This window comes from Scleropages formosus, chromosome 17 (genome assembly GCF_900964775.1).
Source record: "Scleropages formosus chromosome 17, fSclFor1.1, whole genome shotgun sequence".
In the NCBI taxonomy this organism is placed as follows: Eukaryota; Metazoa; Chordata; class Actinopteri; order Osteoglossiformes; family Osteoglossidae; genus Scleropages; species Scleropages formosus.
This window is the reverse complement of record NC_041822.1, coordinates 19895499-20039677: the sequence shown is the minus strand read 5'-3', so window position 1 is coordinate 20039677 and position 144179 is coordinate 19895499. Positions and strand designations below refer to the sequence as shown.

At 43.8% G+C, this 144179-nt stretch overlaps 2 protein-coding genes across 2 annotated transcripts; one reads left to right on the top strand and one right to left on the bottom strand.

Moving 5' to 3' along the window:
• Positions 1-47330: 47330 nt before the first annotated feature.
• On the top strand, positions 47331-52033 carry LOC108938057 (E3 ubiquitin-protein ligase DTX3L). The gene is made up of 4 exons (XM_018758335.2): positions 47331-47385; positions 48632-49648; positions 50529-50746; positions 51510-52033. The coding sequence occupies exons 1-4, from the start codon at positions 47362-47364 to the stop codon at positions 51577-51579; spliced, it is 1329 nt and encodes a 442-aa protein (XP_018613851.2). The 5' UTR covers positions 47331-47361; the 3' UTR covers positions 51580-52033.
• Positions 52034-55905: 3872 nt separating this feature from the next.
• LOC108937999 (PDZ domain-containing protein 2-like) lies at positions 55906-121547 on the bottom strand. The gene is made up of 24 exons (XM_029259723.1): positions 121072-121547; positions 89607-90057; positions 86488-86633; positions 85554-85686; positions 84335-84505; positions 78180-78279; positions 77076-77227; positions 76519-76635; positions 76073-76187; positions 75206-75279; positions 74705-74927; positions 74056-74173; positions 72036-72168; positions 69433-69520; positions 68942-69045; positions 68012-68105; positions 67084-67874; positions 66272-66416; positions 60043-63100; positions 59713-59821; positions 58674-58775; positions 57801-58068; positions 57112-57246; positions 55906-56395 (listed from the first exon to the last, which is right to left on the bottom strand). Exons 1-24 carry the CDS (start codon positions 121545-121547, stop codon positions 56229-56231), a joined length of 7470 nt encoding a protein of 2489 aa, XP_029115556.1. The 3' UTR covers positions 55906-56228.
• Positions 121548-144179: the final 22632 nt, after the last annotated feature.

Genomic DNA, 144179 nt, shown 5'->3' with positions numbered 1-144179 from the left:
AAAAAAAAGATCATCACAGATGAGTCTCTGTCCAGTGTTATAATTTATTTATTGTATTGTAGTTATATTTCAAGGTAAATTTGAAGGTGATTTTTATAGTTGGGGGATAAAGGTAGTTCACATCAAAACACCCAGAATCCAGAGACAGGGGATGGGAAGAGTGGGAATTGTATCAAACACACAGCGTACTGGTGTAGAAGGCCCTGGCTGGCAGTTTTGAAAGACAAATTGTTGGCGCGTCCATCTACGCGTTAGAGAAATGGTAAATTAATCACAACTAACGGAGGTAACAAAGTACACGCTCACACCATCGGTTTCCTTAAACCGGAAGAGAAGAACACTTATTTACATACGTGCTTCATCAGAACACATCATGTACAAAGGTCATGTGATCAATGTCACCAAGATGAGAGCACACTGAATAGAACTTCCAACACAAATAATAGAAAAAAGGTACTTAAACATTACATTTATTCGCTGATACCGGTGCTTCCAGCAGTATATCCTTCAGTTCTGGAAACAGAAACTTCTGTCTCAGTGTGCTCTGTCACGCTTGACAGGGAGGCCCACTGCTGTATCAGCTGGATCAGCATCCCTAAGGGCTTCACACTGTATATCTTAATGTCTCCTCCACAAAACCATGAGTGGAAAACACCTGACTGCTGCTACTCCCAAACACCAATCACAGCATGCAAATATAGCCTTGGTGACATTACCCTGCATAATGAATGGAGGTTGTCAACACTGCTCCTGTCAGAGGCATACAGTTCATAAACAAACATTGTACTTTGTTTGTATCAGAGATGGCTTCTGCAATTGTTATCACCACTGTAATTTTATATTTATTCTTATAGTGGATTTTGCAATTCATAAAAGATGGCTTTTTGTGAAAAAGACAATTCCGTGTTTAAGACACCTAAATAAGTAAACAGAAATGTTTGTATCATATGGGGAGATATTTTTATTGTTTTATATTCATTAACAGCATGGGCGCAGTGGTGCAGGGGGTTGCACCACAGTCCTGCTCTCCGGTGGGTTTGGGGTTCAAGTCCCGCTTGGGGTGCCTTGCAACAGACTGGCGTCCCGTCCCGGGTGTGTCCCCTCCCCTTATGCCCTGTGTTGCTGGGTAGGCTCCAGTTCCCCGCGACCCTGTATGGGACAAGCGGTTCTGAAAATGTGTGTGTATTCATTAATAAGCAAGTTATTTATGTGAAATGCTGTCTGAGAAGTGCATTCCATAGCCTGCAAAAGACATGTCTCTCGATGGACATGTCAACTGCCGTAAAAACAAGATGTGAAGTAAAGAGTTAAATCGTGATTATACATGTATTCGTAAAATAATGACAATTACATGTTTTGGTTTTCGTTGGTTTTTAAGCACTGACCCCACAGTGAACTCTACTGACCACGGTCATAATACAGTCAGTGGAAAACAGGGGACTTATCGGTGACTCACACTGTTAAAGACCAAGAGGCTGCATTACCCATTTAAATTCAAAAAGGTTCACTCTTGTAAGACACGACAAAATATATGTGTTCAGAACACATCCTGCCACATGCTCTTTATACATACAGATAGGTGCAAACTACACAAAGTATATAGATCTTAATAGCTACCAAGGAAATGTGTGTGTGCTAACTCGTCCTATTTATTACCTGTGTTAGTGATCTATGAAAATTTCGTTTCTCCGACAAAGTGAGTTCGATGTGAAGATCTGTTTTCCAGAAAATAAGGATTCACTGGAACACACAGACTTCCAAAAACAACAGCAAAGTGATGCAGGTGAACAATCCCAGCATGTTAATGAACTGCAAAGCCGCTTAAGGGCATTGCTGTCATGCTCAGTGTCCAGCGTGGGTAATGTTATGGTGAATGTAGATGTAAACTCAGTCCACAAATGAGCACAGCAGAGTCAATACAACTGCACTTTAATACATATGTATGATTTTTAAGGATCTCTAAGTTTTCATCCCTTAATAGCTTACCTTTGGTCCAACATCTGGTACAACAGCTATACCATCCCTCTCTTAAGGATATGACACAGATATAATTTATCAGATGTTCATTCATGGTTTTTGTTGTCTGTATGGAAATTCAGTCTAATTTATGGTTTCTAATATTTCCAAAATCCTCGATGGACCCAAATGTAGGAGCATTCAGTGAACTGGTGCATTTGAGTAGAGATGTTCTTACATCTCAGGTCGTCCCCAAAACCTCCTTAGCTTAAGTAACTCTTAGCACTCCTAACTTGACTTTTGAGGCGACATCATGATCTGCAGCTGTGCGGAATATGTCATTTATCTTTGAATGTACAGATAAATGAATGGCACTCAATCTTGTCTTGCAAAACATTGTATTGACAAACCGGCTGTGTCACAAACTGCATACTTCTGAGCTTCAAAATACGTACTCTCAGCAACAGCTGAAGTACATACTCATTCTGGAACACGGTAGTGGTAATGTGTCATTACAATTATTATTCCCTTAACAATTTCCTCCATCTGCTCTTAGTGATGCACTTCCAGCTCTACTCAATCAGCCCCTATTGCACACTGCGTAAGACCATCGAAGAGGAGAGCACAGGACATCTTTGACCCAAGGCTCCCAAAAAATTGCCACTTATCAATCCAGAACTTTTTTCTCTCGGTCCTATTGTTAGGAATTATATTACATTTATTTATTTTCCAGTCACCTTTCTCCAAAGTAACTTGCAAAAAAAACTACTTACACCGATTTAACCATTTATACAGCCGGGTTATTTTGACCCTAACAGTTGAGGACAATACTTTGGTCTCTCCCCTTCACTGAAATGAACTATGCAGTTACTGAAGGCAATTATGTTTAGTGCAGTTTGTATTTTAAAGCTCAGACAATTATGGTTTGATTCCAAGGTATTTCATGAATTGCTTGTGACTTGGAGTTCTGTAGTTTGTGGACATAAGCTTTGTAGAGAAAAAGGGGAGTTGCACAAGTGAGTCAACGGCCCTCTAGCTGACCGCTGCACGAGTCCATCCCATCCCGTCCAATTAGCCTTAGTGCTCGCCTGGTGCTCTGTGATAAATAGCCATCAGCCGGCTGGACTACACGCTTATGGGGCAGCCATTTATTATGTTTCATTCTTCTGCCTTTTCTCTTATATTATTTCAGCCACAAGAATAAATGAGTACGAGAACGCTGAACTGAAACGAAAATTCATTGAAGTCAGATGATGACAAAAGCATAAATACGTCATACTAGACATAATATCAAACATATGTCAATGGCAATGCTGTGAGCATATGCAGGTCTTATACAGCCATAGTTTAAAGTTAAATTTAATGTAAAAAGGCTACAGTCTCTGGAAAATATTTTCCACAAATTTATTTTGATTGCCTTGCTTGTTGGAGTAAGGAAATCATTTTCATTTCTTCCTCAAAATAAAAATCTGGGTTTTTCTTTTCTGATTCTCTTTGGAAAATAGACTTTATTGGCGAAAACAACAGCTTGTGAAAAAGTCTGATTTAGCGAGAAATTATTTAAAAATTTTAAAAACTAAAAAAGTTACATGGATGGGGTCAATCATTTCACCACTTGTGAAATGTGAGCGCTGAGAGACGGACGGTTTACTGCGCATTTAGTCTCGCTCAGAGTAGCCTTGTTTACGAAAGCTTCGAATGCCCCCTTGAAGAGGTCCTCAAGTGCTGTTCAGTATTTGGCTCAAGTGCTCTTGTTAGTCGTTATTTTAGTTTGCACTCATCGCAGGGTCTGTACCTCCAGGGAAGAGTAGAACTTTGGGGAGGGTGACAATGAGTGTTGATGTTTAGATATTTGCCAGCCTAGAGCTGGTCGTTGACATGACAACGGAACTGGTGTCAGGTGTCTCATGGGGAGTCAGCCTTGAACCCAGGCTGTCTTCAGTGGGGCACCGGGTAAGGCAGATAACTGGGAGGCATTAGCCCGTCCCTCGTCTGAACAACAAGCGGCCCTTATGAGCCACATGACCTCTCGCTGAAAGCTTTGCCTACTCTCCTTGCCGCAGTCCGGCCTCAGGCTACGTCTCCAACTACCTCTGGTCCCCTGCCTTTTGTCAGGTCATCGTTATCTTCTGATGCTTTCCATAGCACACAAGTCTTATGCATGGGTGCATCAGTCGAGGAGTTTATTTATCCCGAGGCCATTTGAACATAAAATATTAAATTTCAGATGTTTCTTTTTTTTTCCAAGTTGTGAACCGTATTAAAGTTCTCAATGTTTCAAATGCATAAATTGGAAGAGCACATCTTTCCAATGGCTGTTTGTCCAACAAAAGACAGTCTGAAAGGGAAACTGATGCACCAAAATTTACATTTTTTTGAAGTTGACTGATATCATCTGATGCTTGGTGGAGCAGAGAAAGGGTGGTCCATAACATAAAATGCAACAGGACACAGCTAAGAATGCACGTGAGTATATTATCTATATATAGCAGAAAACTGTACTCACATTTTTGTAATATTTATAAGTAAGCATAATCTATATGGTCAGACAAGACACAGAAATGTGGCTTGTCCTAATTCACCCTCAAAATTACAATCTTGGCCGGGAAGAGGATCCCATGGTCCACGATTCTTGCCTTTAATGCTGGAATTTTTTTTTCTCTTTAAACATATAGCATCTAAGTAGCCACCTGTTACCCTAGAATTAGTAGTTGACAATATGGTCGATTTCATTGTATCTTTACGACACACAACTCTTCCCACTCTTGCTCTGTCGTGGTGAATACAATTGAGTAGTTGAACTGAATATTTGGACATATGAAGATCGACTGATGCTTATCTGCTTCGAGTGCCTTTTGGGAAATAACCCCCTTGTCCAAAAATAATTGTCTTCAGGTCCTTCCGTTCCATTGGCTCACGCAGCTTAGGCTAAGCCCAGACCTGTAAGAAGTTTCGAGTTACCTAGATCTGGAGAGGGCCAGCACCTCTAGAGTTACCTGCCTGTTCTTCCATGGCGTCCAGCTACGTGTGACTCTCTTCCAGGGTGACATATCTGGCATTGCCCCCATGCCTGCTCACTTGTTAAGTGGGTTGGATCCACCTACCAAAACACCAGGGCATTGTTGTGAAGGAGAACGCCCCCCTCCACTGATAATCCAAGTGTGAAATTGTCTCGGCGATGCTCACTTGTCTCCATTCGAAATTCCCATTTTGCAGCAACAGTCGCCTTCTTTATGCAGCTGTAGCGTTTACAAAGCACCTCTTCGTGGCTGGTTAGACGTGGTCTTTGTTGAAGGCCTCCCACACCGTCACAAGTGTTTCCCTTTGTCGGGAAGAAGGTGAAGGCTGAGGCTCAGGCAGATGTAGTGAAAAGGCAGATTACAAACTCCAGGCTTCTCCAGACTGCCACCGTTTTCAGTATCACACACATCAGTCTTGTCTCTAAGTTACACGCAGATCATCTGCCAATGCATTGTCCGCATTGGTCAATTTCCCCTTTTTTGATTTAGCAGAGACTATGTTTGTACTTAATCTTTATCTTTGAAAACATTTTATAAAAACTTTTGAGCAGCAGTTACATAGTGTTATATAAAGAGTAACCATCCCATCTATAAATGCTGTGTACTACATCACTGTAAGCCCTATGTAAATGTTCTCAGATGCAACCCTGAACTGGTTGAAACACTAATTAGGATCTTCACATCCATTCCTGCTCTACATAGTGTGCTTGTAATTACATGAGCAATACATCAACATTTATAGATGATATGCTGTTTGCTGGGGTTGTAAAACTCCTATGAAGGGCCCATTAGCTAAAGCATTAGAGCACTGAAATGCAAGAAATTCTAAAAGAGGCTTTAAATTAATTTTCAGTGTTGACACCTCTGACAGCTTTTAATGGTTCAGTAAAAAATAATTGTGAGAATTAATGTAACTTTTCTTATTTGCGTTTTTAACAGTGTATATGTGTAACATGCAGTGTTACATATATTTGTAATGTAGCCTGAGGCCAGATTGCGGCGCGGAGATGAAACGTAGTGGTTAGAGCTACTGCCTTTGGATCCAAAGGTTGCATGTTTGATTCCCACCTGCAGCTGTAGTACCCCTGAGCAAGGTACTTACCCTAAATTGCTCCAGTAAGAAATTCCCCAGCTCTGTAAATTGGTGAATAATTGTAGCCTTAACAGTGTAAGGTGCTTTGGAGAAAAGTGTCACATAAATGTGATGTTTGTCCTGGTTATGGAAAAACATTGTTAACATGCAGCACTCTTCCAACACAAACTATTTAACTGCTTCCATGCAATTTGTTTAGCAATTAAAAGGTCTTAAGCCATCGATCCCAGTAAGTTTTTATTAGTATGGTGTATTAATGTGTCTTCAAAGACTGCCGTCTGTGTTAATTATAAGAAAAATAGGGAAGCCAACAAAAGGAATATGAGCGTTTGCCGCAGAGCCTCAAAGACAAGCTGCCCTTGTGTTTCCATGAGAGCGAAAACAGTGCTTGACTGAGAAAGATGTGTCTGTCTCCATCATTTTGACATTCTCTTTGATTTCCAGAGTAAACTCTTCCATTCAGCTGTGTTGTGTGACTCTAAGAGCCCTTGTGGTTCTCAGAAGCAGGCATCTGTCTTAAATGCGGTCTTAAATCTGCACCAGGCATCGCGGACACAAGAATGGGTCGTCCGTCTGGAGAGGCGCCTGGTGCTTTTTGTCTGTATGTACTGTAACACACGGTGATGAATGGCCGACATGACTACGCCCAGCTAACATATAAAGTCATCTCACGGCGCACCTTGTGCTAAATTATTCTCCCTCAATGGGGACTGACAGGTGCGGGTACTTCAGCAGCTCTTGTCTTCCACCCAGTATCAGGCGCTCTTTCATTTATCAAAAGCCACCCAGCTCTCCAGTCAGCGCAAGCAACAGCCCTAGAATTATGGAATTATTAGGAGGGAAGTTTCTTGCACTGTCAAAGAGGAAGCATATCCAGGAAAACTGGAATTATGCTGGAGACACTTTGATTTATTTATTTCTCTCCTGCCTGGGGCCGTGTTTACATTTCCATTTGTCTCCCTGTGGATTAGATCTTGCCTGTTGGTTAGTATAACGGATGAATTATTGTCGCTAATGCATTAGGAGAAATTAAGGATTAATAAGAGTGTAAACACTGAGGTAATGTCCTAAGCGAGGCGGTGCGACTGGATAAATGTTATCTTTACGTGGAACCTTTTAACGTGAGGTGGCCCGATTAGACCCGTCCCTGAGAAACACAAGGAAAAGCTGGCACCCTTAAGTACTGCCAATTTTACTCCATTTAAGTGCCCACAAGATGCTCTGGGTAATGTCATATTAACTGAAATTATTTTTCCTTTAAGGAAGTAGAAATGATTTTGATTAGTACCGGACCATCTTGTTCACTGGGAAGAACATTACATTTATTTACTTAGTAAACGCTTTTCTCCAAAGCGACTTCCAGTGAACTCCATGTAGTGTTACCAGCCCACACACCTTATTCACTGAGATACTTACACTGCTAGATACACTACTTACACTGGGTCACTCCTCCATACACCAGTGGAACACACTCCCTCTGTCACTCACACATTATGGGTGAATCTGAACAACATGTCTTTGAGCTGTGGGAGGAAACCAGAGCACCCGGAGGAAACCCACACAGACACAAGGAGAACATGCAAACTCCACAGAGACTGAGCGGGGATGGAACCCACACCCTCTCGCACCAGCCAGGCACTGTGAGACAGCAGCACTACTCACCGTGCCACCCCATTATTTACATGATTATAATATATAGTATATGTAATAATGTGTATCATCTATACACGTTATTGATCAGGAAACTGGTTTTCCACACAAACAGTGAGTTTTTTTAAGTATTCATTTATAGCATATTAAAATTTTGTTGGTATTGGTATAATTTTTCATTTTAAAATTCAAATGTCATGTTTAATATTCTTCATTATACTTGGTGTTCCATCCACAGTGTGTCCTGTCCAAGATGTACCCCTCCTTCAGCTTGGCACCCAGTGCTTCCGGGATAGACTATGGTTCACCTTGACCCTGCTCAGCACAAGTGGTTATTAAAACTGGATGTGTGGATGGATGGATATTCTTAATTACATGAATTACTGTGCCTTCAAGAATGTCTACATCATTTTTATTCATTTTAATAAAATTCATTGTCCGCATCCCTGGACTTAATCGGACTCTACCAGGGCCTATAATTTAGTCGTAGTAAAGCAGACTGTCAGCTGCGTGAATCATGTAGAAGCAACATTTCTCTAGCCACAGGTCTGCCACATTTCTCATTAAATCACCCTTCAGGTTCACCATGCTACACTGCCTTGTCCCACACGTTTTTTTGCCAGTTGACAAAATCAAGTTAAAATGTTTGAATGTGAAAATTTTTCAGAGGCTGGTGTTGCACGTGGAGATCCGAACTCTTCACTCAAAAATGTTGATATCATGAGGACTGGTTATCCGCCCGACAGCTCTGGGTAAATTATGGCCGTGTTTTAGGTTTCAACACCCTGTAATGGGAGAGCCCCTCAACTTCATCCATCTAGACACTAGTAAAGGAAACCAGTTTTTAGCTACTGTCCTAATTTTAGTAATATAATCACTATTCAATTCAGTACTGTTGAATTTAATTAATTTTTTGTGTAGAGTCCTCTACCTTGCAACAAATGCGAAAGCTGATTGGTAGCTATAGATCACTCCCAGGTGTGTGTGTGTGTGTGTGTGTGTGTGTGTGTGTGTGTGTGTGTTGGAATGATACCCCTCTCTTGGGTATAGCCCTTTCTTTGCGCACCTCTCCTGGTTCAAGTATCTATGATTGACCACACACCCTGGAGACTAAAGCAATAAATGAATCCACTTTGCATAAATACAATGCAGTGCTCTCACCAGCATGGTGGTTCATCTTTAAAATAATTGTTGTTTTGCAGGAATTTGCGATTCAGAACAATGAGTTCAACCAACCTGAAAAGGAAGACGAAGGTGGAGACACGGTACCGAGCGAGGAGCTGGTGATCGCAGCCGCTGCAAAGTTTTCAATATTTGCACAACGATGTCCGTTGAGTCATAGCCGGAATCCATCTGCAGCCGAGTTCAGGGACACTCCTGACCTTCTACTTTCTGCGTGTGCTTGACGTGGGAGAACTTTTCAACAACCGGTTTCAAGTCACACCGATTTTTCACCTCTCTCAGCGTTCAGCACTCAAAACAAGTGCTCTTGACCGCAGCAGTTATTTGTTACCAATCCATATTGTGAGATTTTCACAAAAACCTCTGATACAGTCAGAGTCAATTTGATTTGTGCTTCAGTGAAATTATAAGTTACGTTGTTCTAGTATACGGTGTAATAATCTGAATATTAATGATGATTGTTCACCCAGAGTTTAGGTAGAATACTTAGAGAATAAAAATCGGTAATTGGGAGAGTTAGCTCCGTAATACAGAACTACTCAAAAAATAGACAGTAGCATAATTTCTACTGTTGAAAATAATGCAGAAAACAGTCCAGTTTCATTTCTTATTCAGAAAATTACTGATTCAAACCTAGATATTTCCAGTTTTCTTTATTTTCTTAAATGCCTTAAACGCAAAAGTACCCCTATTGACGCTAGCTAACTTGTCATGCGAACATATGCTACAGTATAATTAAACTTTCAAAAGAACTTTTCATAAGTTCAGAAGAGGAAAGACTAACAAACAGCCTTGGAAAAGTCTTACAGATCAATAACGGCATGAATAAAATTGTACAATCCTGCAGTCCTGGAAATGAGGAGGTCAGTTACTGGAGCAGGATCCCAAAGTGAAAGTGACAAAATCATGATCAGATAGAAGGCTGAGCATGGAATGAAGACAAGTCTTGAGAAATTTATAGATGTGGAGATGAGCAGCACATCTGAATGAGAAGGGGGCTTAAGATGGAGTGGGGATGTAACAGTGTTTAAAATTACAACTGGGTAGCTGTGGTATATTTAAACACATTTCATACATCAAAACTAATAGGAAAGCAACCTTTACATGGGGAAAATGTCTTTATATCTTCTTCATGGTCTATCCCATCCTCAGGAGACTCCTTAATTTCCTTGTATATCTCAAGACTGACCACAAGCTTGTGTGAGGTGGAGACCTGCCTGTACATTAGTTGTATGATCTGATTTCTGCCCCCACTTCCTGCCCTAGACTTGTTCCATTCTAACCTACAGGGATGACACCTTGGCCCTGCTTGGCCCCTCTATGACCACAGTGCTCTTTCAGGCCAGCAAAGCAGCACTACTGCCTTATGGTTTGGAAATATTAGTTGTTGCTTGACATGGTCCTCTCATGAGGAATACTAAGCCCAAGAGTGGTACTACCCAGTAGTCACCAAAGGTCTACCTGATCCCTCACCCTCAACACGCCTAGGGGGAATATCAGTCATACAGTGCTGCTGAGGTCCAACATGGACCTAAGTGTGGAGATCACCTTCAACTCGTCGCCATCCAAAGAACGTTCTTTTTCTTTCGATACCTCTTTGAAACATTTTCTTCAGCTCTTCTTCCTCTGTGCCCAAATTTTTCCACCTGTCATCATTTACATAATTTCTTAAAATGTACTGTATCTGCATCGTACATTGTCTTAATGTCCCCTCCAATTTATACCACTTATGTCAGTAATGTGTAGGTTATTATAATAACCAGGACTTTATTACTTGCAGCAGAAATTTTACTGAAACCTGATGTCAGCTCTACGGCAATGTTATTTCTTCAAAATAGTGCAAGTAGATGTTTAGAATCATATTACTGAAAAAGTTTTTGGACAAAGTCAGTAGAGCAGAAAAAATAAATAGAAATCAGTAAGATTACAAAAAAAAAATGTCTATGAATATAACGTTTTTATTTCTCACAGCTGACATTTAAGATGTATCTTTGGCAAGAAAGGACTGAGCAGATGGGGGCTGTGGTGGCACAGTGGATTGGACCAGGTCCTGCTCTCTGGTGGGTCTGGGGTTCAAGTCTCGCTTGGGGTGCCTTGCAACAGACTGGTGTCCTGTCCTGGGTGTTTCCCCTCCCTCCAGCCTTACACCCTGTGTTGCTGGGTTAGGGTCCAGCTCCCCACAACCCTGTGTGTGTTTAATGAGCAGACTTAGAGCCTGGTCAATTAACTCTACCAAAGTTCATTATGGAAAGGACAGCTAATTCTCATAATTATCCTATGTAACAATTTCCTTGTTATAATTCACATTTTATAATTTTTTACCTTTTCCTTTTTATCACTGGTTTCAGCTGTCAGTACAGGCCGTGTGGATTATTACGTTATGTTGATTTGAATGAATTAACCAGAGATAAGGTAAGGTCATTTAGAGAGGAGAGATTTCCAGCAGCACTTGGCTTCAGAAAAAGACCTGCAGCTGCTCTCAGTAAATCATAGACATGGTACAGAATAAGGCTGGTAAAAATGTATCATTTTCTTGTGAAAAGACATGGTCTTTTGTCTCGTTGAGCTAAAATTTCATACAGGCTATAGTGACAGGTTGGATGATACTTTTGGATGACAGCAGATGACTGCAAGAAGGGATGGTCCAGCTCATGGGGGGTAGTTTCAGAAACAGCAGGTAGTGTAGTAGTTACATGGACTACCTTGCACTCCAAGGACTCAAGTTCAAACCATCTCCTGCTGTATAACCCTTGGTCAAGATACGTACCCTACCCTGCTATACCATGGTACCTATGCTATACCCTACCCTGCAATAGTAAAAAAATGTCTCTGCTGCATGAAAGGGCATGAATGTGTCACTTGGGCTTATCTAACAGTAGCTTAACCCTCTTGGTGACTTTGGAGAAAAGTTTCAGCTGAATGAATAAATATAGAAAGAAGAGACGGTCAAGTTTTCCAAAATTTATTACAATAATAATGCAGGTGGAATGTAGCACTACTCCAGTGCCATCAGGCACTAGGGTTGTGTTTAGGGGGACAATCAAAGGATAATGTGACTTGTTCCTTCTCCTGGTCAACATACAGTACCTCCCAATCTGATATGACTTGATGGAAATGCTCTGCACTTCTAATGCTACTAATCTCTTAGAATAAACTATGGAATGTGATACATGCAGGAACAGCCTGCTTTGTCTTTAAGCAAACTGCACCCTTTGTAATGTTTTACTATGTCAATGCACACACACACACACACACACACACACACACACACACACATTGTCTGAAACCACCAGTCCCATACAGGGTCGCAGGGAGCCGGAGCCTAACCCAGCAACACAGGGCGCAAAGCTGGAGCGGGAGGGGACACACCCAGGACGGGACGCCAGTCTGTCGCAAGGCACCCCAAGCGGGACTCGAACCCCAGACCCACAGGAGAGCAGGACCCAGTTCAACCCACTGCACCACCACACCCCCCTACTATGTCAATGGAGAGATAAAAATAAAATGCATTTTTTTTAAAAATCATAAAAAACTCAAGGAGAAAATATGGGGATAAGCACTTAAAACGGTAAATACCGATTTGTGTTTATTGAAATGCATTTTAGATTTTAATATTTTTTTGTAATGCATTTTTTTTGCAGTGCATATTTTCTGGAAGGCAATCGGGGGTTGATTTTCTGAGCTGTGCGTCACTTTGAAGAAAAGCATCTGCTAAATGAATACATGGTAAAAAGGTACATGCAGTATGTATTTTTGCTATTAAGGAAAACACAATGTATTTTTTACTACTTCCGAAGAATCTGCAGATATAGGAGCGGAAGGTCGGAATCGGGGAGAAAGGCGCCTCGTGGGCAAAATGCAGCTTTATGGGAGTATATAACCGGATGTTATAATACGGTCTTTCCTTATTGAGTGAGCATGTCTTGGGGCCGCAGGCAGACGTGAGGAGTGCGTACAGCAGCAGCCCTCGTAACCACATCCCATGACTTACAGGCTCGAGGTATTTAATATATAATGCAATATTTTTCGCTGTTCCATTTATCATTTGAACTGGGACACGGCTTATAGCTCACGGCGGTGCATCTGTCCCGGGAGCTGCCAGGAAATGGACTAAAGAGTCCAGATCCCAGGGAGGCTGTCCTGCCCACTGCACCTTGCCCAGGCACCGTGTCTTTATCCCGGGCCCCCGCCGCCATTCTTCTGAGCCGTTTCCCCCTGCCTCGCCGCACCCTACGGAGCGTGGGCCCGATCTGCATATGGACGAAAGGCGGCCCCAGGTTGGGAATCTGGATCCCGCGCACCATTTAGTGGCCTCCTTTAATTTTCCGTGACAACCCCTGAGGGCCTCCCACCCGACCCGACGGGTGACTAAACGGCGCATATTGACATCCCACTGGGCTCAGTCCTGTTGTTTTGACAAAGCTCTCTCGGCGTTTATCAATCACATCCACAATGGGAAGCGTGCCGGGTGTGTAATTCCAATGGCCAGGCCGCTACCCCCCCCCCCGTCCCTTTCCACGGCGAGCAGGAGTCCTGTTATTCAATTTGGCCTTGTTAGCACCACCCTCCCTCCCCCAGCCGCAGAAATGTTGTAAATCAGGAGCAGGGGGGCCATCGGCCTTGAAAGCGCTGACATAAGTTACAAGCAAAAGTTTTAATTAGCAGCGCAGTGGTGCGATAACTCAGCAGGTTTGCGCTGGGGGCCCGATCCCTGCAGCTGGTGTCTGAACGCTACCGAAGGGTGGTGGGGTACGACTGCAGCGATCCTGAACATGCAGAAGGAGACCCTTGCACTTTGACTTTAATTTAATGCTGTGTGCCTTAACCACATGTGACGTCATTTAGCCCTACAGTTTCTAGGCTTTAATTAATTTTGAAAAATTTATATGTGAAAACCTATCGTTTAATGCGATGGACAAATTCAAGCTCTATGTTTTCACCACCGTGATCCAGCATCAGCAAGTGGTTATTGATGGATGGATGGATGGATGGATGGATGGATGGATGGATGGATGAATGGAAAACTATCCTTTAAAAGCACTTACCGTGAAAATAATCCTTCTCCTCAACATATTATTCTCATTTTTATTTTCTTTTGAAAAAACAGACTTAGATCTCACATCTCATCTATAAACTTTCAACCTTAGATGTCAAGGCTTACCAGCTAAAGGTTTATATCTTTCCCTTGTATCTCGACTAGGCTTTCAAGGCACTGACATCGCAAATGTATTACGCGTTCACATCCCGTACACACACAGTTACACATACACACTCAAAGTAGATTCACACTGTGTACACTTCACAAAGCGCTTTGCACATTATCTTACATGATCTATGTCTTGCCCAAAGACAATGTTTGGACAGTGAGATTATCCCTGTGTTTAATGTCCCTGTCACTGGAAGCTCTTGACCATGAATTAACAGAAACTTATCTGAAGCTCAGTAGATCAAGAAGGTTGGAGTACCGCAACTGTACATCTGCGACGCTGCACACAGTGTCATTTCCCAACACTCTTTATTGCTCTAACTTTAAAGCACCGACTGATACAATCACAACCTGTTTTATACCAGAGGTCATTTTAAGCACAAATGCTATAATGATTAAATGATACTATTTGGATTCAAAATAGATTTTTCCATATTTTATCTATATAGAGTAGCACCGTGTTTGGATTGTTGTAAGATTAGTGTAAAGTACGATCCATTATTATAAAACTGTTTTTAAAACTTGTTCATTTTGCTCAAAACTTGAAATTTTGTTTTATTTACACATACCACATGGATTTTAAATACACACACACACACACACACACATTTTCAGAACCGCTTGTCCCATACGGGGTCACGGGGAACCGGAGCCTAACCCGGCAACTCAGGGCGTAAGGCTGGAGGGGGAGGGGACACACCCAGGACGGGACGCCAGTCCGTCGCAAGGCACCCCAAGCGGGACTCGAACCCCAGACCCACCGGAGAGCGGGACTCGAACCCCAGACCCACCGGAGAGCAGGACTGCGGTCCAACCCACTGCGCCACCGCACCCCCTCGGATTTTAAATAGTAAGTACATTTATATCTTTATATGTACATATATAAATATATGTATATATCTATATACTGTATACACACGTATGTGTACAGCATGGTGATGCAGTGAGTGGCATTGCTTTCTCACAGTGCCTGGGTGGTACAAGAGAACGTGGGTTCCATCTCCGTTCAGTCTGTGTGAAGTTTGCATGTTCTGTCTGTGTGTGTGGATTTCCTACCACACTCCGAAGACATGCCGTTGCAGCGGTTTGGAAACTCTGACGTCACCCAAAGTGACTGAGGATGGGTACGTGCGTGACCGAAAGAGAGAAAGTGCCTTACCATGCTGCATTGGAGAAAAAGGTCTGCTCAATGAATAAACCTGAACTATATATGCCGATGTATCATACACACACTCGATCGCTGCGGGCCCCAAGTCACCCACAATGCATTGACACACTGCTTCCTCTGTTAGGCACCCCTGGCTCCGAATGGCGCTGCAGCCATCTGTCCTATTGGCTTTTAACCTCGAGAGCTTTGTTTCTGTGGAAGATTTGATTTATCTTGGTCTGTGGTTTGTTGGGCGTTCCTACAATGGTGGGGTGGGGGGGGGGGCACCTTCTCTGCCCCCTCCCCTGCTGGACAATAGATGTGAAGTGAAGCCCCAGATCTCTAACTAGGTTCCATTGCTATTTACAGGACTCTATCACCGTGTTATTGCTGAGCTCACTCTCTAACACACTGGCAATTCATTCCCAGGTTAGAGAGACTGAAAAAAAAGCCAGAGCAGCTGCCATCTGCAAGAAACGCAAATTCACAGGCCATTAACACATGTTAGCAGTATAAAATTAAAATGCATTTGCGTAATTATAACTATGTGAAGTGCAACAGTATATGAATTGACAGACTAATGTCCCTATTTTCCAAAATATTCAAAATGTCCCACTGCCCCACATGCGGATTATGAAGCCAGGTTCTGCTTTCCGCATTCGGACCACACCTGTTCTCCGATGCCCCCATATCATTTTTGCGCCAGCAATATTCATATATTATATTGTTTTGCGATGCGCTTTACTGTCTAAATGGAAGTTCAGTCGACAAAGTAACATAAAGCGCATTTACATAAATTTGCCTAATGTAACAATTTACTTCAAAAAGACAATTTTTGTCCACGACGTGGTGCCATTCCCTTTCATCGCAGGGCCCTGATTTTCATATAAAAGTCTTTTTTAAAGGCACTCTAAACTGAACCCCACACAATACATGGGAAGTGGGGGAAAAGCCTCTGCGGCTGCAGGATATTCTTTCATGGCTCGGTTTTTTAGGGGGAGGTTGGTAAACAATGAAATATTCATCACTGGGAGACAAATGGCAGAGGCAGGAAGAGGGCACTGAATTATACAGGGAAGGTTAGCGTGTAATTAAATTAGGGCGCCGAGAGCAGCGGCCGACCAACTGCTGGTGTCCAGAGTTGGACGCGAGTCCCGCCTTGCGTGCCCTTGTCCCCTTTTAATAATACCGTTTACACCCGTGGGGTTAAGGCACGGAAAACAAAGATCATTTTGTGTATCATGAGAACGTTCAGATGCCTTTATCACTTGGGCTTTATGTTTGGTGCATTCGGAGGTCCCATTATTTTGTGGTGTCGTGGGGTAGGGATTCAAACTCTGAAAATAAACTGGAAAAATTTATTTTCTTAAATATTAAGGGTTTTTTCTTCTATCGGTCACCAAAACGTGAGGACGCAAGGAGGCGAGCAAACGTTGGCACTTATCTAACAGGTGGCTTTGGCGACCTCAATTGGTGCGGCCCTCTCCTCGAACCCTGGCTTCATTGTGAACAAGTGGTTCTAATTGTTCCTCTCCCTCTTCCACTTTCTCCTCCTTTTCCTCATCCTCACCCTCAACTCTAGGGTCAGTGCTGAGAGAGAAATGCACCCTACTGTACGTACCGTGGTGGTAACACATTTGGGATGAATCGCTTTTTTGAGTCCTCCTGCCCCCACATCCTTGCCTCCCTCAAGGACATTAACATAAAGGAGCAGGGGCAACAATGGGGGGTAGAAAGACCCAACTGGTGGGGAGGATTAAGTATATCGTTCAATGGAATTATGTTGTAAATGACAGGGAGGGGCCAGGGGCCGCCGTGTCGCGCTCCCATCTGGTCCTTTAAAGAATACCTTGCAGTAATTACCCCCCAGATGGCTTTGTGGTGCCCGCCGCCCGTCCAGCCAGGTGCTGCCGCATCCTGCTGGGGCTCCGCATTGAGTGCAGCCGGCGGCACGGCTACGCAGCAGGCCCAGGTCACCACCTGATTCCTTCCGGGGTTCTAAACAAACACAGACGGGACTCTGGACCCTGGCGGAGGGGATTAGCTGGGGCACACGGTGGAAACTGTTGCGTTTGTCTGTCACGGATGCTGTTTTGTTTGTATTGTTCCACTGAGGGACGACACTTGTCTTCTTCATAAGGGAAAAGGATTGGGAGAGGAGGGTGTGATGTTTAGTTTTGTTAATGGAGGTGAGTTCAAGCTTTTAAGTCAGAAAAAGGATCTGGACTTGTCCCCCTTTAGCTGATCCTAATTCGACCCTGAAAACAGACTACATATTGAAAAATTTGATTTTGAAACTAATTATTCCATTGTTTCTTACAGGGAAAAATTCCAGTTTGTTCCAAATCCATCTCAGTTCACCACAAAATCAACTTAAATGATACTTCATATCGTTAGGGAAATAAGGTGTAACACACTGAAATAAAATGAATAGCACCAATGCGAGTCAAAAAACTTGATTTAAAAAAGAGAAACACAAACACGTGAGCATGCAGGTGAGGGAGTAGAGTGCTGAGAGTTCAGGTACACATTTCCCACAATGCAATGCATCTCCCTGTCTCTTCCATGCAGCCACATGGCGCACTTTTCAGATGTGGTCTCAGTTCATCATACTGGACCAAAATATCGCCCAACAGGACCCCAGACTGGATAACTGAATATCTTGACCAATTAAAAGACAGATGTTATTAATAATTTCAGAAAGGATAAGTGATGTTAACAAACCATGGGCAAAACAGGTGCACATTCAAGATACACAGGAAAAGATGTTATACCCCCTCCATATTTTTCAATGGCTGTCCACAAGGACCCAGTCCAACCACCAGCAAGTAGCACTGCTGTCTCGGAGTGCCTGGGTGGTGCGAGAGGATGTGAGTTCAATTCCTGCTCAGTCTGCGTGGGTTTCCTTCCACACTCCAAGGACATGCTGTTCAGGTTCACCCATAGTGTGTGAGTGACAGACAGACAGACAGAGAGAGAGTGTGTGTTCCACTGATGCATGGATGAGTGACCCCGTGCAAGTAGTGTATCTAGCAGTGTAAGTCACCACGGTGAATAAGGTGTGTGGGCTGATAACACTACATACAGTTCACTGGAAGTTGCTTTGGAGAAAGGTGTCTGCTAAATAAATGAATATAAACCAGGTAATAGTGATGGATGTATTTAAGTTTTGCAGTGTATAATGAACATTGGAATTATAACATACTGGTTGTGAGGTTTTGTTATACGACCTTGTAAAATTTGGACCATGGAGACAGCTGATGCTGGATTGTCAGAGAATAGGAAAAGGGCTAAGAAAGTACTTTTAAGTGATTCTTTTCTCCAAAGAAGTATAGAATCGCTTTCTGAACCGCTTGTCCCACACGGGGAACCGGAGCCTACCCGGCAACTCAGGGCGTAAGGCCGGAGGGGGAGAGGACACACCCAGGACGGGACGCCAGTCCGTCGCAAGGCACCCCAAGCGGAACTCGAACCCCAGACCCACCGGAGAGCAGGACCCGGTCCAATCCACTGCGCCACTGCGCCCCCAAGTATAGAATCATTACCGGCAAGTATATTTTGCTGGTGCCTTTACACACACATGCACACACAATGTCCACAGCTACATGTCCCGAGCAGGATTGGGGCGAGCCAGAGCCTAGCCCGGTAGCACAGGACGCAGGGGACACACCCAGGACGGGACACCAATCCAGCGCTGGGCACCCCAAGCAGTAGTGGAACCCTAGACCCACCAGAGAACAGAACCCAGCCAAACCCGCTGCATCCCCCCCCCCCGGTGCCTTTATCTACTGTGATTTACAGTGCTAGATGCAATACACTGAGAGCAACATAAGACACACAAACACACTACTTGCAATTTGGAGTCACCAGTTCATCTGAAACACATCTTGAGACTGTGGGTACAAACCAGAGCACCCGGAGGAAACCTATGTAAACAGAGGGAGAACATGCAAACTCCACACAGACTCAGGTGGATTTGAACTGACATTTGAACCCACAGCCCTGTGAGGCACCAGCACTACCCATTGTGTCACTGGTAAAAAAAAAAGTATGTATTTTGTAGAGGAGCTTGAAGGGTCTGTCTAGTGGTAGGGGAAGGTGTGATCAGGATGTGTTAAGAATGGGACTTTTATTGATGGGAAATGCAGTTTTGTCAATAGCATTAAAGGAAAGCTATGTTATATTGACCTGTTGTGACATGGGAAAAGTCATGAACTGTGCTGCATGAAGGCTTCGCTGCCTTCATTTCTAGACCTGAACCTTTATGTCTGAGAGAGGCACCTCTGGCGATGGGTAAGTGGATGTGGCAGAGATTTTCAGCATCTCGTCTGTTTTCAGCTTCCTTGAATCCCATCTTTTTTGCAGCACCCTCAGCAATGCATGTTCGGAAGTCTTTAACCACATAGGATTCATCGCTTGAATGTTGCAGTTAATGAAGGGTTTGTTTTCCATTTGTTACGCTTATTGACGAGTGCCAGGTCCGTAACCTCTTGACCTACTCAAGGTCAACACATTGATGATGGTAATATGCACAACTGAGCTGATTTCAACACTTTGATTCCTCACAATTTTTCCTTTATTGCTTCTAATATGTTGGTTCTCATGAGGAGCTTTTTGTGTGTTTCTTGGTTTTTCCAAAAATTTTTGCCATTTTTTGCAAGTCTGTATTTCAAGCACGCTTTGCTCTTAAAAAAGCTAAATTACATATACTGTCACATCACAGAGCACATTCAAGAGTCCAGAAGTAGCCTGCATTTATGTGTATGTGTTTATTGAAGCAATTCAGGATAAGTACTATGGTCAAGTGAACAATAGCAATTGGCCTCCTGGGATACAAACCTGCAACCTCTTGGCTATAAGTCCAGTTTCTTAACCACTTCACCACCTGCTAGCCTTTAGTTATGCATATTGGTTGCCATGGGAACAGATGCTGAGAGTGATACTTGGAACTGAAAGTGACCACATGACTATCATGAATGCTGGCCTGAATTTAGCCATTGTGTCCATGGGAGAATGGCCAGCGCAAACTACATAAAGATGTCTGCACTGCGGAGATGGACAAGCAGCAGAAATCTTTTTTTTCACTGACTCATATTTGGGTGTTGCAAGTTTTTTATTTGTTTGTTCTTCAATTTCAAAACTGCAGTACCCCAGAATGGATGTACTAAGAAAAATTTTTAAAAATGAACAGCTAACTTCTTAATTAAAATTGAGCTGAATCAATTAACTAAAAATGTGATAAAATTGTATACTTAAATGATACACTACTTATGACTATCATAATAGAGATAATAATGACAATAAATAAAGATAATTGTGCCAAATGTTTCACTTGTAGAGAGCAGTAGGTGGATACTGTATAATTCTAATGGTTCAAATAAAAACATTACATATCCCAGTATTTGTCAGTTTAAATACTGATATGCCATTCCTAAACTGCACTTGTCCTCTAACTGTGAATATTTCTAAAGCAAACTAATACATTTTTGCTGTATTATTTGATTTCCTTGTGCAATTATGTGTGCAAGAAAAAATGTATTTATTTATTTAGTTTATTTATAATACTTATGTTAATATCAAACGGTGATCCTGTACTTGCTTTTAAAGTACTGTGCGTTGCTGGAGAGATTGCTTGTACCATAGATTATTATTACTACAGAAACATTGCACAGCACAGAGAAGCTGTGTGTATTATGAGTTTCTTCACAGCGTAGTATGCGCATCCTCACTGGAGAGAGGGTTTGAAGGCAGGCTGTGTAAACTGCTGATTTGTACAGTCAGGTTTGCATGAATGCACAGGTAATAGAGGAACGACCCCCCCCCCCCCCCCCCCAAGATGATGAATTTGTGCGGAGTAAACCTCTCAGTTCAGGCTTTTACGCAACCGGCTCTAAATCCGCTCTGAACGTGCGAGCATCAGGTCAGCAGTGATGATACCTGGGTTCACTTTCCGCCGCCGCTCCCATCTGGGCAGAAACGACGATGTCCGGGGGGGGCAGGGTGGTACGGGGGGGACGGGACTTCTCCCGCAGCAGGAAGAAGCACTATTGATTCTTGATTAAGCCAGTGAACGGTTCATGCCCCGAACCTTGAAGCTCTGTGATCCAGTCATGCCTGAGGTAATGTATTTATTCGCTCCGACTCCCAGTGTCTCACCGCTGAACTTCATTCCTTATTTTGATCCGTGGCACTTTCACAAGCCATACATCTTCATTGCCTTGAGCACAACAGGAGGACACATAATTAAGTTTTTCTCCTAAGTAGTTAGTCTTTACTGCAAATAGAAAAGAACATAGGTTTCATTAAAGAGAAGCACAAATCTCGAGGTAAAGCTGGACTGGTAATCAATCCCTAAATTAAGGTCTTGACCTTAATTTTTGCTTTCTTAATTGTCTCTATGTTATGTGTAGTAGTCCTGAGAATCATAAAAATAAGGGTAGGAATAAGATCTCTTATAGCCAGTCTGGTTCATGACCCTATTAAAGAGGTCTCGGTCTTATTTTAAATTGAGTAATTGCTTCATTTAATTTTATTTCATTTTTTCAGAAATATTTTATTTTTTCAGAAATACAGTTATTCAGTAGCTTGCTTTGTGGATGTGCTGTATGCAGTGAAACGGTGTAGGCCTACTGTATTAACGCAGCATGAAATGTACACTAATGACAGAACAATAATAGCTAATAATGTCATTATCATCATCGTTCCATTAATTTGGTTTACGAATAAATCGCCGTATTAATCAGTTTTGATATGACCGGTGTGATGTGGGTCTATGAATGAAAATAAATACTTTTTTGCACATAATTCTGTGCCTTGACAACTAATCAATCGATTAATTAATTTTTTCGCATCAGTAAGCTCTTTGATGCACTAATTTGTTTATTCAATGGTGTAGTATCAGCAAGCCTACTGTTCGAGGAGGGTCCAATTTAGAATGGAAAAGACTTTGGAATTAAAATTACAGCATTTTTTTTTTGTAATTTTCTTTCTGCTACTACTGCAAATCTTCTCCCTATAAGTAATTTACATTTTTTCTATAACATCAGTGAAAAATGCATCTTCATTACAGACATTATGTTATTAGTTCACATTTAACATCAGGAAAACAATAAAATAGCGAGTATTTCTGCTTTTGACAGCAAAGTGCTGTCACCAACAGAACACCAATAAAAATGAACCAAAAATGCTCTAAAAAGTCAGATTTTTCGTATTGAAGTGTTACTATAGTGAAGCATAATAAAATACTGTACAGTCCCAATTGTTTTTCGTTGAAGATGCAAGATTGCACAAGAATGTATGAGCTATACAGGTGTATATACATTAACTGCGTTACAGTTTTAAAACATTGCTTCAGAAACCTTTATCCATAGGGGAACAGAAAATGTATTTATTGCAGGTGATGTTTGTCTTTTAAGCTGAAACCCAGTCAAACATCTGAAAATTTGAATATGTGACACTCTGCCCCAGTGTTGCTGTTTTCTTTGTTGAAACTGCAGCCCTCTTTTCCTATAAAAGGGTTTGTACAGGTGGCGAGAGACCGTGGTATCGCGGCGGGTACACGGAAGGCTGACCGCCGCTCACTCAGGGGCCGGAAGGTTCCGGGGCAGCCTGAATCTCCCAGGTGCTGCTGGGCGGCGGGGTCGGTTTGAGCAGCTCAGTGTGTATTGAGCCAGGCTGATTAGCAGGGACTTGACGGCACGGTGTCATCTGGACCGGAGCAGCTGTGTAGGGACCGTAGGTCCCCGAGAGACAGGGGAGGCGCTGACGGGAAGCAGTGACCTGCTCCACACTGAGTTCCTCACTAAGTTCCGTGAAGGTCGGAACGGCAGCAGACAGCTCCCAAAGAGACCCAGCACTGCGACGCTCGCTGAATATTACAGTGATGATCTGCAAGCATCTTCCATCTAACCCTATAAAATACACTCTGCCCTCATGCACAGGGTCCCATACAAGGAGTTGGGGTGTAGCTGGTGCAGTGTAATGGGCCAGGAAAATGATACTTGCATTGTGGTTAAAGCATTTCTAGCATTTCAATTATCGCTACATGTTCTCAGTTTATTTAACATAAACATGAAAAATGTGTTACTATTAAGGTAAAGCAATCTGGTTTGTAATTAGAATTTCTGGCATTTTTTTTCAAATGGTCAGTTTAGCAGTGATGACATTCGTTTGTTTAAATGTCTAGGAAATGGGTTTCAATTAGTATAGCGTAAAAAAATATACCGTACATCTTGTAATATGTTTATGACATATGTAAACCCGGTAATGTCCACTAAGTTCTGCTACCGTTTCATCAATTTACACTATAAGACTGGTTCTGGGGCACTTTGTTTGATCCCTGTATGTTCAAAATAAATTTATTTCAAATTCATTTCAAATTTGTTTTGATTTTCTTAGAGCTAATTTAACACTACTGGTTTTACTGGGTACCTTTAACTGAAGTTTTGTCCTTGTGTCAGTTTTCCTGTGCTTTAACATGTTCTTTGCTAAAGACAGCATAAGAGCTGAAATGAGCAATAATCCATGACCGCTACTTTGAAAAACTCGAGTGTGTTTTACAGTTTTTAAGATATGTTGGGTTAGCTCAGACAAAAACACTTCATCACTAATTATGCACTTGCAGATGTCGAAAAGTAAATTATAATAGCCACTATTTAAGAAGTGAAAAGAAAATTGTAATGGTTGAAAATTTTGTTATCAGCTGCTATTATGAGCATTCGGTACATTTCGAGTGTCAATTATTCCATACACAGGGTTTGTCAACAATTTTTGGTCCAATCTCTTGCTGACTAATTATCTCGTTATTGAACAATGGGAGATCCTCAACCAATTAATACCGCCAATTAACAGAAATGAAACATAAAAATGTTTTCGTTGGACATTGTCTCAGCTGCTTGTGATGATGGCCATAATTATTGGAGTCCTTTTTCGGCGGAAGTGGCCTAGGGCAAGCTAGCTGCGCATCGACACAAATGAAGTGTCTGAAGCAGTCATTAATCCACTCCTTTCCTGCGAGAGCCCGGTTCATCTAGCAACAAAGTGTTATGCCTTTTTTTTTTCCATTTGCTCAACATTTATGTATAATTTATTTCATTTGAGGGCGGAGAATGACACAGTGTCAAAAGGCTGAACAAATGAAGATGTCACTCTACGGGCAAAATCACAGCTGCTCACTTTGTATGAGCTGTCAATATGATTTTTATTTTCAGCGACAAAGCCAGCTGACTCGGAAGAGTCCGCAGGTACGGCAAAGCAACCTCGGCGGGCCTTATTATTGATTCGCTGGGTGTCAGAAAGGTCTTTGGCTGTGCCCTTAGCAAAGCCCCGTTGGTGTATTGACTTGGGGGGTACAGCAGCAGCCATTGTGTTTTGTTCAGCGGGGGGCCTGTCTGCAGAACAGGATTACAAGGAGTGAGGGCATGGAGAAAAGGGTTGTCCACCTCTTTATACAGGCCAATACAATAGAAAGGGGTGGGCCCAGTGGGCGTCGCTCACATGTCACTGGAACTGTGGAACACGTGTCAAACGTACATTTATTAAGGGTTCCCAAAACAGTTAGTTGATTACTTTACAGAAAGAAACTGAATAATTTATGATACTTCCTTTTACATGTCTTTTTCGGATAGTATATACAGAGCAGCTGGTACCATAATAGTTAGACATCCTGCCTTTGCAGCCAAAGATCACAGATTTGAATTCCAGCTGTTGTACCCTTGAGCAATGTAATTAGTCTGAATGGCTCCAGTAAAATTGCCCAGCTGTATAAATGTGTAAATAATTGTAGGTGTCTTAACATCATAAATTGCTTTGGACAAAAGCATCAGCTGCCAAAATAAGTGCAACCATACAGTCTATATGAATGCTGTACCGTGATTTTCACAAATGGATGTTTCTACATTAACTTCTATCGTTTTTTGCAATTAAAGAAACCTGAGAGCTAGAAAGAAATAAAAAATTATTGACAAAGAAATTTATTATATATATCTTTTCGCAATTCTCTCCAGGATCCGCAAAAGGCAACCAAAAGGAAATTAACTGTATATTTGCTGAAATGGTGTTTAAATGTACCAAAAAAAACAATGCAATGACTACTCTACTCAACCAAAGACAACACTGATTTGCATATGCGAATGATTTCTGTGTATTGGGAACTTTCTCTTCTGGAAAACAAAAATGCCTATTCCTGTCAATAAGTAGGTCAGGAGATACTGAAGTGGTTAATGGTGTTTCCTTGCAATCTCATGACTCCGTCTTCAAACCCCACACCTGCTGAAATACCCTCGAGCAAAGTCCTTACTCTGAGTTACTCCATTAAAAATACCCAGCTGGATAAATGGGTAAATAATTGCAGTACTGCTTCTCTAGCATCATAAGTCACATTAAACAAAGGCATCGGATAAACAATGGTTATAATAATAATAATAATAATAATAATAATAATAATAATAATAATAATAATAATAACCTATTGCAGTATGTTATGTCTCTGCATTATTACTGTACTAAGATAAATTAAGAAATATTTGTATTGATTGGCAGTCGGGGTGACATTCTGACACTGTGAAAAGGCTGAATGGAGAATGATGTCATTTCCTTTGCCATTCATAGGCTGTTTTGTGCGCAGCCACATATCTGTTCATATACAGTGGTGGTGGTCCCAGAATATATACACACAGACAAAAATACTTTATGTTTTTTCTTTTTTTTACATAACATTTATAAATGGGCACTTGGGAGTATTTTTCAAAGCAAGATTCTTTAGATTAGCCAGATAATTTAAGTGAACATGCTGAGTAAAGGCAGTCTTCTCCAGCAAGTGCAATTCTAGGCATGTCCTAGAGGGTCGTCCTGATTTGTTTAGGAAAATTAGCCAGTTATGTAAATAACCATGCTTTGTGAAATAACTCGCAGGTTTCACAGAGGTCAAGTGACGGGATTTGCGTCCATTAGGTTGCAGTTGAACTTCCATTTGCATTCTTGAACTAGACAGCTTCCCCAGGCTCCTTCATTAATAAACATACAGCTGAATAAATAATAAAACTAAACTGCGACTATGTGGAAGCGAAGCAAATAATGTCAATATAAAGCTGCGTATTTCTCTGCACCTTGTTTTGTTTTGCTTTGACTTATTGACACCACAACAACAAACAGCATCACTCATAGTTTAGGAGTTATGGCAGAATTTTGGCTGCATATGATACAGGTGGTGATGCATTATGCAGATTTATTTAATTATCACAACCTATACTCTGTGTTTCTTGTAATAATTTTTCATGCCTTTCAAACAGTGATTGTGTTTTGTTAATTGTAAATGATTTCACTGCAAAACAGCAGCTGTTTGATATTTTTGTCTCAACCGCTACTTGCATTGCTTAGTGGCAGAGCAGTTCAGTGCTCCCCGAAAACTGTCACACGTGATGCCTGAGCTCAAATTCTTTCTGTCACTGGAATTATTAAACCGAGGTATGAAACAATGAAACAGATATGATGTTGTAAAAAAATTTTATTCTTACAAGCAGCTTTGATACATGTCCGCAGGCAAATGTGTTTTTTGACTACTTATGAACTAAGCATGCTTGGTGTATTTATGCTTTGTAAGTACTACGCTGGTAAAGTTTAAGTTCACTTCCAGCAGGTAAAAGTGAGAGGCACAGAGGATGTGGATCAGCCCGACACCACCTAACGTGATGTGTGTTGTTGACAAAGCTCAATTGTGTAAAGAGTTTATTTAGGCTGATATATGGATCCTTACAACCGTGGACTGTTTGAGGCCCTACAAGAGCATAAAGAACAGAACCTGAGCATCATTCTTTGGCCAGCAGCCTTTTCCTCAATTAAACAAAAGTCCCATTATAGCACACAACCCCCCCCCCATGCTGATGAGCACACACGCCCCCTCTTCTCCGAAACATCTGCCAACGCTTCCTGACTGATCTGGAAACACGGTAAACGGGACACCCTTTTACCTGATCACATAGGTATTTCTGCTGTCAGTCTTTCAGAATGTTTGTTTTGTGCTATTTACCCAGCAGGTGTTTTACTACAATTAGACTAATATGGTCCCATCCCCGAGTCCAAAGCAAACAGAAAAACCCAACAGCCAAGTCATGCAAGTGATTTTTTTTCTTCGCTCCCCTCACTGGAACCATCTGCTGACAAATGGGAAAAAAAAAATTAAAATCCCGAAAGGAATATATTTACCTTTGGCCACATATTTCTGTTTCATAGGAAGCCCAGCAATACAAAAGCAGCTGCAGTGAATTGCTGAGGTTTCTCTGTAATGCTCCTAAATTAATGTCTATGCCTTGTGTTCTTGTTTGGCACCGTGATGTAACATCCCCCCTTTTTATATGTAGTACAGTGCGTTGTGATTTATTTTTAAATTGGACTCAACAGTGTTCCGTCCACCATGAGACAACTTCATTATTGACCAACAACTGACACACAGCAGTATACTAGGCTACGTTCAACATTTATTTATTTTGCTCATGCTTTTCTCAAAAGTGACAATGTTAAGCTACTTACAACTATTTACTCATTTATACAGCTGGGTAATTTTGGTTAAGTACCTTTGTCAAGGGTGCTACAGCTGGAGGTGGGATTCAAACCTATGACCTTGGGACAGGCAGTTGCTCTGACCACTATACTACCAGCTGCCTCTGCTATCTTTATTTATTTATCACCATATTTATTATATATGTTTTTGTTTCCTTCTTTGGCCTTTGAACGGTACGGACTTTATGACATATAAAAGAAATTCACAAATGGAAAATAAATTTTAATCTGAAACTAGATAATTTAATGTCAAAACTGTCGAGTCAAATTTTCTCCATTTGCCCTTAGAGTATTTCTTTTACTAGAGCATCATACATTTCTGTCATCAGTCATAATGCAGAATAGGTTTTTTTAATAAATGATACCTAAACGATGATGCTTCCTATGTGCAAATAACATCTTCCTCCAATAATCTCTAGATATGTGGAAATTATTGTTACTCTATGGCTCAGCAGAACAAGATGGATTGTCCACAAATGATTTCATTATTTATTTTTTATTTTCAAGAAATACGATTATTGTTTAATCACTGCTTTTTTATGCATGATAAGGTAATTACCTCTGCTGCCATCACGAATTAGGAAGTGGATGTTGGACGCAATTATGTCATTTATTAAAATTATTCAGGACATCATTTATAGCTCAATGGTCAGCCTGCATAAAGACAACATTATAATTGCATGTTTACACTATTTGAATATGCATCCTGAATCAACTGACACTAGTAAACAGAAACGCTGTCTAATTGCAGCATATTTGGGAATGCAAAACGGCACATCAATCCGTATTAGAGAATCAACGTATGTTAGAACTAAAATAGTTTTACAGGAGACATTCTTCATATGGTACTCCAGACAAAATAAATTATACATTAGAACTCTCAGTTTTATTGGTGACCAAAGTTATTAAACATAAATGTGGCTAAAAACAAACAACTTTTTAAGGCGCCTATTTTTATAACCTTTCCAACTGGCTAACAATGAATCTTCTTGCAAATAGAACAGCAAGTGATTTATAATGGTACATTTTCTGTGCCTGCAGGTATGAAATATGCATCAGTGCGGTAATATTCATTCCAATGGAAAAAAAAAAAAAAAAAGTTTGGACTTAATTGATTTATTCGCCATCGTGCGATCCTGGTAGGAAGTTTTCTTTCATGTTGATTGATCGCTGCGTGTGGCCAGGATTTAATGCCCCAACAAACATCTCAGTCCCCGAAGCCAATAGGATAATAAAGCTCCCGGGCGCGGTGCTTCCCTTCACTTCAGAAGTGAGGATTTGCTGCTTAAGTGAGCCGGGGACCTGGTTTATGTGCTCCTGAGGAAGCAAACGTAATGAACTATTCCTTTTAATGGCGAATTATCCCTGTTTCTCTTTTCCCGGAGCGAAGACCTTGCAAATTGATGTATCTGTCTTCTGAGGTTTTTACAGGGCCATAATGGCCTTTTACAATATTAATACGGGAGCGGCACATTTAGCCGAAAGTGGCTCGAGTATTCCGCCGTGGATTCCATTTAGGTCACCAGAGACGGCCCGCCTCCTTCCCGGCTCCAGTGATTTACCCTAAATCTCGCTTTAAGAGATATGCTTTTTATCCCTGCTAGTGGAGCAGAGATTGTTTTATTTCGCTGTCTTCACCATTCCGGGTCCTTCTTTTTTTTTCTGGATGGCTCTTGTGTGCCTGCTCTGCTGGGGGTCGGGTCCAGGGGGGAAGGGAGGGGGTCCGTGACTTCGGGAGCTTCACACCGGCTTCGCCGGCACCGCTATTGCGAACGCTGATTAAAAGAGACTGAATGTCACATCTTGTTATAACATGAGACAGACGGCGCTTTCCTGGGAGATTTATTTTAAAAAAGAGTGTGAGAGAGGGAACGCACACTGATTCTTCCAGCAAAAAAAGAAGGCAAGAGGATGAAAGGCCTAGCCAGTAAATCTTGTCCAGGGGTTTTTTTTTTTTGTGAACTAGGGCGCAATCGGCTTGTAAACTGTTCTGGCGCACAGACAGATGGGCTGATATTGAATCCCTAACAGCACACCCAGCCGGAGACGTCGCGCGGAGGGACGCAAGCTGTCACACTCCTGGTCGCAGCTCTGGCTGCCTCCCTATTTTCTGTCCCTAATGTATGTGTTCATGAAGTCGGATGTGGGATTTGAACCTGTGTCCTTTAAGTGCAAGGCACCAGTAGGTGGTGTAGTGGCTAGAGATGCTTCGCACTCCAAGGATGTGGGCTCAACTCCCACCCGCTGCTGTAATACCCTTGATCAAGGTACCTACCCTGAACTGATGTAGTAAAAATTACCCAGCTGTATAAATGGGTAAAACATTTTAAGGAGATTTAGATGAACAAGACAACGCGATAAATAAATGAAAATGATGAACCCGTGGAAAAATGATCACGAAACTTGTTCTATTATTACCAAAATGAAAATTAAAAAAAAATATTTAAACTTTCTTCCATTGGAAAATTAACATTCAATCTGTTTCCTGATTTAAATGAATTCTGAACAATTCAAAATATAAATCTGGATCCGTTAGCGTGGCGCCATATGACCCTCTCTGCGAAATACCGTAACGGTTTATTCTTATGTTGTTTTATGTATCTGTTATGCATTTGCTTTTTCTTGGTGTCCTCTGTGTCGTCTCTGCGTCGTTGTGACCCTGTCCCGTTCAATAAAATAAAAGAAATAATTCCCGTCCCCGAAAATGAGACAACGTAATGAGTGTCACAAAAGGAGAGGCGGAGCCTGGAGGTACTTGTGTAAATGTTATATTTAAAAGCTCTCCTGTCAGTCGTTTTTATGGACTTGCTTACGTCTGGTACTTCCCGGACATTGTTTGGCTCCCGGGTCAAAGAAATAGAGAAAGGTCCGGAGCCTCACCTTAGAGTCCATTTGACAGTTGTTATGGTTCTCCCAGGAGAAATGGGCTCTGCTGTTGTTAGCATCGCGGGAAAAAATGGGTAAATATTGATCAGCAAACTTAGCGGATGCACCGAAGAACTGACCTTTTCTCACCCTTTTAGCGCAGGAGTCGGAAATTCAACGGCTCCTTTCTCACCGTAGCGATTCATATATTATTCAGTCGGCACGACTGGCTAATTATCATTTCTTATTCTGGGGAATTATGACAAGAAATGTGGTCGACTGGCACATAATGAAGACTTTATCAGTGCGGGACTTAACATTATTAACGAGAGACCCTAAAAGCATCCTTTTAACAGGGTGGCTTTGGTGAGATTCATGGGGCCCGGCCGACAAGCGCTCCTTACACACTTCCTTTCACGGCGGAAGCAAAAGTCAATATTTTCTCTTTCCGGTTCTGGGAAACAGAATTCAGAACCCTGTTTACTCACCAGAAACCTTTTATTTCATTATTAAAAATGTTAAGAATGTTTTTCTGGGAAGCAAGACTCCAGTTATTCATAAGTGGTCACTGATAATGAAAGAATAACATAAAACACAACTTCAAAGGACAAGCTAGGAATAATAATTTTGCTATAGATATTATAGACTATGAAATATGTTGGTACTACCATCCATTGTAAAGGAATTTTAATTGATATTAGGTGACATATTTTTTGTCCAGAAACCAATTATTATCATTTTTCCATAAAAGTAATATTAATTTGACCCCCTCTTTCCTAACACAGCCATTTCACAGAAGAAATTAACTTCCTTTTTTTGAAGAATTAGCGTAATTAGATTTTTTTTTTGTTAAATTAAACCAAATAAGCTGGTTTAAGATGTAAATGTTTTTGGTGTTTTTCTTCCTCTTATTTTTGGCTAGTAAATTTGTCTTGTTTTCATTGTTGGTAAATTAGTGGAATATAGAAATACTGACATTTTCTGGCCTTCCCTCAAAGGTACAGTTGTGTTCCTGTCTCACTTTTACATCCTTGTCATTTTCATAAGAAAAACAAGTGCCTTAGCTTTCTTGTCATTTCCTGTCCAACATCAAAACAGTTTTTGTCGTCCCTAGACCTGTGCCTGCTGTGCTCGTGCGCCGTACGCGCTGCACTTTTCACAGTGGGCTAAATTGATGAGCCTCCCTGGTCGAACGCTGCTCTGAAAGGGTTGCTGCGGGTCTCTCCCTTGAGACCTGCTTTACATGATAACAGCACAAATCTGTAAACAACAGTCAAAAACATTTCACGGGTGAAAATGAATTCTGCTTCATGAAATCTTGAATTCAGTCTGTAGTAAGATAGTTCTCTTAGAGCATTATTTACAAATATATTGAAAATATTAAATCAATGGTTATGGCATGGTGGTGCAGCACATAGTGCTGCTGTGTGGCACTTGTGAGATCGCCATGTGATGGAATGGCGTCCTGTCCGGGGTGTACCCTGCCTCATCGGCAACGCTGCTACGATAGGCTCTTGACCACTGCAACCTTATGGCTTTTTTATTTCTTTTTCCTTTTTTCTTTTTATGGGATAGGATAGACTAGGATATGATTGTACTTGATATGTATAATAGTATGAGAGCATGATAGTGGGGTGGTACAGTAAGTAGTGCTGCTGTCTCACAGCACATAGGTGGTGTGAGAGGATGTAGGTTTGATCCCCACTTAGTCTGTGTAGAGTTTGCATGTTCTACCCCAGTCTGTGTGGGTTTCCTCCGGGTGCTCTGGTTTCCTCCCACAGTCCAAAGACATACTGTGCAGGTTCACCCATAGTGTGTGAGTGACAGAGTGCGACAGAGTGTGTTCCACTGATGTATGGTTGAGTGACCCAGTGTAAGTAGTGTATCTAGCGGTGTGAGTCACCTTGGTGAATAAGGTTTGTAGGCTCATAACACTACATAGAGCTCATTGGAAGTCGCTTTGGAGAAAAGTGTCTTATAAATGTAAAATGTACTTTATTAATCCCTGAAGAAACATTCACAAATTTTCTTCTCATCACCATTAGACTTTTCCCAAAGCAAGTAAATCAAATTATAGAAAAAAAAATGATACACCAGAACAGCAGCATTCCCTTTTTTTAAAACAAATAAGAACTGATGCTCCACAGAGTAATTTTTCTTCTGAAATAATAAAAACCTCTGGCAAGAACACTGGCAATTCTCTTGCCAAGTCTTTTGTTATACAGTCTTCCTCCGCCGTGAATCCTAATGTAAAAACATTGCGGTAAAATGCTTGGCCCTTTGAAGCGCTGCTCTGGTTTGATTAATATTTAGCCCCGTCCTGTTTCCATGCACTTTACCTTATGCATTTTAAATGACCAACACAAAGTGTCCAGCGAAACAAACACATCATTTTAAATTAATAAGCAAAATTGATTTGAGAGCCCCTTCAAGCAAGAAGGTCTCCATACAAATGGAAAAACCCCAAGGTTAATTATTTAAAGTAAGTGATCTTTATAAGAGTAAATAATTTTTGTTTCAACCCAGCATTGTCTCAGGTGCGAGAGCCAAAATTGTCTTTGATAAGACAAAGTAGGCCCGTTCACTTTTATCAGGGGCCTTTCATCTACTGGCACATGTGGGATTTGATCTTGAAGGCGTCCCTCCTCTCTTTCGGCCACATGGGAACATCAAATAAAACGTCCAGCGAAAGCTTTTCTTTCTGCCTCCTCTTTGTGTTGACGGGGCTTTCGGTCGGTCAGGGTGCAAACGCACGACACGCGTCCGTGAAAAACAGAACCCTGGATATTTTGCACGAATCACGGGAAGATGACTGAACTTTGGGTTTCATCACTGAATTTCCACTCATCCTACCCAACTAGTTTGGTTTAGCGGCTTGGGGGGCTGTAGTTGATGGTATAGTGGCTAGTGCTGCTCTTTTCTGAGCTGAGGGTTACTGGTTCAAATTCTGCCTCTAGCTGTAGTACCCTTGACCAAAGTACTTACCCTGAACTGTGCCAGCAAATTTTCTCAGCTTTACAAATGGCTGAATAATTGTAGTTGGCTTAAAACTGTGAGTCTCATTAGAGAAATGTATGAGTTGAAGGTAAGTACCTTCTGTCTGGCTCAATCTTTATTATTTTAAGACTGTTCTCCTGGTGGTGTAGCGGTTCAAGTTACTGCTTTTGGATCCAAAGGTTGCAGGTTTGATCCCCACCTCCAGCTGCAGTACCCTTGAACATGGTACTTACCCTAAATTGCCCCAGTAAGACCACCCAGCTGTAAAGATGTGTGCGTAATTGTAAGGTTGTAACTGTGATAGTTGTAACCTTAACACTGTAAGTCACTTTGGAGAAAAGGATCAGCTAATTGAATAAAAGTAAATCTAGATAATTGACCTCGATTTTAGGTTTTTGCTATTGTGAGATATTCACTGTACCAATATCTCATCAGGAAAAGTGTGCCGTGGTGTAAATACATAACTATGGCAACAAAGACAAAGCTATTACAGTTTTTAAAAAGCATCGGATTTTTTTTTCTTTTATTTACGACTGGATTTTAAAATTCTTCCAGCATTATGGTGGATAGGAGGGCTCTTCCAAAAACAATGTACATAACAATACACAGCACCAGTGAAAAGTGAGAGCACACCTGAGCAACCTGTCCAACACCTGTATGGGACAAACTGGACAGGCAAATGAAAGCAAACCAGCAAAATAACTCTGGGATGTGCTGCCGAAGAGCTGGGAAGACATGTGGGCTGCTGTCCTGATCACGTTTGTTACCGAAATGTTGAACGTGAGCAAAAAGTAGGTCCCAGCAAATGTACTCAAACTTTTGACTGGCACTATATGCTCATTAAAGCAGGCGCGGTCCAAGTCTGAGGATGAGATATTGTCTCCAGATGCTGAATAGGTGAAAATCTCTGCTGATGCATTTACAGGGGACCAGGGTACAAGGTAAAAGCTGTCATATAATAACACATAGAGTACAGTGGTTTAAGTAAAACATAGCAGAATGAACACACACAGAGGCTGAAACCGCTTGTCCCGAGCAGGGTTGCGGCAAACTGGAGCCTAACCCGGCAACACAGGGCTCAAGGCTGGAGGGGATACACCCAGGATGGGACACCAGTCCATCACAAGGCATCCCAAACAGGGCTCGAACCCCAGACCCACCAGAGAACATGACCTGGCCCAACCCGCTGCGCCACCATGCCCCCTCAACTATACCAGAGCACTAATTAATATTCCTGCTTGTAAATTCCACCCCTCTCATCGCCCCAGACACCCCCGGTGCTCCTCGCACCCTCCTTACAACACACATAGGATTTAGGACTGGTGTCGCCACTTCAGGACATGCTCCCGGCGCTCGTCGGGACTCCTCTCCTCGTGTCAGCATTAAAGTTTCAGGCGCCGCATGGGTCACCGGGATGCGATGTGACTGCTGTTTCCAGGCACGCCGGAATACCTCCCCACAGGAGCAGCGCTGCAAGGCAGCCGTGGGCAACGCCATGTCTGACATTGGGTTCACGAGCCGCTACCGTTGTGCTTTTTCCTAGTAGCAATAAGTGTACAAAGCTTCTGTAGGAGGCCCTGCACCCTGTGTGGGAGGGCAAGAAGAATCGGTAAAAATAGCTCCAAAACATTATAGAATAAAATATTAACATCTTCAGTAATTTGTTTTAAGGACACACAGAAGTAATATGACTACTATTGTCAATCACGAATATTGTCATTAATCACCCCTCCAGTACAGGGTCATAGTGGTCCAAAGCCTATCCCAGAAGCACAGTGCATGAGGCAGAGTACGTATCATATTCATCCACATCCATCACAAAGCAATCACAGTTTTACACTCACTCACTCACACACAATACGGGTAATTTAGTCACCAGTTCACCTGAGACTTTGTCTTTGTCCTGTTGGAGGAGGTACGACTACTGCTGCTACCCAATGTACCACTGAGCCACTCTCATTAGCTTTTTTGTATGATCAATATTCACTATATTATTTGATGACAAAATATTTCACAGCTGGACAGACATTTGAATTATGCGACTGCAGATTTATGAATGCTGAGGCAAATTAGCATTTCTGATTCTTCTCAATACTGAGGATAACCCAACGATGAGCGGACGTCCACCAAGCTCTTGTCCTAACTGAGCAGCGCTCCATGAAGTGTTTTCGGCTTCAAAATATTTCACAGAAACAAGTTCCCATAGAAAATAACTAAAATTATACTCCTTGGTGAAATACACACACACACACATTGTCTGAAACCGCTTGTCCTAAGCGGGGTCGCGGTGAGCCAGAGCCTAACCCGGCAACACAGGGTGTAAGGCTGGAGGGGAGGGGACACACCCAGGACGGGACGCCAGTCCGTCGCAAGGCACCCCAAGCAGGATCGAAAGGGGCTAAAAATCACTTGTTTTATCATCACAGTCCCAGAGCAGAATTTTTAGTCCTTTTTTGGAAAACACAAGTGACTTTTAACTTTGTTTTTCTATATATATATATTGGGGTTTCTTAAAGATTTTTAATGCATTCATGAAAGGCGTCATTTGGTGTCAGTACCGAAAGTGATTTTAAAGACTAATCAAAGCCCTCCTCTCATTTTCACGATCCAGTAACACTGATTCATTGTGAAAGAGGTGTAGAGCCACCTTCAATTCTGTGTAAGTAGCACAGAATGAAAATGTATATTATAACCTACTCACTCTAAAACATCTATCTAAAAATCCTACCCCAACTGTCATACTCGGTAAAGAAAACTTGTGCAATCATACATTTCAAAGCAAAATGCACAGAAATACTAGAGATCTAACATATATTGTGTATCTGTCTTTCTGATCTACACTGAAAGACTACATTTATACATTATTTAAGCCTATTAATAAATAAATACGCTTCAGACTGAAATTTACATGACATAACCTGACACGTTTTTACTGTTGCTCTGTGGAAAGAAAAATGCAACACGAAACATACAGATGGAGAAGGGCCTTGCGAGCGGTTATGAAAGCGGGGTGCTGTGTTCTATGAGACTCCCTGTTTACCTCCACATGGTGTTTGCAACACGCATCCGACACACTGAGATCGACAGTGTCCAAATTATGGTAAACTGATAGCTCTAAAAATAAAACAAGCTGAAGTATGTAAATAAGTTTGGCCTTGATCACTAATGAATTATTGCTCATATGAAATAAATAGTTAGGGTACATAGTAGTCAAGTTACACCGTTGCTCAAGGAGGAATTACAGGAAAAGGTGTTTTGTCTTTTAACAACCATCAAAAATGTGTTGCTGAAAGTAGTTGGTGTGTATAGAGTATGTGTAAATATGTGTGTGTGTGTGTGTGTGTGAGAATGTAACATCAGAAATATTTCAATAGATGCAAAGAAGTTTCAAAAAGAAACCCAATAAAGCATAGTGATGGTGTCAGTCTTCCATTTTTTCACTCTATGTCGAAATGTAAGATTCTTCCAGTAAGGAACCCTATACTGTGATGAGTGAAACCATATCTGCCATTCTTTATTTGGTGACTTTGGTGTTTATAGATATTGCTCAAAAAATGAAAATGAACTGAAATTTCCAATTCTGAAATGTTTTGTAACAAATGAAGAATAGAGTCGACACATTAATAACCCGGACCTGCTTATTCAATAGTTCATTTTTTATTTGCATCAGTATACAATAATCAACATGACATCTTTCGGTAATGATGGGTATTTGTGTGTTCCATCATATGCATCTTTCTCGGTGAGGTGTAAGGGTTCAATTAAAGAGTGTCCGTAGCACCAGACAAAGGGATCAGCCGTTCTTCCGCTCTTTGGTCGTACATTTGTCCATCCGTCTTCAAAGACTGCATTACGCACCGCTGACAGCTGAAACATCTAGAAGGCTGGGACAAGTTAATTCCTGTACTTGACACTCATTCGTGTTTTAACTTACCTCAAACACAGCGAGGCCAAAGGTGCACCCTGGTTTATTTATCGAGTTTTTAGTGGTAACCATGGAAATTATCTCCTGCTCCGGCTCTTTCTCGCCCTAAACTTGTCATTGAATGAGGCCGCATTCATGATGAAGGACTGCCGTCTGGTTGAGAAAATATGAGTTTTTCTTTACGTCTCGCGGTTCTTCTGTTGCAAACAGGACATTCGTTACGCTGTCATTTCATCACCTTAAAGCAGTGCCTCTGACGCTGATTTCTCTCAATGGGTGTTCTCCTTTCCATCAAGTGGCCACAATATTTCATCTATCAATATGAAAACCCCTTTGGATCAGAAGGCTCATTAATTTGGCTCATGTATAATTTAATTTTTTAGAAGTTTTCAAGCAGTGTGTTTACATCACTTTTCAAATGAAAAATTTATTTTCAGCCAAGAATGAAATTTAAATAGTCTAGTCAATTAGTCCAGCTGGGAGAACCCACTGTCTGAATCTTTATCCTAGACAGTGAGCAACAAAAAGCTAAAATCTTGTTTTCTTCTTAGTTTTACCTGCTCTGGACAAGTTATAACCTGCATGAATGTGTCTTAGAAAAGGGGTTAACTGACTGTATTTGCCTTCAAAAGGAACATGCAGTCTATCAAGTAAGTATTTTTTTTAATCATTTTTGTACAGTTCTACAGTTCCCCCATTAAATTTCAGAGAGAGACAGAAAAAAAGTCAGCAGTGGAGGTTATTTATTACCGACAGCTAAAACGTTTACGAATTGGTTGCACCGAGACTTGGAACTGTTTGCAAATTATAATTTACATGTACTATATGCATATCATTTTACATATATATGTAGCCATCCCTCGATTTACAAACTCTCTTTATCCGAAATGGCTCTTGGTTTTAGATACTGAAATTTTGAGAGCAAAAAATCAGTATAACAAAATTTATCAGAAGCATGGCCATAAAAAATTGAAAGTCCTACATTGCATGAGTAAAGAGGAAGTGCAGTAATGCACTGCAGTTGGTGCATCCTCATTTAGATCTCTCCATCTGTTGGTGTGTGAGGAATGTGACAGTTTTGCATTAAGAGAGTGCGGCGTTTATGAAATTCCACAGAAGTGTCTGTTGGCCATATTGGGTGTGTTATTTAATTGAATAATTGGGGAGACACCAGAGGTATTATCAGGTAAATTTAGCTGATGGGTTTTCAGCTATGTATGTGCATTTTGGCAACAGTGTGCAGTTTTAATGAGTTGTTCGCAAAAAACATAACATGCTCACTGAGATCCTGCGTGCTTTATTGCTCATCCTGAGGAGAACCGCTCAATTAAAAAGAAAAGTGGGAAATACCCTGAAGCAGTAATTCCGCCCTGCAGTTTCCAGTGGAGAGGTAAAAATGCCCTGAGCTTTCCAACCACTGTATGGAAGCTGGACAGAAAAAGTAACTAGTGTAGTGCTCTTATGTGGTGTTTTCTCTAAAGTACATCACTTTGGAAAGCAGCCTGTGGAAAATAAACAAATGTCACCTGCAATCTGAAGGTCCGGGGTTCCAATCCCCCTCCTGCTACAGTATCTTTCATCCCCACTACGAACCATAAATGGATAAATCATTGTGAAGTCTCTTACATCCTAAGTCACCTTGTCAGCAAAATAAAGGCCAATAATATTAAACACAGTTTGCAAATGCATTATGAGTAAGAAATAAGTCAATGCCTTGTCTTTTTTTTTTTTTTTTTCAGCCATTCAGCAGCTCTGGAAGCAATAAATGTATATAAAGACCGTGTTAGTTACTAGAAGCCCAGCTGCTGTTGTTATAATATACAGAGTCAAGCTCCCATAAGCCCCTGTCCATTAACACTGTATATGTTGGAGCGGCTTCGGCCAAGGCGTAACATGAGGAAATGAGAACATTTCTCCAGCTTCCACACACCTGCTTCAGGTAAGGAAGGTCTTCAGACAGAAAAAGAACACAATAAACTGGACTGGGAGAAGACAGTCACACTAAGCAGAACAAGGGCCCGTATTGTAAGGAAGAAAGTGGCAACGTGGCAAAACACAGCTACCAAGTAAAAAAGTGGCATTTCACATAAAGGAACAAGATTTTTCTAAGCACACATGAAAGAAGCAAAGCCCTCAAAGCATAGAAAAGCTTCTCAAAGCCTGCACCTGTACCTGCATTCCTCTGTGCGTCTGCCCATGTCCTTCTCAGTGCCAGCGGAATTTTTACTTGGCAAAATCTCCACCGAGATAAATACCAATGAATGTCCTCTACTGTCAAGCATATTTTCTGTTTCTGCCCGTAACATAATTAAAAGAACAAAACCGAATGAGCACATAACCAGGTTCGAAGCTCCAAAAGGGAGTACTGTATATAACTGATAGGATAAGAAATACATACATCCTTGATAGACTGCGTGTTCCTAAATAGAAAATATAACCTGAACAAACGCATTTTTCACTGGAAATTGCGCTCAGTTTGGCTTTCCGTGCGCGCTCTAAATGTTTATTTTCTCATGGCAAATAGCACTGGTGAACACAAGTGTCCTTGGCTGTTATCTGAGCATATGAACTTGCAGCGTTTTTCATTCATCAAACACGACTGATCGGTGTGAGGACAGTGTGTAGGTTCTTCCAACATAATCATGTGTTGTGTACGCTACGGGCCGCGTAAGGGAGTATTAGACCACACGTGCCCCTCTGTAGCCCTGTAGACGCAAACGCGGTCCGAGGAGAGAATCCGAAGACGTGGTTGATGTCGTGGGAAACAGGAAAATGGAGAGGGAGATGGGCGAGGGAACAAGGAGCGAGGTACATGGAGGAGGACGGGTCAGACGCTGAGGCAGAATCGTGGACACAGGAGAGACGGTTGTCTCTAAGAAATTCCGCAACTGGGAAAGAGCTAGGGATGGTTTTAATGGACGACTGCTCCGATTGCGAACAGGTGCCTAATCGGAGTCAGGTGCCACTGCTTGAGGTGCGTGTGTGGTCGCGACACCTCTTCCCCAACTCTGTCCATCGGTTTCCTGTAGCTGCCTGACTCAAATTCAAGGCTCTGGTTATAGCCTCCAAAACCATCAACGAATCTGCTCCCCGATATCTACTTATAAGACTTGATCACACCCCAACTAGACTGTTACGCTCCTCCACCTGTCTGCTTGGGGTTCCCGTGCATAAGATGTCCAAAATCAAATGCACTAAGGTTTTCAGTTCTGGCTCTGATGTGGTGGAATGAGCTCCCCCTCTCACTCAGGATTGCTCAATCTCTCAACATTGAAAAAGGGTCTCAAAACTCACCTCGTTCAGACTTCTCCCCTTATCTCCTATGTGCTCCATGAACGGGTATATGGCACGCCCAGTCTGTGAGAGGGAGGGGAGGCGAGGAAGAGGCACCTGCACACACCTGTTACTAATAACATGCCCAATTTAACCCAGCTCCCTGACACTGAGAAGGAGAAGGATGGACAACACAAAGACAGACCTCACACAAGAGACTGAGAGCAAGCCGAAGCACCGACCCAAGAAGGCCAACACCAAACCCAGAGCACAGGAACACACCCTGTATCACCACCCCTTTGCCCTGACACCCCAGCACTGTGTTAATAAAACATCACCTGTTCTTTGGACAAAAGCATCTGCTAAATGAGCAAATGAGACATCACTACTGGACTGATTTTGACTTCAGCACAGATTGAACTGGGATGTGGGAAGAAACTGTGGACTGACACCTTAGCCTGACCCCTTCCACCCGTGTCAAAGATAGGAACAGAGCAGAGTTCATAAAGTCTTCACTTTGCACTGAAAGCATTTACATTGTTCTCAGTTTTCGTACCTTAGTTCCAGGTTCTGTGATAGCGTTAAACACAGTTATTTACTGATTATTTCACTTCATAGTAAACTAATTACACACACATAGTGATATGCTCATTTCAATATGGGGGCAACATGGTGGCACAGTGAGTAGCGCTGCTTCTCACAGCACCTGGATGGTACAAAAGGACACGGGTTCAATCCCCGCTCAGTCTGTGTGGAGTTTGCATGCTCTTTCCATGTCTGTGTGGGTTTCCTCCGGGTGCTCTGGTTTCCTCCCACAGTCCCAAGACATGTTCTTCAGGTTCCTAGAGTGTGTTCCACTGATGTATGGATGAGTGACCCAGTGTAAGTAGTGTTTCTAGCAGTGTAAGTCACCATGGTGAATGAAGTGTGCGGGCTGATAACACTACACAGAGTTCATTGGAAGTTGCTTTGGAGAAAAGTGTCTGCTAAATAAATGAATATAAACCAGATAATAGTGATGGATGTATTTACACAGTCCTTTTGTCCCACTCACAGAACACCCCGAACTCCACTCACATTGCTTGACTGAATGTGTTTATTACAATAATGTCATTGGTTAGTCCTGGTCAGGGTCACAGTGGCCAAGAGCCTGTCCTGGAATCACTGGGCACAAGGCTGTGGGTCCACCCTGGAGGGGATGCCAGTCCATCTTTGGGCAGCCCCACACACACACATATTTACTCATTCACACAGTGCAGGAAATTTGACATGGCCAGTTCACCTGAATATTACAACAATTTATTCTGTTTAATTTTTTATTAATTGAGCCAGTAATTTTCTCCAGTGTATAGTAATCCATTTATAATTTGTACATTAACCTATTTACAATTAGTGTTTGTACAAATTGTTTTTTTTTACTCGAGCATTTCAGGATAAGTACCTTAATGAAGGATACAACAGAAGAATGGGGGGCTCGAACCCCAGTCCTTTGAGTGCCATGTCACCTTGCATAGCCAAGGAAGGTTCCAGGGGCTTTAATTCACTGTTAATTTGCATATATCAGCAAAACCGTTATGCTTGTCTGTTTTAACTCATCCTTAAGGTCAAACACTGCGCTGCTGCACATTGCAGGACACACACACACCGCGTGACTGAGTCCTCCAGGTCACTGTTAAAACTGAGCCAAAAAGGCAAGTGCCTTAAATTCTCAAAATATTCCTCATTTAATCCTACAATAAAGAAAACAGAAATAAACACTTTTTTAAATGGTGAACCTACCTGTGTATCAATAATTAATGAAAAACAAATGTCTCTTAAAACTTTTACCACAATACATTCTTATTGAGCTGATTGTGAGTATTCCTGGATACAAAATATTATTATAATATCATATCAGGTTCACAATGATCAGACTTACTGTGGTAGTTGTAAACAGTGATGCCCTAAACCCAGCGTAAATACAGTACTCCAGCTGAGTGTGGTATTAATGGGATGTGAATATCCATATTTCATTGGTTTAAAACAGCTTTGTGTGTGTGCGCGCGTGTGTGTGTGTGTGTGTGTGTGTGTGTGTGTGTGTGTGTGTGTGTGTGAGAGAGAGAGAGAGATACTAGAAACAGCACAAAGCAGAAGGGCTGGTCCATGGGCAGAGAGCAGTGGTCATCAGTTAAACTGATCATCACTTCTCACTGCTCATCATTGCAAGCCATCGCTAATCAATAATGTCACAATTTATCACTGATCAATACTAATCATCACTGAAATCCCTGACCATTAACACCGTTGCTATCATGCCCACCAATCACTGATCATCATTAATCATCTCTGATGATCATCAGTTATACTATATATGATCATCACCATCACTGCTGAAGATCTCTGACAAAGCTCTGGACTTCTCTCTAGACTTGTGCTCATCTTTGGAGAAAATAATGTAACGTTATGTAATAATAATAATAATAATAATAATAATAATAATAAAAAAATTACCCTCATTTATTATCAGTGATCACCTCAAATCACCCCTGATCATGACAATGACAGCGAAGGACCCTCACTTTGTACACAATACTGCAGTACACCAGAGTTTACACGACTCCTACTCGTCCTGCCTCACTCTTCATCATGATGAAGACGAGGAGGAACGAAACTTGTCCCACACATGAAGACGCAGAGCGCGGAACAGCCCTTAAAGCAGGACGAACACGAACACGGAAGGGCTCGGAAAGGTGCCGGGCCGAAGGGTCCGAGAAGAAGCGGTGCGGTAAACTGGCACTGCGAAGTAAACCGTAGGGGCGACGAGGTAAAGGCGCGGTCACGTGAGCGGCAGCGCGCACCCTCATGGTGCGCGGCGCGCTCCGCGCCACCCCGAGCTCCGCAGGGGGTCTTGACAATCCTCACATTCCCCCGATCAGATTATGAATCAGATTATGAATCAGATTACGAAGTGTACTCAATCCTCCGTCGATCTGGCCCTTTTCTTCGCGCGCGCTTCAATATCACTAATGTCGCGCGCTATTGGCTGCATTTGACAGCTGCCCGGTCTCCGCAATCCGATTATTGTCGCTAATACTTTCACTGCGTAATCCGCCCGCGCCGATGGCCTTTTCGCTCTTATTCTGGACTCGCCCCCCACCACGGTCGCCCCATAACACACACACACACACACACACACACACACTCGGTCTCTTTTATTCAAGAAACACAACGCACACATAGTTAATAAAACACAAGCGGACCATTAAAATGAATTTGGGGTCCTACTGAAGGTATGGGACGCAAAGAACTCATTGGAATAATAATAATAATAATAATGATAATAATAATAATTACCAGTCCGTTTCAGACTATATGAACCATTCTTACAGGACAATAATTAGTACAAAAAAATGTATTTCTAAATTGTCAGTAAAAGCTGTTACTGTACAGAATGTGTACAGAATGAGATGTAACTTTTATTGTAACTTTTTGCTGGAATTATTTCAGTTTTTACTTAGATGGTAGGACTTCATGCAATAAATAGGACTATACAATCCGGAAAATAACATCAAAGCAGTGTTGTTGTTGTTGTTGTTGTTGTTGTTGTGTTTACCGCTCTGTTTGCTTGTTACTGGCACACGTTCAATAGACTCTGGATCGCTTCAGTTTTATTACATTTTCCAAACTGACTCTTTTCATACAGCACGAACTCGGGACTATATTCGCATTTACCGGAAGAATTTGAGACAAAGGGTCAATTTTGTCTTTTTCCATGTCAGAAAGTATTAGGAATGCAAATAAAAACGCAAAACAACGACGGTTTCAGTCTTTACACTTGACATTTAATAAGGAACAATATAACTATGCGAAATTGTAATAGGAAAGAAAGGGATTTGTAATATCAACTGCAATATCAATTTTTGGCTGTTAAAAATTGAGAATCTGAAAGGCAGAAGGTCGGGATTCAAAAATATAACTTTTTAATTCATAGAAAATGTGACAGCATTTTCATATTCCTAAGAAGACATAAATTAAACAGACAAAACTGAATAGCAAAAAAAAAACATTAGGTGCTGTCACAGGTCGCTTTTCACAAGCTTAGATTGCTTGCTTATTAGAAATGTATATATTTTCAATTAATACTGCCCAATATATTTCAATTACATAGAGGAAAACAAAAATAACAGAACTTCCAACAACTGGTGTAAATTTATAAACATTCAGAACTGCATTTCGAAATTGCAGATAGAAGGATGAAATAACAGGCTGGAAAACCCTGAAAATATTATTACTGTTTCCTTTCATTAGAAACATATTTTCTCATTTTTTTAAATCTCTGTTTTGCTCAAACTGCGAGGTCTTCTGATCGCAAAGTTTAAACAGTGCACAATTCATGCCTAAAAACAAGAAGGAGGAACATGAGTCTGAGACTGTAAAACATATGGACAGAGAAACTGGGATCAAGCAGTCACTGCATTTAATTATACACATATCACTTATTAGCACCAACAGATAATACATCAAAAATTGTACCAAAATCGCAGTTACTCAGATTTAACAAACTGCTCGACGTTGTGTTAAAAAACCCAGTTAGAGGAGGGATACAATTCCGAATCATAGCCAGAGCTAATACACTTGCCATGCTGAATTAATGATCTACTTTGATTTTTTATAATGAAATAGAGTTTAAAAAAAAATTCGAGAGGATATATTCGTATTTCCGTATCATACCTTTCGCAGTTTTCTTGCGCGGGATCCACATTTAACGACACATGATTCCCATTTGAGCGCAGCCTCTTTGTACCTTCTCGTTATATATATATATATATATATATATATATATATATAATGTGAAGGTTTCAGACGAGCATGTTGCAGGTGGCCAGTTGTGTGAACAGTGAGCCGTTTCAATGGCACTGCCCCACTCTCACTCGAGCACCTTATCATTAATTTTAAGTTTCTCCGAGCACCATATCATTAAGAACATAATAGAAAACCGTCCGTGAAAAAAGCGGGATTTACATACGGCTGTCTGCCTGCGCTCTCCATTCATTGTAAGTTATTTCTAAAAAAAGGGGAAAAAAAAAACCCGACTCGATGCGGAAGGCAAACTAGTAATAAATGTACTTATAGTAAATAATTTTTTTTATTCAAAACTTAAAAAGCGGTCAAGATTTATCGCAAACGCAACACATCTTTTGCTTGTTTAGCAAGAATATTTCAATGAGCGCCTCACACCCTGCTTGTGTTTTTCAGAAAATACGAACGAAACAGTAAAACATGTACAGTGAGAGTATCAGAACGTAACGGAGGGGTGTAATAGCGAAAGGAAGCGCGATTATTTCATATTATTGCAATATTTCTCGGTTACACAATGTCTGAAGACGCACATTTCCGCCTAGTGGTGGAGCAACGAAAGTGCATTTGTTGGAGACATTTTACTCGGTTCTTTACTGACCTCTACAGGCTAAAATGAGCAGTTCCCTTTTTTATAATACTGAATATAGCCCGTTTCAGCATTATTTAATACATATAGCACTTGTATACATATATTTTGGCAATAGCTAAAGGCCTTGATTTAGTCATCAAACTGATATCAATTTTAGATGTAAGTGCCTCCCAAAATATCATAATGCATACATAATTTCTATGCAAATATGCGCAGACTATGTCAAATTAATTTCTTTTCTTTAAACAAATCATTAAAAAAAATTAATTTTCATTGCTGAATTAGGGGGGTGCGGTGGCGCAGTGGGTTGGACCACAGTCCCATTCTCCGGTGGGTCTGGGGTTCGAGTCCTGCTTGGGGTGCCTTGCGATGGACTGGCGTCCCGTCCTGGGTGTGTCCCCTCCCCGGGTAGGCTCCGGTTCCCCGTGACCCCGTATGGGACAAGCGGTTCTGAAAGTGTGTGTGTGTGTGTGTGTGTGTGTGTGCTGAATTAGCAAAACTGTGGACTGCATGATCCGATCCCGGTTGTACATTACACTCTGATCTTCCTGTCATTGGTTGGGTCTGAAACTAGATAAGCAGCTATAGTACAGTTTATTTTTATTTTACAGTATAGCATATAACCTATGGTATAGTCTATTCTATTCGTGTAAAATTTATCATACATGAATATAATTAATTATGAATGACAGTCCAGAGCAGAAAAGAAAGCTGACCTCGCATTGACACACGTATTCAAATAACGCATACATTATTTGTACAAAATCCCCGCCGAACAATTATTTCGACCAATGGGAACGCACGGTGCCTCTGGGACACGCCCCCTTTACGCAGCTCGCAGAAATTCCCACCTCAGGTCCAGTCAGAAAGCAGGTTGTCCGCGTCAGTTTTCCCTGAGAAAACGATAGTGAAAGTTCCGTGCGCGTCCACCAAACTTCAACGAACAGCGGACGAACCAATCAGCGGGCTCCTTTGTGCGCACTGCGTTAGATTGATTCTTAACTTTATTGATGTTTTCTTAGCAACAGTTTCAATATGTTCAGTGCTGCTGCGGGGTCCGAGATATGGCGAGTCCGCCTAAACAGGAGGTTTGTACATAAATTGCTTTACATAATAACAATGATTTATAGTTTTTATTAGTGACGCCGTGTCATTTGCGAGTTATTAATTTGTCCTTTCAAAAAAAGGTCGCCCAGGCAAACCCCGAGTTCGAAGACGTAATGTATGTATCTGATGATCATATTAAATAATAATTTTATCATCGAAGTTTTATGGTTCGACCCTAGGCTACTCTGTATGTTTTAAAACTGTCAGGTTTTAAATTTTTAGTTTGAGCCAGCGGGACCGGTGAATACTTTCGCGGTTGAACCGAGCAATAAAAACAGGTTTTACTACTAACTCTGACTGAAATAATTTGTCGTCCGGACAGTTTTGTGGTTAAGTGACAGTCAGTCACTTGTAAGATAATTCGTCCAACTGTACACGACCATTTATGCTAAGTTAATGTATTTATATGAATGTTGACCACTTTCTCACTTGGTTTTGCTGGGTTAGTGCAAATGGCGCGAGGACGTCGTGCCCGTAAGAGACGCTCGAAGGACTTGGGTTCGAGTCCCAGTCTCACCTCCTGCTTTGTGTCCTTGATCAAGCCTGCAAGGTGCTTACCCTGAACCAATACAGTAAAAAATACCCAGCTCTATAAATGGATAAATTACTACGTAGCTCAGTGTACAAACACCACATTGCAAGTCGGGTCAATGTATTGTTAAATAAAATACTAAAGTTTCAGTTAATGTTACATAATATTTAAATACATTTCATTGTATACCTTCTAACATATAAACCACCTGCACTTTACACAAGGTCTACAGAATTATACAGTTAAATAAAATAAGGGAGCAGAAGGGCAATAGTGTTCAGGGCTGTTTCATTACATTCCGAGGGTTCGAATCCCACTCTTCAGTAGTAACCTTGACCAAAGTACTTACTCTGAACTGGCACAGTATGAATACCCTGTTGTCTAAATGAGTAAATCACTGCAAAGTTCATTATGTAACACTGTAAGTCACCTTGGTCTAAGGTGTTATAAATAAAGGACATTAATAATAGCAATAATATCAACCTGTCTTCCAGTGTCTTTGAAGTTACCGTGTTTTCATTTATTTGAGATTATTAAACAGATCTCTGTTAAAATTATTCCTGAATTTTGTTGAATTAGTTTTTTGTTTCACTGGGTAAAATAATTAATCAAAAATTAAAATCTAAGTAAGTCCACAGCTATGTGGAATGCTTTTACGACTTGTTTCATATCCCCTGGTTTCCATTTCTTTGCAGATTTTCTCTAATGTGAAGGCCACTATTGACCTGTCAGCATTTAAAGAAAGAGAGAAAGTTATTTCCCTGTTGTATGAAAAGCCTTTGAGAACGAGAAAGTTGAATGGAATGTGTTACAAAACCCAAGGTTCTTTTGAGGAGCTGGAGGAACTGTTTCATGAAATTTCCTCCTTTAAAAAGTCAGATGTTCACAATGTCAGACATCAAAAGCATGAGAGCAGTCGGTCGCCAGTGCAAGTGATGTCTGTGGAGGTTGTCGACTCGGTCATGTCTTACATTGAGCAGAAATGCTCCAAGGAACTCGATAAAATTGGAGGGAACGAGGTTTCTATGCACGTACACCGAACCCACGACAAAGTGCTTGTTGACTTCCGGCTTGTGAACCCACAGCACCCCGAGTTCTTGTGTCACCATGCAAGAGAGAGATTTATAACGTTCTACCAGAGAATTGCAACAAACCTTCAAACAAGAACATTTGATGTTGATCCAATTGTCTTGCAGCATCGCAAGCAAATTGAGGTCAGATTTCCGGAACTTCTGATATCAGACATTCCACGTAAACACTCATTGAGAAGCAGCATCACAGTGATGGGGAGCTACACAGACATAATGTGGTTCGAGGAGTTCCTAGAAAATGGCATGGCGACCTCTCAAAGAGTTGTGAGGGACCAGGGGCGGTCGCCACAGAGCAGACATTCCGACCTCTCTGGACCCTCAGCTAAGCAACCTGAACGGAAGGAGGAGGGTGAGAGTTGTCCCATTTGCCTGGATGTCATGAAGAAAACGGAGATGAAGACTCTGGCCCGCTGTCAGCACTCATTTTGTGAAGATTGCTTGAAGAAGGCCTTCAGTTCCAAACCCATCTGTCCAGTTTGTGGTGTTGTCTACGGTGAGCTGGAAGGGACGCAACCACAGAATGGCACTATGGAAGTATCGACTTCAAAAGCACCGTTACCCGGATATCCTACGTACGGCTCCATCATAATCCGATACCAAATACCAAGTGGTATTCAAGGAGTAAGTACTCACAGCTTGCGCTGGAGGCAAGGCTGAATGCCATATACAGTATATATATATATATATATATGTGTGTGTGTATGTATATGTGCATATATATTATATATACAGTATAATATATATTTTAGGTTAATCATATTAATTTTTGTTGCCATTCAGAATGTTGCTGCTTGCATTTTTAAAAGTACCCAGGTATGATTTTTTTATTAGGTTGTTTAATTCATCAGGATGTATGTGTTTCCTCCAGGTGCTCTGGTTTCCAACCCCCAGTCAAAACACATGTGTTTTGGGTGGACTGTTGACTCTAAATTGCCCTTAGTGTGTGATTGTGTGAGTGTTGTGTGTGATTGCCCTGCAGTGAACTGGTGTCCTGTCCAGAATGTACTCTGCCTCACACCCTAATCCTCTTGGACAGGCTCTGGACCACTGCAACCCTGCCCTTGACAAGCAATTATTCATAATAGATGGATTAAGGATAGTTTAAGAGGTTGATAATATTGAACTTAAAACATATATCTTCTCTAAGCAGATATTCTTGTTGGATATTCTTTTAGTAAAAATTCTTGTTGTGTCTTCTGTAAACAATGTGTCTGATTTTGCTTGCAGGTTGACCGCTTCTTGTGAAGCACATATAGTAACTGTTCCCATGTTCTTAGCCTTTGAATATGTTTAAATAGTCCACTTATAATTTTTATCACCATCGTCATTACAGCAGTTTATGTTTAGTTGCAAAGCAACTAAGTTTTACACATGTACGCAATTTGGGCAAAGTACCTTTCTTGAGGGTTCTGTAGCAGTTGTCCTCCAGGGGCTTGAACCAACAACCTTCAGATTAAAAGTCTGAGCTTAACTGTTGTGCTACGGTCCTTATGTCACTCAGGAGGAGCACCCCAATCCAGGGCACAGTTACGAAGGCATCTCCCGTGTTGCCTTCCTCCCAGACTCCCCAGAGGGCAGGAAGGTGGCCAAACTTCTGAAAAGGGCCTTCCAACAGAGGCTCATATTCACGATTGGCCGGTCGTCCACCACGGGCCGAAACAATGTGGTCACATGGAATGACGTACACCACAAAACCTCCCGGACAGGTGGACCCACCAAGTAAGTGTAGCACAGCACAGGTGCAGGTTGACTGCCCCTTGCACTGGTTTTTTTTCCCCCCCAGCTTATTTGTATCTACAGTTGTTCCTGAGCTTGCTTACCAACACAAATGGGATCAGAAGTCTGTCTGTAATTTGACTTGTTAGTATTTGTAAAGTTACTTTCGTTACAAAGTCACTTTCTTAAGTCACATTCAATAGAACCTCAATAATATAGACATTCCTTGATTCATTTATGGGTTAAGTTCTGTTAAAGTCTCAGATATAGCTATAAAAGTTTAAAAAATACTTTTCTTCTAATATTTCAGTAAGTTCGAGATACAATAGAATTAAAACTTTTAATAGAATCACAGTAGAAATATTTTGTCTCACCAGATCCTATTCAGTGTTGATTGTTGATAGATTCATATCAGGCCCATATGTTATTGATCACCAACATTCAGGAATACCAGGCACAAGCTGTAAACGCCAGCTGTGTTTAGTTAAGGCCTGCACTCCTGTTCCCTTTGGATGTGTTTTATTGCCACCTATTGGCTGGACGCATTAACACAGGTCACTTTTCCTACACAACAAACTAAAATTTTAGAAAATAGAAAAAAAATGGGTTAAAAAAGTGCCATTAAAATTCAACGAAATATTCATATCTTCCAAAATTCCTAACTCAAATGTAACAGGAGAGGCCAGTGTATATTAACAATGGAAGCTTTTAGCTGAGATTACATGTTAAATCAATTTTTTTCCTCCTCTGACCCCTTGTGCTGTAGCTATGGTTACCCAGATCCAGATTACCTGAGCCGAGTAAAAGAAGAACTGAAAGCCAAGGGGATTTATTAACGTCTTGACTTTACTTGTGAGCAGTGACCTCATACTGCATTGCTGGAGTGGCAGCACCCTAGGTACAGTTTTATTTCTCTTTAAAATCCATTAACGGCTCCTCCGGAGCAATTTAAAGCCTTCTACACCCCACATCAGTGGTCCAGAGGAGCCGTGTTGTTACCCAGTTGTCAGTGGCTGAACAAACCATGGACAGGAGGAGGGTTTACTGTCAACCACGGTGTAAAGGTGTCTGCTGTGTACAGTGCTTTTGTTAACCTCTCAGCTGGGGGTCTGTCTCTTCTCCACTGGGAGCTCAGCACCGGCAGATCTGCAGCATGACGGCCAGGGTGACAGGCATGCGAATCTGTGAAATACCTGTCACTTCCTTTTCCTCATGTTGGGCAGGTAATGAGAAAATCACACACACACACACACACACACACAGAGGCAGAAGCCGCTTGTCCCAAGCAAGTTCGCGGCAAACTGGAGCCTAACCTGGCAACACATGGCGAGGGGACACACCCAGGATGGGACGCCAGTTCGTTGCAAGGCACCAAAAGCAGGACTTGAACCCCAGCCCCACCAGAGAGCAGGATCTGGCCAAGCCCGCTGCACCACCGTGCCCCCATGAGAAAATCAGGGAGAGAGAAATTATTGAAATGTTACTATTTCTTTTCTAAACACTATCAACAATACTACCAGTTTACACGCATGTGAGTTTGTAATATTTTGTTTTATTTGTATATACTGTATTTAAACGGAAGCTTTCAATTGTAAACTGATGGTTTAGGGACCTAGAGCCCAAGCAGAAAGTTCTTTAATATATCTATATATATATTTGATATTTTTTACACATTAAAAAATGTCAAGCATTGCAGGTCTTATAAGGTCTTATTAGGTGAGGAATTGATTTTGGGTTACAAGCAAACTTAATTAAGGAGGGGTAATATTAGAGGTCTAATAGAACCTGTTGTGGGCTATTTATAGACAGTCCTTTCAAATATCAGTTCAGAATTTCACAGTATTGATTCTGAATAATGTGTTCTTTGAGCAGTATAGATTAAGAATAACCAACACATTAGGTAAGCTTTTTGATGTTCAGAGGTTACGGATTACAAATAACTTTTACCTGTGGGTGTAAAAAAATGGTCTTAATACCATTAGAATAAAATAGGAAAAGCTAAAAAAATTTGTATTTGTTTTTGGGGAATTTTTCGGGGAGTGATTCTGCTGTGGTTATTGTCATTTTTTGTTTTCTTACATAATGATACATTTACACACATACAGTTTATTAAAGCATGTGTGTTAATATTTTCTTAGGCTTTAGCAAATTCACTAGATGGCACTCTGATAAAGATAACAGATAAACCCTGGCATAAATATACTGCAGACTTTTACGTGTTACTTGAGACGCATGACTGATGCCATCAAGGAATACTACCAATTTACACGCATGTGAGTTTTTAATATTTTGTTTTATTTGTATATACTGTATTTACACAGACGCTTTCAATTGTAAACTGATGGTTTAGGGACCTAGAACCCACGCAGAAAGTTCTTTAATATATCTATATGTATATTTGATATTTTTTTACACATTGAAAAATGTCAAGCATTGTAGGTCCTTGATGAAATAATTTTTTTAGCTGCTTTAAATATTTTATGCTGCAGTAGCTGGTTCATGACAAAGGAGGGGTCTTGCTGTGGTACCCCTGAGCGTGGCATTTAGCCTGAATTGGTGTACGAAAATACGGTATTTATATGTATGTAGTATAAAAATCCCTGCAAAGAGATCCAAGTACATATTTATTGCAGAAAAAACACCGTTTAGTTTTAGATTTGCATTTAATCTTCCATGAGGCACACTGCAGTACAACAAAAAGCTGCAATTCTACTTTACAAGTTTGTAGCACCTCTGCCAATCCTTAAAGGCTGTTCAGTGAGTTCTCCATTAGCGATGCAGTACTGTGCAAAAGTCTTAGGCGCTTAGATGTTTCACAAAAGTATTTTAGATGGTTTTTTGCATTTATTTATTTAGCTGACACTTTTCTCCAAAGCAGCCTATAATGTTAAGGTTATAATTATGACAAGCTTACAACTATTTACCCATTTATATAGCTGGTTAATTTTACTGAAGTAATTTAGGGTAAGTACGTTGCTCAAGGGTACTACAGCCTGAGGTGGGGATTAAACCTGCAACCATTAGATCCGAAGGTAGTAGCGCTAACCACTGCGCTACTAGCAGTCCGTTATTTAATGTCTTCTGCAATAGTGTTGATGGGAAAGAGCATATTTTAGATTTCCAAGCATTCCTTTTTAAAAAAGTTACAGTATTACAATAAGGGTTTTGTATGTTGTTAAAGAAAGTAAGTACACACAGTCTGAAACCACTAATCCCAAGCAGGGTTGCAGCAAACAGAAGCCTAACCCGACAACACAGGGTGCAAGGGGAGACACCCAGGGCGGGACGCTAGTCCATCGCAAAGCACCCCAAGCAAGACTCGAACCCCAAACCAACCCCGCTGCTCCAAGCAGTTGTTGACGATGGATGGTTACTAATCTTTGTAGGAAGTTTATTCATTAAGAGCATTATTTTTGGAAGCATTCTCACTTTACAGCTTTTTCCCCAAGTGCCTAAAACTTTTGCACAGTACTGTAATGCATTCAAAAAATCAAAATAAAGGAGGGTAGAGTAATACATATTTGTGATACAAAACAGCATCGCATGTTCTTCCAAAACACAAACACGTAGTTTAACATCCAGTGACTGATAAACTACTTTCTTTAATCCCCGTTTATAATTTACAGACAGCAGATAATTGTTTTAGAATTTAAATTAATTTCATAATCATTTATTATTGTGCAATTTGCATAAGTCAAAAATACTCATTTATTAATACCAATATTTAGTCAAAGGATCATGTCTAAATTGTCATAAAATGTGTAACATCTGAATTGCAATGTAACCCCAAACTGATATAATAATCATGGCCTACAGCATATCAGTTTTACAAGTCATGTCCTAAAAATTCAGACCCTTCACCAAACAAAACATTTTGTTTGACTGAATATTCCATTACAAAATGAAAAAAGAAACCATACAAATAAACTCACTAAAAACAATGTAATGTAATATGAACATTTTGAAAATTGAGTATTTAACAAAGTTAGATGTGTAATTTACAGTGTCGGGTGTGGAATTTACATAATTAACATGGTACCACTGTAGGCCTGCTTACTAAGTAAAGTAATGCTTTATAGTGGTTAGTGGCATTACGGTAAAATCCATGGCTGTCCAATGAGAGCAATGATGGTGGTCCTCCAATAAAGTAAAGGTTGGGGCCACACACTTTACACCAAATCCAAAACACTGAGTTGGCATCATATCCAACGGGTTTCACATAAATTACACAGCAATTTTAAATAAAAGCAAATGCATTCATTTTCATAGCACAGATATGAAACCAAATAATTCAGAAGGGAGAGTAATTTATAATATTCATAACAGTACATTGAAACAAGTCCGTTTTGTTTTTATGACTACAGAGTCATATTCCGTTGAAATATATGGCTCATTTCCATTTAAATAAATGGGGCATATAATCATTTTCATGTCTTTAGGTATGTACTGTTGGGGAGGGGCTTTTTTTTCCCCCAACAAAATGGAGCATTCTAGAACAGCAAAATTATTCTCTCACTGGCAGACCTCAATATAAATAGAAATATTTTATTTATACTTGTTGATCTTTTTAACCAAAATAGCATAGAACGCATATAAACAAGTTCCGGAAAACAACTGCACAAAATTATCTCATGTAAACTTTTAAATTAGCATATCAATATTTCCATGTTCCCCAAGAATAGAATCAATTTATCCTTTGTTGGGTTCTCAATATTTACACATGAACACTTCAAGTATGAAATGGTTAGTGCAGCTGTGCAGGGTTACTATGGTACAATGTAGCTGTGACACATGTGAGCTCAGTGCTAACATTGTTTCACATGGCGACCACCCTAAGTGAGACCAGTGTCCATCTGACAGTAACCCCGCTGACCAGCTGAGTGACCGGCGCTGGACTGTCCACAGTGACCACAAAGTCAGCAACCCGAGAGAGAAGTATTAAAAAACACCAGAACAAGGCATCGCACTGATCATATTTTACACACATTTAACATCCGGCAATTTTTTTAACCATAACTGTACAGTGATTTATTTCCATTCATCCATTATCAGTCACTGCTTGTCCACTGCGGGGTCACGGTGGTCCAGAGTCTATCCTGGAAACGGCGCGTGAAGCAGGATACACCCTGGATGGGACAGCAGTCCATCGTAGGGCAATCATGCACGCGCGCGCGTGCACACACACACACACACACACACACACACACACACACACACACACAGGCTGTTATTGGGAACAAAAGTGAACTTCTCCTTTTACTGTAGTAAATCATAATGTGATCCATGTGAAGGATTAAGCTGTGTTCTGCTGTGGTGGAGAAAAACATATACAGTGGAAAAGCTTATATAATGTATTTCAAGAGCACTGGTCTTCCACATAAGGGAAGAGGAGGAGGAGGCTTCACACCTCCTCTCTGGATTTACTGCAGTAGAAAGACCTTGGTTCTCTCCGTTCCACACTGCTCGACCAGAAGCGCTCCCACGGTCATACTGAAGTCCTGGGTTTCCGTATGACCAACTGCACCGCGCCATCGGAAACAGTCTTGATAACGTTCCAGGCGTCATAGTGCATGAGCCCCTGCAGTGGTCGGCCATTGATGGCCAGGACTTCGTCTCCGGTGTCAACTACACCCGAGAGCTCTGCAGCGCCACCTTTACAGAGAGAAGGTAGAGAACCGGATACTGGAATGAGCATTGGAACATTCACTCACTCATTACTAATAACTGTTTGTCCAAGTCAGGGTTGCGGTGTTCCACAACCAATCCTGGAAACATAGGGCATGAGGCAGGGTACAAACTGGACTGGATGCCCCTTTATCACAGAATAATCACACCCTCAGTCACTCACACACTGGACAATTTAAAGTCACCAATTAACCTGAAAGACATATCTTTCGATTGTGGTAGGAGGAAACCAGAGTACCTGGAGGAAACCCACATGACCAGGTGGAGAAAAGTTAAACTCAGTAGAATGAAGAGGCTTCAAAACCCACATCCAAATTCTCAACCCAGGAGCTGTGAGGCACCAGTACCATCCGCTGTGGCGTGGTGGACAAGAAGGCAACTGAGGACTCAGATGGTCTAATCCCAACGTAAGGGTATTCAAAGACCATGATTGAGAAATACTGCTGATGGTTAAGGAACTGACATTGTGATGTAATAGTTGCTGATAGTGCAAGTCAAATGTGAAATGTGAATGTAAGTCAACAAGGTGGGACAGCAGGTGGTGCAGTGATTAGAGCCACTGCCTTGCACTTGAAAGACTCATGTTTGAATGCCTGAACCTGCTGTAACACCTATGAGCAAAGTACTCACCCTGCATATTTACTGAAATATTTCAGGGCAAGTACCCTGCAGAGGAGGCTCACCCTTGAACAAGCGCTTGACAATGAGGGGCTTGTCCCCCTGTGCTGAGGCTTTCCCCCCTTCCAGGCTGAAACCCAGGCCTGCAGAGGTCTTCTGGAGAGCCACACAGAGTGCTCCGTCAGGACCCACCTCCATAGCTGGAAGGCAAAAAAAAAAAAAAAAAAAAAAAATCATTACAGTAAAGCGTTAAGGACAAGGGGTCGATCTAGCTTCAAGTCCTACCTCCTGCTTTAGCAACTTTGGGCAAGGTACTTACCCTGAACTGATGCAGTAAAAACTACCAGCTGTATAAATGGGTAAATCACTCTTTAAGTTGCTCAATGTACAAACCTAACATTGTAACTGCTTTGGGAAAAAGCATCATCTGAATAAGTCAATAACAACAACAACAGTTACTATGCAGGGTCAAGGTCATAACAGAAAAAAGTGTACACAATTTCTGTACATAATATTCCCAGATGTTAATCAAAAGTTGGTTCAAATCAAATTTTAGCTGACATAAAAGATGCTACAACCAAGCTGTACAAGATTACAGCACAGAGGGCATGGGAAAATAGAAAAGTCCCAAATAAAGGTTCAGTTGTAAATCAGTTGGTCATGAATAGTCATGAGATCAGATGATGATGCTTTATGTTCTGTACTGCAGATTAATAATGAGTATTTGTGCTGTCAGCCTCCATCCGTCTCTCACCTGGTCCTGTCTCCACTGGAAGGTCTCTTGTGGACCCAGGCTTCCCTGTCCTGCTGGGTAGGGTATGTCGGGGGGATGGGGGCTCCGCTTCCTTTCCCCTCTGGATTACAACCAGGGCTTTTCTGGGCAGCCGAGCCTTATGGAGGCAGGACAAGGCCTCGCCGTGCGTGGTCCCTCCCAAAGGAGTGCCGTTGATAGACAGTATGCTGTCCCCCCTCTGGATGGTACCTTCCAAAGCAGCTGCTCCTCTGGAGAAGACACGATGGACCTGTGCAGAACAGCAACGATGTGCCATTTGATAATGTCTAAAATAATCTGTCAGTCTAAATGTGGCACCTTTTTATCATATGTATTTAGCGGATTCCTTTGTCCAAGATGACACACACTGTTAGATGATCGACACGTTTATACTACATGGTACTCTTACCGCATCGATTCTGGGTAAGTACCTTCATCAAAAGTACTGCTGCAGGAGTGGGACTCAAACCAAGAACCTAACAGCCCTAAGCACTGATCTAGCTAACCCCCGATATTAATTGTATGCGACTTTTCATGAATCTCCCACTAAGATCAGGAGAAAGACCAGAGCGACACGCTGAGTAAGTGGATTCTCCTTTAAAACACTGAAATTCTAATGTTTACATTCCCCTTTAAGTGAACCACAGGTACAAATGAAGCTGCAAAGACACCTGTGGGTACAATTACAGTGTTCTGCTTACACTTATAGGATATTTTATAACCTACAAAGTCTGAGAAAATAATAATTTAGTGCAGCTCTGTTAATACCTAACACGCCAAAACAATCCGTCTCAGCACAAGGCAAAACCACGCGCCGCATAGGGATGCCAAAAAATACAAATGTTTATTGCTTACCGTGACTGATTTCTGCTCTAAGTCCACTCCCCCAGCAATGCTGAAACCCAGGCCAGAGCCTTCTTCTTTAGCTAAGACCACAAAATGAATATCTTCTTTATCCTGGGTGGTCAGACATAGAAGAAACATTGGAGAAAAAGCGAAATTTGTCACCTCATATGGCACCAACGGGTTCAAAAGTGAATGAAAATGTGCCAGTACAGCTCTCTATTTTATGTCAGGCTTATCTAAGAGCACTAAATAAAAACTTCAAACAAATACTAAGAACATCCTTCAGCAAAACCCCATTAGCCCAACAGCTTCCCAGGGAACCACAGCAGTTTCATCTTCACCCCATCAGCAGACAGTACAGTGTTAGCATTTACCAGTAATGTAGGATTACAGGTAAAGGTAAGCATGTCTGAAAAGTAAAGTAAAACATTAGCTCTCATGTGTACGACTTGCTTTTTAGAAGCAAATTATTAATCAAAAATAGAAGTTAATGGTTTATCGATCTGGAGCTACTCTTTAATAGGGCAACACCTTAAATTCAAGGAAAACTAAAATGTTTTACACACACACACATTTTCAGAACCGCTTGTCCCATACGGGGTCACGGGGAACCAGAGCCTACCCGGCGACACAGGGCGTAAGGCCAGAGGGGGAGGGGACACACCCAGGACGGGACGCCAGTCCATCTCAAGGCACCCCAAGCGGGACTCGAACCCCAGACCCACCAGAAAGCAGGACTGTGGTCCAACCCACTGCACCACTGCACCCCCCTTAAAATGTTTTACTTTAAAAACAATTAAAACACATTCCATGCCTTCCAGTACACGGAGATGGAGTACATAGAGTGTTTATTTAACACTGTGGATTAGGAAAAGTATGAGGGTAAATCAAGAGGTATCCATAATAATCTGTGTAGTGGATACTTTTTGACTTAACCGTGTATATTTTATGCATCCATGTTCAACAGCCAGCTCATGGTGCTGGAGGACAATGACCGGTGAACAGTTCAGTGTTCTCCATAAAGGTGTTTTGGGTGTTTTCAGATTACCTTAGCCATCACCTTGATGTCTTGAGTCAATTCTGCTTTAGGGTTCAGGGAGCTCAGAATATCCTGGACCTTGCGCTGGACCATGGGGGACATACACAGCTCACTTAAACTGTGAAGGAAAAACACAGCGTAGACTTCAACATGGAATTTAGTTGAATTTAAGTCACAGTCTTAATTACAGTAATGGTATATTCTTACAAAATCCTACAACAGGCAATTTATGTGAGACAAGCTGAAGTTATGCACCAACCTTGTTATTAATAACATCATCCCTAGAGTCTCCACACTGTACAAGTAAGAAGAGCCAATCTGAGCAGTCATTGCACTAACCTGGTAGACCAGTTGTCGGGAGTCTGCTGGTCACTAGTCTTGTTCTGAGCAGGATCTTCATCAATCACCAGCTCAGGTACCGACTTCCTGTTCAGCCCCACAACAGTGAGGTCAGAATTATTGGAGGCTGTGGAATTTGGACTATCCGGGGGATCTGGTAGGATTTCTGCAGCTTTCCGGGGCCGTACCTCAAGCTCCGTTTTGAAAGTAGCCATGCTCGACTCATTGGAAAAGTCTTCAGTGCAAAGTTTGTCTAGGTCAGGCATACTCAGCGCCCTCACCTCCCTCAATCGAGAGCGAGAGAGGTTGGAACGACCTCGGACTGCCCTGCTCCGCACCACGGGGGGTGTCTGCGGCATGTGGCCTGGTTCCACCTCAGGAGTAACATCCACAGCCTTCTCTAGCACAAGAGGATCTCGACTGGGGGTCGAAGAGGAGGCACTTATGCTCCTCCTAAAGGACCGACTGTCAAACGAGTGAGAGCTCCCAGATGCTACGTAACCAGAAAACCTCCTGTTCAATGGAGGTTTGGATGCATAGGACTGAATCTCAATGCATCGGATGACGGTCTTGTCAAAGCTGGCCAGATTCTCAAAGGACTTGATCCTTTGCCGTACAGAAGAGTTGGGATCTAGGGATCCATTAGTGTCCGTGGAGTAACTTCGACGTGTCAGCTTGAGATGATGGGGCTTGGTTTGGCCGACCATGAATTTTTCACTTTTCTCCATTATGTTATTGGCATTGAAGTCTTTGTTTACTGGCATAGTCTGGATGGCCTTGGTTAGTTCACCTTTCTCTGTTATGGTATCGGTTTTGAACTCTTTGTTTTGTACTTCATTGTTGTTTTGGCCAGCATTGTTTTTTTGTGGTACCACTGGTGGATCTATACCCACATTACTCCCAGACTTTGGCATTCCAAGAGGGGTTTTAGATTCCTTCGGACAGTTTCCAGTAATTGTAGATAATGCAAAGCTCTCAGTATTCCCTGAGAAATTATTCTTTGGTGACAGGTGGCCCTCCCCAGCTGTATGGGATGAGCTGGAGTTGGTCTCAACTTTCTCTCGAATTCCCTTTGGTCTCAAAACAGGGGTGGACACTGAAGAGGAGGGTGGAGATGAGAGTCGCACCTCAATGAAACTCCGCTGAGTGGGCCTTAGTTTCAGCCCATCCTTGGGCTTTGAGAAAGCTTCAGATAATTTCTTCTGAGAAGGCTGTAGACCTCCCCGTGTTTTGTCAGCTTTGCAATCTTTTTCTTTATCTCCAACAGGTACTATGTGTGAAGAATCCACCAGTAACTTTTTATTTTCCCAAGGTAAGTTGTCCGACTTGAATACAGCCATATTTTTTTGACGGTTATATGAGTCCAGACACGTTGTGGTACTTTTCCCTGGCTCTCCGCTTACTAATAGCACTTCCTTAGTTTGGACGTTGGGTGACTGACATGAAACTGAGGTTGTCTTCTTTGCAAAGCTTTCAACTTTGGATTGTTTCATGACAGTTTGGTCTTCTGTGCTATCTTTGCTTTTAATAATAGTAGCCATCAGCTTGGGTGAAGAGGTCATTGTGTTGTCCATTATGTGTTGATGTCTGAGGCTGCTGTTGGATACAGACAACGTGCTGTTGCCGTTTTTCGGTGAACTGCTCTCTGGTCTCGTGGACAAGTGTACAGTTGAATTGATTTTTGTCTGGGGTACACACCGTTTGGAATCATCAGAAATTTGAGGATTCTCCGTTTCCTTGCCATTTGATGTTAAAGGAGACGATACACTTCTGGATGCCTTGCTGTTGTCTCGAAGGGGATCCGTTGATTCTGTTGCTGCTGGTTTGGATGAAAAACACTGATCCGAGGATTTAGGCGAGGACAGCAATTCCTTCAGTTGAGCTGTCATACATGGAGTCAGGTGCTGGACCATCGCATTGCCTGACTTGCTAACACTGTTCTCACAGCTGTCTGTTGTCCCCGCACTGGGAATTGACATAATGTGCTTGGAGGATTGACATGCTGTTTTCTCCTCTCGTCTGTTGTTTTCTTTCATCGGTGGGAAAAAGATACCCATGAGCGGAGGAGTTGGGGATTTTGATTCCTTTTTGGGAGATACTGAAAAATTAGCTGGATCAGGGCTCAGTTCTCTGGAGCAGGATGGTGCGGGAGGGCACTCGGTTTCCTGAGGTTTACACAGTTGCAAGTTCAGTGCTTGGTCTGTTTGGCAGGAAGGAGTGGGGTTTGGGGAGATCTTATCCTGTAAAGGCAGTAGAGGGTCCTCCGGTCCCACATCCATGGAATCCACTTCCTTTACACTACGGCAGTCTCGGTTCATGTGCTGAGAAGGTGAATTTGAAGGCCCGTTGTTGAATTTTTGTTTCATATTCTGAGTGAAAGAGTCAGAGGGTTCAAATTCAAAGTGACATATTTCCACCACTTCTTCCTCAGAGTCTGTCACCTCATTCGTAGTACAGTCTTGATCGGCATTCTGTGCAGCATTTGTCTTGCCAGCAGGTTCAGCAGCAGAATCGCTCTCTGAATCACTCTCCAGCAGACTGTACATGGAGCGCAAGACACAACGGTGTCTGTCCTCAACATCAGAACTGGATACAGAGGTGTCCTCTTCATTCAAATTACTGAAATTTCTAGAATAATTGTTCAAAAATGTTTTATCTGCAGGGAGTAGCAAACTTTTGTTTCCTGGATCTAAAACTGGGAAATCCAGAACATCTGGTCTTGGTGAAGACTTATCACAATCAGTCCCATCAACTCCTACCAAGTTACTACCTGGCTCGTAGGCAGTACTGTCACTATGTAAACTCAAACAAACATCTCCATCGTTGTTTTTTGGAACAGCCTCTGGTGACTTTAAATCTGGTATAAAATCATCAGTGCTGGTCACAGCATTTCTATCTTTGGGTTCTGGATTCATCTCCACAGTAGACTTTCCTACATATTTGCTGTCTTTGTCCTTCTGGTTGCTGTCAGTATCCTCAGATGGAGTTTTGGAGATCTCCGTTCTAGGAATCCCATCACGGCCTGATGATATCATCAGACTAGACAGTCGTTCTGTAGCTGCAAGACGAGAGCAGTGAAAACTTATGCATATCATGAGGTTATTTCTAATTCACACCGTGACCCTTTCATCTGTCTGCACAACACCATTTCCTTTTCATGGATGCATCATGTGTACCCATCACTGATACACACGATTAAAGTTCTCATCAATGGGAAAAGACAAGGAAAAAAAAGTATATTTGCTATGCACTTCAACCAGCAGCACAGGTAGCATTTGATATGGGTAGTTCCATGCAGATAAACTGCAGATGTTCAATAAATGTGGCACAGTGGGTAGCACTAGTGCCTCACAGCTTTTGGGCTTTGCGAATGTAAAATTTGCATAAAAACTGTACTATTTGGTTACAACTACAGGTAGTTCAAAACTTAGGACATATGCGGCTTACGATGACCGACTCATTAACTATATTATATTTTTTTGAGGTTTGGTTGCAATGTATAACGCCGACGCTCCACCTGCTGTACGAAAACATCAGTTGGCCAGGCTGCCTCAAGGCACCATATTTCTTATTGATTCAGTCAGCGTATTTATCAGACTTTGCTTTTTTATTGACAAAAACAATGAGATTCCATTCAAACTACTTTTTTTTTGTTAAAACAAAAGCTAGCAAGCAAAAACGCAAGTATTCTGGTGGAATAGAAAACAAAAAAGTGAAAGAAAATGGATTTATAAATTAAAGTGAAAATTGTGGCACAGTATGGATACATAATAGTAATACTGCACTGTATCTATATTATTTTCTATGTTAGTATTAACGTTAATAAATCGTGAAATTACTGAAACATATTAAAGCCCTATTATACAGCACAGCATTCATGTTGAATGTTTATATATCCTTATGGTTTATAATTATGACTGTATAAGGGTACTTATGACTTAAGTCACCTAAGGATGAGACGTTGGAACGGAATCCTGTCGTAAGTCAAGGACCACCCGCATGTTTGTAACAATGTTCAACGGTCCATCTTCAACATCATTACAAACAACAGATTGCAGTTGACAGTTACCAAGTTCGTCATTGTTTGTTGAGTATTTATGGAGTGTTTATCAGGGAACTATTCACAGTAAAATGCTACCATCCGAGCGTCATGCTGAATGCGCAGAGAGGAAGGGCAGGAGTCAGAGAGCAAAGTATTGGGCCTTCCCTCTTGATCACGTGACCGAGGACGGTCTTCAGACACGAATGACTGCACTCCTGAAGGACAAGGCCGACGTCCTTTGCACTTTGAATTGCCCGCTCAGCAATGCAAATTTTGAAATAAAAGTAAAAAAATATTAAAGGTCAAAAAAAACTATCCCCTCACTGAAATGACAAAAACAAATTCCAGTTTCAGGCTTTACGAGAAGCCAATCAATCGGCAACGGCCACCAACGCCTCTATGGTCCATTAACTACAACCACTAGCTGTTGAGAACTGGCGTGAGATTCTGCCACCGCACATGCCTTCATAAGCAAATCCACACCCGATTGGTGATTTTTCTATAGTTAAATTCTTAATTAATTACTGTATAAGGGGGGCGCGGTGGCGCAGTGGGTTGGACCGGGTCCTGCTCTCCAGTGGGTTTGGGGTTCGAGTCCCGCTTGGGGTGCCTTGCAATGGACTGGCATCCCGTCCTGGGTGTATCCCCTCCCCCTCCGGCCTTACGCCCTGTGCTGCCGGGTAGGCTCCGGTTCCCCGCGACCCCGTATGGGACAAGCGGTTCAGAAAGTGTGTGTGTGTGTGTGTGTGTGTGTGTGTGTGTGTAATTACTGTATAAAAAAGAATGGAAACTATTGCATATAGCAGGTATTATATGCACAGGAGTACACACACGTCAGAAAAATTACTAGAACTTTGTTAGTTGCTGCCATTGCTGTGAGTCCTTCCCTTGTGTTGCCATAAAGGTGATTTTATTAAGGAAAATTAAAACAGAAGTGGCCTTGGACTTTAACAGAAGTCATTGATAGAATCTGTAGTTAATACACTAATACAGAGTAAAAAGTATTCACACCAATAGGGACGCCTCCTGCAATAGTATCCTTGATCAAGGTACTTATTCAAAAACCGTTCCAGTCAAAAGGACCCAGCTGTATTAATGGGTAAATCGTTTTACATTTATATTTATTTATTTACCTGACTCTTCTCTCCAAAGCAACTTATAATGTTAAACTACTTACAACTATTTACCCATTTTTTTTCAGCTGATTAACCTATTTAAGCAGGTAAATATCATGTGTCAGCTAAACAAATACCTTTAAATGTAATATGGTGATAATTTGTAATTTGTGTCTACAAAGCTCTCCATAGACAACATAAGTGACTCACAGCAAATAAACCAAAGAAATGTGTAAGCAGTTCTACAGAGGAAACTACATGGGAATGATAATGGGGGGGGGGGGTACTATAATGCACATAAATCTAGAGAGCTACAGAATCTACTGGAATGAATGAATCAATCAATAGTCACCATTGACACAAAGGCAGCTGCGTGCTACTCCCTTGCGGGGAAGCGTACAGGCAGCAGGAAAAAGGCTCTTGCGCTCCTACGTCTTTACGCAGCATGGAGAAAGAAAGACTGGTCTTTTAATTTCAGCTCATGTTTGGATCATTAACATTCTGGTGACACACAAAAACACTTGGGCCATTTGGTTATTATGAGGTCCATAAATCTGGCAGACAGCGTGGTGCATTTTTAACGGAAAGGAGACAAGATGAACGGGACAAGATGAGCGTGTTCTGGAAGTCCAAACAGGACCGTTTAGTAATGGGAAGAGTCCGAAATATGATCCTACCAGAGTCTAAATATGGACCATAAATTGTCATATTTATTATGGGATAAAACTTCCCAGCACTGAAAGTAAATACAATGACGTTGATGAAGGCATCCCGCCGAAACGCACCTGTCCCATTACAAAAATATAACGGTTTCATTAAGCTCCTGTGTCCTCTCCCAATTTTGCTTCACATTTTTAGCGTTAAAATAAGTTTTGAGATAAAACAAGCCTATCTGCAGAAATAACCAACTGCAAAAAAACACCATTTTCATCCTCATTAAAAATGCGATTGAAAACACTCTATTTACCATAATGTACATTTAATGGATCTCAAAGTAAAAATAAAACTTCAGAAATGACAATATAGATTATTAATACGAGCAACTGAAGAAGAATCTGTGAAGAATTCTTACCCGAAACTGGCTTTTTAAGCTCTAAAGTGAGGGTCACTGGGAGGTTGTGCATGAGCTCGCAGACCTCTCGATAGGAGGAAACGGAGACGTCAACGTCCCCTATCATCACTATCTCGTCCCCAACGCAGATCTTGCCCATGGACTCCTGAAGGGAGGCAGGAAAGAGAGGAATCGCACACACACGCGCAACCATATGCAATGAAGTCCAATCTAATCCACACAGAACATGTTCACACGTCATGTTTCACCCATGACAACAAGAAGTGGTTTTAATTTATTTCTTGATGACAATAAAATCCATCACTGGCAGCATCTCTGAAAATCATACATCGACATCTTTTATCAAATGACACCACTTTAATCGTAACCGGTTCTCGCAGAGCTCAGCTCAATGTTCGTTGTAACGAGACTTAACGTCTAACCGGAGACTCCAGAACGCCTGTGAACCAAGATCACCCCGGTGCTCAGCGTGAATGTATGTCAATGAGTTCCCCCCCATCGGTTCAAAGTCCAAGGTTCAAATTAGGAAAATTTCGGAATTCGAAGCAAGCATGTGCGACTATATTATATTAACCATATTGTATTATGTATTAAAGTGTCCGGTAAAGTGATTCATTTGTGTTTTATGAAGTGTTCAGACACCATGGAAGCGCCAGCAGGTGACGTACTGGTTACAGCCACAGCTTTTCGATCAAAGGACCTGGGTTCAAATCCCTTCTCCTGCTACAGTTTCCTTCTTATCAGGGAACTTACCATGAATTTATACAGTAAAATTGACCCAGCTGTGTAAATACTAATAATAGCAAACATACCCTCTCTGCTGCCCCTCCTGGCCGCAGCCCTGTGACCAGCACCTTCAGGGGGCACGACTTGATCTCCAGGTCCAAGCCGAAGGACTCCGATTCAGCTCTCGTCAGCACCACGGTCTCGATGGTGAAGACACCAGCCAGCTCACTCGCCTCCCCTTTGCTGCAGTGGGGCAGTGGGCAGCCGGTAGGACATGGGGTCGTGCGGGTGGGCAGAGGGTGCGGCTCCTGCCCTTCGGGGTGCTGGGTGGACGGTGGCTGGCTGGGCTGCTCCTGGCCCATCGGGCTCTTGACATTTTTCACCTCAAGTCTGGGGGAATGCCTGGGTTCAGGCTGCCTGTTATACGGGGGGTCCTCACCAGGACCAGGGTCACCCGCCACGTTGGCGCCTCCGCGGTCCGAGTCGGAGGTGGGAAGGAAGTGCGCCTCCTCCGACCCGACGGATCCACCATAGAGCGGAGTGGACGCTTCGCTCCTCTGCTCGCCGCCGTCCCGGCCCTCCTCGTTGACCTCGACCGGAGATGCGGCGATCCCAATGCCCGAGTCATCCTCGCCGGCGCCCTTGTCCTCATCTCCCGTCGGTCGGGCTTCCCGGTAAAAAGCGCCGTTCCCCTCGGCGGGCGGAGGATCGCTGCCGTAGTCGCTGCAGTCATCCTCGCAAAAGGAGATGCGGTGCTGGCGGGCGAGGGGGCTCCGCACCGACCCGGGGCTGCTGTCCACGCTTGTCTGACGCACCGTCTCGTGGAGCCGGTTCAGATGGCCGCGGTCCAGGCCCACCCAGGGTGCGTCCCTGCAGGCTGTGGAAGGTGCGATCGGTTACGCCGACCGGCTCCCCGATACAGCGACAAACAAGAAAACCGACAGATAATAATAAGAAAAACTGTGCCTGTACTGTGAGAGCTGCTGCTCTCGCAGGCCTTGTGCTGATGCAAACCATAGCCGGTGGGGTTCGTCGCCATGACGTCGGTCGGGCTGGGTGGCTCGTGCGGGAAGTACTGGGAGAACTCACTTTCCGAGCTGAGAGACGCCTGCGGCACATGAGCGAAAGGAGGAGAAACGTTTCAGCTTCCCATTTGTTAGACGACTTACGAAGCGGGCAGCAGGTGTCGCAGCGGTTGAGAGCTGGAGCCAAATCCCACCTCCCGCTGTCCCTTGATGAAGGCATTGGCCCTGAATTGATACAGTAAAAATTACTGTACTGTATAAATGGGTAAGTCAGTTGGGAGAAAAGCAGGGGGGCGCAGTGGCACAGTGGGTTTGCCCGGGTCCTGCTCTCTGGTGGGTCTGGGTTTCGAGTCCTGCTTGGGGTGCCATGTGATGGACTGGTGTTCTGTCCTGGGTGCGTCCCCCTCCAGCCTAATGCCCTGTGTTGCCAGGTTAGGCTCTGGCTTGCCGCGACCCCGCATGGGACAAGCAGTTTCACGCAGCGTGCGCGTGAGCGTTTGGAGAAAACCATCACCTCAATGAATTAACATAAACATAATTCTTTTTTTCCCCCCAAGAGACGCTGAGACCACAGCGTTTAGACACCTTTTTTCCTGTGATTTGGGTGGGGCGGGGGGTGCAGAACTGACTTGCCATCTCCTTCCTTCCACGTACATCGACGGACTGTGGGAGGAAGCCCACACAAACACAGGGAGAGAGTACAAGCTCCACGCAGATTGCGTAGGATTCGAACCCACATCCAGACTCAAAGCCCAGAAGTTCTGTGATGCTTCCTCCCCCCCACATCTATTGACAAAAGACATACTCTTCCTACTTAGCCTGGCACACCGCCGACTTATTCATTTGATTAACTGCCCTGAACCCCAGCTTATTTGCATGCCAGTTCATGACCGTTTTCCCTCTAATGCGCTGGGCTTACCCGGCTCGCCGGCTCCAGGAATCGTTTCATCGTCCAACTGAGTGGCGAAGATCCATCGCTCTTTTTGCCCGTCACCGTGGAAGGCAGACTTTTGCTTGAATGGACTAAAGGGGTGGAAGAAACGTGGCGATTATTCATTACAAACCCAGGTCCCCCATTACCATCCTACGCTCCACCTGGGTAACACCTAACCCCAGTCTCTGCAACCTGTTCCATCAGATTCTCTGCTAAAATGCACAAAAATCACATTACGCTAAAACGCACAGGGCTGCGTAGCACATATACCAGACCTTTTGTGCACTCAGAAGGTTCTCCATCAGAATTTCACAATAAGTGCTTCACATAGGAACTTTCAACATCCCATTAATGTTACTGGGCGGAATAACTACACATATTATTTCATTCTCACATCATGTTCTAGAAACACAGCACATAATTACGGCCAATAAATCGGGAAACATTCGAACAACGCATTAACGGCGGACGGATACCGAGCGTGTGTGAGGAGGCGGCGTCCCTCGACTCTCGCTCCCTGTGCGTCGTCCGCGTGATCACTTCGTCCATCTCTTGCTCCGAGACCTGGAGGAGAGCAAAGCGTCGAGAGGCGCGCTGAGGATGTGCGGGAGAGGTTCTGAAATGGGACGCTGGGATTTCACTACAAATTGAGCACGGCAGCCTGGGCAGGAAGGTGCTTTAAAGAATGTGGCCACTAGGCGGCGCTGTGCTTAACTCGCATTGTGGTCTTAAGCTACAGGGTTCGGTTCCTCACAGTTCACACTGTTCCTTTTGCTTAGTGGATGTCAAGGGTGACCGTAACGCACCTCATTTCTGGATATTCGAAAGCAGCAAAATTAATAAATGTAAATCCATACACAGTTACAGAACTGATTTTGTTCCTTAATTTAAGAATATTTATCTATACATTCAGTCATGTAGCGGAAGCTTTTCTCCAATGTAGCTTGAACTGATTTTTCTATTGCTACAGCTGGGTAATTTTCCTCTGAATCAATTCTAAGTACGTACCGGAAACAAGGCAACGACAGGAGGAGGTGGGATTCGAACCTGGATATTTCAAGTGGAAGGTGGGAGCTCTAATCACTGCGCCACCTGCTGTTAGCTTCATATAGTATCCTACTTCCAATTATCTATCCATTAACAGCTGGGTAATTTTTTTTTTTTTTTTAACTAGAATAATTCAAGGTAAGAATCCTGATCAAGAGTAGCATAACCAGAGCAGAGGCTCAAACCCAAGTCCTTTGACTGTATAGTGCCAGCTTTAACCATGACTCCACCTGCACAGCATTGCCGAACACACTGAAATTTCATCCTCTGTCGTATTTCACTGCAAAATGCTGACACTCGGAATTACTTTTCTTAAAAATATTTTCTACCTTAAAAAAATAGCTTGTTAAAATGATTCATTTTGACTTGTACAGGGCACTGTACCAGCATGAGAGCTTTTCAAAATACATATAAAGATTTGGGGGGGGGGGGGTGGGTGGCTGTATCCAATTCAGCCAAAAAGGTCTTTTTGCACCTAGAGGGAAATAGTTCATTCTAAGCACTGCTGACCCCTCTCTTCCTGTCTGCTGCCCTGGGATTACTCTCATTTCAAAGGGGTTATACATAGGAAAATACCGCATGGACATAAATGGATTTTTTTTTTTTTTTTAATTACTATATTCCAGCTATTTCTCTCACCATACATTAGAGCATTTTTAATGACACTATTTACACTGTGTAAGAGGACACACAAATATTTGACTCCATCTGTTTGATGTATAGCACGCGCTCTGATACACACCAGTCGGTTTCATTTGATCCGTGTGCTTTTTAACGCCTAACATCTAGCAAAATAAGTGAAGGCTTGGCAGGTTCCGGCAAGTTCCATCCTCCCTGTTCCAAAAGTGGAGCTACGCCCAGCGGTTGGCGTCTCCATTCGCCGCCTTCTGGAAAGCCGATCTGTTCCGCAGGGTAAACGAAGCGGCGCTGATTTTCTGTGGACGCAAATCTCTCATTTGGTGCAATAATTACTGAATTAGCGTGTTTTCGGTCTGGATCATGTAACATCTGGAATGCGGATGAAAGGAAGTCTAAAATTACGCAGGGGTAAGACAAACAGGCCCGTGACGAGATTTCACTCCGTCTCTCACCGGCCGCGGGTTCGAGCTTGTGTGTCTGGTGCTATTTTGGTTTTCTTCCACTCATTCGTCCAGTCTTATTCGCTTTAAATCACTCTATATCACTCTGTGCCGGTTCCTTCTATTGCACACGTTCAAGTTATGAATATTCCACTATCCCAATTAATTTCTAATTTTCTTCAATAATCTATTTTCCAAAATTCCCGTTTCCACTGGCAAGTCAGCTCCCTACATTCACGCACCCAGCCGACAAGTGTGAGTAAAGGGCACCCGGACAGAATAGGAGTATAGGACCGACTTAATTCAACTCGCTTCCACAGTGTTTACACCTCCCACCTGGTGCTCAATAACAAGACGACACATTGCACACCTCTTTGGGTTGGAACAGTCAGCAACCGGGATTGAAAATGGATTTGTGGAGACTACGTATTTTTAGTTCCAGTCATTATAATGTAGTTTTAAGTTTAACGTGGGTCAAAGTTAATTTAAAAAAAAATGAAGCGTTACAATTTAATTTCTTATATCTATATGCAAAATTTTCATAGACAACCCTGCAAATAAACTGAGGGAAATCTGTTTTTTTTTTTTTTTTTAAATTTTACTGATGGTCAATTAATAGAAAAAGTGTGCAGGAGTTATGAACAGAGAAAACGATGAGTCATAGTCGCTATATACTGTACAAATGTGCAATAAAATACACCAGAGATGTATTCTGACATCAGCTAATGTCTCCCATCCATATGAATGGCTGATTTTGTAGATGATCAGCTGTTGACCAGCTGTGATGGACACAGGCACAGATTTGGGTTAAAAAAGGCCATTTTCCACTCAAATGACGATAAAGAGCAAAAATGTGCTTTTGACAAGGTTAACTGGTTGAGCTGGTGAACTGATGTTTTTTTATACGCTGTCGAAAAGGTGTGAGCGCGGAAACAGGACCGAGGGGGCCTCACCTTTGGGTTGGGGTGCCGGCTGATGATGAGGCTAACCGGGCCGGGGCCGCACTCGCTCAGGATGGCGTAGGCCTCGCTGAGGGCCGCGTGCCGGAGGCTCACGGAGTCCACCTCAAGGATCTGGTCGCCACGGCTACGCCGGCAAACAAGGGAGGGAAAAGACCGAAGGGAATCAGCCGCCCCACCACAACAACCCCGAACTCAAAACAATGAAATGATGGCAATACGCTTTCCAGCATACTTCCAGACACAGCAGCCGAGGCACAAAAACAAAAACAGCTGGGGCAGCAGGTGGTGTAGTGGTGGGGCTGTGCCCTTGAACTCAAAGGAGCTGAGTTTGAATCCCAGCTGTTGAAACAGTACCCTTGGGCATGGTACTTACCCTGAAATGATACAGTAAAATTCCCCAGCTGTATAAATGGATAAATTATCTCAAGAACTTGGTGTTGTACTAAACAGTGTAAATTGCTTTTGGTGAAGAGCATCAGCTGAATTATTATCACCCGTTTTTTGCCTTGGCCAAAGACATCTGCTAAAAAAAAAAAAAATTAAACTGCCCTAAACATTATTTACATAAACATATTTAGCAGACACTTTTCTCCAAAGCAACTTCCAACAAACTCTGTGTAGTGTTACCAGCCCACACACCTAATTCACCCTGGTGACTTACACTGCTAGATACACTACTCACACTGGGTAACTCGTCCATACATCAGTGGAACACACACTCTCTCTGTCACTCACATACTATGGGTGAACCTGAACAGCACGTTTTTGGAGTGTGGGAGGAAACCAGAGCACCCGGAGGAACCCCATGCAGACACGGGGAGAACATGCAAACTCCGCACAGACTGAGCGGGGATCGAACCCATGTCCTCTCGCACCACCCAGGTGCTGGGAGACAGCAGCGCTACTCACTGTGCCTCCATACTGCCCAGTCCAATTATACACATTATATATTTCAGCTGTCACATGTAATCCCCTAATAATGTGTGAGATGTGACGCCTGTCAGGGGCTGGTTCCCGCCCTTGACTTTCTCACGGCGGCTGCCGCAGCGCTGCCGGGGGAGCCAAAGCGGGGAACGTGTTCCATCATGACCCAGCGCAACGTGAGATCGCGTGATCCCCGCAGCCCCAACAGGCGTGTGCCACACAGGTCTGCAGGGAAATACCTCCACGGGGGAAACCAAAGTGTTTTCCCTCACCGTTTCCCGCCGCACCCTTCCTCGCTTATCATAACTGGCAAGTTTAAGCAGGCATGTAAAATCATTTTCCTACCAAGTACACGCTGTGGACTGCAAAGTAGCTGAACTTCACCGCTGTTCTCTCTGATACGTTACTTTGCGTTACAATACAAATTGCATTATTGCAATGCATTACACTCACAAAATAACATAATATTGTGTTTCATAATACATTATGTATTACAAAATGCTACGATTAAGTATTATGTATCATTCGCTCAAAAATTGTAATGTGTATGAAATGCACATCGAAACCCATGATAGATACATTTCCAGGCATTAATATTAATGAGGGGAATTATTTACATTTATTCACTTAGCAATTAAAGCTGCTTACTGTATAATTATTAACCCATTTACACACACATACTGGCTGAAACCGCTTGTCCCAAGTGGGGTCGCGGCGAGCAGGAGCCTAACACAGGGTGCAAGGCTGGAGAGGGACACACCCAGGATGGGACGGCAGTCCGTCGCAAGGCACCCCAAACGGGACTCGAACCCCAGGCCCACCGGGAGAGCAGGACCCAGTCAAACCCGCTGCACCAGCACGCGCCCCCCTCCCTGCCAGTTAAACAGCTGGGTAATTTTTTTTTTAACTTGGTCAAATTATGGTAAGTCGCTCGCTCGAGGTACTACTGCAGAAGATAGGATTCAAACTTGCATCCTTCAAGTGCACGTCAGCTTCTCTAACCACTACGTCCCCTGCTGCCCCAGATATTAGATACGAAGTGCTGGATGAAATAAGGAGGCAAGGCCGAGAAGGAGATGTCCCTCACCTGAGCCTCCCGTCCATCTTGGCGACGGACCCCGGGGACAAACTGTGGATGTAGATGCCGGGCGCGCTGTTCTCCGGCGTGAGGCAGCAGGCCCCGATCCCGAGCCCAACACCCTCCTCTGAAATGACACGGGACCGTCAGCCAGAGCGCTCAGAGCACCCCGGGCCCCTGGACATATTCATATAGCCATCTTGCAAACAAGACAGTTGACATCAGCTTCGTAGGTGATGGGAAGATACACACTTAGTAGAAAAAGATAACTGAGCAAAGGCAAAGAGGCAACTAGAAGTGGGGGTCCATATATTGTTCTGCACACGTGAGGTGAGTTTGACCCTTTCTATTACTGCATGTCCAGCGCAGGGTTACGGTGGTCCGGAGCCTATCCTGGAAGCAAAGGGCGTTAGGCAGGGTACGCCCCGGATGCGCTGCCAGTCCATCATAGCGCAATCTCTCTCTCTCACACGCACACACCAGGCAGATCAGACTCACCAAGATCTCTTTTAACAGGATTTTACAGATATGGGAGCATTCTATTGTGATTATTAACCCTAACCCGCTGCACCACTGTGCAATACTAGTGTGGTATTTGCTGTGATCAGTGCCAAGGCAGCGTTGTTCCCAGGTGAGACCCAGCATGGGTGACACACACCTTTATGAAGCGTCACCTCCATCACGATGCGGTCCTTGGGTCCGGGTCCCTTGCGGGGGGCCGCGTCCCCATCTTCAGCCCCCGCTGCCGGGAGCGCCCCCCCTTCGGCACCGCACTGCTGGGGGCCCGAGTGGCTTAGCAGGATAGGCTTGGGCCAGGGTGCGAGGCTGGGGCTGCGCAGACGTGTGCGCACCGTCAGGGTCACGACACCTTTCTTCAGTTGCTGGAGGGGAACAAAAAAAACAGCGATCGTGTCGCGTGCGGTGCTCTTTTTCCATAATCTGGCTGCATAGAACTGCCCTCCTTGGATCTGTCTCCCAAGGAAATCCCTTAATACTCCTGGAAGTCAGCACCTGTGATTTATAAACGACGAACCTCTTTTGCATGTGCTGAATAAAAAAAACGAAAATAAGTATCCGTGTTTTCCAAACGCTGAATGTACGGTCGACATCCTCTCTCCAAGTTAAAGTGCTACAGCTAGAAGCAGAGATTGCTGCTCACCTTGAAGGTCTGGATGGCCTGCTGGTGAGTGAGGCCTTGAAGAGACTCCCCATTCACCTCGAGAATCTCATCCCCTGGGGGAAGAAGGGGCAGAGGCAACAGCAGTGTTGAGCGACATGTACATGGGAGCATAAGGAAAAAACACACACACACCCCACAGCAGGGGTCCGCAACGTCCTCCTTGACCCACCAGTTACCTATAGGTGCAAACACACATTATAATCCCTAATGAATCACTGTACCCATACTCTCTAAAACTCATTTCATACAACCAGGGCAAGTGTTAAAGTGGTTATGTTAAAGATATTAAGATAAAATATACAATATTTACCCTGAATGGCTCCAGAAAAAAATATTGTGCTGTTGAAGTGAGTAACTCAATGTAAGTAGACAGACACTAAGTCACTTTGGGGAAAAACCTCAGTTTAATTAATGTAACCCCCCCACCATCCATTCTTGAGGGTTTTCGCACCTCCTAGGGTCCATGGACTCTGGTCCAGAAGTACCGTGGTACTAGACAGTAACTGGGGTAGCCTTTCGATTCACTTTAGAATAAACGAACAGTGGAGAAGACTTGTCCTTGAAGCTGGACATTCAGAAGGACTGAAGCTGTGGGGGGGGGGGGGGGGGGGGCAGGTAGTGTAGTGATTAGAGTCATCACCTTCAAATGAGAGATCTGGGTGCTGCCTCCTGCCATAGAACCCTTGATCAAGGTCCTTACCGTGAATGGATACAGTAAGTTACCCTGGTGTATAGATGGCTGTAAGTAGCTGAGTGCACTGTCCCAACACTGTATGTGGCTTCATCTTAATAGCATCAAATTGTCATTGGAACTTTATACAGTGAAGGCGAGACTCATGAACCTACCCTCCTTCAGTCTCCCGTCCGCAGCTGCCGCCCCGTTGGAGAAAATGGTCTTGACGAAAATCCCCATGCGTCCACGGGCAGAGTCTTGTCCCCCAACGATACTGAATCCGAGGCCCTTTCGAGAGCACAAGCAAAACGCCAAATCCTCCGTAAAACGCAACGCTTTGAATGGCCATCTAAAATATGAGCTGACTGGACAATTTGTTGCTTGTGGTCACATTGAATCCAAAAGCAAAATTAAATAAATGCAGGAAGACAGGACATTTTCTGGAAAAATGACAGAGAGCGTCATGTGGTCGTTGAGTTAACGGTTGACCACACAAAAAACTGCCCCAAATAAAGTCACCTTTACCTTAAGGTTAGGGGATTTTGCCATAGATCTGTATATGAAATGTTGATTTATTAGTTCATTATTGAAGCAGGAGGTGTTCTGTTGAGTCACTCACCTTGCCCTGACCTTTCATCAGGACAATGTTGGAGATAATAGATGGATGGGCCAGTCGCCATGGCGACTCCACTTGAACCGTGCTGAGGGAGCGCGCCGACTTCTTGATTTGATATTCCTGAGGTGAGGGCAGAAACATCAGAAACATGGTTAAAGAAGCACTCAAACTCGAGTGGCTCCTTCATCGTTGCTGAGTGATCTTACTGCGGAAAACGACTCGCTCGCCTGAGAAAGGGTCTCAACAACCCATCAACTCTTTTCACTGCACTACCTGCTGTTACTGTCACCAGCAAGGTCACTATGACAACCAGTGACACATTCCAACAAACCTGTCTGATCATGAGATGACCTGACAACACTACTGCCGTTTATGGAAATAAGAAAACTGGAATAATTGTTGTCAATTTCCTTGCAAAAATACTTGACTGACTAAATAACCATGAATCTCAGTGTTCCCGAAAGCTGACAGCGGAACCTAACTGCAAACCCAAGGACTTAAGACTCAAGGACTGAAATAGCTCTAAGGTCAACTTGGGGGTCTTGTGCCGAGACACGGACCTGACGAAGTCCCACGGCGTCGGGCTGCTGGGGTAGCGAGTGCTTTCGAACCCCGCGCACCACCCCCTTGTCCGCCATGTCAAACACGGAATCGCCGTTCTCCACGACCAGCTCGTCGTTCTCGCCGACCGATTGTAACCGCCAGCTTCCTCCTGGAAAACAAAACAAGAAAAAAAATGCTTGACTATTCATTTTAAGGGAGGGTACGATGGCACGGCGGGCTTGGCCAGGGCCTGCTCTGTGGTAGGTCTGGGGTTCGAGTCCTGCTTGGGTGTCTTGCGATGGACTGGCGTCCCATCCTGGGTGTGTCCCCTCCCCCTCCAGCCTTGTGCCCTGTGTTGCAGGGTTAGGCTCCGGCTCGCCGTGGCCCCGCAAGCGGCTTCTGTCAATGTGCGTGTGGAATGAATGAATGAATGAATGAATGAATGAATGAATGGAAATATTACTACTCCCAAGGGGAAGATCCAGTTGGTTGCAGCATCATACAATATACAACATACAAACAGTGCCAAAGCAGATAAATAAACACACACAATGTCAACAACCACTTGTCCTGAGCAGGGTTGCAGCAAACTGGAGCCTAACCCAGCAACACAGGGCACGAGAGGACACACCCCAGACAGGTCCCCAGTCCACCACAAGGTACCCCCCCAGCAGGACTTGAATCCCAACCCCACCACATAGCAGGCCCCAGCCAAACCTGCTGCACCACCACATCCCCTAATAAATGACTTTGAAATGATATTTATAAAGGGGGGGGGGGGTCAGGATGAGGTGAGGTGAGGTGAGGTGGTACAAGATATAGCGAGGTTGGCCCAGAACAACTTGGTTATTGAGAGGTCACCGAAAGGTCACCTCCCCCCCCCCAAGCAGCATCAGAACTTTTTGTAGAATCTGATGGCTGCTGGTAGAGATGACCTCTGATTTATTGATCAATTTGTCAAAATAACACCCCGAAGGAACTAGACGGATTAAAATTATTAAAATTAAATTAAAATGACAAAATTAAACTGGAAGAATACAAATATGTCAGTATGAATGCCACTTACCGCTAGAAAAATACTTAATCGATGACAGCTAATATTAAACAATAAGATACCTGACCTTGGGATCGACTTCGGAATTTCACCGTCGTCGGGCTGCGGCAGGCTGACTTGGGTCCTTCGGCGTGTCCCGCCTCTTCAACTTTATCTGCTTCTGCAAACTGTAAGGAAAAGGGGGGGAAAAAAATGGCTCTTTCGAGGGACTCGTTCAGCAAAGCAGCTCGTGGGGGCGAGCAGACTGCGAAGATTCAAACCAGACGCCCCGAGAAGGCCAGATGAAGGAAGTCTGGAGAAGAAACGTCTGCAGCTACTTGCGGTGCAGGAGTGGAGGAAATAATTGTCGGTCCGGAGAGGAATCGCGTTGCCATGGAAACCGCGGTACTTGATTTAGCTTCCCCCACTAAGTGGTATGATGTACAATGCCATGCATTATTGCCTGGGTAACTAATCTCACAAGTTCCCTGACGAGGGAAAATTACAGTATACATTAATAAATAAATAATTCACAAACACTCAAGGTGGCTCCAGTGATCCGCTTACTGCTTTAAAAAAGACAAAGGTTGGAAAACTCTTGTTTTTACTTCCTTTTTCTCTTTTTTAAAGACTACAAAAGATAACTGCACGATTTAAACAGCGCAAGCCCTGTCTGAAAGTTCACACACACACCTTAAAAATATATTTATTTTAAAAAACTAAAACAGAACGTTTTAAAAGAGGATGGAAATGAGTCCAAAACGAGACCTAACTGAGCTTTGCGAAACAATTTTTTTTTAAACTAGTTTAAAACATTCATGCTCCTGGGACTTAGTAACTTTACACCATTACATTTATTTATCAGACACTTTTCTCCAAAGCGACGTCCAACAAACTCTATGTAGTGTTATCAGCCCACACACCTTATTCACTGTGGTGACTTACACTGCTGGATACACTACTCACACTGGGTCACTCATCCATACATCACTGGAACACACTCTCCCTGTCACTCACACACAATGGGTGGACCTGAACAGCATGCCTTTGGACTGTGGGAGGAAACCAGAGCACCCGGAGGAAACCCACACAGACACGGAGACAACATGTAAACTCCACACAGACTGAGCGGGGATCAAACCCATATCTTCTCGCACCACCCAGGTGTTTCAGAGCAGCAGTGGTACTTTAGTACCATAGTTTTACACCGTGAAGATTCAGAGGTAGAATATTTGTTTGGGTTGAGACCCACCCACGAGCCTCCATATAGCAACACTTGAGCATAATCAACAAGCTTATTATTAATTCATTCATTTCACTAATGCTTTTCTCTACAGTAGCTTTTAATGTTCGGTTCGTACAACAAGTTGTTCACACTTATTTGACAATTCATACTGATGAGTACTTTTTACTCTTTCAGATAAGTACCTGCACCAAGGGTGCCCCAACAGGAGAAAGAATTCAAACCTAGCCCATTCTGCTGCAGGGCAATAGCTCTAACCACTACGCCACCTTCTGGCACTTAATGATAAATTAATTAATAAATTAGTAACAATATGAGGAGCTGACAACTTCTTCTGCAACTCCTTCCCGGGCAAATCTGATGTGAATCAGTTCTGCTGGAATAGTGACTTTTTGTGGATGGAGAAGACACACACACACACACTAACACATCTACTCACCTGCTGTCTGTATCAGTCATACAACTTTGGTGAGAGCTCTTGGAACACACGGTGATTTATGGAAGCACCCCTGCAGACAGTTACTCAGAACTAACTAAAACCAACAGGCCAAACAAGTTTTTTTTCCCCCAGCCTCCTTTTTACTGGTCTCCCATCCTCCTCCACCACATGCTTCCAATCTCCCTGCAGATGACTCTGGAGCCTTCAAAAGAACGTCAGTGACATCTGTGACTCTGTGAGCCGCCGCCTCCAGTGCTCCGCGTGCCCAGCTGGTTCCCTGTCAGGCCTCCTCTGTCCCTTTCTTACCACGGTATGCACGACCTGACTGAACGCCCTTGGTGTTACTGACGTTCAGGAATGAACAGAAACCATGAGGAAGTTGTGGAGACACTGCCCAGGAAGCATAACGGTTCAAATCCCTGCTCCTGCTGTGCTACCCTTCACGAACACACTTACCCTGAATTGATGAAGTAAAATTATTCATCTGTATAATTAACTGCAAGTAGGTTAGTCTAAAAACCTAACACCATTATTCTGGGGGAAAAAAAAGGTACCAGCTGAGAAATTATTATATTACTTCTATAATATTGCTTATATTCAGGAGGGTTGGACAGAAACTGGTGCTTAGCAACTTATTTTCCCCCTTTCTTTGCTTTGGAAGTTTTTTGTTTTCCTCTCCTCAACTGCCATTTGACTTACACATGAATTGTTTGCAAAGCATTATTTTTGTCTCTTGGCGTTCTTTTATCACATTTGCATCACTAGCGCTGAACTGTTCAGCCCTCTGCTGAGCAGCACTTCATAAAAATAAATTGAATTATTTTAATATTAAAATGATAATTACGAGATCAAACCTGCAAGGCTATAATCACCAATACTGTAAGGGTATTGGAAGAAAATGACTCTTTTGACTGGACATTCAAAGAGAACAGGGCGACTGATGGATAACAGGAGGCTGCAACAAAGAATGGGGCAATAAGTCATAGAATAAACGTGTCCGTTCACCACGGTAAGTTTCCGCTATTTGTTTATATTTGCCTAGATATACATTAAAACCAAATATCACAGCAAACATCCGAATACATTGTGTACACCACTGTAATGTCCATGTTCAGTGCAAAATTTAGAGGATTGTTTTTGTCCAGTGATCTTCACTGTTACATGTAATTATGCGTTACATGACGTTGAACGTCTTATTTTTTCTTGTTTCATTAATGCCCGTACACGCTGAAGGAGGCCCGTGGCCGGAACGCATCTGTGTCTCAGTTTCACATCCAGCTCCGCGCTGTAATAAAAATAAATATAGTCACAACTGCGACTGCTGTCCTGATTTACTCTAGATTCTGGTTGCAAAATTTCCAACACGAATCCAATAGCAGCCGAGGAACAATAAACGCTGTCTAATTTTAGGTACAGTATATGAAATCTGGCATGATTTCAACAGCGAGCAAAAAAAGTAATAAATCAAGCCCAGATAAACAAATGTGACAAAAAATCTTTACTTTTCGAACAAGTTTGTCTCTTGTGTTTTTAACAAGTTTAAATAATTACATCCACGGGAAACTGGGCTTTTTTTTAAACCTTGTGAAGTTGGGGGAACTAATTTGATTAGGGAATTGTCAGCTGTCAGATCTGCCAGTGCTCTGTTGCTTGAGTGACTTTAATAATGATTTGGGCTTGGCAGGAATCTGGTCTGGGCTCACACACACACACACACACACACACACACACACACACACACACACACGCGGGTGCACATGCACTCGGAGGGCTTGGAGCGACAGGCGAAGCTGCTTGTTCACCATCCATAGGGTAAGCAACGTCTGCAATGTTTCCAACAAAGCATCATCTCATGCTCCTTCCTGTGTTTTGCTCTATATTCCACATGGGATTAGAAACTCCTCAGAAAAAAATTTAAAAAAAAAAAAAACTCAGCCCACAGCGATCAGAGATACACATCTGACAAAGCAGCTCCCTAAAGGCAGATAAATGCTTTCAAAGTCTAGCGTGCACTTTATCGTTCTTATTCAGGGCCCAGAATGTTGCTAACCTCCATCCGTCATCAATAACCTCTTGTGCAACACAGGGTCACGGTGGTCCGATGCCTATCCTGGACCCACGGGGTGTGAGGGAGGGTACACCCTGACGACAAGACACGCGTCCAGTGTAATCACCCACACTAATTCACCTACACACACACACACACACACACACACACACACACACACACACACACACACACACACACACACATTTTCAGAACCGCTTGTCCCATACGGGGTCACGGGGAACCGGAGCCTAACCCGGCAACTCAGGGCGCAAGGCTGGAGGGGGAGGGGACACACCCAGGACGGGACACCAGTCTGCCGCAAGGCACCCCAAGCGGGACTCGAACCCCAGACCCACCGGAGAGCAGGACTGTGGTCCAACCCACTGCGCCACCGCACCCCCTTACACATGCACACATTTTGGGGAATTTAGAGTCACCAGTTCACCTGAAACACTTGTTCACCCCTAACCTTAACACCTGACCCTTAACCCTAAAACATTAATAAGAATATCAGTATAAATACCTTGAATATCAAAATGAAATCAACTTTTAAGAGCAGGCACCGCTGAAATACCTCTCGGTACATAGTTTAGAGATACTACACCATAAACGATAAGCTCTTTAAACCCATAGTTTGGTGTCATCGTATTTCGATAACCTGGAACCCACACCAAATGGCATTTGATGTGTGTTTATTTCAACATTGCAGCGCTCTACTGACTTACTCATTTTTTCAGCAAGAGACACACAAGCCCCATTTTTTCGCAGTATCTCACTCAACAGCACGGGTACAAGAGAAGCACCATAAAAGGGATTCGAACCCACAACCTTTCGCCCCCCGATCCTGATTTCCAGAAGACCCGCTGCTCCTTCTGTGGCTTGAGCGATTCGAAGCCATCGAAGATGTGTGGAGCAAAGCGACTGAAAGAGATCGAAGAACAAAGGAAGGAGATGCGCGGATCTCGGCGAGGGATCGACGGGAGGAAGGCGTCCTACATCAAAGACACGGGGGGCGGGGGGGTTCCTTCGAGGTTAACCGGCGCGCTGACCTCAGCGGGGGCTCTGGAATGGTAGCGCCGTTAAACGCGGGACACGAACAGGATGCAGGATGGAAACATTAGACAGTCTGGCCCACTGAGCTCAATCCAAACGCAGCCAAAAAACGAGCGCGCCGCTGGCACCCGCCTAATTACCATCTCGACTCATTCCCCCGCTGTAAATAAGAGCAGCGCGAGAATAAACGCGCCACTTCTCGGTTTTGTAGCCTTTCCCTCAGGCTCCGCTGCGTTAGCATCCGTACTCAGACCGGCTGCGTCGGGGGCCTGTCGGTAGCCGAGCCCTCGATGCCGACCGGTGACCTTTCAAAGGGTACTGGGGTACGTTCTTCAGCGCAACACGGAGTAAAGTGTACAGCGTTTGAGAATTTCACTTTGACTACGTGTTATGCATGAAATCAATACACTGCATTTAGCAAAGATAAAGCTGACACTTTATTAATAAAATATATACATTATGAAAAGCTGCAACTGTACAGAACATGGAGTGAGTGCAGTGGTCCAGGTTAGTGTATTCAAAGTATTATTATCGTCATCATCATCATTATTATTATTAGCAGTTGTACTTACATTTAAATTGTGCTTTGCCAAGTAGCTCAAAGGAGCAGTGTTAGCGTCTTTTAAATGCAGTACTGGCAAAAATTAAACATGCACCATTTTTAACTGATTTTTATTGTGTGTTATGCATGAAAACAATCCATTGTATTGACCAGAGATGAAGTTCAGGACAGGTCGCCTACTTGTAAATAAAATTTTTAAAAACTGTGATTTTACAGAACACGAATCCGGTGCTGCGGTCCAGGTGAGATAATCCAAAGTATTAATACTATTATCATTCTTATCGTTATCATTTGCATTACTTTTTATTTCGATTGCGCTTTGTTAAGCAGTTTACAGGAGCGGGAATGCGGTAAGTGGGGATCTTCACTGTCTTTAAGTGCATTGTTGAGAAAAGGAAAATATATACAGTTTTTCGAACGCTGTTTTATTTCCACAGCTCGTATTTCTTCCCGTTTTAAACATTTCATTTCCTCCCTACTTTTTTCCCTTCTGGATTTTGTGCTGTTTGTTAGAGGAACAAAACACCTTCGGCCAGCGACTTTATTCCGAATTTTGACAGATGAGGGAAAACGCGTCCCGTGTACAGCTGCTCCCCCGTGACCACACTTTTGATAAATTATGGATATGTAAGCGAGTGAACTGCCATCCGAGAGGGTCGGAGCGAGCCGATGGGCCGATAGCGCCGAGCCCTACTTAGAGGAATTCCACACGCCCCCTATCAAAGCGGGGATCTGATATAGCAGCCATCCATGCCGCAGAGCCAGACCTCGTGACCGCCCTCCCCCCACCTTCCCCAGGCACACGAGGAATGCCGAGGACGCCGTGCGCATCTGCCAAGGGTGCCGGGGAGGGGCGGCGAGATGGAGACATCAGATTAGGGCCCGCGGAGACGTACCGTGGGCCGGGCCGTCGGACAGCGGCTGACGGGAGGCACGTCCCCTGCTTCCGAATGCGTGCCGTCCTGGCCGTCCTCGGGGGGCGCCGCCGCACCCTGCGTCGAGCACGTGCTCACAAGGTCCGGCAGGCTGGTGGAGGGGTACTTGAGAAAGTCGACGTCGGACTCCTCCTGGAAAAGAGTGTGTGTGTGGGGTCAAGTCCTGTCCGCATTATATTTGGCCACTTGAGGTCACTTGTCAACATCTAAAACGGTCTGTCTGATAAACCGTTAGAGGGGGCGCGGTGGCGCGGTGGACCAGGCCCTGCTCTCCGGTGGGTCTGGGGTTCGAGTCCCGCTTGGGGTGCTTTGCGACAGACTGGCGTCCCGTCCTGGGTGTGTCCCCTCCCCCTCCAGCCTTACGCCCTGTGTCGCCAGGTTAGGCTCTGGCTCCCCGCGACCCCGAATGGGACAAGCGGTTCAGAAAATGTGTGTGTGTGTGATAAACTGTTAGTCTATATTTTAGTATTTACCTTTGGCATATTTTATCATATTTATTCAGCTGGTTCATTTACATTTATTAATTTAGCTTTTCCCCAAAGTGACCTACAATGACAAGCTACCTAGACACATTTAACCATCGATACCTTTCTCTAGGGTACAACAGCAGGATTTGACCCTCACATCTCTGAGCCCCAAGGCAAGCAGCCCTAAACACCACGCCACCTGCTGGCCTTTGCAGTTTCAATTTTTTGTTTTCTGATGGTCTGAGCAGTTTCTCCTCGTACGTGCGAAACATGCCGAACGCAGACGGCAAAAGGAAATAATTTGCCAAATGACATCTAATGTTTACAGGGTGTTACCAATGCAAGGGGGCTGATACCACGGTAGACTCATTCCTTTTGTTATAACTTATTATTGTACTAAGGGGGCAGTAAATAGCTCTGGGCTTAAAGGAACCCCAGCTTAAAACCCAACTCCTGTTGTAATACCCTTGATTAAGGATTAGGGTTAGGGTTCTATACACTGAACTGATACCCTGCTGTACAACTGTGTACAGTGGTAAAGTTCATATCTAAAATTTAAAGTCACCTCCAACAATAAAGTCAGATAAATAAATGCCGGCCAACCCGAAGCCTTCTGTCGAAAACCGGACATTTTACTAAGAGCGGACGCTGTCCTTCAGTGGCCATTAACCGCAGCTCCACCTGCTGGCTCATCGGCTGCCTGCTGCACTCACCCTGCTGGCCACCACCAGCTGAACTAGTCCGGCAGTGGAGCGCAGGATGGCCACAGCTTCCTGGTGCGAGAGTCCCACCAGGGACTGCCCGTTGACCATAAGCAGCTCGTCGCCCACCTTCAGACGGCCGTCCCTGGAACCACAGAGGTGAAGTTTCGATTAAAAAAAAATCCATGGCAAGAGCAATGCGGAGTGGCGAGAGGGAGGTGACCCGGTGTGTGTGCGGATGATCCGTGACCTGCGACGACCTTTTCTTATGACAACCATCTCATAAATCAGAGATGCACGCTTATTACATTATTTTTGAGTCCTAACCCCAACGATGACACTCCATCTGCTGCACATTTATCCATTTAGTTGATGCATTTCTCCAAGTGACTTATAATGTAAAGTTACAATTATTTATCCATTTACACAGCTGAGTAATTTTACTGGAGCAATTCAGGGTAAGTACTTTGCGCAAGGGTTTTACAACTGGACTTGGGATTTAAACCCGTGCCCTTGCGGTCCAAGGGCAGCAGCTCTAACCACTACTGACCCGCCGCTGTAAAAATAACATTGGCTGGTTGCGCCGCTGCATAGTACCATACTTCTTATTGTCTCAGTGAGTGGTAAAGTTCCTACCAAAAACTGAAAATCACCTTCAACAATAAAGTCAGATCAATAATTAATGTCTGTTGTCTTCCACATTTTTCCATTTGAAAACTGAATAAGAGTGAAATTTAAAAAAAAAAAAAAACGACAGACTCGAAGTGATGAGCTGAACGTGGAAGTGATCGAATCATTTTAGAAAGTGGGAACACGAGAGATTTCGAAATACGTCCTTAATTCAGTGGAAAAACTAGTTTTGACACGGTTTGCACAAATGCAATGACGTCAAACATGGTATAAGACACAGAAGTGTCACGTTCCCTCAATGCGTCCAGTGCGTTACCTCTGGGTGGCTCCTCCGTCCTCTATGTGGGCCACGATGATGCCGTGAGGAGAGCGCTTGGAACCCCGGCCCCCCGTGATCTGGATTCCCAGTCCATCCTGCCCCTTCACCATGTGCATCTTCCAGATCCGACTTCCTTCCCTGAGCTTCAGGCACACATGCACAGACATCGGGTGTTAGAATTACAAAACATGCTTCATTTCTTATCATTATGGCTATTATGACATTTTTTTACAGTATCTGCTGTTTTCATCTAAATTATCCCAATTCACCTTTTCAGGGTCACAAATGCAACTTGAACCAGCGACCATGAGGTTATAGATGGGCATTAAACCATTGACATGACCTGCTGCTATATCAGGGACTTGCTCTTCACCAGAAAATGGAATCTAAAGCCTCGGTTAAGGATTCCCATTTTAAGTCTCCTTTAAAAGTCCAGATTTCACTTTTAATCAGTGCTTTATATTTGTATGTATTTGTAATTTTTCCACACACACACACACACACATTTTCAGAACCGCTTGTCCCATACAGGGTCGCGGGGAACCGGAGCCTACCCGGCAGCACAGGGCGTAAGGCCAGAGGGGGAGGGGACACACCCAGGACGGGATGCCAGTCCATCACAAGGCACCCCAAGCGGGACTCGAACCCCAGACCCACTGGAGAACAGGACTGTGGTCCAACCCACTGCGCCACCGCACCCCCGTAATTTTTCCATTTCTTCGATATTCAGCAGAGCATTTTTTATGGCTTCGCATGTGTCACAGGTGTGTGTCCTTCCGGACCGCATCTTGTCTGAGCATAGAGCCACTGATGTCTACTAATGAAAAGACATAATAATTAACAATTACCAGTTACCACGTCTGATTCATATCTATCTACCTGTCTGTCTTTCTATCTATCTATCTATACCCATACATATATAATGTGCAAGGGGGTGTGGTGGCACAGCAGGTTTAGCCAGGTCCTGCTCCCTGGTAGGTCTGGGGTTCGAGTCCTGCTTGGGGTGCCTTGTGATGGGCTGTCATCCCATCTTCGTGTGTGTGTGTGTGTGTGTGTGTGTGTGTGTGTGTGTGTGTGTGTGTGTGTGTGTGTCTCCCAGCCCCACACCCTGTGCTGCTGGGTTAGGCTCCGGTTTGCCGCGACCCTGGTTGGGACAAGCAGTTTCAGACAGCGTGTGTGTATATAGTGAGCTGGTGGGAGGTCCAATCCACGGCAGGAGGTTGGAGCATCATGATGGACAGGGACCTACCCCTGCCCAAATTAAACTATGAAGGTGCACACACTCAAGCCCTACTCATGTAGCAAAGGGGGTGGCAGTTAGTAAAATTTCACTGGTTGTTTTAAAAGTGTTAAAAAAAATTTACCTGGTATCATTAGCAATTACAAAACTGTGAACAGTTAAAGAATCTAGAAGCTTACAAGAATTGCATCCAATGACAGCGATCAGGTCAGACCGAGCGACCGAAAAATGACCCCTGCTGAACCACTGTATCGTTGGAATCGCTTCCCGGTGACCCTACCGATACGGTCAATCTCAGCGACCGGCTGCGCAAGTACAAAGCCACAGTTCACTGCTCAGCTAATTATTATTCTCGTTATTCATTCACTTGGCCAGTGTGTTTATCCGAAGAGGCTCTTATCGACATACTCAGCTAGGTGCTCGATGAAGTAAACGGCATCGATTACCTTGCTCAAGGGTACAACGGCGGTCTTTCAGTAAATCAAGTCTACAGGTGGGGGGACACAGCGACACCCGTGAACCTGAGCACGGATTCCAACGAGGAACATGTAAAGTCATGTCTCTCTTCCTGGCGATATGAAGCATGCCTCTCCTCCAGGGCCGCGCCCTTTACAGTGGTAAAAAGTGTAAGATGCCCCCCGCCACCAGAGCAATCATCTTTCACATCAGCGGTATTCCAGTCCTAAGGGGACAGGTTGATACCCTTAAGAGGCAAAGGGCCCCACTCATTACTGAGAATTAGTCCCAGAGCTCGTGTGTGAAAATCACAGTAAATGACACTCAGAATCTTAAATAGCTAAACTGAAAAAATCTTATTTTGTTGTATTTTTTCCGATGCAGTGTGTGCTCAAGTGCGTGTGCCAAACTATACCGCTATGTTCTCACGTGACCCAATGGAATTCATACTAGCTGTGGTATGCGTCCCATATATTAAGTGTTTTACAGAAGGTCATGCAGCCCTTGGGCCGCTCCTTGGACACGCCTGGCCTTCACGCTGAGCGGTTAAAGACGGAGACTATTAGACCGAAGGTGGCCGGGGCAAGTTCCACGATACATCCATCCGTCGTACCTTTAAAATAGGATCTTAAGCTAAAATACGCCAATAGAATTTCAAGCTGTATAAAAATGATGCTGAAACCTGCCGTTCACTTCTGTCCACTCTAGAGGACATTTTTAAAGGCGAGCTATAATGCTGAGTCCTAATGCACATTATTGAGGACGTTTTACACTTTTCACTGGGCAAACTTCTTGAAATACATCCAAGAACATTTTTAGACTGTGAATAAAAATAACTGGGCAAAATTGTAACCTGCGTGGGCTAAAACTATAGAACCGTTATTTTACCTCACTTTACCCCCCTACAATATCCTAGAATAATGCACAAACTTTTGCGATCCTCACAGTCAGAGCAGTTTATGTCAACATTTCCATGTGTGTTTTTATAACGTGACGAGAAGAATTTAAATAATTTGAGCCACATTTTGCCTTTTTTCAAATGTGGGATAAATTTGACAGCCCGGAGGTTTTTCTTGTAAATGAACGCAGGCTGCAGAGAAGCTTCCAGGTGCTTCTATCTGACACTGACAGACAGCTCTTTAAATTTCCCACTCCGCTTATTTAATAAACTGTTATTCTGCAGAAGATTTTACGAAAACACTCCTCCAAGAGCGTCTCTTAATAGAAGCTGGTCTAGAGGGCCTGCGCTACTCTGTACTATATTTCTCTTTAACTGAGATAATTTAAAGGCCTTTTTCCACTTCACTCGGGCTGTCAGATGTCGGAAGAAACGGAACACATGCGCATCTTGCAGCCCTCCGGGATCAAGACCAGATACAGGAGTTTGGACCTCTGGGAAAGGACAAACACCTGGACTTACCTGAGCGGACAGCTCACTGCTCAGGGACTCGGTCCTGCAGCTCTCAGACTGCCGGAGGCGGGGGTGGTCGGCGGGTAGGGGGGCGTCTCCATCGCCAAGCGCACCTAGGGACCGGGAGACCACGGACCCTGCTTCCGAGCACGTGTCCACGAGGCCTTCCACATCCGGAGATGGGGGCTCCGTCTCGGCGGAGGAGCCGTAGCCGTTCTCCAGCCAGAGGGCGCGGGGCAGGGAGCAGCGGGACACCACCCCCAGCTTGCGGGTGCGCTTGCCATTCTGGGTGGGGACGCCCCCGGAATCAAACGAGACGCTGTGGCGGTGCTCGGCGATGGCCCCGCCGTCACCGGTTCCAACGCCACCGCTGCAGGGAGGGAGAGGGGCCTTGCGTTTGATCCGACGCAGCATGATCAAGTAGATGACGCCGCCATTCCAGCACTGGTCAGCCAGGTAACTGGGAAGAAAAGACACACGTCGTGCTATTAGTGCCACTGAGGGTGTAGCAGGAAATGTGGCGGTTAAGGACTCAAACTTGAACCCAGATGTTTGTATCCTATGGCGCTTTTTTGGTGGTTCCTGTGCACACGGGGTCCAAAATCAAAAGCCCAAAGCTCCTTGGTTTTAGTCCCAATGTGGTAGAATGAGCTCCCTCTGTCCCTCAGAGCTGCTGAATCCCTTCCAGCATTCATAGATCTCAAAACCCATCCCTTTCAGACCCACCTCTTTCCTGACCTCCGACAGCATCTGTGACAGTCACCTTTGTATTTCCTGTAGAGTCCATTCTACAGGTATCTATTAGTGCAATGTGTGGGGAAAAAACGGCGGTATCAGGCAAACTAACCGTGCTTCGATAATGATGAATCGGCATCTAAAGTGAAACGTATCCTTTTTTTAACTCGCTTTGTACCTCGCTTCGAAAAAAAGCATCTGCCAAGTGACTAAACAATACATGTCCCAAGAGGTGCCCTCCTGTAGTGCCCTCGAGAAAAGTGCTCGGCATGAACAGCGCTTGTAAAACGGCCAAACAAGGCAGTAAAATACAGAAAGGCATTTATTGTAAACCGTTTAACCAACAAAAGAACCAACATAAGAATATTAACAAGACAAAAATATCATAAAAGGGTCAGAATGATTTTTAAAATTTGGTTTCTGTCATTACACGCGACACACAGACTTTCCATAACCTTCGAGCTTTTGAGCTGTCAACTTATGCTGTAGCAATGTAGAGCACAAATCAAAAGTTTGAGTACACCTGGACATCCCTGGGAACACCTGTATGGGGCAAACTGGACAAAAGAGAGAAAGCAAAGCAACATTAAAGTGTTTCACATCTCCGGGAAGACGTCAGCTCATTCCGCTCTAGGTTGTCAACCGGACTCACACTTCTGACTGATGCTGTTAAGCCACAATAATGAGGATGCACAGAGGTTCAAGTGATGCAGCTTGTCAACTGTACATGGGTCCAACCACCTGGTTCAGTCTCCTCCTCAACTGTCTCGCTTCCTTGGTTTCTCCAGCAACGCCCCAAAAACGGATGGAACAACGCTGGGCTTCCTCTCTATGTACCCTAGTGAAAAACAACCTCACATGTTGTTGAGTTCATGTTGAACACAGGTCACATGGATCCAGTAATGATATTTCCATACAAACAACAATCCAACCAACCCAGACCAAAAAAAAAAAAAAAATACAAAATATAATGTTTTATATCACGATGCCCTGCAGATGAATCACCAAATAACTGTAGAGCCTAATTAAGCAAAGCACAGCAAAATCTCAGTGAACACGGCAAATTTCACATAATGTTTGACGATTCGCAGAAGACGGTCCGGAATCGAAAACAAGAAGGCAAATTACACAGATGGTAATGCATTTAAAAAAAAGAGAGAAATGAGCACAACCTCAGTCCTCTCTGTTTGGGTCAAAGCCAAGCTGAGTTGTTCTGCACACATGGATGACGCATCGCTCTTCTCCAGCGTTTGTAAGCCGTATTCTCCACGCAGAGAGGGGCCGCGTCTCCACGATCGACATGCCATACAGAACAATCCCCCGCCTCCCGACTCGCCGGCGCAACAATGCCCAACAAAGCATCTGCTTACTGCCCAAAAAAATGTACCTAAAAACTGCAGCCAATCAAAATAATGCAAAGACAAATAACACTGACCTCCTCTACAGACAGAGAAGGGTAATAAACTAACAGAAAAAATTAATAAGGATTACTAAAACCAAGCATCCAACCACACTGCACAACTCTTATTAAGAACTGGAGCGACATTCAATGCAATGGAAAAAAAAAAAAAACGAACAAGTTGTCATCAGAAATTAATTATAATCGCCTTCATTTATACCTCACAAAATTACATTAAAATTAAAAAAAACTGAAAATCGCTGCTAATCCGAATAAATCAACAGGCCAAGCAGTGCTTTGAATGTGCTTGATGGTTTCCCCAATACACCCTAAGTTACTGATCATTTACAAAAAGCCTTGAATCGTCGTCCTTGTCATAATTCCTTTCTTGAAAAGGCAGGATGGAGGGAATGGAAGGGAACCTAGTCAGGAGAGGAAAAAAGATTGAGCCCACCAAACACCCCCCCCAGGGGAACGGCAACGCAAGGCCGAGCACAAGTAATGTGGAGTAAACGCTGGGTTGGTTGAAATAGGGGTAGCATGAGTAAAAATAACCACACAATGCCCCACATCTTATTCTAACAGAGTTGGGGTTTGGGTTTGGGTTAGGAAAGGGGCTGATCAAAACACCCCTCAACGGCTGATTTAATTCAAAATATTCCAATGATTAAGTAAATGGAAATAAATATCATACTGTAACAGTCAATGTGTAAAGCTTGCTGCAGACAGGATAATAACTAACTATCTAAATGTGCAAAAGCCTTAAAGTAGGCAGCTAGTAGTGTAGTGATTAGTGCTTTTGCCTTTGGACCCAAGGGTTACAGGTTCAAATCTTACTTCTCTCTGTCATACCTGTGAGCAAAATACTTGTGCTAAATTACTTCACTAAAATTAGACAGCTGTATAAAGGGGTAAATTGCAGATCGCTAAACAGTACAGTCCATTTTGGAGAAAAGTGTCAGCTAAATGAAGAAATAGGGGTCATTTAGGGACGTGTCCTTGACGTGCTTCAACTACTGGCTATTTGAAGAACGTATCGTTCTTTAGATGCTAAAACCAGGGGCTGTTTGGAGAGTTACACGGTTAAACTCAAGGTTTAGCTTCCTCTTATATGACCACAAGACAGTTATTAAAAGGTCCGGTGATCCTTAGGAAGAGTTCAAAGGTTGATCGTTCTGCTGGGGGCGCTCGGCCATGAGATGTTGCACAGACTTGTGCTAAAAACGTCTATTCTGCCGTTATGGAGAACGTTCTCGAAGCCCGTGTGAGTGATCCACGATTGCATTCGGAAGCTCATACATGCCCTTATGAATTAATTCCATTATAAGCTTTTTATGAATCACAGAGACATAATGTAGGATTACGTGCTTGGTTACAATTTGCATTGTATGCTTTGTAAAGAAGAGCTCCAGAAGCTGTTTATACTACCCAAGCGGTTAAGAAGCTTCCGCTTTCTTTGCTCGTCCTATGACACATAAAGCCTGCGGTACACAACATCGCTTTGGAGAACTTTCCATGGCACAGCATCTCCCTGCTGCTAGAGCATTAAATAAAGAATTATTGCCTGGATCAGCGTATTGTTACTGGATGGTCTCTTTACATTTACCCATCACATCATCATCATAAATTATATCAGAGAAAATTGTATCTCTTATGTTTATTGAGGGATTTAATCATTTATTTCACTTACAGGTATGCATTATATGTGTATATATATATATATATATAATAGATATATAATACATATATAAAACTGTATATTTTTCCTGTAACTCCTGGAAGCGCTCTCTCTCGCTCAAGGATAAAGTGCTACATAAGGACATATAAATTCCTCAGAGTAATAATAAAAATGTAAATAAAGTAGTAAATAAAATGTATAGTATGTTATTATAGTGTCAGTTGTAATGATTTTTTTTTCTGATTAATTTTACATTACTTTATATTAAAAGAGAGACCCATTTCTCCAGCTGGGATTGTCTGCAATTTACCAACCTGAAGGCGAGTTAAATATCAGTCAGATACGTTGTGCAAGAGGTGTGCGTGCGCGCGCGCGCGCGCGCGCACACACACACACACACACACACACACACACACACACACACACACACACACACACAATCAAAAGATGAGTTCAGGGTCCACTGGTCTCAAACAACCTGCCTGGATCTGTGCTCGCAAGACGAACGGTACAGCTTCTTCCTAAATGCTCATAATGCATATTCCACCAAATCACGCAGAAGAGGAATTTTTGATTTAGATAGTACCGCCCTCAGCGTCAGCGAGCGGAACAGCGCGCCCCATGAGCCATGCACGCATGAAGCTCCACACTTTCTTCTTCATAACACACAGAACTATGTGCAGTTTTTTTTGTTTTTTTAAAAGTTTAAAAAGCCAGACCAATAGCAGCACAGGGCTTGAGAAAACAGACTTTTTAATTTATTTCCTCCAAGCTTATGAATGGAATCAGCAGCAAAGGTTTAAAGACCCGCCAAGGTCAGGCGAGGGCAAGACGGTTAGGGGGGCGATGCTTCCTCCTGTTTATTAAATACCAGCGCGGAGGGGCTCCGGCAGGATTTCCCAGTAATGTGCTTCCGGGCACGGGGCGCCTCCATGCGGGTCCCTCGAAGGCGGAGCTCGGCTCGACCCGCACGGCCACGTGCCACTTCCAGAACTTTCCGAGAACAGGAAGGAGCGACAGGCCCTGCATTAAACGGGGTCTGTTAGTCCTTCTTGCCCGTTCAGGCTTGAATGTGCACATATTCCGAGTGTATTAAATCATAATGCCATTAACAACAGAACACCTGCAACAACCTGCTCGCTCTCCCCAGTCCTCACGAACAGTAATCCATCCACGGAAGTGCAGAGTTCAACAAAGCAGGTTTACACACATGAAAAAGACAAATAGACAAAAAGACGTGATACTTGTAGCTATGACAATAAACTTGAAACTTGAAACTAAAGACGTCAAAAGAACCACAGCTGCATCAAGCATCTGATTAATAAATAAAGAAAAATTTACATTTAGCTGACGCTTTTCTCCAAAGCAACTTACAATGTTAAGGCTACAACAACAAGCTTAGAATTATTAGCTGGGTAATTTTACAGGAGCTAGTTTTTTATTATAATAATAATAATAACCTGTAGACCCTCTGAAATACATACGTCTTTTAAGAAAACTTTGAAAGTCATACACCATTTTAATGGAAGTGAACATCAATGATCATTTTTACTGTTAGGGTGTCTTTCCATCTATTCTAACCAGCAGGTGGCGTAGCGCTTAGAGCCAAACGTCTCCATGTCTCCAAGCAATGAGAAGGACCTGGGATTTGGTCCCTGCTCCTGCAGTAATACCCAAGAGCATGGTGATGGCACTGTATTGATACAGTAAAAATGATCCTGCCATATTAAAGGGTAAATTACCATGGTGTAGAAACCCAAACACTGTAAAGCACTTTCGCAAAATGCATCTGAAAAATATAAGAGCCAATTTCTTTATCTTAAAATCAGGAATCAAGTTTACTACACAGGATTCAAGAGGTATGAAAAACAAATGAGAAACAGTTTAACATCCTTTAAATGACATTTTATCTTGCAGGCTGGTCAAGAGTTTCATTACTTATTGCATAACTGCCTAAACATCTCCAAGTATTTTAGTCATAAGGTTTGTTTTTTTTTTTTTAAAAGAATGGCTCAAAAAAAAAAAAAAAAAAAAAAAAAAAAAAAAAAAAGAAAAAAAAACAACCGCAGCAAATCTAAAAGACGGCTTATTAATGGAGAAATAAATCCCATACGGACAAACAGCTGAAACATTCGCCGCTTTTTCTGAAAAACAATGCAACAGAGATGGAAAAGCAAACCATCGCAAGAACTGATGTCTTGCGTAAAATGGAAAGAAAGATCACTTTCATGCAGACAGCAAAGGATGGCGAAAGCAGACGGTCCTTGAAAAACACACACACACCTTCTGAAACCACTTGTCCCGTGTGGGGTTGCGGGGGGGTCGGAGCCTAACCTGGCAACGCAGGGCATGAGGCCGGAGGGGGAGGGGACACACCCAGGACGGGACGCCAGTCCATCGCAAGGCACCCCAAGCGGGACTCGAACCCCAGACCCACCGGAAAGCAGGACTCGGTCAAACCCACTGCCGTCCTCCGAAGAGCACTGCCATAATTAGGGAACAGAGGAAGTGGACAAGGAGGTTGAAAGCTCCCTCTTATCGCCCCCCTCATCACAGCATCGACGGCGAGTCCTGCGTCAACACCTTCGGCACAACAGAGGGAGTATTTCTCCAAGACAGAACAGCGTCGCCGACTGCAAAGAGATCTTTTCTGGACGGATTTCCCGCGCCACCACGTACAAGGCGTGCGTCGAATTCCAAGCGTTTCCCGTGAAACGGAAGCAACTTCTTCCTCCAAGCCAGCGAGTCCATCAGAACTTCCGCGAGGCCCCATTTCCGTAATTATCCGACACCATCGCGGGTTCGACGTGTCCAGTTACAAAGCCGAAAAAGTAGCCGCAACTTCAGCCGCGGATACTTATCGACCGACAAAATCTTTTCGTTAATTCGTTTAGCTCCAAAGCAACTTACTATGTTAAGTTTACAATTATTTACCCATTTATAGAGCACGGTAATTTCACTGGAGCAATTCAGGGTAAGTACCTTGCTTAAAGGTACTACAATGAGAGGTGGGAATCAGATCCATGACTATTGGATCCAAAGGCAGCAGCTATAACCACTACACCTCCAGCCGTTTCCATACAATTTTTTAATAATATGGACACAATGAAAAGCGGAGGGAACTCAACGTGCCCAAAGATGAGTCTCCTCAACAACTTATGTAAGAATTATTACTGATTTTGCATAGGAACGCTCTGCTGTCACGGTCGATATCTGTATTTAAATTTACATTTACATTTATTTATTTAGACACTTTTCTCCAAAGCGACTTCCAATGAGCTATGCAGTGTTATGAGCCCACACACCTTATTCACCGCGGTGACTTACACTGCTAGATACACTACTTACACTGGGTCACTCATCCATACATCAGTGGAACACACACACTTTCTCTGTCTCACACACACACTAATGTATGTGACCTAAGGGGCGAATTGTCCTTTGCGACAAAAATGTATGATTCGTCTACACAATAATTTGTATAAATAGTGGACAGTGCAACTTTTTGCTTGTGTTACGTGTGGATGACAGTAAATCAAACGGCTATTAAAACATCTGACTTTACATATATAGCAAGCATGGTACTTACCCTAAAATTACTCCAGTAAAATTTACCCAGCTGTATAAATGGGTAAATAATTGTAAGTAGCTTAACACTGTAAGTCACTTTTGAGAAAAGCGTCAGCTAAATGAATAAATGTAAACATCTATTAGTGCATAATTTCTGTAAAGTTTATACTGTACCATATCTTGGGAACACCATCGGATGCTGTGACCTCGTTTACTTGTTTACCAAGTTTGATCTTGGCCTTACATGCTGGTGTTCCTCTGATCCACAACTCCAGAATAAGGTTCCTAATTAAATTTAATAATATATTTTACTTGCTCTTGGAGATGCTGCTTTCCCTTCTTCTACCACACATCAAAGTCCTGATTTATTTTAAGGCCGCCATTCAAAGTGTTTGGGAATTAAACCGGAAGCTCTTGAGAAAGGAGATTTCACCATGAGATCCCAAGCCCATAGTGCCAGTACTTCAGCAACGCTGTTCATTCAGCTTGTTTTTAATTATCAGCCTCATTATGCCCATTAGTCCATCACATGAGTAATCCATCCATAGAGTCGCTCCAGTTTATAAATCTTTGAAAACAAACCGGAACAAACAGCGAGACTGAAGTACCGGGACTGATTTTTGAGGCACTCCATCGAGATGGCACAAAAAAAGCATTTTGCATATCAATTCTGAAATGTCTTGACCTTGTGGATTTTAGGAAATTCATTATCGCATCAGAGTCAAACTCAGTGCTGACAATTTGAGATTTGACTTTGATTACATATCTAATGCATCACATACATCCATTGATCCATCCATCAGTAACCGCATCTTCAACACATGGTTGTGGTGGTCAGGAGTCTATCCCGGAAGCATAGTGCCCAAGGCAGAGTACAGCCTGTATGGGAAGTCAGTATAAATATCATCATCTACTTAAGGCTCTTTCCTTATCTTCATTATCATGTCAACAAAGTTTATTATGTTTTTGTGCTGTCTAAAGTACTGACATAAGACTTTCACCTTCCAAGTAGGCAAACTCCTCCGGTATATACACTCAGCAGGCAACATAGCATGCCAGGTCATGTGATTTACTCATGGACTTAAAGAAATAAACTTGGGAATGGCAAAGTTCAAGGAAAAGAAGGAAAACTACCGTTGCTGTTGTTATTATTATTATTGTTATTATGATTGCATAAACAGCATGTCAGCACTAGAACTTGCTTTTTCAATCATTCCTGATCCCACCTGCAGGTTCCTTCCAAGAAAGATCTTGTCCTCCCTTAGCCTGCAGGGAGGTGGGGTTCGTATGAGGTGTCTAGACTTGCCCCTCCTAGAGAACTCCCTCCCCAAAGCAGCTTCTTATAAAGACCAAACAAGAAGTTCGAGGTAAGCAGCTCAGCACTGGCACGGCGACAACACAATCTTGCTGCTGTAAAAACCGTAAAAGCAGTAAGAGGCCAGCGGTAATGCCCAGCCAAGCTGCTCGTGGCCCGACTCCCTTCGTGAAACAGCCTACTCAACAAAACAAGCACATCGTTGTTGAAGATTCAGCTGGACAGCTTTGGAGAAACACCCCGCATGGATGAATTTGCACGATTTACCACGTTCTACCAGCGAAAAGTGTGAGAACACCAGATGAACCTGGGCAACACCTGTATGGGAGGAAGTGGGCAGGAGAGGGAAAGCAGAACGACACACAAGTGTCCTCCATGTCTGGGAACTGCTGCAGAAGAGCTGGGAAGACCTGTTGGCTGGTGTTCTGCTGAATCCTGTCAAGCGAAGACCTCAAAAAAATTATTTCCAGCAAGTGCTCTCACAATTTCCACTGGAATAGTTGGGCAGTACAACCGCTACTCTGTTTTATCTACAGCTTTCAAGAGCACTTATTCACTTCCCAAGCGTGGCCTGGTTGGGAGACCAACACAAAAGAAGGAGGCATGAGGAAACATCTAGCAGGATCCTGTTGAGGCCAGTGCCTCCCACTCCTTTTCACGTTGGCTCCCTGAAGCTGAGATGTAGAGAAAGGGAGGAGGCGACACGTCCGGGTCCAGATAAGAACTCTACGGGCTTTACTCCGGTCAACTCATTTCCACAGGGTAACAGTGAGGGAACAATAGGGTTATACACCTGTCATCTCAGTTGACCTTCACCACAAGGGGGAATAAAACAAGTGCAGAATTTTTTTCCAGGTCAGAAAGAGGGCATTTAGAGCCCTGGGGAAGAGTGGCATCGAGAACTACCTGGAACAGAGACACTACCTGCATTACAGATAAGGCGCTTGTTGAGCTGTGAACCTGTCAAGTTAAACTCTTCCATCCCAGACAGACTTTATCCTCCAGGGGATAAAGCGCGTTTGCATTATTCATAGGGTGCACATGTCGCCTTTTCTACCGCCACTACTGAGCAGCACCCCAAGGAGTAGTTTGCAATTCCGACATGATTTAACCCAAATAAAATAAGAATTTTTTAACGTATTTACTCCAGTCCTTTAAGAAAATGCAGCGGCTTCAGTTGATCCTTAAAGTAAGTGCCTTAATTGCAGCGACCAAAACCAGCGAAAACACCGTTAATCTGTTTCAACCTCATGGAGAAATAACAAAGTGCCAAATAACTTCAATCTGCCCATAGAAATTTTAAAAAATATATTGATATTATTTGCAAAAGATACCACTGTTCCCTCCTGAGCTGATAGGCAGAGCGACAGAATCAGTACACCGGGAAAACACAAATACTGTAGTAGAGCTCAAGTGCAGAAGGCTACAATATTCGGCAGAGGTGGTCATGTAGCACACACACACACACACACACACACACACACACACACACACACACACCTGTCCCGAGCAGGGTTATGGCGAACCGGAGCCTAACCCAAAAACAGAGGGCACAAGGCTGGAAGGGGGAGGGGACATACCAAGGGGGAGGGGACACGCCAAGGACGGGGCACCAGTCCATCGCAAGGTACCGCAAGCAGAGCTCCAACCCCATACCCACCAGAAAGCAAGACCCAGCCAAACCCACTGCACCACCGCACCCTCTGGGCATGTAGTGCTCTGCATCGGTGGAACACGCTCTCTCTTTTTGTGTTAAAATTATGAAAGAAACTTTTTTTGTTACAATTACGATGCGGGCCAAATAACATTTCGCGTGGAAGTCAGGCAATGGAGTCTTCCACATATTTGTGAAGAAATCTTCTAGTGTGGACCCCAGCAATAATACACATTTTCTTCTCAAACATGTAACAATAACAACACTAACGAAGGGCGGCACGGCGGCACAGCAAGCAGCGCTGCTGTTTTACAACACCTGGGTGGTGCGAGAGGACATGGGTTTGATCCCCTCTCGGTCTGTGTGGTGGAGTTTGCATGTTCTCCCTGTGTCTGTGTGGGTTTCCTCCGGGTGCTCTGGTTTCCTCCCACAGTCCAAAGACATACTGTTCATGTTCCCTTGTAGTGTCTGATTGACATAGAGAGAGTGTATTTCACTGATGTATGGATGAGTGACCCGCTGTAAGTAGTGCAGTGTATGTAGCAGTGTAAGTCACCACGGTGAATAAGGTGTGTGGGCTGGTAACACTACCCAGAGTTCATTGGAAGTCGCTTCGGAAAAAAGTGTCTAAATAAATTAATGTAAATAAAAAACTTGCATTGTGCAGCTACATCAAAAACAAAATTTTGATTGTGGTTTAACAAGTACATAGAAAGCATTTACAAATAGTTTTTTTTTTTTTTTTAAATTATACTAATTTGCCGCTGCAATGTGTTATGGTAACGGAGCTACTCTGTTGCCCACAAAGTACAAGAACATCGTGCAACTAAGTCCTGCCTATTGGCACTAAGGCTTCCACCATTTTTTCAGATTCTGGAAAGTTTACATGCTTTACAATGGAATTTCAACAGAGCAATTTAATTTTAATTTAACACATACATTGCGTCTGAGGCTAACAATCAACATCTGCATCCTACGTCTCTTAAAAAGAAACACATTTTAAGGACCAACTGAGTAAATGGAAGCAGCTCTTAGATCAACCAGACAAACAACTATTTTTGTCTTATCTGTCATTTGTTTTTTTTTTTTTTTTCTTTTTTTTGCAACATATACCTAATGATCTCCCACCGACTTGGATTTCTGCAATAAAACTATGCTGAGAACACTGGCAGTTTCTTTCAGTTTGTGTGCAAAGTTAATAATTTGGTACAGATCCAGGAGACACTGCAGGAACAAACACGGCTGTAAGACCAAAGTGAACAAGTAGGAAATGAATGATAGCAAATATATTGTAGGGGGTTTATCACTGGGGGGGGACCTCACTTGACCCCCTTTGAAGAAATACCCCATTTAATTATTATGCAGTTATTAACATTTGCTGAGGTGAAACTTTGGCTCTCACAGTGTCAGACAAACACGGTAATCTTACCGTGTCAATTCAGGGTAAGATCTTTGATCAAGGATACTATAGTAAGAGTAGGATTTGAACCTTCAAAGGCAAGAGTCCCAACCACTCTGCTCCCTGCTGGTCCAAACTGTTAAGGACAAGTTATTGTCCATACTTGAGGCAGCAAGTAGCGTAGGGGTTCGAGCGATCACGTTGCAGTCAAAAGACCTGGGTTCGAATTCTGGTTTCCGGTGTATTACCCTTGAGAAAGGTACTTATACCGAACTGATTTGGCAAAAATTGGTAAATAATTTTAAGTAGCATAGAATAAAAAATTAATATTATAGGCCACTTTAAAGAAAAGCATCAGAAAATGCAGAAATGTAAAATGATAAACAGAAAAGAGGGCAGGAGACTTTGTCAGACTGGCACAAAACAAAGTAAAGAAATCTAAACATTTAAGAAGTGCAATTAAATGACAATGACCAAATGGTAATATTCTCGACAGAACTCAGATCAGCAAAATATATAACCTGAAATCACTGTTTTCATTAATTATCTGATTAGCCACACACACACACACACACCATCTGATACCGCTTGTCCCATACGGGGTCGCGGGGAGCCGGAGCCTAACCCGACAACACAGGGCGTAAGGCTGGAGGGGGAGGGGACATACCCTGGACGGGACGCCAGTCCATCACAAGGCACCCCAAGCAGAACTCGGACCCCCAGACCCACCAGAGAGCAGGACCTGGTCCAACCCACTGCGCCACTGCACCCCCCTCTGATTAACCACCTCTGATTAATATGCAGACGGCTTTTCTGCTCCTAAAGAGCCGTCACTCTGAAAGTTAGCCACTGATACACTGTACGCGTGGAAAACACACCTCCACACCAGCGACATCACTGAAAATCCACTTAGTGATACATTTATTCATTTAGGTGATGCTTTTCTCCAAAGCTACTTACAATTATTTACCCAGTTCCACAGCGGGATGACTTTTTATTGGAGCAATTCAGGGTAAGTACCTTGCTCAGCAGAACTACAGCAGTAGGAGGGATTCAAACCCGCAAACTTTGGGTGAAAAGGCAGAAGCTCTAACCACAACACCACCAGGTGTCCCACAGCAGAGCATTGTAACTGTACCAACTCAGAGCAAGCATTTGGATCAAGGGCCCCACAGCAGGAACAGGATTTGAACCAAAAACCTTGAGATTGCAAAAAGACAGCCCTAAATACTGCAGCAACATCTGCCACAAACATATCAGTGATATTCACCTGAATTGTGTTACCCAAGCAAAGGGAATCACCAGGAGCGTGAGGGCTCTCCTCATGCACCTGAAGATCATATCCAAAAACTTCAGTCTTTGAGCACTGTGCACATCCCAAAACCCCTGCGAACTCACAACTTCCAGGGCTGGTTTGGAGGACATGTCAGTATGGTCACAATGGGACACACTGGGCAGACAGACTCCCTACTACTTCCTATTTTTGTATGTTTCATTCAATCAGTTGCACAGAACACTGCATAAAATCATATGATAGGTCATATCATTTATTAACCTATTGAATTATTATACTTTAGCTACCTTGCGATCTCCAACAAACAGCTTTATAATTATTCACTCGTTTATACAGCAGGGTTTTTTTACTGGTGTAATTCAGAGTAAGATCCTTGACGAAGGGAATTACTGGAGTGGGACTCGAACCAACAATCTTAAGAGTACAAGGCGACAGCTCTAGAGACGCGCGAAACTATTTGTGCACATTTTAATAAATTGGCTTCGATTAAAAGCAGCTGCATGTGAATGGATGGCATGATGGTAATCGTAATTGTTTTTATTAAATATCCGAAGTGCATTTTCTAAGGGAAATTATGAAACAGAGGTGGGTTGTACCTGTGCGCCCCGTTGGGGTCTCATTGCGCGCTCCCGCGGCGGTGCCCTTGTTTATCCCAACCTCAGATCAGGGGTTTCGTCTCCTCATTCAACATCAGATCTCCCGGTGCCACGGAAAGCTGAAGACCTGCAGCAGATCGCTTCCCCGGGGCTTCTGCAAGCAGCGCGAGACGCTACGACGAGCCGATGGATGGATGGAACTGCGATCGAGACCCGAAAGGAGGAGGAAGACGCTCCGATCTCCAAGGCTGGTCGTGGCTCCTTCCTTGGAGGAAAGTGGAAATGAAGGGTTGTTCAGTAGCTCTCCGGAGGACTCGTGGTGTCCGTAACCTTCAGGTCGATCATGGTGTTTCACACGGGAGGTTCCTCTGCACGTGTGCGCCGACGCGCGCGGCGCTTCCAGCTGACAGGAGGAGCCCAGGGGTTGAGAGCACAGCTGGAGCCGCGCGGGTCTTCTGCTTTCCTGCCACTGGCCCTGGTAGCGTCGCAGTGGGTTACGATCCCGGCAGGAAGTGGTGGAGATGGCAGTAAGAACCTGTTGAGACGCCGCCGCCACCACCAGTCACCGAGCTCAGCTGCGCTCGCATTCCCGTCTCTGCGCGCAGTGTGTTTCCAGTGGGAGGTGTTGCAGCACGAGGGCGTGGGGGGGGAAGACACTATCATCGGAGAGGGAAAACATTTAGTAAAAGTGACGGTTGGGGGTTCGCGCGCCCGCCTTCTCCAGTCACGCCCAGTTCTGTCATCCAGAAACGCTGGAACGGACGCGTTCGGACAAGTTGGAAAAACACGCCGCCGTTCGCTCGGGATATTAATTGAAGGGAAAAAAACCGTAAACGACGGCGAAACGAATCATGCACGGGTGTGTGCAGAGAGTAGGCTGATCGCCAATTAAATGCAGTTCACGCGGGGATCGGGGGCGCGTGAAGCCAAAAGGCAAGCGCTCGTGGCCGCCGCGCCGCGTCAACCGTGTGCGCAGAGAGTCAGAGTGTGAGTCGGTCGGTGAGCTCGGGGTTAAACAGCACTGACTGACTGCAGTAAAAGTGCGTGGCAATAAAGATGTTTACGAAAACAAGCCGACTGCACAAATATGTTGTAGAAGAAGTACGGCTTCCAGCCGTACTATTTTACACTGTTTTACGCTTTTTTTTGTGCCTTAGATGCGGGGGGGTGGAGTCACACGGGACAGTTTTTCAGCGTGTGCGTTGAGAGACGTTCTTCCTTTTGGACGATCCTCCCCCCGAAATACATGAATTAATGCGGTAAGGTGGGGGCGCGCGCGCGAGCTCCGGGCGCGTAAAGATGCGGCTGCGCTCTTTTCTGCTGGTTTTCCATCAAAACTGACCCACGGACGCGGCTCCGAGTTACAAAGCGCCCACTGTGTGCTGTGCGGCCTGTTTGAGCTGGGGGATCATTTTAACAAAAAAAAAAAAAAAGATTTAAGGACATGAGAGGGAAAAAAAAGAGCATCAATCGGAGCTGCGCATTTCTGCAGCTGAATCTCATACTCTGCTGAACACTGTGGCCATATGCAGATGTTGACGGCGCGGTCTCAGCAGGGCCCACACTTCTTGGTAAAGATGAGGGACATTGGGTATTTCACTTGTCATCTTTCCCCAACAACTATGAGTTACATTTAACTGACACTTTTCTCCAAAGTGACTTACAATGTTTATCTACCTAAAATTATTTACGCATTTATACAGCTAGGTAATTTTTACTGGAGCAATTTGCTCAATGGTATTACAGCCAGAGGTGGGAATCAAAACAGCAACCTTTGGGTCCAAACACAGTAGCTCAAACCACTATGCTACCAGCTGCCCTGAACATGCACAAACATAAAATTGTAATTTTCCTTCTATAGAACTGTTAGATAAATAAATAGAACAACACACACATTGGCTGAAGCGGCTCATCCCGAGTGGGGTCACGGCAAGCGAGAGCCTAACCCGGTAACGTAGGGCATGGGGCTGGAGGGGGAGGGGACACGCCCAGGATGGGATGCCAGTCCATTGCAGGGCACCCCAAGTAGGACTCGAACCCCAGACCCACCAGAGTGCAGGACCTGGCCAAACCCACTGTGCCCCCCTCAATAGGGCCACAGTACTAGCTAAATTTGGGGGTGCGGTGGCGCAGTGGGTTGGACCACGGTCCTGCTCTCCGGTGGGTCTGGGGTTCGAGTCCCGCTTGTGGTGCCTTGCGACGGACTGGCGTCCCGTCCTGGGTGTGTCCCCTCCCCCTCCGGCCCCACGCCCTGTGTTGCTGGGTTAGGCTCCGGTTCACCGCGACCCCATATGGGACAAGCGGTTCCGAAAATGTGTGTGTGTGTGTGTGTGTGTGTACTAGCTAAATTCATAATTAATAAATAAATTTAAAGTAAGACACAATTATTGTCAGCAGCATAGCTAGAGATTCTGGGCCCTCTGAAAGAGTACTGCTCTGCACCTCCCTTAAATAAAACAAATGTATTACCAATGGAATTTTTGCGGGCACTCTCCAGGTGTGGACCCCCTTGAAGAATCACCACCATTCACCCCAGCAGTAACGGCCCTGATCATTCATTTCAACCATCTATTATTTTTAAACATACAAAAGTTTTTCTTTTGATTTTCATTTCCTAAATATCGCGAATGGATTGCAAGTGCAAGGTGCAGCCTGTCTCCCAGGAATGTCTGCTGCGGATTCCTGCAGTTGCACAAGCGAGGCTTTCAGAGCCTCTGTAGAGGAAGAACCCACATGGACACATTCCCTTGTCCCACAGCTGACCACCCCGTCCAGCAGTCTGGGCTCAAAGCTCGCTCCCTCTCTCCCAGTCCTCTAAGACGTGGATTCCAGCGGCCGTCTCAGTGCACATTCCTCACATTCTGCAGAGAACCCTACTTGCGCAATCTTCCACAAACACATTATTCATGAGCTGGATTCTTATCCACAGTGAAAAGTTAATGTATCGTGCTTTTTTTCTTTTTGCTTTTTCTATTTGAAGCATTATACACTGTTGTGAAATGTGACCGTTTTCGATAGTCGTAGGACCACGAACACGGTTAAAATTCTACAGCCCAACACCCCGAGTCTGGCAGGGGCTGATTTATCTCCAGCTGAATAATCAGTATCATTATCTAGTGATCCATTTAGTGTCAGACATTGTTTTCATTGATTATTTTCTCCCGTTTACATCTGCTTGATTTCTTGCACACAAACAGTCCTCTCTACCCCACCTCCCACCCCCGCTACCAATATCTGTACTATATATTTCAAAGGGTTTTTCCTTTCTTTATTAAATTTGATATTAAGGGTAAATTACCACCTTAAGATAACTTTTTCTTTAGCTTCTGCACCAATAAAGTCCCTTTTTTCCAAAAACACCTTGTGTAATCATAAAAAATCATTTATATGTGATTTTGTGCGTGCGTGTGTATGTATGTATGTATTTATGCTTACGTAGAAAAATATACTTATTTTTGATTTTTTGTAACTTTTGATTTTGACCTTAGATGCATTCCTGCAAGTCGAGCAATGCAGCCGCTAGGAATTCAGAGTTACGTAGCAAGACAGGACTACATACCTCTGAAGGAGTGTGTACCAGAGCACCATATAGCAGAAACCATCTGTACCAGAATTGCACCATCAGCAGATACTGAGACATTGTGTGTAAGTGTTCAGTTCCCAGAACTGAAGCAAAGCAAAGACAGGGGACATCCCTGACGGCAAGTGATGCGATCCCTCTTGACAGCCATACAGTTCTAAGGCTCCTTCCATGGCTTTTAACGAGTCCACAGATTATTTGTTTCGGGTTTAACAAAAGCCGTGTTCTGCGGCCATTTAGTCTGAGATTAAAGTGTCTGAGCAGCAATGGAGGTGATTTCATCAGGGATGTATGATACTCATTCTTGATGCTGGAGTAGTCCATCGAGTGTTTATTAGTCATCTGACGGACAGCTGAACAACAACCAAAACACTGCTTCCTCTTAATCTGCTCCTGTTTATTTCCACAGATGTCTCATATACTACCATGCAAATGCATCACTTCACTCTGTTACAAAATGTGAGATCTTGCACTATTCTACGGGAAGAATGTAGCGTCAAAACTGTTTAATTCAGATGTCCACGAGGTCTCCACGGTTTCACTCCTTTGTTTCACCACAATAACCAAGGCGGTTGAACTGCAGCAATGCTTCCATTTGCAATGGGACTTTAATCTGACCTGCTGTAAAAATATTTGTGTAAATACACAGTTCTTTGCCACTTCGGTTTCGGGACGTAGCTCGGTGGCGAAGGAACGAGTTGAACTTGAGTTGAACTTGAGATGAGAATTAAGTAACTGTTTATAGCAGGAGAGCTGAGATGACTGGAGAATGAAGTCATTGCAAGAGTGAGAAACCCTTGCAACGTAACAGAAACATATCACGGTTATACAGCCTTGAGAAATGATGAGCAGCAAATCAGATGACTGTAGCACAGGGTTGTCAAACACAGTCTGCAGAGAGTCAGTGTGAACAGAAATGAGCCACCTTCACACTAGATCTCCAGAAGATGCACTAAGGAAGGCGTAACTCACACTGAACAAGCAAACATTTGTCATCTCAGTGTCACACCTCGCACCCTCCTGAGGAGGGGGGGGGGCGTGCTTTCTCTGGGGTTCTTTGTTAATCGGCGGTTGGCTCCAGCAACCTATGCAGTGCCAAAGGTATATACGGAAGTGTCAAAGTAAGTGGGTGGGAACAGATACTATAAACGATATTTACAATCTGTCTATTGATACAGTAGTTTCTATTATAATGCAACAGATGCGTTCCTGTAAAATGTTGGAAAATCCTGCAAAAATAATAGGTCTTATGGGAAAAATGGGGTTCAGGCAGACCACTCAAAATACACACACACGCTGAAATTTTGCAGAGGAATGATTGAGAATAACAAGGACCTGCCTGTGTCCGACCTGCTCCTTAAAACCACCCCAGCATCTTCTGGTTTTCTCATGTTGAGTAAACAGGAAGAGTAGTTTGCAATGACATGAAATTCCCCATGAAATTCCACAGACCAATAGCAGATTGTGAAATGGAATAGTTGTAGGGCCAGATACCAGCATGTATTATTGGGCACTGTGGTATTTCATATTATGATTTCAAGTTAAGGCATGGCGGTCAGTTTTCAGAATGAAATCCATATCTAGCCGATGATACCTGAAGTTGTCCATGGCTCATTTGATAGAAAGAGCATCCCTCTCAACAGCAGAGTAAACAACACTTCCCCATCACCCTATGAAAGGACCTCAGTTCTTTTTGGTGCGGCGACAAGGGTTGTCTCTAATGGCAGCCACCTTATCTACATGCAGTTGGACCAGAGTCTGCAAAAGCTGGGATCAGTCTTTTGCGAGTGTAGGATATGCCCAGCCACAGAAGCAAGACCTGACCCATATGATAGATGTACCTTTCCTATATTTGTACTCAAAAATACTACATCATTAATGTAGCCTGCACAGGAGTCTTCTGATCCTCTCAGCATTTTGTCCATTAACCTTTAGAAAGTCACTGGAGCTCCTTGTAACCCAAATGGCATAACTTTGAAGTGCAACAGACCCAGTGGGACTATAAAAGGAGTATGTTCTCTGGATTCTTCATCAGATGGGATGACCAGTACTCTTTGTACAAGCAGAAAGATTTCTGCCCTTTCCAAGTCTTTCAAGAAGCCCATCAATGTAACATATTGCGTACGCATCTTTTTTTTCTAAAGTCACTAGAAACTTGCAACAAACCATTCAGCTGTCATCGTGGGAATTTTATTAATATTTGTATGAAATAAGTCAGTTCTAATAATGAGAAACTGAGGAAGAAGATTGGGGACTAGGCTAGTTAGGGTACTTCCTGGAGAGGATGCCTAAAATAGAATTATTTTATGAAAAATGAACTTCATCTCCAGAAAAATATTTAAAAACGAACAGTGACTTAAGGATAAACTTTGGATGTCAAGCAGTTTCTTTTGCTCACACTCAAAAAAAAAAAAAAAAAAAATTATCTGAAGGGCTCATGTGATACCCGTTTACAAGACACAATATCTCTAGACGGTACAAACAAAGTCCATAGCGGTACTGCTGATGCAAAGCAAGATTGTTCAGGCATGCAGAGCGTAAGAAATCATTAATCCACTGCAGGAAATAAGTGACCATAATTTTTTTAAAAGGAATATATGCAGCGGGGGAACATTATAACCATAAGAGAAGTCATCAAAATAAACTGGTCCATATGCACAGCTAGTGTGTGCTTTAATTTGACAGCTTTGACAAATATTGAATATCTTCCATTTTTCTTGAGTTCCCACGCATTTTGTGTAATCAAAACTCACTTCCATTTCAGGTTTGATTGCCAGTTTTCATCTCTGCACTCATTTAATGATAAAGGTGGTAATTAACAAAAAAAACTGAAGCAATGTTTAATTTCTGAAACCGAGCCCATAATTCTGGAAGTTACAGGACCTTAAACACTCTCAGTGAGGGTATGTAAAAGATTACTGGGAAGGGCAGCATAATGTTATACTGACACCTTGTGGGAGCTCAAGGGAGAGTTTATGTATTTTATCATGGGAATCAAATGATTAAAAACTGGCTTCAAAGTTGATTGCATTAAGCAGCATGTTTTTATTCCAGTAGTGTCTTGGTCAAAGCTGTTTTCTTGTAAATCCCAAATTCTGCTGTAGTACCCTGATCAAGGTACTTACTCTGAGTAACTACCTAACTAACTAAGTAAATGTTCCTTCTATTGATGCAATGCACTTATTTTATTTTTCTCAGATGTATGTTGCTTTGGAGAAAAGTGTCTGCTAAATTTATCAAAGTAAATGTAAATGATGACTAGTATAGATACCCTGCTGAATAGATGGATACATTTAATGCTGAAAGTCACCAAGGACAAAGCTGCATTCTAAAGGAAGGCTGTTATTACGCGACCCCATATGGGACAAGTGGTTCAGAAAATGTGTGTTGTATTATTATTATTATTATTATTATTATTATTATTATTATTATTATGAAGGGGGTGCGGTGGCACAGTGGGTTTGACCGGGTCCTGCTCTCTGGTGGGTCTGGGGTTCGAGTCCCACTTGGGGTGCCTTGCAACGGACTGGCGTCCCATCCTGGGTGCGTCCCCTCCCCCTCCAGCCTTACGCCCTGTGCTGCCGGGTTAGGCTCCAGCTCCCTGCAACCCCGTATGGGATAAGCGGTAGTTGCAATTGCAGCACCTCTTATCATCAAAGAAGGCAAGAGTCTATGTACTTTATAATTATGGTTTAAATTTCAGTGCATACAACTTATATACCTAGAGTGAAGAAAAAAACGCTTATTTTGACACTAAAGCAGCTGAAGTCCCATAGACAGAACATGACTCGCTTCTGTGTGAAGCAGGTATCCCGAGTAAATGGACTGTGGTGAAAACAGGGCCTCTACACAGATTTAGAGAATCTAAAGTTGGGAGCCATACTGTACATGCACTCTTACAAGAGCGACAGTCTGCAGCCAGTGTGACAAGGTGTGTAATAATGTGCGCCCACTTCACACCAAAGCTGGTGTGTGTTGAAGGAAAAAAAACCACAGGAAACCTGCAAACAATTCCTTGTTATCATTATAAAACCTGAAGGTATTTCATAAACAGAAAAGAAAGCCAAGGTCAGAACAATGAGCACAGCTAACAAAAGTCTTTTTTTTTGTCCGGCTAACCAGGCCGCCGAGTTTTCAGACACGGTGATTATGAAATGCTTCCGGTAACCCGAATAAGTCCAAACCCAAATAAATCTGGTGCCCTCATTTGATCAAAGTCGTCTACAATAGAATTTCTATACTGAAATGAGCCTTATTTTATAGCCAGTTATGCAACAATGCAGTTACAGATGTCAAGTTTTCATAGCTGACACTCCTCAGTTCTCCTTGGAGTTACGAGACTCTAGAAACCCATCTCCATCTGGCAGCTGTTCTCCCTCCAACAATCCCCACCCACTGACATTAAGAAATACCACTGTTTAGTTTCTTGGCAAAACGCATAGTTCTTGCATGTCATGTTAAGAAATCCATAATTTGGAAATACTAAACGAAATCCTTTTAAACAATGGCCATCCCTGTTACTATATAAATTGTACCCAAAATTAAATTATGCACCATGTGACAGTACTTGTACAACACTGGCGGAACTAATGGACTTGCTTCATTAATGCGAAAACTAAGCAGTGTTTTTTTTTCCCTAATGGCTTATGAAAGGTGTTTTTTTTATCTTCTGAACCTACGGCGAGTCTGACAATATTTTCTGGACTCCTGAAGAAAATACGAGCTGACAAATATTCAAAATTGTTGAATCATCATTACTCTCATCAAAAAAAAAAAAAGTGCCTGGATGCCCAGCATCCTATATATAACAGAGTCTTTTTTCTAAAAGTTTAGTTTGCATTGGTATATTATTATATATCATATTAAAAACAACACATAATACATAATAATATATGAATACAATCACAACATTAAAAAAAAACAATTTGGACATCAACAGGTTACGGTGACGTGTACCACTGAGAATAAAACTATTATCTAAGTGAATTCAGTACTTTTTAATGCCTTTCAAAATTCAAGAAGGCTCACGTCTCTTATGGACCCACTTCTCTCCTGATCTCCTAACAGCTCCGTAAATTTGCGTCACACCACCGGTCACCGTCACCTTCATAATTCCTATCAGACTCAGTTCCACAGGCAGCAGTGTGTGTCGCGTGTGTGTGAGGAGAACCAGCGGTACCACGCAATCTAACTGTGCTCGCACAGTCCCGCGGGTATCTCTAAAGCTCTTTGTCTGTTGTCAGATGCACTTTTCTTTAGCCTCCGTCGTGCATCGCTTTGGAGGAAAGTGTCTGCTAAACAAATAAACGTGAATGCACGAATCATCGAGGGTGTCCGCTGTCATGCAAATCACTTTCCCAGACCCACTGTGCTGTTTCAGGCCACTGGTGCCATTTGTCCTGGGGAATCCCAAAGTTCTGGATGCAGGAATCGCAGTTGGGTTCAATGTGAACTGGAGCCCCCCCCCCGACCCCCCACTAAGAGACATATACACCTTAAAAAACAATTTGCTGAGTGGAGAGTCCGTACGGGCGCTGCTGTTTGGGATCCTTCCCCAGATTCCACATAGAGCCACGAGGAGCGCAGGAGACCTCATCTGCCCTGCTCTCCCCAGCTGCTTGGAAACTCCACTCTCTGGGACATTTATTCTCCTTCCTGAATATAAGCCTCAGGAAATTGGTTAGTCACCGTGACACCGTTAATGAATGAACTCGACGCGGTGCTCCAGATCCGGGGTTTTAGCCGGCGGACAATGGGGGAGGCCGGTCCGGACCGCGCGGTCGTAAATCCCTGCCCATCTGCACGCTCAAGCAGACTTGGCCGGGGGGTGTGGGGGGCCGTATGCTGCACTGTTGCTGCGGTCACGGCACTCCTTGAGAGTGTTTTTTTTTTTTTTGCGCGGATGGCTTAGTGCTGAGCTGGCACTGGAGGGTGGGGGAGGGGCAGGGCGGTGGACCATAATGGCTCCATCTGGGTGACTCGTGTTGACATTAAGCATCTCCTGGTGCGGCGTGCCGTTGAACTGCAACCACACGGGATGTAAACACAAACAGCGCTGGAGAGGATCAGTCCGCCGACATCCAAACACCACAGGACTGAGGAAAAGGGTCCGAGATGCAAAAAACCGTGAGGTGCGTGAGGGTTGAAGCACGGCGAGATGTTTAAGACGCGGGATGAGGAGTTACGGAATTCGCTACGCTGTTTCTTCCTCAGGCGTGTGAATCTTCAGATCAGAGGTGAGAGATTACAGTCCTAAATGGGGTAAACTACCCTGTTTTAGAAGACCTCCAAGTCAAAGCCATCACATGGCAGATTTCTTCATCCACAGGCTGTATCGAGTTTTAAGGGCTGCCTGGGAAACAATTTCCCTCCCTTTTTGAGATGCCAGCACTGGCCCCAACCGGCGTTCTGCTGAGACTCACATTTTCCTTCGAACGTCCGGAGCCAAAAACCATGATCCCTAAAAAAAGCCGAGCAGCTCGACTGCCGATTATAAATTATCATAAATTCAAAGAGGGGGCCCGTTTCGTTGCGGGGGCCCTCAACCGCACACCATGTGTCGTTTTACGACAACGATGTAGCGCACGGTTGTGTTGAATGCGTCCTTCCCCACAGCTAGTAAAAGTGTTCGCGTCCCTTCATGGCTCTCGAAGAGAAGCTTCTTCAAACAAAACCAACCTTAATTTAAGGCCCTGTCTTTGTTCCTGCCGAATGAAAATCAGAGGCCACAAAATAATGTTTGTGTTCAATGTTGCAACGGAGTATCGGGAGGGACTGTAAAGTACTGGTTTAAGATAGCACTTGTAACCTGAAGGATGCTGGTTCACATCCCATAGAAGGCCATGCTGTTGTGCCTTTGGGAAATAAAAGTTAGGCTGAACTGATCCAGTGCAACTGAAAGTTGCTATTTTTTTAAATAAAAGCCTCAGCTGTGCACCACGATAGTACATTTCTAATGTTTCAAATTTACACATGTGCATCTAAACGAGGCTTTTTTTCCCAAAGCAACATACAGCAGTCAACCACCTACAATTATTTGCTAGTTGGGTAATTTTTTACTGGAGCAATTCATTGTAAGGACTGTAGTCATAAATACTTCAGGAAGGAGGTGGGATTTGAATCCACAACCTCTGAGTCTAAAGGCAGCCGCTCTAACTACTACACTACCAGCTGCCTGAAGGAAACTGATGAAAGAAGGGAGAAGTTTATAAGGCTTGGATGGCAAAACTGGAAGTAAGTAGTCAGCACGTGTTCACCAGTCGGTGTGAGGGGCGGCCGCACTCGGTGCTGTGGAGTAATTCGTTTTACAGCCAAGCCAAGAAACTGCTAACCGGTTTAACACGGGTTCAGTTCACAGCAAGTCACGGGATAAGAGCCCAATTAAGACAAGAAAGAGGCAATAAAACACTTTCCCCCAGTCATGCTGCACCATTTCTTTTTTCCATACCCCCTGCCCCCCTTATGCTTGAAAATGTTTCTCCTATTTAGTCCTTGATGAAGAAAACAGGCCAAGCAGAGACTGAAGAAATAAAACTGATATGTGATATTGTACTTTTTACTGTCCAGATCCTCTGTTTCTAGAGTGCAGGACAGATGTTGAGTCACGCTTTTGGAAAACAACAAGGACGAGTTAAACTGACATGCCTTTTTTTCGGGCTGAGAATCAGAATCAGAATCTGATTTATTTGGCCAAACATGCACACACATAGCAGGTACGGTGGTGCAGTGGTGCAGTGGTGCAGTGGGTTGGACCGGGTCCTGCTCTCCAGTGGGTCTGGGGTTCGAGTCCCCCTTAGGGTGCCTTCTGATGGACTGGCGTCCCGTCCTGGGTGTGTCCCCTCCCCCTCTGGCCTTACGCCCTGTGTTGCTGGGTTAGGCTGTGGTTCCCTGTGACCCCATGTGGGACAAGTGGTTCAGAAAATGTGTGTGCGTGTGCACATAGAGGGAATTTGGCTTGGGTTCCCAATGGCTCATAGTGTAGAGTAGACAAAAAAAACATAGATACATACAAGTGCAAAGATGCATCAACAGTGCTGGATTATAAGAGAAAATAATGAGGGATGGAATAAGTAATGAGGGACTGAATAAATAATGAGGGAGAGAATAAGTAAGAGGGAGAAAGTACTGCACAGACTGAGGGTTCAAATCACTGGTTTGACAGCTGACTGTTTAACATACAGCGGCTTGGTGAGAAACGTTTCTAAGCTGCTCATTTCCTAGTTGGAAAACTTGCAGTTTGAAGCCTGTAAACATGTTCCAGGTGTACCTTGTTCTCACTGTGGTCTCTGCAACAAAATCTACATCTTAACTCTTAAGCTAAGGGACATAAAGTGACACAATCCATCCATCCATCATCAGTAACTACTTTTTCAATGTAGAGCCACAGTGGTCCAGAGTCTATCCTGGAAATATAGTGTGTGAGGCAGGGTGCACCATCAGTGGGATCCCAGTCCATCAGAGGGCAGTCACAAATGCTCCACTCTCACACACACATACACACACACTAAGGGCCACTTTGAGTCATCAATTCATCTATGACACAACTCGGCATATACAACATTCTGATTCCGTTCAAATGCAACCCTCAGCGAAATCTGACTCTTCCTGTTCAGGCATGAAGAGGTTTCATATGCAGTAGTCATGCAGTTACATCTGATTATAAACATCATTATGAGAAAATGAGTTGTGTCATGTCTGCTAATTTTTGTAAAGGTTAAGACTGCATAACTGCAGCTACGTTTGAACATCTAAATTAACACATTGGACCATCTGGCCCATTGGACCATCCCAGTATCACTGAATGGAAATAAATCCTTACCAGAAATCTGCTGGCTATGAAAAAAATGTCTTCATATCTCTTAAAGCATCCCAGCAAAACATGAACAGATGAAAAGCCCAGAAGCTACCCTCCCCCTATGTCAGTAAGCCTCCACCCTTCTCCGGGTGGGTATCAGGGCCTGGAAATACCAGGGGGTCTGTTCAGACATTTCTCCTGCCATGAGGAGTAAGCAGCTTACAGGGCCCCAGCACCAGTTGGGTTCCTCTCCCAGGGATGACGTGCTCCCCCTGTCCAACACCCTGTTCTCCAAAAACCACCTTCTCATTTAATTTTCTCACTTAATCCCCTCTCGAATGTGAGCACCAGGATTTGAGGGGCTAGTGGGAGAAGAAACCCATTCCACAGCCAGGCCTGAAGATGTCCAGTTCAAAGAAACCCAACAGCAACCCCCACCACCATTGCGCATTATGGGGTCATGGGTTGGGGATCTGCGGAATCCAACCCCTCCCGATCAAAACACTCAGACTGTGTATTCACATGCAAACGGTACAATAATTACATCAACCTCGTTGGGAAGTGGGTCAGACCGTGACAATGGAAATGCTACAAAGAGCAGTTCCGCTAGGGCCCAATTTGGACAAATCACATGCAATGACTTTTGACTGAAAGAGCAGTAAAGCCCTCAGTAATTTACAGTACTGTGCAAAAGTTTTAGACATCTGGGGAAAAAGCTGTAAAGTGAGAATGCTTCCAAAAATAATGCTCTTAATTAATAAACTTCCGACAACGCTTAGTAACCATCCATCACCAACAATTGCTTGTCCCGAGTGGGGTCGCAGTGGGTTTGGCTGGGTCCTGCTCTCTGGAGGGTCTGGGGTTCAAGTCCTGCTTGGGGTGCCTTGCAATGGACTGGCGTCCCATCCTGGATGTGTCACCTCCCCCTTCCAGCCTTACACCCTGTATTGCTGGGTTAGGCTCCGGTTTGCTGTGACCGCACTTGAGATAAGCAGTTTCAGGCTGTCTGTGTGTGTGTTTTCTTTCTATAACAACATACAAAACCCTTATTGTAATACTGTAATTTTTTGCAAAAGGAATGCTTGGAAATGTAAAATATTTTTGGAAGCATTCTCACTTTACAGCTTGGGATCAAAGGTGCAGCACTAAGATGGTTTGAGTCCTACCTCTCTGACAGATCCTATCAAGTGGTCTGGCGGAGCTCTCATTCTTCTCCTCTGCCTCTCTCAACTGGTGTTCCGCAGGGCTTGGTATTGGGTCCTCTTCTTTTCTCCATCTACACCTCCTCCCTCGGTCCGGTCATAGCCTCCCATGGATTCAAATACCACTGCTATGCTGATGATACCCAGCTCTTCCTTTCCTTTCCACCTGGTGCGTCAGACATCTCCGTATGCATTGCTGCCTGCCTGTCGGACATCTCTTTACAGATGTATGATCACCACCTCCAACTCAACCTCTCCAAAACAGAGATTCTTTACCTCCCAGCTGACCTATCCTCCTGTCACGACCTCTCGATCAAACTGGACAACTCACTCATTTCACCTAGCTCCTTTGCTAAGAGTCTGGGAGTAACGATTGATGCGAGTCTGTTATTCTCTCAACATATTGAAGTCACAACCCGGTCCTGCAGATACATCCTGCATAACATTCGTAGGATCTGTCCCTACCTCACTACTGACTCCGCCCAACTACTTGTCCAGGTCATGGTGACTTCCCGTCTGGACTACTGCAACTCTCTTCTGTGTGGCCTTCCTGCTAATGTCATCAAACCTTTGCAGCTTCTACAGAATGCTGCTGCATGAGTTGTGTCTGATTTGCCAAAGCGCTCCCATGTATCTCCCCTACTCATTTCTCTGCATTGGCTTCCTATAGCTGTCCGTATCAAATTCAAAACCCTGGTTACTGTGTACAAATGCATCAGTAGAACTTCTCCCAGCTATTTACAGGACTTGATCAACCGGTGCACCCCAGCCAGGCCCCTTCGCTCACCTACTTCTACTCGCTTGGTGGTCCCGCGCACGAAAGGCAAAGCTCGGAGGTTCTCGGTTCTGGGTCCGTTGTGGTGGAATGACCTTCCCCTGTCACTCAGAACTGCGGAAACTCTCTCTGTTTTCAAGAAGGGTCTGAAAACCCACCTTTTCCAGATCCGCTTCGCCCAAGATCTCTTCAGATCATCTATGGTGTAACTGTTCACACATCGTAACTCCAGAAGCATCCCCAGATACAACCTGTATTCAGCCATTACTCTGGTATTGTACTGCTCATTTGTGTATATTATAATATTTAATTTAAAAAATGAATTAATTAATTAAAAAAAAAAATTGGTGTGGGTATCGGGATTTGTCTATCCTGTGTCTTATGCACCTACTTGAACGATAAACCTCGGTGCAGCAAGCGGTAGGGAACAAACTAGGTTTGCTTGAGACTTTCACGTCTGCAGCTATCTCTCCTTCTCTCAATGAAATGCATAAATTGTACTTTTGCTGAGGTGTACGTCGCTTTGGACAAAAGCGTCTGCTGAATGAATAAATGTAAATGTAAATGTAATGCCCTTTCCCATTGACACTAATGCAGAAGATATTAAATGACCATCTAAAACAAATATTTTTGTGACACATCTAGGTGCCAAAGACTTTTGCACAGCACTACATGTTATTAATTATTTGAATCAAACGCTACATTTTGAAGCGGCGCCGGGTTCAACAACACTTCTCGGGGAAGCAAACTGTCGAAAACCGGCGCTAATTAGCGGAAGCGGCTGAACGTTTCGCTCGGCTCGTTCTTCGCGAGGCCCATTTCCTTCGGGCAACTGAGAATAATAAACGCGGCCGTCTCATGTGGTCTCCCGTTCCTGTCTCATCACGCCTCATCGTGCTGTGAGGCAAGAGACAAACCATTCTGCTCCGCCAGCTTTCAATGATCGTGTGCGGAGGAGGAAAACAAAGACTGGACCCTGTAGCGACTTGCTATTCTTAATCTGCAAACAGGAGCGGCGTAACCACAAGGAGACGGTCCTTCTCGTGAGATAGACGCCTTTACTAGCTCCCTAAAGAAGGGGCTGCTCCTAAAGGGACAGACACACCCAACCCCCGGTGCTGCCTGCAGCCCTTTTGTTGGACTTTAGCGCTAAGAACAGCTCACGTAGCTAAAGCAGGGCTCTCATTTACCGCCTGAATGCAGTTCAAACCATAATGTGCGCCTTGTGTGCGGTTGCACTTGAGCCTTGGATGACAGTTATGATACAGTCTCTCTAAGTGTAAATGACAAGCTAGCAAAAGACAAACAGTTGGTTAAACGAAAAGTTGTGATCGTGAGGCTGCCGAGGGGCAAAGGCCCGCTGGGACCGCGAGTTTCGTAGCAGCGGAAGATAATTGCCGCTGTTAAACCGGGAATGGAGCGGGGAATGTTGTTCATGCTCCCGGTAGCAGAGACGTTGTGCGAAACAGCCTCCGGAGACGCTCGCCCGATGCTAATTGGTACGTGCATGGGGAGGTGCGGACGGTCGAGTTTAAAACAGAACCACGTGCGACCGAACGAGGGTGAAAAGCGCAAGAAAAGAGTCATCCTTTTGTTTCTTCGCGCTTGGGCTACACCTCAGTCTCAGTCTCAAATTAGGCCTGGAGAATGTATAAGAGACATGGTAACACCACTATCACCCTGACTCACACCTTAGCTCTGGAGCATTTAGCAGCCATTGAGAAGATTTTGATATTCTGGGGTTAGGGGTTAATTCCACAGGCTTTGGACCCAAAGATCCTAGGTTGGAGCTCCGACTACTGCTCCAGTACCGTTGAGTGAAGCACACACACACACACAGTCTGAAACTGCTTGTCCCAAGCGGAGGTTGCAGCAAGCCGGAGCCTAACCCAGTAACAGAGAGCGCGAGGCCAGAGGGGGAGAAGACACACCCAGGACAGGATGCCAGTCCATCACAAGGCACCCCAAGCAGGACTCAAACCTCAGACTCACCACACAGCAGGACCCAGCCAAACCCACTGCGCCACCACACCCCCTAGTTGAGTAAAGTACTAACCCTAAATTTTTCCAGTAGAATACATTACCCAGCAGTGTAAAGATGTAAATTGCTGTACATAGGTTAATATCCTATGTCATTTTGGAGAAAAGTGTCAGCGAAAGGAATAAATGTAGATGTCAGAAACTAAAGCTGTTCAACCCAGGAAGGAAAGGACCTCAGGGAGCAGGGGTAACATTAGCCAAGGCAGCTGTGGGAACAACTGCCCTGCTTGCCTCTCCTCAGTTGCCACACAGAGGGGTTGGGGTATGTGAATGAGATGCAGTGCCAGCTTCAATGGGCAAGAGCTGCCAGGGCTGTAGGAATGGGACAAGATCCAGACTCGGGTCCTGCTGAGGACACAGCTATCTGGATGCTTTAGGTGCCTCAGTAATCAGTCTTGTTATGTCGAGTGGTTTTAAACACCAACCCCCCCGAGCTCTGCAAACCACAGAAGTGGGCGGATGGATTTGTTTTGCGTCACAACAGCTTGGTATAAACAGGACAGAAAAAAAGGCATGTGCTAGATGTGTTTAAAAAATGGTGCATGTCCATATTTTGAAAAATTATTAAATACAATACAAACTTGAGTTAGTCACCTTCAAAATACACCCCTTGGCTGCTCACACGCTTACTGAAATGGTGTGTTTGACCTGCCAAAGTGTTCCTAAGGATCTCCCCTCCTTGTCGCTCTTCACTGGCTTCCCGTATCAAGTTCAAGACTCTAAGACTATCAATGGATCTTCACCCTGAAACTGTCAGGGCTGATCGCTCCTTGCGCCACATCAAGAGTGCAACACACCTCAATCTCCTGTCGCTTAGTGCTCCCACTCACCAGGAGTATACAAATCACAAGTCATACATTCTTGTTATAACTGAGTCCAATGTGGCAGAATGAGCTCCCTCTCTCACTCAGAACTGCTGAATCCCTCTAAACATTGAAGAAGGGTCTTAAAACTCATCTCTTTCATATTCCGCCACTGATCACGTCAGCTGTCACCACCACCTCTGGATTTCCTATGAATTCCATATGCAGCTACTCATGTAATTGTGCACCAGCAAAAACAGCAATAATGGGAAAAGCTTGTGTGCTCTACCAATTATCTAGTTCTACCAATTAACTCTGTTGCGAACAAATCTGCAGAAGTGGACAAATGGATTTTTTTGCATCATGTCAAAGACACACAATGCACACTCACCAAAACCTTGATCAGGACTAATATAATGAACAGATCAAATTTAAAACTGTCAGGCTGATTAAGGACTGTAGTGGGAATAAGCCCCGCCCACTGGATTCATCCTTCGTGTGTGGCAGGCGCATTCACTGCATTTTTGATCACACCTCGTACGTGTTCTCGTAAAGCCTGTCATGCTTTGTGCAGAAGCAACGCAACTAAGCCTGAAACTGGTGTGACCCACACATACACACTGACCCAGAGTGCGCTCACCTGGCTCCGCTGACGTCCACCCCCACCATGAGCTGGCCGTTGAGTGACAGCAGCTCGTCCCGCAGTTTGATGCCCCCGCAGCGGGCAGCGGGGCTGTTCTTCTTCACCTCTGTCACCCAAATGCAGCCCACTTCCAGCACGGGACCCCTGTCCCCCTTCCTGCGTCTCCGCCGCCCCCCTTTCTTCTTGCCATCCGGGTCCCCAAAAATAGGGATGTTGCCGAAGCTGAGCCCGAAATCGGCGGTGTCCCCCTCCTGTCTGGTGAGACAGATAGCCTGCACGTCTGCATCTGACACCTCGGCCGCCCTTGCGCCGGCTTCCTCCTCGGCAAAGTTCAGCTGGATGTACGCGGCCAGCTTGTGCACGGCCGCCCGGCACGGTGGCTCTTCGCCGGGCGGCGCTGGTGGTCCCTGCTCCCCCAGCCAGCGCTCAAGCAAGGCCAGGTGGCTCAGGGCATTCTCCTGTGTGATGGGCATCTCCACTGGGCTCCGAAGATGGACCACCTGCGCATCGTGGGCCAGGGCCACGGCTCCAAGCAGCTAACCCCTGGAGCGATGGAACGCAGTGCGGGGAATCGAGACGTCCTGCATCTCGGGCTGCCGAGTCACTCGGTGCAACACGGATTCAGCAGCTACTTCCAACTAGCCTCCAGGCGTCCCATCAGGCACAAATCGGAGCATGGCGTCGCTGACAGACAGCAGATGAGAGGAGGGCGTCTACGCCGTAAGCCGGAACCAGGAACATCCAATGTCAGGCATTGAAGACTCCCATCGGGATCACATGGAAAATATCAGAGCGCTTGAAGTGCAGAATCTGTAAGGTCCTCTTCCAGCTCCTCGGACGACCGTCTAAAGAGACATCAATTAAGTAACATTAAACAACAAAGAGAGGGAAACTCTGGATTTCCTTAACAAATTCGTACAGCGCTGACTCAAGGCCAACAGTAGGGATCAATGAGCTGAAAGTCGTCCTTGTTCACTCAATTGACAGTTTTCTCCTAAACACCTTAAAACAGTTCACCCATTAATACAGCGAGGTAATTCTTACCTTAAATTGCTCCAGTAAGAACTCTGACTAAGAGTACTACATTAGGTACTGGCACTTGAACCTCTAACCTTCAAGTCCAGAAGGAGCAGGTCTACCTACTTTGCTGAAAGAACGGTTGAAAAAACTGCACACCATTCCATCAGGGGGTTAAGCTGTAACCCCCAAGGGCAGTGGGAGCTACCTGCTCCTTAATATCCTGGATGTGGTCTGCAAAATGGACAGGCTATGATCCAGGCCAACTGGTACTGTTGTGGTTAAAGCTGTTTCCTTTAGACTCAAAAAGTGCAGGTTCCAGTCTTACCTCCTACTGCAGTACCCCCACCAAGGTCTTAACCCTAAGTTGCTCCAGTAAGATCACACAACTATATAAAGGGGTAAGTAGTGTAACATTATAAGTTGGAGGATGGTCTTACAGAACTTCCTCTCAACTGCTGCTACTTGACAGCGAGCAGTTTTTAGGACCAGACACTGACCACAGCTAAATGGCCACTCTTCTTGAGAGTAAAATAACCCAGTACTTTCCAGCCCATGTGGGTTCTGGTCATGTGAAAAAAAAGAGAAGCGGGTGGAACGGGCCAATAAGTGTGTGAAAACTAAAGACAGACTTACATTTCCAACAGGTGAACAATGCGGAGATCTGAGAGATCGAAACTCAGCTTAAAGTCCACATACCGAACTCCACGGAGGAGCGCCTGTATTTTAAAAATGTACCTTTTTTACTGCTTTCGTTAACTATAAGTACGAATCTAACACTTCTGCATTTTAGACTGTCAAACCTTCTGTGCATTTTTTTCTGTGGGCATTGCATTTTTTTCTGCCTAATCCTTTCCAAAATATTCTTAACAAGAATGAATTAATATTATCAATTTTGAATAATTACCAAGAATTATAAAAATTAATTCAACTACTTGAGAATAATTATTCTTTAGAAGCCAGCCATGCATTTTTCCCTATTAAAAAATACAGATCCAAAAAATTCTGTCACCTTTTGAATTTAACATAGATTTCATGGGGTGATACATACATACATGTTCAGAAAAAAACAAGGAATGAATTCTTTTGTACCATCTTGACTGCTGTGGAATTTTACCATTATTGCTTTAGCTGTTACTATCGGATCAAGCCGAACTCTAAAGCGCTCGATCAAAATAAACACACGAAATCAAAAACCGTTTTTAAAGAAGAGAAGGTTACCTCCAGCCTGTCTCCCTCAGAAAATGCCCTCCTGCACAGAGTACGTAACCAGCAAGAGCAGTGACCCGGTGCTTTGGGACGCGGTCACACTTGGTGTCAGCAGGCCGTGGTGTGAACCCTGCTGCCCTTCCTTCTCACTCTGCTGAGAAGACGGGAGCGAGGACCGCGGAGACATCAAGACGCCTCTCAGCAGCTCACCAACCGGGTCATGCTACCACACACACACACACACACTTAATCTCTTTAAAGAGTGCTATTTGTTGGTCTGCCTACGAGTTGCTGTAATCTGTTAAGCTGTGGTGGTGGGATCGCTCACCGCGGGGCTTCGCTCACAATATCTGCAAACAGACAGCGGAGCCGGGCCGTAACACAGAGCCCCCTGCCAACAACATCCTCCTCCTCCCGCAGCCGCCACCAAGCCGGGCAGCGTTCGTGACAGTGACCCACATAGCGGCGCTGGGGCCGCAGATTAAGGCCTGACGTGGACGCTTTGTGCCGTGCCATTCATTGAGAGTCGCTCCAAATTCCTCCTCCTGCCGTTGGCCTGGACAAAGGGGACCATCGAGCTCGTCCGTGCTGCATTCTCATTGTCTCGTGGTTGCGAATCTACACCAACAAAGACTGCACATTAACCTCATTAATCTACGGCTTTATGAAGAACCCAGTGAAAAACGCTGATTTGCTCCCCTTTGGCCAATTCTCTGTCCTGCATTCCGTCATACGTTTCATCAGCTGTCAGACGCACCGTTCTCGAACTCGTCGCTAAACGGGCTTCGACGACACAACGGATGGAAACGTCCAAGTCAATACAAAATGTTTCCAGCCAGCTCAACAGAAATTTACTGAAACCGGTGGCAGGAAACCGAGAACTCGTCTGAACTTCTTCCAGCGACAGAGGCCGGTGTTTTGGATGCTAAAAGTTTTGACCAGATGGTATTTTTTTCCAGGTGAAAAAGCCTGGGGAGCCACTGTCTGATGGTGCACGGTGAAAAAGGACGCCAAGCTCACCTGTATTCACACCACATGCGCTTCGGTCCGAGACACATCCCACAATGGGGCCACTGTCCAACGCTGGCAGCAACCTTCTCGTATTTAAACACTTAACATTTCCTTAGAAAGGCTAAAGTATTTTTGTTTCATTATACAAGCAGCCTTTCCTTCCCACCGGAACATAAATCAAAAACGAAAAAGGAAACAGTGACCCGATCGCATCGTTCAAATCAACGTGTCTTCACTTAGGACGTGCAGAACGGTCCGACGCCGGATTGTTCAACAGCGATTGTCCATCTATAACTGCTGTTTATATGGATATAAAGACAGAATCAAGTCTCAAGAAGGCTGTGGCTTAAATTTGAATTTTAGATAATGCAATTTGCTAAGATGCTAAGCATCACGTAGTCTATACATTGCGTGTATCCCATCACTTGCATCGCTTACAAGGTATCAGAGAATACAATCAGACATTAAGTGTAGTTTTTATTTTCGGAGGTGCAGTTTAGTCTTTACAGAGAAAATATAAAGCGAAACCAGATGCATACATATTGTACACTACTGCACCGTACACGCTCGGCCAATGTAACTCACAGATTGCTGGAGGCAGTTATGAGTGATTCCCCTGCATATATAACAATGAAGAATAGCTGGCACTAGGCAGAAGAAAATCAGTAAAAGACAAGTAAAAACATGGAGTGAATAAAAGCCTGGCCTTAAAACTACCACCGGTGCTCATCACTCACCCTCCCTCCCCTATTGAGAATCATTCTAGCAGAAACGTCAGGTCATTTCCAGGTTTTATTCCATAAAGCTGTCCAAACCAACAGTTATTATATTTTCAAATTCAGACTTCAGAGCTGATCCGTCCATTTCCTATGTGCTATGACAACACTAGTACAATACCGCTGACCAGGGTTCCCTGGCGCTCCTCTCCCCACCCAAAGACAACTGGCGCACAATGAAGGCCTCTGCAGATTCCCCAAATCGTTGCAAGGTCCAAGGATGGCTGGAATGTGCGAGGCCATGAAAGCAGGACTACACTGCTGATAAGCCTACATCCCTCCAATGCCAACAGATCAATCTGGGCTCGACAAACAGTCCCACGCCCTAAAAGGCTGCGGACGGCTCATCGAGCCAAATGGAAATCTGTATGGGCTGCCAATACTACAGCACAAAGCAACCTCCGTTTTCAAAAGAGAAGCGAGCTCTGGAGTGTCTACCTTTCAAATTAACAAAACGCGAAGGTTCCAGCTATATACAAAGGGTTTGTACATTTATTATTTTTAAGTATAGCTGAAACTTTCCTCCAAAGTAATATACAGCAATTTACCCATTTATGCAGCTGGGTAATTTTCACTGGAGCAATTAAGGGTAAGTTGCTTGATCAAGGGTACGACAGAAGATTGGATTCAAACCTGGCTTGTTCGACTCCAAAAGTTAGAGCTCTCAATACTTTCATTGAGCTGACACTTTTCTCCAGAGCAGTTTACAATGAGGTAATCATTCATACAGCAGGGTATTTTTAGTGGAGCACTTCAATGTAGGCACCTTATTTAAGGGTACTACAGTAGGAGGTGGGAGTTGAACCTGCAACGTTTAGAAGGAGTGCCAAATATTGCCCCAAAGCTTTCAGCACTAGCCAGAAATTGAACCCAGGTCAACTGCTTAGAGGGCAGTTGTGCTCATTACTATACCACCTATGCCTGCTCATTCTTTACTTCTTATACTGTATGCAAGCATAATTATAGAATTGCAATGTACAGTACTTTCTAGCCACGTTATATGGCACATTTAGCTTGGTTACACTAACAATGAATGCAAAAGAATTGTAAAATAGTCTGATACTGTCATACCTATGACCACACACCACACACGAGCACCTGGCTGTAATCAGCTGGGCAGAGTATAAAGGGTGCCGCTCCACCACTCCCTGGTCACGGAAACTCTTCAAGGCAACCGTCCCTCCGCTTTTTCAATGACCCACTTCACCTTGTCTGACCTTCTCCTTGTGTCTCCCTTCCTTGTTCCCCTGCCCAGCTCCTCACCCCTAAGTCCTGTTTCATAGGGTATTGACCTTCACCTCGCCTCTTTGACCACGACCTTGGATCGTCTTTCGGTACGACATTCACACCTTACTTCTGGGCCCCTTGCCTGCCCCCACCACGAGACTTGTTTCACTCCTTTATTATTCTAGGAAACGATCCTGCGTTTGGGTCTTTCCTCCTGTGTCCCGCCCACGAGTGTCACAGATACGCTATGAAACTAAAGTACTAAAATAATTCTATTAATTTTACTGTTAAAAAAATCTACTTCAAATTATTGACTGGCCCAACAGCATTTGTAAACCCTGCCTTCCAACACAAGGACAATGTGGATGTTTAAGAAGAGAAAACGATCAATGTATGAACGTACTGCAGTCTTTATTGGGGATTAATATGTCAGTACCCAGTAAATCGTGTGCTTTTTTTGGTCACTACCGTAATGAACAAAGGTTTTTAATATTGTGTGGCCACAGCGAGCTGTGTGTTGGTGTAGCACGGACATACAAGATGCAGAATGACCAATGGTTCGTCAAACATTCAGCAACTAAACGACAGCACTTCTTTATCTGTGGAGCTCCGGCGAAGCCGAGAGGTTGGACATCGAACTAAGGTGGCCCGAGTAACACTGTGTCAGTTCTACAGAACCTTTAAAAAAGGACATGAACAGTCATGAGGAGGACATATCATGGCAATCTAAAGAGCGTCAGATGTGACCCAATTTAAAAAGCTCACATAGCCAGTGAGAGACCAGGAAAGAAAAAACAATTCCAGTCTAGTGCAATTTCAATATCTAGCTGTGGCATTGTGTTTTTCAGGGGACATAAATGGACCTTAGTGTTTCACTGAGCAAATGTGTGTGTGTGTGTGTGTGTGTGTGTGTGTGTCTACTGTGATGAACATCCATTGTGGACTCCACCTTATGTCCCACTCTTCCCAAAAGAGGCTCCAGGTCACCGCAACCCTAACTATATATACAGCTTTCAGAAATGCATGTATGGACGGATATTTCAAGCATGTAATCATAGTTTCTTTACACAGTCTCAACAGTTTCTTATTAAAGACACAAGTTTTCCAGTTTAATGTTGTGTTTTGGTTTTACACAATTTTGAAGCAATTTGATATTGTATTGAATGTAAACACAATATCCTATGTATAATTTCCTTAACCACAATATCACCCAACCATAAGAAGTGTACATATATTAGAACCTAAAGACAGCAAAGAGGGTTTTTCATGTACTTATAGCTCAACTGCAGGGCCATCAGAGGCTCAGTGGTTCCTGCTGTAAGCCCTTGATGCAGTGTCTTACCCTTAACTGATACAGTAAAGATTACTCAGCTGTATCAATGAATAAATAACGAAGTCCCTTAATATAAAAACCCAGCATTGTAAGTCAGCGGGAGGGAAAAAATCAGCTCAATCAGTTTAGTAATATTAATTAACATACACAATACCACCTTTACCTTGTGTTTCTATTTCTCCTTGTTTAGTTCATTATATTCAGCCACCATCAAAAAATTTCCCAGCCAAAAAAAATGACTTCTTACACACTGCAAAGGTGTATGATAATGTCAGAAAGCTCAGAGGGGCCCAGTCAGTAATTACATTTTCCAACAATATTCCCAAGACTGCTCGGGCAAGTCTGTTCAAGTTTCCTGAGCCCCGCAAAGCTCTTTACAACAGCAGGTTAGGTGCCGCCGGCCCTAACGTAGCAGGACATTGACTGGGGCAGGTGCAAATATGGCGGGTCTGCTCTCGGGGCCGCTTGTCCGAACTCCAACTCCTCGAACCACGGTGCAGCTGGTGACAGACCACTTCCTCACTGGGCTAAACCTCTTCCAAGCACTTGTCCCACTGGTCTCAGAGCACCGTAGAGATTACAGCAAGTTCAGGCAAAATCAGAACTGCTGTCTCTGACAAATACACATACAGCGCTGCTTCCAAGTATGGGAATCCTATAGGGATGGTCTATATTCTTGTATAAAATATAAAAACCCATATAAACCTTTACAATCTAAATCTTAACATAAACTTAAAAAATAAATAAACGACTATGATTTACACCCCTGATTCCACTTACCTACTTGGTTTACCCAGTGCAACTTGGGCTTTACTTATTTTTGCACCTGCACTACTTGCGTGTTTCTCCTACACACACAATTTCTTCTAAAGCAACATATGAAACTGGTCTTTACATCTATTGTGTTGCATGAGAAAGACCGACTTCTGGATCTGCAAAAAATAAATAAATAAATTGCTGCTGCGTATTTGCGGGGGGTGTGGTGGCGCAGTGGGCTTGGCCAGGTCCTGCTCTTTGGCATGTCTGGGGTTCAAGCCCTACTTAGGGTGCCTTGCAATGGACTGGCGTCCCGTCCTGGGTGCATCCCCTCCAGCCTTGTGCTCTGTGTTGCTGGGCTAGGCTCCGGCTGGTCACGACCCCACTTGGAACAAGTGGTTTCAGCCAGTGTGTGCTCTTGTATACTTGAATTTTTTCTTCTTAGAGAATGCAGAGGGATCAGCAGACAAAGCAAGATGACCTTTGCGGATCCCCTCCCCCGCAGAGATTCACACCCCATCCAAGGGCGATGGAAGTGCCGGAGAAGCAGGGAGCGCCGCCCCCCGCCCATCGAGTGGACATCGTAAAGTGGGCTCCCTGCTGTCAGCGACTCCGCGGCACAGCTTTTGAAAGACTGCCGCTCGCACTTTTTGTTGTGCATCAAGCAGCTCTCGACATCCGAGGGGGGGGTCACTAGGTCAAGGAACAATAAGGCACAGTTATGTCCATTGTCCCCACATGTTTATAAATGGCTGAAGGGAGAATTAACCGTGGCTTTACTGTATTTACCACAATGCACTGAGTCCAGGCGGGGGTGGGGGGGAAGCGGTGGTTAATGAGCTACAATACTCTGCACAATACTCCTACGGGAGGCGCTAGCGAGCAGCCTTCTCCAAAATACTGCCACACTTCCTCCAGAAAGAAAAACTTCAAAATTGTACTGTTGCATTCTCCATCTGTCAGGAACGACGATAAACATTTAGTTAAGATTTCAGAAGGGGACTTAAACCGACGCAGCGCCGGTGATTAAACTGGTGGTTCAGAGATTGGCTGGGAAACAAGAATGCAGGTAATGTAATCCTTCAGAACCGCAGTTGAGGAGCAGCGGTCAGTGGGGTAAACTACCCAAACCGTGCCTTGAAATTCTATTTATCTGCTCCTTTAAGCCTTGTAAATCCATGAGGCTGAGAAAATATGTTGAGTCTATAAACAAAATGCACCTTACCAGTTCAGTTTAATACTCAACAGCCCGGCCCTGTTCTGCTTCAGATCTTCTCAATTTGTTAGAAGTTTGCCTTTATTTAAACTTAGGAGAAAAGTACAACTGATGATGATTTTTAAGCCACTTCCCCAAGGAAAGATGGCGATGCCTCTACATGCCTGTGCTGAAGCCTTTATTTTTACCACTGAACAATAGGCTTCTGATCCAGTCTGACTGCTTTGCACGCAAGTTACTAGTTTAATCTAGATTTAAGGAGTGAAATTATGTCTGATTGTTGTTTTCACCCAAACTACAGAAGGTTTCAGAAGGATATGGACTGGCATCTATCCCATGCTGAACACTGCTTCATGCTCTGCAGTTCTGGACTAGGCTCTGGACACCCACAACCCTACAGTGGATGGATGGATGGATGGATGGATGGATGGATGGAGATACAGGAGCTGAATGTAGCCTGATGATCCTCAACCAAGAGACAACCTGGATCATGCCTTCTGCTCACCTTCCTTTCAGATTGACATTGTCTTTACCATTTTCCTGCAACAGACATACTCAACACTGACCTCTTTTCCAGAAGTTTGACCACCATCCAACAAGGGGTAAAAGAAGACCTTTTTAAATACGATATTCCTAAACTAAACTCCATCTTTGTTTCTAGAATTCTAAAAATATTTTAGTGTCCAAATGTGGTTAGGTCTCCATGCCATAGACATACTGTATTTTTCTGAAATCCCTTCATTTAATCTTCATTTTGTAGTACAAACTAGGAAATAAAGCTAAAAATTGCCAATCTCCTACGGTTTCATACCGTCCAACAGTTCAAACGCAATTGTGAAACTAATGACTGAAAACCTGATGGCTTTTCACACAGAACCCAGTCACCATGGAGCCATGGGGAGACACTTTTGGTATTTTTCAGACAACTGGCAAAAATCAGAAAGACCCATTTTGGTAGAATCCACAGCAAAAGAATCAGAATCAGAACGAGATTTATTGCCAGGTATGTTCGCACATACAAGGAATTTGTCTTGGTGACAGGAACTTCCACAGCACAGACAGAATGACAGTGACAAGACAGATGAGAAGATAGAGTATGTGAATAAGGGATGAAAAATATATAAAAATACACAGTACCCAATATTATATACAAAATAGTCACTAAAAAGCTCCAGTTTTCATACACATGATGAATGTATAACCCTCACTGCAACACACAACTGACGTTAATGTATCAAGAACCAAGTCACGAGTACAATCTACTGGTGAATCAAGACAAGGCTAGTGGTCTGACCACTGCCAATGTGGTGGATCTCATGGTGCTACCAGGAGTTCGATACAAAGACACTGTTAGGCGAAGACTTTCCTGGGGTCTTGGGAGTTAGTTGGCAGAACTAATCTTACTGGTCAAGCAGGTCCTGGTTGCACAGGTTCAACTCCTGGTCTCTTGGCTTGAGGTCTCCATTAACTGTACTTTACACAGTCATATATACCACCATGGAAAGCAAGAATGCATCAGAATGAAGTGAACGTCTTACCATGGTCGGTGGTGAGACAAAGGGAGCTCCGTGTGCCTTCAGGACAGGGATACTAACACTCTTCCACCTACTCGGCAGCCATTTTTGAAACACTGACTCTTCTTTCAACATAGGAACACAGTTAAGTGCTTCCTTCCATCATCTTAAGCTGCAGATTTCCCATCCGACCCTTTCAGGTGGTGTACACGCAGACTCTCCATATCTCATGCTCTTGATCAACCGCTACACCCCAACCAGAGCTCTACGCTCTTAAACATCTGCCCGCTTGGTGGTCCTACACATGAAAGGTAAAGCACGGAAGTTCTCGGTTCTGGCTCCGTTGTGGTGGAACGACCTCCCCCCTCACTCAGAACCATTGAAATTCTGTCCACATTTAAAAAGGGTCTGAAAATTCACCTCTTGCAGACTCACTTCACCCATCATCTCTTAAGTTCATGCAAGGTGTAAACGTTCATGCGCTATAACTTTAAGATCATGTCCGGATAAACCATTACGCAGCTACTCCTGTAATGTAACGTAAATGTTTATATGTACCTCAAAAAAAAATTAATTAAGAGGACGGTGGTCAGAACTCGTCAATATTTTGGAAATTTTATGCAGCTACTTGTCTGATGTACATTGTTTCATATGGTGGAAAAAAAGAAACCAACTGAATTTAAGAATCGCACATCTGCATCTAAGTCTCTCTTTCTCCTAATGTAATGAACACATAGTATTTTCTATGAGATGTACATCGCTTTGCAGAAAAGTCTCTGCTAAATGAATAAATGTAAAAGTAAATTTCCTCTGTGGGACCAGCTGGAATGGTTAGTGCTGAAAGAGGCAAAATCTGATACAACTGGGAACCAATTGATTCAACCAAGCCTTTCATTGATAAGACAAAAGCAGAACCTGCCTAAATGCTGGTCCACCATCGTACAGCACGAAGTAAAACCCCGATCTCAGGGTTTTCGCTGTATATTTGCATTTATTAATCATATAAAGTGCTTCTTCCCATATCCACATTAAGTTTTGAGAGGGGGGTACTGATTAATTCAACACCTCAACCTCTGAGACCGGCTCGGCTCGATCCATTTGGATGTCATCCAAGCGTGTTTTGGGTGAAGGGATCTTCAAAACTGTGCACCGCAGCATTTTTAGCCTGGCAGGCAGTATCAGATGTTCAAATTAAAGAGCATGGGAATCACTTGCTGACTCGGCTCCAGGAACTCATCCCTAAACGGTCAGCCTAAAAAAAAAAAGAATGGTTTTCCTGTGGGTTTTATTCAAAAGCAAAGCGTTTCACAGTGCTACCCTCCAATCTCCTAGATAAAGGGTTGGCCTAACCAAACCACACGGCAGAAATTTTAAGGTTGTACTGTGTCATTTTTAAAACTTGTCTTTTTTACTTCGGATGACAGTCACCCAAATTGTCAGACAGATAATGAAAATTGGGGGAAAGTTCTGCGAGCAACAAAAACATAACGTCATTTAAACTCCAGTGCTTATTTTAAATCGTCCCACACAGATCAGATGAAGTCGGAATATATCAGGGCTTAAACTGAGCGTTTCATACCCTGAGAAAAGCACTTGAAACGCTGTAAACTGACAGTTAAAGCATCTCTTATGATGCACTACACTGCATCAAAGGCCATTAGAAATCAAACCGTAATAAATATAAGCTGCTGAAGTAGGTGAGATGGATTTGAATGGCAGGCGAAGTGGGGGTGGGGGTGCCATTGCAGGGAGAAGGAGACTTGGAATGATGATGAATGAACAATGAGTGAATTTTTGAACGATGACGATGAATCGCTATTTCGACGGAACAGTCCAAGAGGACCGAAAGAAGCATACTTAGTAGGATTTGCATTACGGCAACTGAGTACTTAATAGGCTACTACCCTCTAGAGGTCAGAGGTCACGAGATTCTGCATATGAAAGCCAGACCAATTTTTTTTTCAGTAGCACCAAAGCTGTTATAAAGCATCAGCAGTTTCACAGACCTTGGTTACAGATAATCGCATTAAGAGTTAATAATTCTAATGAATAAAACATTTCTTACAATTGCTAAATTACTGCAATGCCTAATAACGGTTTGCTTCAGCAAAATGTTGCGCTTGAAATGCACTGCAAGCACTTCCAGGCCCACTGTCAATGCGCTCCTGCGTCGCGCAGAAGTAATATGAGTTTGACATTAGATTTGTGGTCTTCTCATAATCTAGCAAGGAATTCATTAGGGGGAGGCCAGAGAGACGTCGCCACGGAGACGAACAAACACGACTGGAGTTTTTGAGAAGACCAGTAGAAAGAGCCGTCCAAGAAAAAAAGCAACGTACTGGGGTAGTATTTCCAAGGAACTGCGAGAAGTTAAAACGTGGATTAAAAAAGTTTTGATCGTCTTGGTGTTTATATGAGGCACCAGATGGCGCAGTGATCAGCGCTGTTGCCTTACGATGGGAACGACCTGAGTTTCTATCCCTCCTCCTGGATCAAAGCACTTACTCTGGATTGATACAGCACAAATTACCTTGCTGTATGGAGAGTTTATGGCAAGTAGTTTACGGTACAAACCTAACACGGTAAGGTCACCTTGGAGAACAGCTTCAAATAAACAGGAGAAACTCTTATGATTAATAATAATATCTGGAATAAAGACACCTGTCTGAGGTCCCCCCCCCACTTTCTTTTTAAAGAAGACTCAACCCAAGATGCATAACCACATTCGGGTAAATCGTGGTAGAATGATTTCCTCCGCCTATCGTACTTCTCTCCCTTGTTCTTCTGACGGTACCGTAAGCCCCCCAGAGCTTCAGTGTGAGATAAAGCTTCACGTCTGTGTCCAAAAGGCCCATTGTGAGCACAGTGAGGATCGGTCTAAGGTGTGTTTTGTTTCCATTCCCACCATGGAGTTCAGCAGCAGCTGTCGGAACCAGAACCAGAACCAGAACCGTCTTGAGGATGGTCGCCATTTCACACCTCAGCTGTCCGGAGGAACCCGCCGCAGCAACGACAGGCCACGTGGGAACCCACGCAGCTCAGACAGTGCAAATTACAAATAAAGCCTTGGGAAAAGGGGGGATTAAAGTGTAACGGCCCACAAAACAAGAACCGCCGGAGCAGTTCTAGTCCACAGCTTTTCAAACCATCGCCATATTTAAATATGTCAACTTCCATTGATTATGGCGGTTAAATTGTGTCCAAAATGCATCTCCAGGGCAAATTATACAAGTAATAAATACATCTCAATTACCACTGGTCCAAAGCAGAGTCGTGGTGGTCCAGAGTCTGTCCTGGAAGCGTAGGGTGTGAGGCAGAGCGCACCCTGAATGGGAAACCAGTCCATCACAAGGCAATCACACACAGCCATTCACTTGCACGCACGCACACACACACTAACTTGCAGTTTAGAGTCATCACCTGAAACACACCGTTGGAGTGTGGGCGGAAAACAGAGCACCCCGAGGACACCCGTGGAAACACAGGGAGAACACGCAGACTCCACACAGACTGAGCCGGACTTGGATCTACAGCTCAAAAGCTGTTAGGCACCAGCACTACCCGCTGCGCCATCGTGCCTCAGGTCCCCTATAAAGTACATTCCGGACAAACCAATAACCTTCTTCACACCCCACAGGGTCCACTGCTCTGCACACAAACCCTCATCCTGCCTCCAGGAGTGGGGTCCTCCTCAGTGCCACCAACTGGCATCCTGAAGAAGATCTGAAGGTCTTGGCGATACGTGCCCAGCACCCGACCCAGTGAAAACGGTTAACGTAATCCCATCCACCTGACAGGTATGGGAGAGCAGCTACTGCATCACTCCCACTCAGCGTAAGCCAAGTTGCAGCTCATGGGCCAGGCTCTGACACATCCCCCATGTGCAGACATGCCTCCGTACCAGCTCGCCCACCAAGCCTCTGAAGAAACATCTCCTTGGGATGGGAACCCAGCCACTCCCATCCGCTACCGCTTCCCTTAATTCCGCGCCCGAGAAAACCCCTTTTTTACAAACGCCGAAGCTCCAGCGATAATCGAACACCGACGAAACGAATTCACCTCAGTCCCAGGTCCCATGACGAGACGCCAGATCACGGGACGGACATCTGACAAGGCCGCTTCGTTTACCAGAACAATCTGAAAACATATTAACTGTAATGAAGGAAATTAGATTAGAAAAAAAATGTCTTGAACAAGTTTAGTCTGAATGAGGCACAGAGGCATCCGCCTTGGCGGTCATGCTGTACCTGGCTTTTGCAATCAGAATTATGAATATTGTTCATTTTAACAGTGCAGTTCAGTTTCTCCTCAAATAAGTAGTCATACCCATAAAGGACACGCGGTCTCTCAGTGTTATTTTGAACATGAACGATGACTTCGGGTAACTCATTAGGTGGAACATGTTGTGGCCCTTGAAAGCAGCCCGCAAAAGGGAATTTAATTGTTTAAAATAAAAATAGAGTAATAGAAACAGATACATATTTCATTTGTAGGCTCCTGTGCTTGTGTGAGTTTTCTCCAGGTGCTCTGGTTTCCTCCCACAGTGCAAAGACTTGTGTTTCAGGTGGACTGGTGACTCTAAACTGCCCTTATGGAGTATGTGTGTGTGCGTGTGTGTGACAGTGACTGACTATGTGTCTGATTGCCCTGTGATGGAGGTAACCTCCATGGTACTCCCTGCCTCACCCCTTTGGCTTTTAAGATAGGCTCCGGACCACCATGACCCTGTACTGTATAAGGAGTTGATGAAAACAAATATATATATATATATAGTTAAAAAACCAAGGAAACTTCAGAGGACATTATTATAAGAGTTGGTGCCACTTGTGTTTACTCTGCCTTCCACAGATACTGTGTTTTGGGGGCGGGAGAAGTTAATCACAGATTTGCAGTGCGGTTTCCAAACAGCATCGTGGGGCCCATCTCCAGAGAGCCTGTTTGTAACATCCACACAAACACTCAGCCAGGATTAAACGGTCAAACGCTTGTTTATCTTCCTCGCTGAATTTTAAATTAATCTCAATCTGAATTTATACACATGCTCTTCATCGGTGTCTTTCCGCCCGCCACCACACACACTCAGACCCGAGCCCTTTTTTGCAGCCTAAACACACTTTCCCTGCCATTATGTCACTCGCAGGGAATAAAATACTGCACTATAACCAAATATCACTTAAACACCAATACTGTGTTTAATTCAACTTTGACTCTTCTGTTTTTTTTTCATACAGTTATGGATGTGCTTTAATTATTTTTTTGAGGGTTTAATGAAAAATAAGTCGGAATCAGGAACTGTTTCCAACAGGGGACACAAATATTGATGTATGAGCACCACAACAGAAACTGTGCTACAATAAATAGAAAAACATGGTAATAACTGTAATAACTGTCCAAGACGTGAGTGACAATCTCTTTTCAGGAACATCAAGAAATGTGCGCTTGTTGTTTGCCCACAATACTTATCAGTCCTATACTTACTTTACATGGGTCTCATAAAAATCACAGCCCCAGTTTCTCCTGAACACCTGGAGAAAATTTCTCTGCATGTTACAGCACCCATGCATCCATCTCTATTTCCAGCCCTGGGGATTAAATAAAATAAATCAATAAATAAATAAATAAAAGAAAAAGCCGTGTGAATGAAGTGTGCGTGGTTGTCCGGACCAGCAAGCAGCAGAAGCTTCATTTCCCACTTGATGATGGGCTTTTTAACAGAAGGAGGGACACGAATATATAATTTACAGCGCAGTGAGATCACGTGCAGCCGCCGGTGACTTTTTTTTTATTTAAAATACATTTCGGAAGTAAAACTCACCCAAGTTTCCACCTGGAGATGGACGAGCAGGGGACCCCCAGCGGCTGGACACTCACTGGGTGGTCTTCGGACCCGAGTTACCCTAGTAAACCAGGGCAGATCGGAGTGGCCCCCCTTGGCTTTACCGCAGTCCACGTAGTCCGAACGCGCTCGCGCGCGCGCACGCACAGCACAGCACGCGCTATAAACAGCAGCGCCTCGGAAGGTCCTCACCGGGCTCGATGTTCATGTGGAAGAGCCAGGGAAGACAAAGCGCGATCGCCTCGTGCCGCTCTGCCCCGTTCGTGCCACTGCACCCCCCACCCCTCCGCCTCGCGCCGCTCGCTCGGGGAATAACGGGAACCGCGGCGCGCGAGAAGAGCGCAAACTCAACTGCGATGGATGGGCAGCAGCACAGATCGCCCCTCTTGACCGGCGCCGACTCATCCACGCAACTCACACACTTGCCAGATCGGCACACCTCGGATTTCGTTAAATCCTTTCTGTTGTTGTTCTTTTTTTTTTCAGTAAGCTTTTAATCAAGGAATTCCAGCGCGCGCAACTATATACGTGAATTACTCAAGTTGAATTATGCCGCGTTGAGCGCGTATAAACTTTCCTTCCCGCAGCAATTCCCACGAAATCAAAAAATCGCCAACATTCCATGGATCGAAATTCATGCCAAAAAGTGTACAGTCACGGCGTTCAAGTGGTGCGCGAGATCTTTTTCAAAAGTGAGCAGTTCAATGTCTGAATTACTTTCACGGCGCTGCGCTGCGCCCCCGTAACTAACTGTACATAAAAGTGGGAGGAGTCCTCTAGCATGATTGACCCTTGCGTTGTCCAATCGGAGTCGCCTACTTCTTATCGTGTCCAATCGTTGTTGACTGAGTTTTCTCCTACCCAATCGTGTGCGCTCTCGTACTCAGAGGTCGTGCTAGAGAAAAAAAAAAAATCTGTCAATTTTTTATTTTTATAGCTTTTTCAAGAAAGGTTTTTGCTGCGTTCTGCTGCAACCGGTACAGACATGATTATTTAAAGTTAGTGAAAATACTGCTATGACTGTTAGAATTTGTCATACGCTTTCAGATTGCGAAGCGCTGCATACACATAAACTTTTGATAAAGCAAAAAATTCTTAATGATTTAGTTATTCTGGCTGTTGACAAATTGTTCAGCGGAGTTAATATTTATAACACAGCCTCTGTTTCATTATCTCAGGTGGTTAGAATATAATTAGCAATCCTAATTTAGGAAAATCACTTCAGGACTCTGAAGGGCTGAGGCTTTCAATCAGAGGCAGAGGCTCAAAAAACCATAGAAATATAAAATAAAAAGGAAGAAACAAAGAAATATGTATTTACATATACAAATGACAACTTTGCAACAGACACTTTAAAATGTCAGTTCCCAATTCTCCAGCAGCCCACATCTTACCTGTGCAGGTGCCTGCTGTGCAATACCACCAAAAGCCAGGTGAAACTAAAGGGATGAAGTGCCATGACCCCAGTGGCCCCTGATTCAGCACCAGGCTTTTCCACCACTTGCTCAGTTCAAGCAGCTCAGCATCACTGGTTTTGAGCCTTTCTTCTCCCTCCGTCCTCTTGGTACTCACACGGCTGACTCATACACATTATATACACACACACACACACACACTCAGAGTGAACCAAACTTGGCCAGTCACCCAGCTCTTTGCATCAAACAGAAATGAGATTTCATCCGACGGCTGTTTTATTTCACTTCTGACTCTACCTCTCAGCTACGAAAAGCGCCACGAGCAAATGACATGTACAGACTTCCTCTCGCTTCCAGGTGGCTTTGATTAAAGAAGCTTATATGCATTTGGGTCTTTTATTATTTCAGAGAAATTACAATTAACTGGATAGACAAAGCCGCCTTCTCCAATTCCGGGACATCCAGAAATTTCGGCAGAGCACTTTACAGCCAGTGGCAAATGTCGCCGTAAATGCACATTAAATCAACCTGAGTATCGGAGAGAAATCAAAGTTCAGCTCTCCAGTGCACACAGTTATACTGTTCAAAAGAGACATATTTTGACATATATTTTACAATATATGTAAATATTTGAGAAAAGTCTCAAAAGTTTATATAGCACATTGTGAATATATTTGCGGGAAATATGTAAATGGGTTACATTCCCACATTATGGGTCATTCATATATATCATTCATATTGGGGCCCCTTTTCAATATATAATATATATAGTTCTTAATGGTACAGTTGGAATTACACTGAAATGAAAAGGTGATGGTGTGCAGTGCTGGAGTTCTGAGTGAAATACAGTATTCCTGCATGCATCATTTAGGGTTAGGGTTAGGGTTAGAGTTGGGGTTAGGGTTAGGGTTATGGTATAGCGTTTACAGATTGAGTTTAGGGTCGTTGTGTTTTAAATAAAACGAGAAGGTTCCTTAAGGAGATTCAGTGTAAAACCAAACCTGAGAATTTCAAGAAAAGTTGACAGCTGTAAGAGCTGAAGATATAAATGCTTTTGGAACGCTGTGGATTTTCCAACCTTCCCTCAGTCGCCGCCGGTCCAATGTTTGAAATGGAACTTTCCTTTGACACATTGGTTCTTCTTGGCAATTTCTTCCGAAAAAACAGCGGTGCAGACGTGTGTGTTTGCGAGAACCCCGCCTGAGGTGTGTTTGTGTGCTCCAGGGGTCTGCAGGGAACTCGTGCTTCTTGACAACGTGCGCCACGTGCCCCCAGACTGTTCCTGCTCGGGGACTCTGAGCTCTTATTGCACATTATGTCAGAAGGAAGTTATTTTTGGATCCTGGTTGAAAGGCAGTTGGACAGGATGCTCTCACACGGGGGGAAAAAAAAAACCCAACATTTGGAACTTCTAACAAAAGTGTTATTCTCAGTGATGTTCACAACCCTGGTACTGGTAGGTCTCACAATGTGCACGTTCTCGGTTCACTTGAGTCCATGATGACTTGTTTAAATTAATATGAACCCGAACTGAACATCTTCAGCCTTGCAAAGAGAGAACAGCACAGTGTGCAAAGGTGGAGTCCGGGAGGTTTTTGTTCCACCCTAACTCTAAAATCAAATCTAAACCCTAATCTTAAGCCCCAATCTTGAACCTTAACCCTAAACTCTAATGTTAAACCCTAATGCCTAAATCTCAAACCCTAACCCTAAAACCAACCCTAACACTAAACCAAACCCTAAATCCTAATCTTAAACCCTAACCCTAAACTCTAATCTTAAATCCTAACCCTAAGCCCCAAATTTAAACCCTAAAACCAATCCTAAACACTAATATTAAACCCTAACCCTGAATCTTAAACCCTAAACCTTAATATTAAACCCTCACCCTAAGGAACTGGAACTTTATTTACTCATGTCCATGCAGTACCCCAGTTTAAACAATTGTATGAATAGTAAACAGTGTAACTCATGCAAGAACAGCTTAATTGTACATTATCCATCAGCTCACATATACACACACACACTTTCTGAACTGCTTATCCCATATGGGGTCACGGGGAACCGGAGCCTACCCGGCAACACAGGGCGTAAGGCCAGAGAAGGAAGGGACACACCCAGGACGGGATGCCAGTCCGTCACAAGGCACCCCCAGCAGGACTCGAACCCCAGACCCACTAGAGAGCAGGACCCGGTCCAACCCACTGCGCCACTACGCCACCGCACCCCCTATCCATCAACTCCTCTATCCATAACTGTGTTCAGTGAAGGACTGTGGTGGTTCAGAGTCTATCCTGGAAACATAGGATGTGAGGCACACACACACACACACACACACACACACACACACACACACAGACACAGGGAACACACTAACTACACAGACTGAACCTTACATAGCTCAATGTTATATGAAGAAAAATTAAAGTCAGTCATCCAGTCCATTTCCCAGTCTGGTTTGGGGTTGAGACCTGAGCGCGCAACAGATGTACAGTGACTGTTCCGTGACACATGGGGGGGGCGGAGCGCAACACCTGGACGGGACCCGCAGCAGACGGTGGCGTATGCCGTGTGTGACGTCTGTGCGTGGAATCCCTACCTGTGGGATCATGACTCTGTCAGCAAATAAGGGCCCTTTTGTTTAAAACACTCATCGAATTTCCAAGCGCAGTAACACGACCCCATGGTCACGATCAGGGTGGAAAGCGGGCTGGGAACCAACCATTGGACACGCACACCTCCTCAGATGAGCCGAGCGTAACCCCTCCACACCTTCGTTGCTTTTACAGGAGCACCGGGTGCGTCACAGGTGATGCCTTGCGACTGAAGGATGTGGATTTGAATCCGTGTTCCTGCTGTTGTACCCTTGAGCAGGGTACTTACCTTGAATTGCCCAGTGGTATAAATGGGTAAATCACTGTAAACAGTTAAGTGCACAAACAAAAGTGTGGAATCAGGCTTAGACAAGTGTAAATAACGGTTCATCTGTTCCTTTTGTACCGTGATTCAAAAGTACTTTAATACTGTTAATTAACATGATTAACATCAATAACATGGTACCCCCGCCCCGGTACATCAATAGCATGAATCAACCAAGACTGGGAAACATATTGAGAATTCAGTAACTATTAAATTATGATCTAATAATCGTTGCTTTGCAGCGTTTCCCCAGCATACTCGCCACTCTTCTGATTTACCCCGTTCTTACTTCCCTCTATTGATTAGCCAGAAACCTTGAAGTTTGACTGTTCACAGCAGCACAGGTCTGAAAAACACTCAGTATCAAAGGCGGCACCCAGCAGTCATTGTCCTGATTGGCCAAGTGGGCGCCGCTTCAGCGCTCGGGGAACAGAGGGCTGCCGAAACCCGCTCCTTTCCAGAACATTCTGAGTTTACTGCGGAGGTGCTCCTAGCTGCTACTCTGGACTGCAGCAGGACCGTAAGGAGACTGTGACTGTCATGTGTTGCACCTTGAGCATCTGTGAGTTGGTCTGATCTCATCTAAGTCAACAGAGGAGTTGTTAGTTCCTGCTGCCATGGCAACTGTGGGCTCCATAAGAACGTGTTGTTGAAGCAATAAAACACACACACACACACACATATATGTGTGTGTGTGTGTGTGTGTGTGTGTGTGTGTGTGTGTGTGTGTGTGTGTGTGTGTGTGTGTGTGTGTGTGTGTGTGTGTGTGTGTGTGTGTGTGTGTGTGTGTGTGTGTATATATATATATATAGATGTACTTCAGGTGTGGGGGTGTGGTGGCGCAGTGGGTTGGACCACGGTCTTGCTGTTCAGTGGGTCTGGGGTTCGAGTCCCGCTTGGGGTGCCGTGCGACGGACTGGCGTCCCGTCCTGGGTGTGTCCCCTCCCCTTCCGGCCTTATGCCCTGTGTTACCAGGTAGGTTCTGCGACCCTGTATGGGACAGGCGGTTCTGAAAGTGTGTGTGTGTGTTACATGTATGTAGATGGGTGAATGAATGTAGGGAGCTCACATCTGAGATTGTTGAGGTTAATAATTTAGAAAAAAAGGTGACATGAACATTTTTTTTTTCAATATTGAAATATTTTTTTTCACATTTCAATATTATTCAGTAACCCCTCTACCATACATAGCTTTGGACAGAAATGCCCAATAAGATAAGATCTGAATATTTATTTTACAGAAAACGTTAAGTATAAATAATACAGCACCATTCATGTTGTATATGAGTTAAACATGACTAATATATATTTGTATTGTGATGAAATAGGGGGCGCGGTGGCGCAGTGGGTTGGACCGGGTCCTGCTCTCTGCTGGTTCTGGTGTTTGAGTCTCACTTGGGTTGCCTTGCGACGGACTGGCGTCCCGTCCTGGGTGTGTCCCTTCCCCCTCCGGCCTTACGTCCTGTGTTGCGGAGTTAGACTCCTGCGACCCTGTATGGGACAAGTGGTTTAGACACTCTGTCTGTCTGTGTGTGTGTGTGTGTGAGAGAGACAGAGAAATACATGTTTTAAGAGATGTCACCTGAGAGCCCTGCTGGTCAGTTTGTCCACATCATAATGGAGTAAAGATACTGACAGGAGTGCTGGTTGTAATGAAGGATACAGCAGCGCTGAAGCACCTATGGAACATGCGGCGTGCGGAGAACTGCGTGCTCGCAGCTCCGTCTCAAACCTTTCCGGTGACCATGAGATCATTGCAACGAAACACAAAATCAGGTTAAGAAGTCGTTTGATTTTTTTTTCCTTTATTATACAATCTCAGATATAATGCAAACACTTTTTCAGCTGATTGTGGACATTCAGAACTCTACCGAGAACCGCGGGGGGCCAGAATTTGAGAAGCTCTATGACAGGTGGGATATATAGAATAATGGAGATGTTTTAAAAATTAAGGAACAAGAGGTGTTTTATTCAAAATCCCCCCCCCCTTGGAAACCAAAAGTTCAGTGCTGAGATTTATTTTTAAACCAGCGAGTGACAATGAAGACTCAACACCCTGTTTAGCTGAAAAAAGGCATCAGTTCACTTAACTCCCAAAGGAGCTCATGCTTGACATCGAAGTTCGGCTCAAACACGTTAAAAACCTCTTCAAGAACGACGAGCGGAACTAAACGAGTTCTTTCCGAGCACAACGGAGGCCTTTAAACCGTTGAACGTGAACGCAAGTTTTGTCACCGACTCCGACACCTTTCATACCCTGTTTCTGGGACAAATCAACACAAGTCGAGAACAAGGGCACCTTTGAACAGGGAGCTTTTGCGGGAAAAGCCCGGAAAGCCAAACATTCACCGACTTAATTTTATCGATTTATTTAAAACAGCGCCGGCTTTCGCTGCATCTGTCGACGGTCAGACAGGTGGAACATCTGAGTGGGGACTTGCACCAGGAAAGGTGTAAATTTCACGGTACGGAACCCTTAGAGGCACAACTCTCAGAGGCTTTAACCTCCAGAGGAGGAAGGAGAGGCAGTCAGGGAAGAACTGGTCACTTCTGCGGGAAGACAAGTAATGTGATTCTCATATTCTTCTTCTTCTTCTTATTATTATTATTATTACTGTATATAAAAAAATTAAGTATGAAATAACATTACCATTATTATTATATTATTCATAACAATAACATTTTAAATACTGAAACAATAATTATTCGTTAAAATAAACGATTAATATTTCATATTATTTCAAAATGCTGTTTAAATCCAATAATATGTGACATTAACAGCTGCAGAGTTAGGCGAGTCCACCTGGGTAACACCTGTACGGGACAAACTGGACAGAAGAGCGAAATCAGCGCAGCGCAGCAGGGTTCGATACGTCA

Excerpts from the sequence above, each read along its gene's own strand:
- LOC108937999 (XM_029259723.1), bottom strand. The coding sequence starts at position 121,547 with ATGCCCATCACACAGGAGAATGCCCTGAGCCACCTGGCCTTGCTTGAG. Across the intron at positions 77,228-78,179 it reads ATTCCGAAGTCGATCCCAAG|GAGGAAGCTGGCGGTTACAA; the intron begins GTCAGGTATCTT and ends TTTGTTTTCCAG. Across the intron at positions 59,822-60,042 it reads CCCGACAACTGGTCTACCAG|TTTAAGTGAGCTGTGTATGT; the intron begins GTTAGTGCAATG and ends TTTCCTTCACAG.
- LOC108938057 (XM_018758335.2), top strand. The coding sequence starts at position 47,362 with ATGGCGAGTCCGCCTAAACAGGAG. Across the intron at positions 47,386-48,631 it reads CGAGTCCGCCTAAACAGGAG|ATTTTCTCTAATGTGAAGGC; the intron begins GTTTGTACATAA and ends ATTTCTTTGCAG. Across the intron at positions 50,747-51,509 it reads CGGACAGGTGGACCCACCAA|CTATGGTTACCCAGATCCAG; the intron begins GTAAGTGTAGCA and ends CTTGTGCTGTAG.